General features: G+C 39.1%; 5 protein-coding genes across 12 annotated transcripts; 3 read left to right on the top strand and 2 right to left on the bottom strand.

Moving 5' to 3' along the window:
• The first annotated feature begins 13,256 nt into the window (after positions 1–13,256).
• On the top strand, positions 13,257–31,312 carry PLK4 (polo like kinase 4). Of its 2 annotated transcripts, none has more exons than XM_068403808.1 (16): positions 13,257–13,292; positions 14,220–14,315; positions 15,083–15,178; positions 15,272–15,386; positions 17,373–18,405; positions 20,434–20,534; positions 22,153–22,529; positions 23,426–23,530; positions 23,928–24,030; positions 24,850–24,999; positions 25,931–26,061; positions 26,862–26,953; positions 27,336–27,477; positions 29,203–29,340; positions 30,258–30,364; positions 31,114–31,312. In XM_068403808.1, exons 1-16 carry the CDS (start codon positions 13,263–13,265, stop codon positions 31,211–31,213), a joined length of 2,916 nt encoding a protein of 971 aa, XP_068259909.1. In that variant the 5' UTR covers positions 13,257–13,262; the 3' UTR covers positions 31,214–31,312. The 2 variants fall into 2 exon arrangements, with proteins under 2 accessions (XP_068259909.1, XP_068259908.1); XM_068403807.1 differs by lacking the exon at positions 13,257–13,292 and adding an exon at positions 13,999–14,064.
• A 2,105-nt stretch (positions 31,313–33,417) lies between these two features.
• MFSD8 (major facilitator superfamily domain containing 8) lies at positions 33,418–46,181 on the bottom strand. The gene is made up of 12 exons (XM_068403077.1): positions 46,034–46,181; positions 44,318–44,403; positions 43,308–43,351; positions 41,901–42,141; positions 41,478–41,591; positions 39,970–40,114; positions 39,271–39,329; positions 38,075–38,183; positions 36,829–36,963; positions 36,341–36,444; positions 35,984–36,243; positions 33,418–35,218 (listed from the first exon to the last, which is right to left on the bottom strand). Exons 1-12 carry the CDS (start codon positions 46,138–46,140, stop codon positions 35,003–35,005), a joined length of 1,620 nt encoding a protein of 539 aa, XP_068259178.1. The 5' UTR covers positions 46,141–46,181; the 3' UTR covers positions 33,418–35,002.
• Positions 46,182–46,526: 345 nt separating this feature from the next.
• ABHD18 (abhydrolase domain containing 18) lies at positions 46,527–71,878 on the top strand. 4 transcript variants are annotated; one of them, XM_068403745.1, is made up of 15 exons: positions 46,547–46,611; positions 48,826–49,033; positions 49,626–49,755; positions 50,588–50,696; positions 54,034–54,118; positions 55,232–55,332; positions 57,070–57,148; positions 57,238–57,324; positions 58,177–58,202; positions 60,504–60,642; positions 62,708–62,797; positions 63,515–63,616; positions 65,378–65,756; positions 67,890–68,052; positions 69,087–71,878. In XM_068403745.1, exons 4-15 carry the CDS (start codon positions 50,605–50,607, stop codon positions 69,136–69,138), a joined length of 1,395 nt encoding a protein of 464 aa, XP_068259846.1. In that variant the 5' UTR covers positions 46,547–46,611; positions 48,826–49,033; positions 49,626–49,755; positions 50,588–50,604; the 3' UTR covers positions 69,139–71,878. The 4 variants fall into 4 exon arrangements, with proteins under 4 accessions (XP_068259845.1, XP_068259846.1, XP_068259847.1 ...); XM_068403744.1 differs by lacking the exon at positions 48,826–49,033 and having other exon boundaries at positions 46,527–46,611; XM_068403746.1 differs by lacking the exons at positions 46,547–46,611; positions 48,826–49,033 and adding an exon at positions 49,066–49,087.
• Positions 71,879–76,335: 4,457 nt separating this feature from the next.
• LARP1B (La ribonucleoprotein 1B) lies at positions 76,336–109,085 on the top strand. Of its 4 annotated transcripts, none has more exons than XM_068402963.1 (19): positions 76,339–76,910; positions 84,718–84,779; positions 85,851–85,910; positions 89,612–89,780; positions 91,174–91,317; positions 93,749–93,892; positions 94,140–94,308; positions 98,141–98,285; positions 98,500–98,674; positions 99,486–99,658; positions 100,142–100,513; positions 102,221–102,335; positions 102,740–102,951; positions 103,348–103,454; positions 103,976–104,133; positions 104,443–104,587; positions 105,831–105,940; positions 106,157–106,284; positions 107,085–109,085. In XM_068402963.1, exons 1-19 carry the CDS (start codon positions 76,682–76,684, stop codon positions 107,316–107,318), a joined length of 3,051 nt encoding a protein of 1,016 aa, XP_068259064.1. In that variant the 5' UTR covers positions 76,339–76,681; the 3' UTR covers positions 107,319–109,085. The 4 variants fall into 4 exon arrangements, with proteins under 4 accessions (XP_068259066.1, XP_068259064.1, XP_068259063.1 ...); XM_068402962.1 differs by having other exon boundaries at positions 103,973–104,133; XM_068402964.1 differs by lacking the exons at positions 76,339–76,910; positions 84,718–84,779; positions 85,851–85,910; ... (2 more) ...; positions 93,749–93,892; positions 94,140–94,308 and adding an exon at positions 95,238–95,333 and having other exon boundaries at positions 103,973–104,133.
• Positions 109,086–114,085: 5,000 nt separating this feature from the next.
• PGRMC2 (progesterone receptor membrane component 2) lies at positions 114,086–126,762 on the bottom strand. The gene is made up of 3 exons (XM_068402920.1): positions 126,383–126,762; positions 116,042–116,197; positions 114,086–115,282 (listed from the first exon to the last, which is right to left on the bottom strand). Exons 1-3 carry the CDS (start codon positions 126,717–126,719, stop codon positions 115,185–115,187), a joined length of 591 nt encoding a protein of 196 aa, XP_068259021.1. The 5' UTR covers positions 126,720–126,762; the 3' UTR covers positions 114,086–115,184.
• Between the last annotated feature and the right edge of the window lie 7,915 nt (positions 126,763–134,677).

The following is a 134,677-nucleotide window of genomic DNA, read 5'->3' as shown; positions in this document are numbered from 1 at the left end:
AAGCAGGCACTTCAAATATATTATCATCAGTCAAGATGGTGGAAAATGAACACATTTATTTGATTAGTGATCAGTTCTATTGCTAAAACAGACAGAAGTCTTGCTCCCTTTTTTTGCTAAGCCCCTCTTATTTTAGAGGAAGCTGAGGATGTTATAGCCGGGCAAGCCTCTGCAGTTACAGGATTGTCACAGGTTGTTTCGGATCCCAGGAGTACAGCGATGGTCACTTCAGATCATTATTCACTCAGAGAACTTCTACGCTTCATGTGACAGAAGGTAACACTTGATGGCTCAGTGGGTGATCATAAACATTTATAGTACAAATAAATACACCTAATAATAATATGCTGCATATGACAGGCAGGCACATATGTTTCCTCCTACAATTTAGTTAGCTTTACTGCTAGCGTGAAGCATAAAGACAGGGGTAAATCCATTCATTCTCTTTTGAGAGAAGAGCAAAATAAACAGTATATTCTACAAAGGCAGATTAACTCTTTGTTACCTGTGATGTCTTAAAAGAATATCTGTACTCAATAAGATGTATGTTTTTAACTTTAAAAGACTGCTCAGATATGAATGCTCCATTTATTATCAAAAGCATTGCTCACTATGATCTTGCCTTCCTGCAAGGAGGCATTAAAGTGCAGTTCAAAATCCAGTTGGTTTTTATTCAATGGTCTTTTTGCATTCTGTGAAAAAGACACAAACTTCATCTGCTTACAGTAATCTCAGTGTACAGGTAAGTGCAAAGATCTGAGTTCTGAAAACATATATAAGGACAAATGCTAATTAGAAACAGGATTAAAATATGACATAAGACAGTAGTTACCCTCATGACTGTTGCATAATTCCGTATGGCTTGGAAACATCATTAACAAAGGAATTGTGCCTAAGGGAACAGTCTACGTTTGCAAATAAAACTAGCTGTCAACACTGGCAGTTACACCCACTGCTGGCAATTGAATATCCACCAAGGAAGATCAAAGAAACCTCTAGTGAACATTCAAATAAACTAATATGTTGGCAGTGTATCTGGAGGGGGGCGGGAAATGATGCTGGCATTGGGCGAGGATAAGAACAAGACTCGTGAGTCCTCAGATACCAAACCACACTGAGCAGATGCTCCAGCGAACGTGTGTATCTGTGGAGTTGCACCTCCAGTGAAGCAAGTCACTAAGCTGTCAAGAGAAAAGGTAAAGAAACACGAGATGAAAAGGTTTATAGAGCTGAAGACAAACAGCTAAAATTCCACCTGCATATGAACTGGAGGCTAGTGTCACCTTTGGATATTGGGATGCTCAAGATGGAAAGAGAAAGAAATTGTAGAGGGAAGCCTTTACATGAATAAAATGCGTTTGCAATAAATTGATGCTACAGTATTCCTCTCAAGGCATTTTGGCAGACTGAATTAAACATAGGTAAAGCCTGAGGTGGAATGTCCCTTGCATAAGCCAAAAATTAAGAGGTTTTTGTTTTGGTTTGTTCTTTTTTCCTAGATTATGTTCTGAATCATGGGAGAACACTAAATTTTTTGGACAGTTTATAACTTAGAAAAAAAAATTACAGACACTGAAGGCATGGATAATAACCATAAGGAATAGGTCACATGCTCCTAATTGAGCACAGTCAGAGCCAAATTAATGAGATTTGCTCCAAACTTTAGTATAATCAAGATACAGAAGTTTTGTTCTCACTAATTTTGGCATGGTGCCTTTTAAGATAAAGCATGTAAGTGGCAAGACCTTTTCATGCTCATCTGGAAGATGTACTTATTGCAATTATTCAATTACTATGTTTAACATAAGAAGCACGATGTGAAGACTGCAGAGCACTGTAAACAGCAAACATCCAGCAAGTACGTTCCAAAATTAACGATCAAACTGTTGAAATGCCAGACTGAAACAAGCGCTCAGTGATGAACTGTTACTGACAGAAACTTTGCTTTTCACCACTCAAGTTTTCATCAGACAGATGATTCTACATAACAACAGCAAGGTTTCTCATCTCTGAAAGCAAAGCTCAGTTCTCTTACTCAAAAGATTAACTCTGAAAGCATTTGTGTGGGTGGGCAGAAAAACAAAGAAAATTTTCATTTGATAAAAGTTGATATTCTTTGTAGAAACACTTTTAGTGAAATAGAGGCATTCAAGCCTCCATGATCACACACTTTCCCCTGAATAAAAAAAAAAATAATAAAAAATACATAACAAAAATCATTGCAAACATAAGCTGGGTTTGATTCAATTTAATGTTTTGAGTATATCAGTCAGTCCTTCCCTGCCCAATTTATCTAGCATTACCATTCAGAATGAAGAAGAATATGGGAGAAAACTATCTGTGTGGTGTCACTGAAACAGTAACTGGAAGGGGCTCTTCCTTCACAGGGCAGTCATGATAAATATGAAAAAAAAATTCATTTCAGTGGTATTAAACCAGGAAATACCCCACTGAAGTTCTGTGACTGTATAATTATAAACTTCAATTTTTAAAAATAAGTTGTTCTTCTTCTTGACAGTTGTTGGACTTGGTTTCCAGTGAAGAAGTCTTGCAGAATTGCATTTACTTTATCGTGTTGCTAACGCACACAGGCAGACTTGTGGGACAAGCCCTGGTGCTTGGGTTGCTTTGCTTGCCCTTCTTCGCTTCAACAGCTTGCAGCGCTGCTGAAACACACTCTCTGCACAAGCAAGCTGCCAATGAGCTCACGCCCTGGCAGGTCACAGCAATCTCTTGTGCATAGGCCTCTGAAGCCAAGGCATAATTTATTCTAATATTTAGAATATAAAGTTAACACATCAAAGCAGATCCCGACAGGGATCCTTTCAACACCTTCCTGTGCCACACCTTAATTGTCTTAAGAGAGTGAATGATGCATTATGTGGTTTATTTCTTTTCCTTCTTCCCTTCACTCGAGCTGAACATATTATTTCTAGCATATTAAAACAGTCGTGAGAGAAGTTATGCAAACTTAAAAAAAATTAAATGTGAAATAACGAAGAACTCATCAAACTTTGCCTTGTCATCTAAATGAGCCTTCTTCAAAAGCACAGCCATCTTTCCCAGTTCTTCAGGGGATGAGGGAGGATACCACTGAGCCATTCTCCAAAATATTTGTGCCTTCTTGAGCAAGAGAATAATACTTAGTAGAATACGGTGAATAGCCAGCAGTTCTCCACTAAATGCAAGGCATCAGCCTGACTATCTCTGTATTACACCAGAAAAAACTACAGACTTCTAAAGTAATCTTATACTATAACACTTGGCACTAAATAAATAAACACAGTAATAAGAACAATTTCAACAGAGTACCACTCACTATTGTAGAGTACAATGTTTCTATGAAAAAAAGCGATCTCGTACAGTTTCTAATTGTTCTTCTGATATGTAGTAAGATAGATATATAAGTAGATATATAAGTAAGACATCATAAACCAAAATCAACCTGTATATATTAATGCAAAACTGGACAGTTTTTAGGCTAACTCAAATCCCAATCCAGATTTAAAAAAAAAAATAGTGCTTATTACAAATTGCTAGCAGTGTATTCGTCTTGCTGGGAAATATCTGTCCAAAGGACTGTATGGTTTTCATTTATTATTAAAATGAAACTGAGCATCTGTTTTGGCTCTAGACTTGAAGTGGAGCAAAATAAAGAACAGAGATTGGCACTTTTCTGAAGCAATAAAATGGAGGAGGGAAAAAAATAATCAGAGGTTATTATCTAAATGACTCCACCTCTCCATTCTTTCAAATACAGAGATTATTGAAGGAGTTACCCAAGCTGCTGGAACTTGGGGAAGCCTCAGAGAACTACTAAAAAAATTAATATTGTAATAATATTTTTAAAGGGCTAATGGAATGACCTGAGATATGGATGGATTAATTTGACATTAGTGCAGACCCAAGTAGATGTGAAAGAGTTAAAGAGAATTAGCAGCACAAATACCAGTCTCACAGTGTCACAGAAACGGTGCCAAACACTGCAGGTGTAGTCCTTGATTCAGTCAGCAGATCTATTACAAACCAAATATAACATCATATCCTTAGACTTTTGAAAAGCACTGGATCTTGTACCACCTGATATTTTTGTTAAAACAGGATGACGGTCGTGATTTGTATTTTAGCAGAAAAGAAACACAAAGTTAAATGCCTTGAAGCTAAAGTTAGGTAAAGTCACTCTAGAATAAATGCATACATTTAAAGTGGGGGTAATTAGCCACTGAGCCAACCTAGCTGAAGGCAAGACAGTTATTGTCGCTTGACATGTTTAATATGGAAATGTGACCCCTGGAGATGGGATTGCAGAGCTGTGGGCCTCTCAGGCAAACACACTACCAGCACTCTTCTCTTCTGTGTGGAAAACAACATCCTTTGAGTATGTCTGCTCATGGCAGCTGCAGCAGAGTAACATGGAGAGATATCTTTCTTTCTCTCTTGGTTTGAGCAGTAACATATGTCTGGCAAAAGGCTGGTATAAACTTTGGATCCCAAAAGACATTTAATACTTAATGCAGAAATCCTAACCCAATTAATTTTGTTGTTGAGTCTGTACAGCATGTTGATGATGGAAGAACTCCTATAAATAAAATAGGGCCAGATAATTAGGAGATTCCAAACTGGGATTCAGATACTCCATTGGGGTAAAGAAGTTCACAAGAGAGAGAATCAGATTTAGATAAAGCTAATGTGTTCTTATATGATTAAAAGGAGAAATATTGCAAAGTATAGTGTCAGCATGAGAAAACGATTCAACAAATCAAAGGAAACAAGCTCAAAGTCCTCACCATATATATACACTGAGCCAGAGAGGGGTGATGCTGCTTGAAATTCGGACTGGCAACCAGCAAAACTGCCATAAAAATCCTGTTTATAGAAAATGATCACAGAACTATTGCTCATGTCTGAGTTCGGCAAAAATACAATTCTTTGATATGAAGATTTTGGAACTGAAGTATGGAGAAGGCTTAGAATTGTTTTTCATCAAAGGTGTAAAATATTGAAAATTGAAAAGACCATCAATGGCCCTGTTATGCTTATGCTGAGAAAAAGATTAATTCCCTATATAGGAAGTGCAGAGAAAAGGTACAGATTGACCCGGGAACACAGAACGTATCACGTGACAGGAGAGTAAAAAAGCTTGGCTTGATTATAGTGATAAAATAAAGACTTGAGGAGGCCATGAAAGTTGGTTATAAGCTATTAGAGAAATAGACACTAGCACCATGTACACTAGTAACCTAGACCGTTCCAGAGCATTGGCTTGACCATTGCCCTGCTGCTTAACTACCTGAGCAGTGTAAATGCAGCTAATAAAAATCAGCAACTGGGAAGCATCGCTCTCATTTAACAACTTTCATGCTGCTCAAATTACAAAGGCACATGTGAATTAGCCTTAATACTAGTTTGCTCAGCTAAAGAAATCAAGTCTTGGCAAAGTATTGCAAGGGTGGTGCCAGGAAGGGGCAGAGGGAAGGAATATATCCTTGAAGCTATTAGTTGCCTTATTCAAACTTTTCCTTCTCCTCCTAGAGCAAGAAAGAAACCTTTGAAATACCACAACTTAATTTTTTAGAAACTCTCCAACTACCCCTTTCTTTTCGTTTCTTTGACAAAAATGACCCATTGTGATTGAGGTTTAGTGGGACATGATTTGCTGAAGCAATTTTTCTGTACAAAACAATGGGCCAAATTCAACTGGGAAATAACACCAGGGACGAATGCCCATCATGAAAGAAAAAATGTCAGTACAAATTAATGTTTCATGACACTTGAGTGTCACTGAAGGAGAAAAGCATAAAACCAGGTGGGGTTTTTTATTTAGTCCTAATTGTCAAATAAAAGCCAGAGCTGATGGATCATTACATGCTCAGACCTCATCATTTACCCAGGATACACCAACAATGTTTTTGAAAAGACTCAACTTTTGTTGTCTAGACTGGCACTATGCTATCAGATACATCTGAGAATGCTTCCCTGCATCTGTCAAAAGTAGCAATAAGAAATAAATATATACAGGTGTTCAATGTGTGAAACTAGTAGTGTCATGAACCTTGCTGCCAAGATGCAAGCAAAGCTGTAGAACAACCAACAATGACAGATTATCATTTGTAAACTGTAACTTTATGCCCTGTGGTCAAGGACTGTCTGAGAATGTTCCCAGTGTTGGTGTGTAAACTTGTTTATCTTGCAAACACATATTCTTGCCTATATGAACCTCACAGGTGTATCCATATATTCTTTAATACAGCTTTACAAATGCACTGGCTGCTTCCAGGTTTTACAAGTAATTATTTCTTATTTAAATGGCTTGTTAAAATTAACAGTTACAACCAGAAATCCAAGAGGATTTGGGTTTTTTTCAATCAAGAAAATTAAAATGAAAAAGGCCTGCTAAAATAGAGTTTGTTCTTGGTCTGACCCAGCAAAACGTTTTATATTCTTAAGTCGGAAATGAAAATAAAAACAGGGTCAACTTGATCATCTTCACATTTTGACTATGAAATACTTCACCAGAAATTGTCTGATTACTGGCTGCTTACAATCTCAGCTAACACACAGAAAGACAACTGGATCACATACACACTGTTGGTTAACCAGTGGTCAGAACAACATAATTAGCCCAGAACAAAGCAACCTCGGATCATACTGTCTGCATGACATTAAGATATTTTTTGAATATACCTGATCACGTGTCAGTGTAAAGCAGATGAGGCCAAAGCCACAGGACCCTTAATCTTTTTTTTTCATGACCATGAGAGAGCACAAAATAAGACATTCAGCAACTGTGTGTACAGAACTTGTATCTGCAAGTTACGAGACCGTACGAAGAATAATACTCTGCCTGTCAGCCTATGGAACAACTGACACCAACCACAAGCAGCCCAAAGAGATTGCAGTCTCACCTAACGAAATACCCATGCAATTAATAAGCACTAGGCATGGCCAAGTGGCCTCTATCACCCAAGCTTTCTACCAGCTTTTCTGACTCAGTAAGAATGTAAATTGAGGTAAATTCTACGCTTTCTTTTAATGAGAACAAATCAGATATCAGGAGATGTTCTGAACAAGCAAGCTAATTAAAGACCTGAGCTCTACCTGCGTGGGCATTTCTGCATCCCACTGACACTGCGCCTCTGCCATTTTGTTAAAGGACAAAGTTCATTTGCATCATTTGTGATACAGATCAATGGATTTCAACAACAAAGACAATTATCCATGCTCATAAAATTAGCCAGTGCAGCCAAGAGAGATCAGATTTAAAATAACCACTTTCCCTGCCTAATACTGTGTTTGAGACACAATGCACCAACACATATGCTGTGCTCTGAACATGGACTGAAGCACCACCACTGCTGCAAGCTACAGCACTCTTGACAGTTCTTGTTCGCATTCCACTCAAGATCTGTTGTCGCTCCTTACTCTCCAGGGGAAGGCTAGGAGAGCTCTATCAGCTTTAGACCTGAATGAAGCGGAATGGCAGGAAGGGAGGATGCCTTGCCCTCTTTCTCCCAATTTCTGTGTTCTGAGCACTCTAGTTTTGCTTTTCATCATCCTTCTTGCTCAGTTCCTTTTTACTCTTGTTGCTAATCAGACTTCTCCACTCATGAAGGACCCTCTAAATCTTCACATTTTGTTCATGCAATAAAGTTGAAAGAAGGCTTGCAGACCCTTAAAGGGAATCCTATTACTGTCTTTAAGAAGACTTTAAGCTAGCATTTCTTTCAACACTTAAGCATGGAGAACAAGATTAGATATGTATTCGCTCTCTGATCAAAAGAGTTAGCAAGGGATTTATTACATCGCTAGTTTGTCTCACAAGCTCTGCTTACAGCAGATGCTGACCCCTGTAGTCATAAATTCAACCCAACAATAGAATAGGGATTCAACTTTCTTTTTAATCAGACAGAGGAAAGTATCATTTCACTGGCACTTTGCTGGCTTGACAATTACTGGAGGAGCAGTTACCCAGTTGCTGAAAGTCTAAAGACTTTCTGGCTCCCCTTTTAATGGGGACTATGCGACATGAAAGAAAAGGAAGCCAAACTAAAGAACAACATCTACCTCCCAATCTTATGCAAGAAACATGATCATCTTCAGGAGACTTCCTATTTATAACCTCCTAACTACCACACAATCCCAAATATGCTACAAACTATGCAACAGAACATCAGAGAAACCAGGGCCTGTGCCCTAAAGCACATACACTTTTCCAGCTGCAGTGGCTAATATAAAAAGCTATTACCTGTACCTACAAATTTTGTCCTCTGTATAGTCATGCAGCACATTTTGTATGCTGTTAGCTATTTAGTTTGCCCCCTTTATCAATATGTATCAGTCATACTTTTGGCACATGAATTCACTCACACAACTTTTCCCATTGCTGTTCAGGTTAAAAATCTAGCCTTGAAATCAAACTTAAAGTCTTATTTTTGCTAATCTTCCACCCTGATTACTCAAACCAGTGATGACTTAATGCTGCACAGCTCCACAACCCAGATCTATTTAATCAGTCACACAGCTTCCGTTTTGCTTTTAAGGTCTCTCAACAACTGACACATACACTTACCCACAACCCATTTTACATCCATTAAGGAGTGGATGACTGCATGTAACTTCCCCAGAGCCTCCTTCTCTGAAGGAGAAAGTGCAGCTTAATTACAAGCCACCTCCGTATTTTATTCCAACAATGAAAGCAGGCAGGCAGTGGGGGAACTGTTTAAGTTTATAGTCACAAGCTGGAAAACATTGGAGAAGGTGAAGTGCTAAATCAGTGCACCTCCTTGCATCCTGGATGGTAGCCTGCTCTAGCTAGAGTAACTCTTTGGGAGCACTCCCCTGGTACAGAAGTAGCCAGCAAGCTGTTTATGAGGTGAAGTGATTCAGAGGGCAGACTAATAAAAAAAACCCCAAAAAATCTTTTTCCCAGTCAAAACCAACTCCTTGATCTGGTTCACTGTGTAGCCACATGAACAGTCCTGCCACACAACAGAGGAAGAAACAGAGGGTGGAAACGAATAATCAGGTCTGCTCCAGCCAGCTTAAACAGTACTGCATCTCAATGTCAAGCAAGAAATAAACAAACAACTGAACGACTAGTTGAAAAATAAGAAATGGAAAAGCAAATATCTTCTCCAGAATTGGGGAAAATTTATTCTGTACAAGGGACCTGCACCAGTTCACTGTACTGGCTGAGTCTAAATATTGTTTGAGGGCATGCTTGCCCAAAGATTAATTTAATTTTTAATTGACAAGCTAGGAATAGAAAAGCACATGAAAATGTAAACAAACTGGTCAGGTAATGGAGCTTTAAGATGTTCCCTCACATTTTAAATTCACCTTAACTACAGAAACAAAATTAATCGATGATACCTGGCATCAGGTGAAGGCAGCTAGCCCATAGCAACAAATTTGGTACAACAATGTTGTGATGTTTTACACTAGACATGAAGCGCTGTTGACCAGGTCTAATTGCTACTTTGACATAATAAACAAAAGCTAAATGAAGGAGCCCAAGGACACAGACAGTGTGAGAAACTCTCTCTACATAGCTAGAGGATTTTATTTTATTGTATATTCTACATACAACACAAAAAGGTCACTCAACAGTTTTAAAGTCACATATGGAAACAGCAGACTTATCAGCCAACTCTACAGTGTAATGGAAGGGAAAGAATATCGGGTGCTCTTCCCCTCACTTAGCCTCATCTCACTGCTTTCCACCTCCAGGTGGAATTTCACAGCAACATCAGCCCATCCCAGAGAGAGCTGCTGCTGTCCCACCCTCTCGCTTGCTCCCATTTTGCAGTACTGTCCCTTCCCCTGCACCAGCACTACTGCTGGCACAATCACACACTGACCTAATTCAAGGCACGGAGCAAAACCTAACCCTCCTGAAAGAGAACCCATTTTTAGCTATTTCAGCTTCTTAAAACAACTTGCAACTCACATGAAAAAGCATCACAACCAGCACATGAGAGGAGATAGATGAGACAATAGCAGCCCTGAGTAAGCTCAATCCAAGCTAACAGGGACCAGCAGCATTAGAAAGGATGAATTTGTTATTAAGTTGTAGGTTTGGAGGTCTGCCAAGAGGCATAGCACTCAGGGCTCTGCCCAATAACGCATCAGTACCTCAGGTTAAAGAAAGATCTATGTCACGAAGAGCATGCTAGGCACAGGTGATGGAATGAAGTTCCCTCCTGAGCTTGTTCACTCCTGAGCTTCTTCACTCATGGTTTATTAAAACTCCAATCCAACTCACACTTCAGAAGTTATTTCAGCAGGAAAATAGTTGGAAATAGCGTTTTCAGAAAACAAAACAATGTAGCTAGGAATTAAACCCACAAATGAATTAAACCAGCTGCTCTGCCTTTGCCTCTCAGTTCTGCCTGTACTTAAAACTCATCTCACCTTTTTGGGGTAGAAGACAATTGAAAGAAAATCTGTGCTGTGTTCTAACAGTAATTACAACAATAGCCATCACTGTAAAATTGGTGTAATTCCTATCAGTGGAACAGACTAACAGAAGTGAGAGTTGCAATACATTTGAAGAAGGTTAAAGACCCAAGAGGAATTTGTTTGCAAAAGCATGGCTTGCAGCTGAAAGCAGCACTGAGAGATCAGAAACGCAGCAGAGAACAAGGGTGCTGGTAGAATAGCTGTGGAATGCCTGAACAGTCCCAGATCCACTTAAAGCATTTTACTCAAAGAAATCAAAACATGAGCAGAACCTCACAGCGAGGAAAACAAGCAAATTTAAATAATTAAATTATATACGACAGGTCTGCTCTCCCTTGTGTGCCATTCCCTTTCCAAACAAATGGTTCAAAAAAATTTGACTACTCTTCTATAGCTTAGATTCTACTCCATTAAAGGCAATGTAAAATCTTTCTGGCTCTACTTTCAAAACCACTTGACACTGATAATTTTCTAACTAAACTGTAACCCAGCAAGAATGTTAACTTTGTCTATGCAAATGGGATGTGTAATGAGCAGAGAGCATGATTGTATCACACTTCCAAGACACAAACATGTTGTTATTCAGTTATATATATCATAAAAGCAAAGGCCAGAAAAAAATAAAGTCTTCGGAGGGCTGATGCTACAGATAATTAAAGGAAAGGGATATGCCTCTTAAAGGACATCATAAAAAGCTGACAAAACCTTCTTCTTTAAGGGAAGCAGTCACTGATTAAAGACAAAGAATTAAGATCAATACAAGTAGGAGAATGCTGACCTGGTCCCTTAATAGAAAAGATTGTCTCAGAAAGAGTTCTTACTGCTAAATGTTTCACAGTGCAAAATCATTACAGTACCAAGTACCCTTTTTCCACTCCCAGATTGGAGAAAAGAACATTTCATTAACCCCTGTTAAGAGCAAAAAGAATTCTTTTGTGGTTGGAAAATTTATGCATCTGTACAGAGCCCCTTCTTCTTTGCCTGGTGTTCTGACAGCTCCCCCTTCTGTTCTAATCGACTTTAACCATCTTTCAGAGCATACACATACTTTCCATTAATACGAAACTGGTATATCTGCTAAGAAATGACAATTTAACCTCATGCCCCTTAATATACACAGGTCAAAATACCATGCCCACATTTTATAAGAGAAATATAACCTGATGGCAAACATCACAGACCACAGTCCATTCCCAGAAGCACTATTTCTTCTACTAAAAGCCCTTTCAATTACAGCACTTTAGTAGTTTCAATACAAAAAATACTTCCTCTTTGTCCTAATTAACGTTCATATTTAAGTCTGCATTCAAAAACTTCTATATTTCATATGAAACAGTATAGAAAGAATCCAAGAAGTAGGTATTAGACACAAGAATCACCACCCTCAGCTCAGTGCTCCATAGTGCACTTGTTGATAAAATTAGTTACCATCTTGCACTGTGTTTACGTTGAAGCTGTGCTACCATCCCAGTACGTTACTTAGTGTGGCACTACAGCCCCAAAATCAGAAGACCCTCCAAGGGGTTCCTCAAGAAGAAAAGGGAATTAAATCCAGGCCTTGCAGTTGCTCAGCATGCGCTCCAGTAGTCTACTATATACAATACCACCCTCAGCTGGCAAAACCTCGCTGGCCTAAGCTTTTTCACATATTTGGAGAAAAAATATAGCAATGTACCTTCAAGAAAAGATTGCGAACTGAGGATTTTAAGCTTCAGCTTGCACCTCTTCCTTCAGTGGATTGAAGACTGAACACATGGGAGACGGGGATTTGGGACAAACCCCAGCTGACAGCTCTTCCTCTCGGCTAGCTCTGGGCACGTTTCCTGTGTAGCTGCAGGTTCCTCAGGGTGCCAGGTGGCAGCAGCTGCTGCTCCCCATGGGTACGCTCTAGGAGAAGGCTGGGCACCCAGCCCAGGCCACACAGGCAGTCTCACACTTAAGCCCATTGCTGTTTCTAGCTTATACCTCTGAGACAAACACCTTGTGTCTCCATTACTAGACAACGTATCAGAGAAGGTAAGATGGAAGAAGAGCACTTTGTGCTTAATATGTAAGGCAGTAAGCCGAAGGGAAGCCCTTAAACTTTGTGAGAGTTCATGCGAGAATTTCGCCCAGCTATTTAAAAATAACAAAACCTCTCTACTGAGTGCGAGAGAGACACCCACATGAGGGTAGCACCGTTCCTTTTATGAGGAGAGTTCACGTTCACCCACGATCAACCAGGAGCTGGCCCTGCCAGCTCGGTTCGGCGGATCTTCCAGGCCTGAGGGCTGCCACCAAGACACGCGGGTGAGCGTGGCACGCCGGGGAAGCCGGCCTCCCTAGGCCACAGGCCGCGTGGAGGCTCTCCCTCCTCTGAGGGGAGATACCTGGAAGCACGCAGGGCTGTCAGGAGTGGATATCTTCCAGCCACCGAGCCGAGGTGACACACCGGGCTCACGACGCGCCTCAGCCCGCCACCGCCAGGCGCCCAACAGCGCATGCGCCGTAACGGCTGCAGGGGAGACGGGCACGCGCCGTCCTGCGCATGCGCGGCGTCTCCCATTCCCGACCGTGAGCGCCACGGGCGCCTCTGCGTGACGCGATTGCGTCAGACGCAGCCTCGACCTGGGGCGGGGCGGGGTGAGGGAGGTAACGGCGCGATTTTTCAAAATGGAGGCGCCGGGGGAGGGGAGCGGCCGCCGGGCCCGGGAGCGAGCGGGCCTGGGCCGGGGCGGGTGGCGGAGGGCGCCGTGATGGGAAGCCGCGGCCGAAGTCCTGAGGAGAATCCATAGCGGGACCCGGGGAGAGCGGTCGGCGCCATGGCGACCTGCATCGGCGAGAAAATAGAGGTGCGGAGCCCAGCCCCCTCCCGCTGGCCGGGACCTCCCCGCCATTTGCCGGGGGCGCGGAGCCGGTGGGGGGGAGAGGCCCGGCGGGGCCTCGTCTCTCTCCCGGCGGCTTGTTTGTGGGAGGCGGCCGGCGGGGCGCCGAGCGCGGCTCCTCCCAGGCCCGCCCGCACATTCGCCGTCTCCCCACAGCACGGCGGCCCGGCGGGCTGGGGCGGGGCGGGCCGGGCCCCCCGGGCGCCTCACGCCTGGGCCACTGGCGGAGCGGGGGCAGGGCCTCAGCCAACCGGGCTCGACGCCCTCCCCCGCCACCTGCTGCTGGGCCGAGCCGTATTACCCCACCCGCGGGGGTACCCGGCCCGGGCGGGGCGCCCCGGGCGGTGACACCCGGCGGCGGAGCCGCAGCTCCGCCGGTGCGCAGCGCCCCCGCCGCCATGGTCTGTGTTCCCTGGGCTCCTGTGCGAGCGGCAGGTGGCCCGTGCGGAGTCCCGGGGAGCTGCCACCGAGCTGGGCTGTGCAAAGCCCAAGGCGCTCTGTGTTTGCGCGGCGGTCCTTCCCCAGCCGCTGCCATAGCAGCGGGAACCGGGGGCGGGTGTTTCTTGTCCCCCGGGAGCGGCGGGAAAGACGGCGGGAAGGTGGCCGCGCCGCGCCGCCCCGGGCAGCGCCGGTGTCTGTGCCAGTGCAAACCGGCCGCCGTGCGAGGAGGACGATGCCGTGGGGCGTGCTGCGCGGCCCCGCCACCAACCGCCGCTGCGCCCCGGAGAGTTCCGTCCAGGTAGCTCCCGGGCACCCCGGGGGCACCCGAGGGTTAGTCCGGCATCGGGGGTGTGGGGGCCCCCATCTCTTGGGGGGGGGGGGGGGGCTCTGCATCGGGAGAGAGGCTTCCAAGCCTGGGCTGGGGCTGACGGTGATGATTTGTTTGTGTTGCAGGATTTCAAGGTGGGGAACCTCCTGGGGAAGGGCTCCTTCGCAGGGGTCTACAGAGCAGTATCCCTGAAAACCGGTCTGGAAGTGGCTATCAAAATGGTAAGGCAACCAGCCAAGGAAGTCCCAGACTTCCAAGAGACTGAACGAGGGCAGGTCGCAACAGGTTGGGGTTATGAGGTTGAACATTCATGCCTGGATTGCTTGTTTGTGTGTAACCGATATTTAAATTAGGATGCAATCCTGAAAGATGCAGTACAACCAAATAGACTGTATTAATAATTAATAGAAATGCTTACAGTGCTATTAAAAGAACTTAGGCTCAAATATTCAACGTTGGGTGGACAATCAGCCAAATAATTCTAATTCAGAACTTTGTGACCACAAAAATTTCATTTAGAATCCATATGGCTGGAGAGGTCCCGGCAAAAATGCCTTGAAAAATTTCCCTCACTGCCAGGACAAACTTTGTGAAGGAAACTCACACCTCACAGGTGTTTTGCCAGATTTACTTAAAATCTATAATACTTATATTTAGCCACCTTTTTAATGTTAACTATATTTAGCATATCTATCTGGCAAAATCAGAATTGGGTTTCTCTGCTTCAGTATTTCAGAAAATTTTTTACTTACTGTTAGTATTTTAAATGTTAACACTTGTCTATTTTCAGACAGGTGTATGTTCCTCCATTTCTCAATACTTGTTCATTAAAAGCATGTAGTAGGTTCAGCTATGTGAAAACTTGCTTATATTTAGAAGTTTTCAGGCAAACATGCATTGAACATCTAAAAGGTCGAGTTCACTTGAAACTAATGTGTACGTAATCAATGTTGCAGTGCTTGAAAAATATTCTGTGATCCATTTACAGATAGATAAAAAAGCCATGCACAAAGTTGGAATGGTACAGAGGGTTCAAAATGAGGTGAAAATACATTGTCAGCTTAAGCATCCATCCATACTTGAGGTAAGAATCATGTTTTTGTAGAGGGCTGTATATGTGACTTGCTGTACAGTCTACAAAATGTATTTTCATTTTTTTCATTGTTTTATGTTTTAGCTTTATAACTACTTTGAAGATAGCAACTATGTGTACTTGATACTTGAGATGTGTCACAATGGTGAAATGAGCAGATACATAAAGAACAGAAAGAAACCCTTTTCGGAAGAAGAAGGTGAGATATCTTTTTTTCTGTGTAGCTCTTTGCATTAACATTTTGGCTTACTCAATAAATATTTAATTCTAGTGAGAGAATATCTAAAACTGCTGTCACACTGAACCAATTTCTATAGCTTAAAAATCTTGTGATAAGTGATACTCTAGAGATTAATTACTATTACACATACATTCACTTGAATTTCTGTATACTTTTGTTCCTGTTTATGCCATTTTACAGTAGTTTGTGCTGTTTGGGGTTTAAAAAAATAGTGAACTTAGAAGGTAGAGGCATATAGAAGGTAGAGCTTACCTTTGTACATATAATTAGTTGAAGTATAGGTCAAGACTGGGAATTTCCACAGAGGAAAACTGGCAGCTTCACATCCACAGATGTGCTTTCTTTGTGTTGCACCTCTTCACCTCAGTATTACATGTCACCAGTTAGAAAGCCTTCCAGATTATAGTTTGCCTTATGTAGTATTGTTGGAAATCTTCACCGTGTTCCAAGGTGTGTGGAAATGAAGATAATGCAGGTAACTGTGTTGCTGAAGGGCTGAGTTAGCAAGGAAATACCCAATTTGACAATCCATCTAGAATTTTTGTGGGACTGGCAACTGAGGAGAAAATCTACTATGGTTTTACTTCTGTTTCTTATGGAAAACACTGAAAATCCTGTCATTCCTTGAGAGTTCATTGTCAGAGTAATTCTAAAACATTTTGAGTTGGCTATGTCACTCTTTTGAATAGTATTTTGAAGCAGAAGTCTTGCAAAAAAGATGAATTTTGCTTATGAATTTACTAATGTTTCATTTTCTTACAGTTGAGAGAAGATATCAGTTAGAACACAGACCACTGAAAGCCTAACCAGAACAGCACGATTCAACAAAAAAAAAAAAAAAAGACAGCAAAGCAAGCTGCTGTGTATAATGTTTGAGGGCACAGCCAAACAAGCTGTTCTGGTTTAGCTGATCTGGATTCAGTGGTTATTGCCTCTGCTGCTTCCAGACTTACCGTGCTGGTCATCTCTTGCACACTTCTTCCAGTTTACCTGCTTCTCTATCAGCTTCTAATCTAATTCTGTGAAGCTAGTATAGATATGGATTTTTTGGATGATCACTGGACTGGATTAAAGGGGTGCTGCTATAGAGGCATCATCTTTTTAACTCTTACCTGCTCCAGCAAAAAGAGTTCATCTGATGGTACCTGAGTTCTAAAAGCTGATAAACCACTGACCTGGATAAAGATGTCTCTTCCTTTTGAGTCGTGGTTTCTATTGATGTTTGTTACTCACCAGTCTTTGCCCTCTGCTAAGAGAAGGAGGAGGATTGTAAAATGTTTGCTCTAGAAAGAATGATTCTTAAAATTACTGTAATTGCAACATCATAATAAATGATGCTGGTTTGGCCTGGATGAGGTTTATTCCTGCTGTAAGCTAAAACTCTTGAATATTCCCCGTATTTCTAATGTAATAGAACAGAAAGACTATCCCAGTATCGTGAACTTAGAAGTTTTTGAGGAACTGAAATACTACTAGCCTTGCCAGTTTGCTAATGATAAAACAAATACAATCCAAATTGTCTCCTATATTCTATAATCTGCACATAGTAAAACTGCTTGATTTCTTGTATTTGCTGTTTCTGAAAGTGTGGAGCAACTTAACTTTTTAAATAATTAAAAATCTAATTTAAAAAAGTTTAGGCCAATTGAAAATACATCCAGTCCTGTTTACATTATTCTGTTAGCACAGGAACAAATCTGATTACTGTATTATAGAACATTTTTTATGAACTGTGTTAGAACATAGTGATGCCATATTGCTTAAAGGAAACAGCAGAAAAGTTAATTCCAATCTCATTAGCATGACACAAACATCCTTGTAACATCCTTGTTATTTAAAAAAAAAAAAAAAAAAAAGCAAGACCAATAGCAGACTTCAAAAAGTTATTTTCACAGCTATGATTGCAATTATATGACTAAAACATCTGGTTTTGTGTTTTGACAGCCCGACACTTCTTGCATCAAATCATCACGGGTATGCTGTATCTTCATTCTCATGGAATACTGCACCGGGACCTCACCCTTTCTAATATCTTACTCACCAATAATATGAATGTCAAGATTGCTGATTTTGGACTAGCAACTCAGCTGAAAATGCCGCATGAAAAGCATTACACCATGTGTGGAACTCCAAATTACATTTCTCCAGAGATAGCCACAAGGAGTCCACATGGACTTGAATCTGATGTGTGGTCTTTGGGCTGCATGTTTTACACTCTTCTTATTGGAAAGCCACCTTTTGACACTGACACAGTCAAGAACACACTGAATAAAGTAGTATTAGCAGATTATGAAATGCCAGCCTTTTTATCAAGAGAGGCACAAGACCTCATACATAGGTTACTTCGCAAAAATCCAGCAGATCGTTTGAGTCTTTCCTCGGTGTTGGATCATCCTTTTATGTCCAGGTGTAGCTCTGCACGGAGTAAAGATTCGGGAACTTCAGAAGATTCCATGGACAGTGGAAATGGTACCATCTCTACAACCTTCACAGGCTCTTCCAGTGTCAGTACCAGTGGTTGCTTGAAGGAAAAGAAGAAGCTGTTAGTTGGACAGCCACTTCCAAATAAAATTACTTTTTTTCCTAAAACCAAGAATTCCAGTAATACTTTATCAGTAGATGGAAGCGGTTCTTTTCATCAGTGGGGAATTCAGGGAAAAGAAATTGGCTTAATTGGCAGGGGAAGAACCACACAACTTGCTGAAGAGAGACCGCATTCGCGCTACCTCCGAAGAGCCCACTCTTCAGATAGGTCTGGCATGTCCCGTAGTCAGGCTCAAGGCATATCGAATATTGTTGAGAGATGTCACTCTATGGAACTGCTTTCTAAGCCTAAAGTAGGAACAAGGGAAAATACAGAATGCTTTTCACCTGCTAACAGCTATACTGATATAGGAGAAATATTTAAGGAGAAGACTTCTAGTAGTTCTGGTTCTTTTGAAGGGCAAGTATCTCCACCTGTAAAGGATCAACCACAGTAAGAATCAGTTTTTATTAAGATGAAATTTAGATCTGCCTTATATGTTAAATGCATGATTTTTCCTGTAACTAGGCTGTAGTAAGTGCCCAACGTCTCTATGCTTGTAGCTTGACTGTCAAATAGGAGAGGGTGATAGTTGATGCTGTTGCTATGTAGAGGTTTACCTCCTCACCTTCCCTAGCTTAAAGTTCATAGATGCAGCATATCAGCTAGCTAGATTGTAGCTTTTATTTATCCTGGTAATAATCGATTATTGACTTATTTCCATGTGCAGCAAGTTGAGCATTTCTTTCCCCACAGTAATTGTAGTAGAGAGCCTTGCTACTTCTTTGTAGAAGAGACACGGACTAGGGTAGAAGGCATTCAGAGTGTGACTACCAATGTCTTTGGTAAAGGAAAAGAACCAAATTAAGTACAAGATTAGGTGATGGATTATGAAACTGGTGTAACAGAAAGGAAAATAACACTCAAAGATAACTATCTGAAACTTAGTTCTGTCCTTAGGTGTAGTTTCTGGGTGAAAATCCTGGCTTCTTTCTGTACATTCATGGACTTTCTTTCTATACATTGATGAACTTCCTCAGCTGATACAAACCAGCTCTGGTGTCAAATCTACAAGTGATGCTAGGATGTTTTCTGTGTTGTTGGAGGCCTCATCTTTGCCTTCTGGGCACTGCTATGCAACAAGAGCCCTTCTTTGTGATAAACTTTGTCTATGCTCATATGTCGATGCTGTTTTTTCCATCAGCAGAATATCAGAGAACGCTTTCCTGTTTTAGTATAAGGACTACTGCCTATCTCGGTTCGTGCATTTGTCTCCATATTAAGAGCGGCAACTTTGTGTGATGGTTTCTTGTGTTTTTCTTTTTTGCAAATCAGTTCAGGGAAAATGCAAATGAGCACTTTGCCCCATAGAAAAAGTAAGAAGAGTAAGAGGTTTTTCTTGACTATGCAAAAGTGTTTGACATAAGCCTCTGTTCAGCAAATTCAATGGGCATGTGCATTCTTTCTAATTTGAGAAATGTTTGATGAATCAAAAAAGAAATTGTTTATGCAAATATTAACATAATGCTTACTTGTATTCCCCATGACTTCATAATGACATGCTGAATGTAAATGTGACAAAATATTAATATGAGTGTGGGCATTAAGTGAATGGCTACTACTTCTTTTACATGGTTGATTATAGGAGAGCCTCTTACATCTGTAGTTAGCCTGCACAGCAATCTTAAATGCAAAGTTCTAAGACCTAAATTAGATGCTTATATTCTGTGGTGTGGTTTTTTTTTTTTTGGTGATAACTGAGTCCTTCCCGATGCTAAAGTAGTGATCATTGCAAAAAGAAAGTACAGACAGGTACAGGCTATGGAGACAGAAAACCTCACAGGAGCTTAGTGTGAATTTACAACAGATCAGTGATTCTGCAGTAACTGGTTTTGTGTGTATTTTTTATTCTTCAATGTATGGATTGTAGATTGAGTTCACCTGTGACTACATATACGTCATTGTCTAAAAAGCTGGTAAAAATAATTATAATCTTTGGTATTTATTATTTTATATAAACTCAAATTATTTTAGGTGATTGCCTACATATTTCAGCTGCGTATTGAGATCCACTGGGGTCATGGGCATCATCCCTGAGTCTTCTCTGAGGTTGTTTTCTATACTGTGAGTTAAGAACTAGATGTAAGACCAGCCACTGCCTGCAGCATTATCAATGGCTCTTTTTTGTTCATATATGTCAGTTCCAAGAGTCTACTAGTGAGTGCTAACAGGCTTAAATTTCTGCTAAAAATTAGTAATAACTTTTCATTCCATTTGGAAACAGTATTTCATTTTTTATGCTTTACTCAATGAACATTCCCCATGAAAAAAAAAGCATGTTCTATGCTGTCTAGAGCTGCAAAATGCAGCTGTTAAATCTTCTGCAAGTGTTGTGGTTTCTGCAGCTGTAACATTATAAATTTGTTGTGCCAAGTGTCTTTGATGTAATCTTGATTACATGTGTAACTTTTTATTTTGCAGCTCAAATTATCTCTGCCCAATGAAGCCCCAGGTTGGTTTGTTAGAGCACAAGTCCCAGGCTGAAACAATGCAGCAGTGGCTTGGAAGCATGCAAACAAATGGTGTGTTACTAATCAGTTGTATAGTTTTGCACTCAAGTTGGAGTAGTGACTTGTAACAGTTACTGTGCATTTTCCTGTATTTTATTTCTTTAAACTTCTGACAGAAGGGACATCTGTATGGCCAAGTAACTGATATCAGAGTATAATGCTGGCATCCGAAATACCAGCGATTGGAAGTTAACAGAGACTTCTGCAGGCAGAGGTTTTTATTCTGAATGAAAAGCATGGGAAGACCCTAAACTGACTTGTCACTGCAAAAAATTGACACAGTTATTGAAATAGGCAAAATGATTTCCAGCATCACTAATCTGTAGAATCATTCTTAAGCATGAAATAGACCATTGAAAACATTGTTTTGTTTTCTCTTTTGGACTAAGCTGTAACATTTTAGTTTCTTGAAGGAGGAATTAATTTCAGAAGGTTTTGTAGTTAGTGTTCCTCTTAAGCTGTTGAGTTGGTATAATGAACTGTATGTAACTCTCTTCATAAGAGTGAAGAAATTGTACATTGAATTTGAATACTTAGCTTCCTAAAATGAGGCCATTCTCTTCTTTTAGTATTTAGCAAAAAAAAAAAAAAAAGAGGAAAACACAATTCTAGAACCTGCCATAATTATTCAGTTGTGACCTGAAATGTTTAAGCATAAATATGTGACAAAAGATTGGCAGGTGACTCAAAAGCCCTGTTAATTTAGTCATGCAAATGTGCCTTAAGAGAAAATGGGACCTCAGTGAATGAGAAAGATAATGAGGCTGCAGAAGGAGGGGAGGAGGAAAGGACAAAAGACACAGGAGGGAAGGAGGTGTTCTTTGTCATGCATCATGTTACATCATTTGCAAATAATGTAATTTAATCATAAAACTAAATCACAAATCCATTCTGGCCTGTTTTGTTTTGGTGTTACTGGACTCCTTCCCTTCCTGTCTACAGGGAATTGGAATCATATGACATATGGTCTGAATAATCCTATTTATTTTTTCATCCCTTCTCAACTGTTCTGCAGCATGGCAGGAGGAGTGCCATACTTGTGTGGGTGAGGTTGATCAAGGGCTTAAATATCAAAACTAGGGAAGCAGTTACAGGAAGTTTAAATACAAATGCAGGTTTTTGTCTTTTAACAAGTGACTGGAAATAAAACAAGGGGTTTGGAGTATGCATTTAACATCTTGAGTACTAAAACCTCTGGCTGATGCTAAAACACTAGTTAGATAAGCTGAAACTTAAATGAAACTTGATACTAATGGTTATCTGAATGGCAAGTAAACTGTGTTTCAACAGATTAATTCTTGTAAACAAATTCTTGTTTAAGTATCTATTTGAAATCTTAGTATTTTGTTTATAAATGGTTTTACAAAATGGTTTGATATCTTAAGACTGAAGGCCATCATAACTGAAATCTAGTAACAGTTTATTTTAAGTAGCACTGGACTTTTGTTAGCACTGGTATTCATTGGTATTAAAGTCATAGCCTAATGATTGGGACTGAGGATTAAAGAAATCCCATTGTCCACTTAAGCCTTCTAAGATGATATTTTGAAAAGCTTTTAAAACCATACTAGCATTTTTTTTTCTGACTGTGACTCCTTGAATCTACAATGTACCTTTATGATGCTTTCAGTTCCACTGAGACCACCTGCAGACCTAACTGGTGACAGTAATGCACATGGAGGTTTTCGGTATCATGTGGATGTGCAGCAAGATATATCAAGAAATGCATGGAACACCTTAAAAGATATAAGGGATCATGATGCATCCGTCGATTGTCTGCATTCTTTAAACCAGAGAAACCCAAAGCAATACATTCCTGGAGTTCTCTGCAAATCTGAGAAAATTCAACCATCACCTTCTACATGTGCCCTTTGGTCAACCTCAGAACAAAACCAGACATGGGGCAAAGAACCACCAGCACATCAGAAACCTACACTGCGAAGTATAATACCACCTCTCAACGCTCACAGGCTAAAACCGATCAGGCAAAAAACAAAAAATGCAGTGGTACGTATCCGCTCTTAAAAAGGAAACAACTTAAGTATTAAACATAGCATGACTGTCTCTTAAAAATCACTTGGTAAACTAAAAGCATTTTTTTTTTTTTTTTCCGAAAACTTAATCTATAATAATTTAAAGTTATATTAGTAACTTAGTTTCTAAAAATTCATTAAATTCATTAAGTGCATCTTAGTTTTTGTATATGGAATACTTGTGGTCACTTCCTGCAAATAGTGACATGGCATTGCCTTTAGCTTACAAGCAAAGAAACTGTAGGTAGATGTGACAACTATTAAGTGCATATATACTTCCTACAGTTCTAAAACTCTGTACTGCTTAGCTGTTTAAGATTTTAATGAAGTCAAACATATCAAGCACTTTTACAGATAAATAACTGCATTAGAAATTAAAACAGTCTTGCTCTCAAGTTAAAACTTGAACCTTTTTCCTATAGTGCTGCTTTTTGCCTGTCTTGTGGGTGGGAAAGCAAAACAAATTCCATTAATCCTTACTGATCACATAAATTTTCTGGTTGGTTTGTTCCTGGTATCACCCGTTTGCCTTTTGTTCCATTTCTTATAGTCTTGCTCATCCTGTAGTGTTTCTTCCCGCCCCCCAATTTATTTTTTAAAAAAGAACATAATAGAGCTGACCTGTCTTTGTTTGATTTGTCACTTAAGAAGCCACACCCTCACTGACCAGGCTTATAACCTTCAGTCATGTTGAAGTGTTCTGTTTTAATAGCACTAATAGTAAAAGTTACTCTAAGAAGCATTTATAAGTTTGCAGTGCATTTGAGGAAGAAAACCATTTTTTTAAAGCATTTGTGGAAAGAAATAATATATTATCTTTCCAGAAAGTAAAGATATTTTTGTTTAACTAGTATATTTAATATATTTTAGGTTAGCATTCTGGATACTGGGGAAGTGTGTATGGAGTTTCTAAAAGAACACCATTCACAAGAACTTGTGAAAGAAGTTCTCAGAATATCTTGTGATGGAAATATGGTGAGTATGTTTTCAATTTCTTCACTGCTGTATAAAGGGCTGAGAGTATTCTGTTCTTTCAGAGGTTTTTTTTCTTTTCATTTAAGTGATTATTTGTTTGGAGATACAATGTTTATGTATCACAGCTGTAAACTCCTTTTTTCCCCCCTCCATAGTACAGCCATAAAAATACTGGTAGCAAGCAATTATTTCAGAGCAAAATTGGACTTGACTTTTAGAATAGGTGAAGTATTGTTGAAAAACTTCTGCAGTTAAATAGTTACTTAGAGGAATAGAGCATTCATGGTAAATTATGATAATTAATTAAACTGTGACTTTTTTCCATACCTGGTAAAAGTAGGGAGTGCTGTAGTAAGTTGCAACTGTAAACACATTTTTTTTTTTCCCTTTTTTGCAGATTGCAGTTTATCATCCAAATGAAGGAAGAGGTTTCCTTCTTCATGACAGACCTCCTGCTCCTCCTGAAGGTGTCTGTGTGTATAATTTTGACAGCTTGCCAGGTAACCTGAAATTTATTTTAAAATTATGATGATTAATCTGATTTTTAAGGGAATCTTGTTTGAGACTTTTTAGCTTTTAGCTGCTACTTTTCAGATAATTGTGAAGATAAAACTCCTTTCAGAATATGATTCAAACTACAGTTTAACTGTAAACTATTTTGAAACTTCACAAGAATGTGTAAAGCCCCAGGTTTTAATTCATTTTGTATGGAATTTATAAGGAGTCACCCCATTACAATGTAGTGTGCTAAAATTAAAGCTTTCATAACCTTCTCACCATATTGGAAGCTGTTTAAATATGAGTGGAAGAAATATCCAGTCATTTTTAAAACAGCAACTTTACTTTGTGCTTCCTAATACTCATAACTTGGGGAGAAAGGGGAAAAATATATATTTGAAAGCATTGACAGAGTATTTAATGTAGACAGCTGAAGAACAAATATAAGGTAACTATAAGTTTTTAAGAGACAAGCAGACTTCTCTGCTAATTAGAGATCAAAGACAGGTTTTACCTCAAGCCCAGAAGCCGGCTGGACCATGATATCTAGTTCAATGGTATATGCAGCACTTAACTATGTTGTTAAGCTTCTGAACTATGTTAATTGAAGCTATTCAAGTGAACCTATTGAAGATGCACACTTCTCTAAAAGTTGGTGGAAATAGGTCAGTTTCTTTGAACATACTTCTGTAAAGTACTTAAATATTTCTCACAACCTTCAGCTATCAAATACATATTTTAGATTACTTCTCTCCAAGCTGGTGCACAGTCTTTAATCTGATGACTTTTTGATAAAAGTTTTTAAATTTTCTTTTTTTTAGAAAAGTACTGGAAAAAATACCAGTATGCAGCCAAGTTTGTGCAGTTGGTAAGAACAAAAACCCCCAAAGTTACGTTCTACACAAGATATGCCAAGTGCATGTTGATGGAAAACTCACCTACTGCAGATGTTGAAATTTGTTTTTATGATGGTATGTATTCATTTTTGCAATTATGCAAATAGTTATATCATGTTCTTAAAGCTGCACTAAAATATTGCCAAATGCTAAACAATGAACACTTCAGGTTGAAGAAAGTGCTGGAAACTTTTTTTTTTTGCCACTCTGACTTTATTCTAGCACTTGCAGATAAGTTTATTATTCATTAGTTCCTTACTGATATCTTCAGGGAGTACATGTTCCAAAAGTGTTGTTTAAATTACGCCTTGTTTTTATTCCTGAGTTCTTCTTCGCATCTACATTTGATAGTAAACTTGCTTAGTGAAAGGTGCGTCCCTACTCCACGCTTTCCATTGTTAACCCAGGTAATAGTATTACTGAGAACACTCACTGGGGAAAGCAACTGGCTGCCTTTTCCAACTCTACCCTTCACAAACTAGACTGCACCGACAGTTGGTTTCTTGCTGTGGTCTACTGTCAACTAGCTTGATTTGCCACATGCATAGATATACCCCAACAGAATTTATGACAAAAAAAGATGACTTAACAGCTCTGTGATTCAGTGTGGAATTGCTGTTGAAAGAATGGGTATCTTTTTTTAAAAACAGTATTCCAATACTAATAGAGCCTACTTAACCAATATTTGGCAATACTGTTAGAGATGTTAATTTTGTCTCGGATTGTTTAGAGAGATAGTTCTTCAAATATGTAATAAATGCATTATTCAGCCCATTTAAGTAGTGATCTTTGGCCATAGAGGTTATTCTGTTAACATCATGGTCTCCATTTAAGTAGCTTTTTATTTCTGCTAGACATAGAGTTCATGCAGGAGTGGTTTTATTCTTGCAGTAATTCAGTCGGTGAGATACACTTCAGTAGGGTAGAATGTAATGGCAGAAATCTGTATTTTATAGATACTACCATTTTATACAATTCACACGAGAAACTTTTACATTTTTTACAGGAGCAAAGATACACAAGACAGCTGGTATAACTCGTGTGATTGAAAAATCAGGGAAATCCTTCACTTTGAAAGGAGAAAACGAAGCAGGTTTGAAGAAGGAAATACAAGTTTATATGGATCATGCAAATGAGGTAAACTGTTTTATACAGACCTTTTCCAGTGCAAAGCAACCTTCTGAAAATTCAGTTTCTCTTTCACAAATGTGCTTCTAATGTTGTTTTAAATACTTTTCATTACACTAATAAGGAAGGATGATAAAGTGTTTTTTGCAAGAGCACATATCAGTGTAGAGGTAACAGTAACAATGCCTTAAAATGATGACTGTTAGAAGAAATTCTTACTAGTGTGTAAAGCAGGTTTGCCTGTCTAGTGAAAGGATTAAACAGAACAGATGAAGCTGCTTTATTCAAGTTTAAAAAACAAAACCAACCAAAACAAAACCAACAAAACAAACAAAAACCACAAAAAAAACAATCCCCAGAAAGAAACAAACAAAAACCTGCCAGATGTTTAACTGGCCTTTCCTGCTGTGCTTTCCATCTCTTGTTTCATGTCACCCAATTAGCAGTCACAACAGTAATTTTTTGTCTGTGAGCTTAGGAAATGGTAAAAATACAGTATGAATTTCCTATTTGGTCTTCCTTCTGTTGTGTTATTTTCTGGAATAGAATTCAGGGGTCATCTAGTCCTGCTAAAAGGGTAGGAGATGTGATGATTAAGAGCATAATTCTAGATGTGCTGAAGTTAGGAGGAAGTCTTGCTGTAGTATAGCTTTTTGAATCGCCTCCATGGTACATGACTGCAGGTATTATCGATACTTGGTACCACTGAAAAAAGCATTTCCTTGTGTAGGCTCACCTGCCACATTAAACATGTATGAAATAGTTATAAACTGTTCTCAAAAACTTAAACAAGCTCCTTTCAATTCCAGGGACATCGTATATGCCTTGCACTGGAATCTGCTATTTTGGAAGAAGAAAAAAGGAGTGAAAGTGTGCCGTTTTTTCCAATAATTGTTGGAAGGTAGTATCTTTCACTTGACAACACTTATGCATTTGAATATTTCCACTAAGCATCCTTAGGCACCTAATGTTTGCAGAAGTCAGTGTTGCTTAATAGAGGCTCATAATCATTAGCAAGATTAAATATTAACTTGATAGCATGTATGAACACCTTATTTTGGACCTGGAAAGCTTCCTTTGATACTAGGACAACATACACTTGTGGATTTAGACTAAACCAGGCTAACAATTAGCATGTGTAAAACCAGTTCTGCAGAAGACTAGTGCTATCAAGTGCTTTGTACAGTCCATGGTAAAGTGAAGGAAAAGCTAAGTCTCCTCACTTGTTTCTTTAGTCCTTTTTTGGACAGACCTTTTCCTACTTTGTCTCATTATTTTTCCAGAAAACCTGGCAATACTGAATCGCCACAGGCTGTAGCACCTCCATTGCTGGACAATACAAACTGTTCAAAAGAAGTTATGGTGCTGGATAGAAATATAGCTGCCAGTCCTACTCCAGTTCAAGCTCCAAACTGTACTCCTTCTGTAAGTACACAAGAACATACAGTGGTGACTGCTGTCCAGTAGGAATTCAAATATTGCTGTTTTAATTGAACTACTGGAATTAACATTTGTATGGACATAAGCTTTTATTAGCCATTTGTGAGCATATTGACCAGAAATGTTAACTTTGATTTCAAGTAACTTTTGATATCTGGATTTAAGACTATCTGAAAAGTCAAAATCCTCCAAAACTTTACCACAAATGCCTCCTGGGAACATAGTTTGAAAATTGCTTACTTACATTATATGGCACAGTCTTCAATTTGTTTTGGAGAGCTCTGATGTGCCCTCAGGCCTGTATATCAAATGGTAGTCACAAAGGATATTAGCACTTGAGGCTACTGTTCTGAAGTAATCAAGTGTTAGTGTGTGTAAAAAAAAAAAAAAAAAAAAAGTGTAAATGTAAATATATTTATATGTATAGCCACCAAGGCTTTGTGTGCAATTTCATTTAGTTTGTTTAAAAGACCCATCAAGCTTCAGTTGCTGTATCTTGGCCCTGATACAACTTCCCCAGCTGACTGAATTATACTGGGGTCTTGGCACACTGAGTTTGCATCATCTTAACTTTGTTGAATTTAAGTGGGTCTGCATCTCTGTTCTTTTGATTGTGTAGTGCATGTCCTTAGTGCAGCATCTGCCAGACTTTGCGTGACTGAAATGAACTTGACAACAAAAATCCCTTTGGGCTTCAGTACTAGTGTTGATTTTTACACTGACTTAAGGTTACCCATCACCAGAGTTCTAACTTGAGGGTTCAGCATTCAAACTCATTCTTTGTTTGCCATATAGCAAACACTTAGGTCTCTGTAACACTTGTATTGTTTGCTTTCTCTTCTGAAGTATGTATTGCTAAGCAGAATAACACAATAGCTGGTTGTTGCCTTTCCATGTTACTCTTGACCCTTTTTATAAGTATCTGTGTACTTGAACTAGATCTGTATATCCTGAGGTACAGCTTGTTGTTCCTTTCAGGTTCCTGTAATAATCTGGATCCTGATCTCTTTGCTCGCCAAGCTCTCCTATTTCAGAGACATCCCCTGACTTGCATCTTTTCACTGAACCCTGAATCTTAAATACTGCTAGGCACGCCACCTCATCTCTGTGACTATGGGAGGAGGTATCTGAGTAGTAGAACTTCTATAGAAGCAGATGTGTTCATCCTAGACAGTAGTTGTGGGTGTTGTCCTAAAGGCCTCCAGTGTTTGATCCTCTGTTATTCTTAATTCATCACTTTTGTCTCTCTAAACCTACAATGGACTCTGTATGTGCTGCAGAACTCTTCTATTAATGTTTAATATTCTCGTTTCCAACTAATGGTAATGTCCATTCTTTTGTAAAATATTGGCCAAGTGGTCATCCGAATAAGGGCTATTTTATAATCTCACACGTGCTGAACATTTTTCCTGAAGATGGACAGGGTTGTCTGACAGTCCAATAAGGAAAAATGGTGTTTAAGTAGAAAGTCTGCTTAGGGAAAGTGATTCCTTTGTGAGGGAAGTGGTAGAAAAACTGTCATAATGCTGAGAGTCTCTTAGGAAATCCTGTGGGGTTTTTATAATGTAATGCTGTCAAATGAAGCATGTAAGCTAAATCTATCTGTATATATGAAAAAATTAAAACAGGTGGTAATTGACCACTACAGTTGGTACCTAATCAGTTGGATTAATACTAAGGCTGCTAATACTCTGGATTTCTGGGTTTTAGGTGGTGTCGTGTGAAAAACCTACATTTATGACTAACACTGAAACTACGTGCTCCTCTGTTCATCAAACGGAATGCAGTCCAAATTCAGCCCAACTTTTAAAATCTGTCTTTGTGAAAAATGTTGGTTGGGCTTCTCAGGTGAGAAATGAATACTGATAAAGAAAGGAAGTCTGGTCTTTTTTCCTGTTAAACTTGAGATACCTATTTTTAAGTCATTAACTTTAAACTTGATTAGTGAGGAATACATTCAGTTGTGCTCTGCTACAGTTTAAATCTGAAAATTGGTATGTGGAAAGATCCTTCCAAGTAAGTACCACGGTGAACTACATACATAGAAGACGCCAAAATAACAGTTCAGTATTTCAGTTTCATTTATTACAATTTTCCTGTGGTGGTTATTGCCTATTGCAGTGTCTTCTGTCATTTTAATTTGACTCTAGTGAAAAACTGAAGCTGTTTAAACTTGTCTGTTCACTGATGTAGGTGTAAAGGTGTCATGACAAAGTGTTTTTAACAGATATGTACCAGATCTGTACAAGAAGAATGAATCTGCCTATACAACAGGAAACGCTGTTTCCTTATAGAGAAATTTTTCCTGCTTTTCTGTGGGACCAGCTTTAGATGTAAAAACTGGTTCTCTGCAATCCAGATGAAGTAAGCTTCTTGTTCTAACAGAAAATTTTTGCTTTATATATATAAAATTTAAAATGTATATAGCTGTAAACTCTCACAAATAGGCCTTCTATTTTATGTTTGGTCCTATTGAAAATTTCTTTAGGAGTGGTTAAGCTAAAGATACTTCTTTACTTAACTCCCACTGAAAAGGAGGACTAAAGCTGAGTAACTGAAACCTTAGCAAGTCTGATACTTGAAACTGCATGAGACTACTTATGCCAAAGTAGTATACATGCAATCTTTATCTTTAAAAGACTGACCAAGATACCTAAGTCACTTCAGCAATTCTGAAAAACTTTCAGCTTCAATTATGAGAAAAATTCTAGGTAGGTAATCTTGTATTTTATGTCTTCAAACCATAATGCAACTTCTCTTGTTAGCTGACCAGTGGAGCAGTATGGGTTCAGTTTAATGATGGATCCCAGCTGGTAGCCCAAGCAGGTGTTTCTTCTATCACTTACACATCTCCAGATGGCCAGACAACTAGGTGAGTCTATCACTGCTGTAAAAATAGTTCAATTTACTGTCACTGCAAGGCTGTTATACATAAGGTAAACTTCATAGCTGCTATTCATTTTGGTTGTAAATATTAAAACTTAGCTTTTCAGTCACTTTTCCATTGATTAATTTATATAAGCTTAATAAATAAAGAGAAACACCTATAGCTTTCACTGAACTCTGGATAACGAATAAAAAAAGCTGGGAATGCATCTACTTGGTCTCCACAATATAGCCACTATTCATGGATAGTATTTAAAAGAGGGAGGGGGAGAAAAAGTAAGGTTTTAATGTGTGTTGGGTTTTTTTTCCAAGTTACTGCTAGATTAGGGAGATAGCATGTCAACATTGATGCATAGACCTGAAATGCTCAGGTGAAGTTTTGCATATCTTTTAAGACACTGGGCACTTCCCATACAAATATAGCCACTCAGTAACATGCTTCCTCTGTGCAAAGTTGGAGACAGTAATATAGTCTGTTCAGATATTATTGCAGCTTTAAACATTCAGATTAAGAAAAGATCTAAACAAACACTTTTTTTTCAGTTAAATACACACAGGGAAGGGGGCCTAGATATAAGCCATCAAGCTCCAATTAATGTGTCTGGATAGACTCAAAATCTACGTGACTTAGTGGTTTGCCTATTTACAGGCAAGTTTTGAAATAATTATGCTGTCCTGAATTAAAACAAATTATTTCAATCATCTAAATTTTTCTGTGCTTACTTGCCTTTCTAGGTATGGTGAAAACGATAAGTTGCCAGAATACATCAAAGAGAAGCTGCACTGTCTGTCTTCTATTCTTGTGATGTTTACCAATCCAGCTGGTCCCCACTGATTAAAGCAAAAAGCAGGTGCCAGGACACAAGAGCTTCATAAACTCACTCACTGACTTTCAAGTGAAGTGACTGGTCTTACTCTGCTTATGCAGAAATTCTTCCAAAAGCTGGTAAAAAATTAGGAAGGGGAAGGGTTGCTCTGTGTAGCAAATTGCTTGTAAACTATCATACAAAACATGTTTTTCCTCAAAATGATGGATAAACTTGCTCAAGCAAACTTTGAGCAACTTTGTGCTAGATAGCATCAACTTTTGGGAAATAATCTGAATCTGTTGTGTGTTTTTTCTTCCCCCACTGCTTACTCAGTGCCAACAATCAAGGAAAATGCATCTGTGCTGTTGAAGTGTATTTGTAAATAACGTATATTTTTATGTCTTACAAGTAATATATGTAAATATGTATATGTTTTATAACTGTTTTTATTTTTTGTAGCAGCAGCTTTAACTTCCCTGCACAAGCATTTTATAAAAAAAAAAAAAATAAATGCAGTGGTAATGGTCCAGATCTATTTATTTGTTTCATGTTCAAGTGATGGTTTATTGAGAGCCCTTTCCTCTAAGTATTAAGCTCGATTTATAACAGGAGCTGATCTGATATGTTAAAGCATCATCTGTTGGTAGTTGAGGGCTGGGTGAAGCTTGGGGAGAAACAGCTAACTTGCTGAACTGAAAAATTGCACTGGGGTTTCTGTATTCAGTATTTTACCTCTGGCCTACTGCTGACCAAAACCAGGAGCACATTTATAGGAAAGTGAACTGTAGTAACAGACTCAGGTTCTTACTTTATAGGAATTTATTAACTTTAGATACTTTTACCTTGTCTGACACATTCTGCATCACGCTTAAAAAAAAGTTACTGTTAATGCTACTTCCATTTGTTATAAGCATTTTGCTTCTGATGGTGTTTATTTATATTCACACCTAAATAAATACTCACCCTTCTTCATAAAGCCTTTCTCTGACCTAAGTTGAGTGGCAGATAGAGATGCAAAAAGATATCAGTGGGGGGGAGGAGGGAGAGGTTCAGAGGAGCTGAAGGCAGCTTGCACATTTGGTCTAGGCACCATAAACTGAGCTCTAAGACCCTCAGGAAAGAGATTTTCCAACACAGCTCTTTTAAATTTGCAGGCTCAGCTTAGAGCTGAAACAGCCTTGTCTTCATGTCAGTTCTTCTTATTCATCTAGTCTTTAAGAGAGACAATTTTGTCCATGTCCAAATCAAGGAAATAGCTTGCAAATGAAGAATTTAGCACCATGAACATCAAGAAAGATATAAAAGTACCACTTAAAAAAAAAAAGCCTTAAATAATTCTCCAAAAGGAACTATTTTTTTAACTGCGCTTTCAGTTGAGAAGTGTACCTTCTCATGTTGGACCTTAATACTCAGATGGAATGACTGCATGGTAAAATAACTTAATTATTACAAGTCTTTGATAAACCAAGTAGTATGCATACCTCTTATCCAGACTTTAAGGTTTTTTGAATATACCTGTAGATACAAACGTGCACATAAATCCAGCTTTCTTAGGAGAAACATTTTGGTTTAGTACTTAAATCAACTGACTTTAAGTAGCCAGTCAACCTTAATAAGATGTGAGTCAGCACTGCATCTTAAAAACTTGCATTATCAGCCACCCTGAGTATCTTTAGTTCAGACATAATATAATCTAGTTTGATGTGCAAGGTCAACAGACAAACAGTTGAAGAAAGCCGAAGAGGTACATGCCAGAGGGCAGAAAGGCAGAAACGCTTAGAAAGAACTAAGCTTGTAAGCCTTACAAGCTAGCTTGTAAGGAACAGTGTGACTTAAGTGCAGTTACATTACAGTGCTAACCAGAATAAACAAAAAATAAGAAGCCCTACCTGTGACTACAAGAACATGTTTTATAAGAATGAGAGGATGATAATCCATAACAATCAAGCCCTAGCTTAAAATACAACCAACCTAGGAAAATAAAAACAGGTGTCATGGCCAAACAATTTCAAACCTTGCTTTCTTATTTTAATCATTATGTAAACATATTAATGTGCATGGGCTACCCCTTCTTAGGGGTATTCTGTATTCTACAGGTATTCACTGCAGGAGAAAGAGACTTGAATCTAGTTTTATCCTTAACCCTTTAAATAAGTTACAGCTAACATCTCTTCAAGTACCCAAACATTTTCTCACTCTTTAAGTTGGAAGTTAGCTAGCCTGAAGAACAGAAGTAATAAAAACCCTACAATGTATATACTTTCAGCACAAAGTGAGTTGTAGAACACGAAATCCTAACCATGTCAGCCATTTTGAAAACTCTTGCATTTCTCATGTCTAAAGTAACACCAGTTTCTCACGACTGAAGTAACTTTTGGTTGCTGTAACTCTAAGCTCTTCATTTTGCATTCTCTTTTCACCACCAAAACACAGTACTTCTGGTACTATTTATTATGAATTAGCATATACAAGAGATGCTTATAAAAGCGTTGTAATTCTGCAGCAGGAGAGCCTGAGAGAGAATAAAACTTCTGTATTCCCTTCAGTCAGTATTGAAAAAATAAATCTTTTAATTCAGTAGTCTTTTAGTGTTTGAACAATTGATTACATAGGAATACTTAATAACATTTAATAAATTCAGTAAGCATCAAATACTAGACACATTATGCAGCAGCTACAACTCTCATACTGGAGTTATTCCAGATTTTTTTTTCCTCAGTAGTATTGAAACAGATAAACCCATACAGATAGTTTTCCTTCATAATGGGGCCTAAGCTTATTATTTCACTTTTAAAAATAAACAGAGTGATTCAAACATTGTAAATTCCTGTTTCTTGTACCATATTATCACAAAAAATAAGTCTACAAATAATAATCAACACCTGAGGAGCCAGTTTTGTCCTTTTACTTAACTAACATTAACACTGGTTGCTCAGCACAGTGCATTCATTCTCACGAATGAAAGTGTAAACTATAATGCTTAGTATTACCTTCCTGTAGTACAGTTAAGAAGAGCTGTGCATAGTTCAACTCTGTGCAGGTTATCTTTCTTGCTACAAAAAGGCATTCAACAAAACAGTAGAAGAAAAATTGCACATATGGTTCGCTGTAGTTCAAGTAACAGCCACTGAGGCTGTGATTTTCAACGGCTCTTAACCAACTTAAATACCCAAATGCCACATAAACTGCTTGTCAAGCAGTCACCTACCCTCCTCTACAATTCTGTCACATTTCAGTTGAAATCCTGGAGAAGATGTACCGACACGTAATGGTTTCCAAAGTGAGACATTTTGTATTAACCAGTGCTTACAAGCTAGCAAACTGAACGTGAGAAGGTTCACTTAAGTAGTGATGGTTCCACACAAAGTGCATGCAGCTCAACTAATCTTGTAGTTACAAAAGAGTTACTAATCCTGATTCACAGAATCAAGATAAATACTTCTTTTACTTCTTTCTGGAAAGGATGCACATAACCTGTGACCTTCACAGCTGCATTCAGTACACAGGTACATCATTTAAACTGTACACATTTCAAATGTGCCGTTATATTGACCTAACTTTAAACCGTGACACTTGTTCACATCCCTTCCCCTGCTGCTAGGAAAGCAGCATACAACAGCTCTGTTGCAGCAGGTGTAACCATATATCAGGATACGACCAAGTTAGGTGTTCTGTCAATGTGTAAGTACAGGTCTACAGCTCTTAGCATACAGCCAACAAGGTCAGCAGTTAGGTACTCCTCATTAAAAAGTCATACTAAACTAAAGTATTATTTCTAGGGTTTTTGTTTGGTTTTTTTTATTTTTAATATGTATTTAACAATTCTCTTCTTGCATCCTTCCATATCTGACAGAAAATGCTATTAGTCTCTTGTATACTATCTCCAAGAGTAAGAGAGAGACAACAACTACTCCACAGATTAAGCTAAATGCCCAACGTGGTCCCAGGTGAGTGTATATTTGGCTCACAAAAACAGGCCCAAGTATTCGTGCTCCACTTCCAGAGGCAGTTAACCATCCCATGTAGACACCCTACAGAAAACCAAAAGCTTATGTTAGTGATACAGGAATTATTTGGCTAGCCAATAATTCCCACCAATTACCCTAATTAGAAAATTTAGAAGTGTTTAAGCAATTGCTTATCTTTCATAACTTATTAACATACTGAGTACTTTGTTTCCAAGAGTACTGCTCAGCTTCTCTAAGCATTAATTCAAAGGCTCCACTGAGCTACATACTCTATAGTTTTCTAATAAAAAGGCATTCTGGCTCAAAGCATTTAGTCTCTTACAGCAAAATATCACATGGAAAAAATGAGACGATAAGTGGTGAAAAATGAAGAATTTTTTGTTAAGCAGTAATATCAGCTTGCTATGTGTTTCACCACTGTAAAAAGTCAATAACTGGAGATATCATAGCATTTGTAGTCTTTATATAGTACACTTAGCAAGAGGAACATTATTCTGTACTGATATTCCAAATATATAAATGGTTGTTACAAAAATGACTCCTCCAGAACAGTCACGAAAGTCACAAGCTTTGGGCTTAGTTGTTCTGAAATTTTTGCACTGTAAGATTTGCCATAGATTGCAGTACCAGCCTTGCTTTCTAATTCCTCCAGGGACTTGCCTTGGGTTTTACAAAAGATTATAGAGTTCATGGAAACTACTGCCCCAGTTGAAATGTACTATTATTTGGCTAAAGACGAAAGGAATTTTAGCTAGATCCCTCATTCTAATAAAGAGAGTGCAAGTCCTGGAGAGCAAATGAAATAAACTGTTTAGGCATCATGCTTACCTGAGGCTTTGGTCCTAGAATTTTTGAGTATAAAGTGTAAGACATGACATTACAAACGGGATAGCCCAATCCTATGAGTATGTCAGAGCTGATGTACTGGGCCAGATAGATCATAGGAGTATTCAGGCACCAGGACTGTGTGACAGGGCAGCCTACGGGTTCCACTGTGTGGTTGGATGGAAGCTGCATTGCTTGCAAACTCCAGAAAGGCATTAACATTTCAATGGAAGTTGTTCTGGGAATGGAATTATTCTTTACTTCTGTAAAAATAAGTTATGCATGCCATTAAGAAAAAAATACAATAAAAAGCTTTCCAAAAAACATTATGATGATAGTGTAGTATGACTTGAATTATACCTTGCCACTGGATGTTTGGTAGTTTTTTCCCCCATGGCAGTAAGATAAAGAATCCAACCAAGACAATCAGTAAGCCTCCATGGAGTATGGCACGCTCACCAGTCCTATCAAACAATGACATTACAATTAAATATACCATTTAATTAAAGTAAAATTTATGAAGATGTTAATGACATAGCCCATTAGTTCGTGGAAAAGATGCCTGACCAAAACACCTGCGAGAAAAACGGCAAAATAACAGTAACTTAAAACCTGTTTTTCTTGTGATTCAAGGGTAAAAGACAGACAAGGAAGCGCATTATGTTAACATAATGAAGAACGACCACAGCATCGTGGCTGTGTCAAAACTGGAAGTACTTCATTGTCACAGTAACCCCAAATTCGTTAACAAGTAGAAGATTTAAGTAATGCAGATTTGGCTTTGCCATAAAGCTTTTCACACTTAGGTAACTTAAGTAACAAAATCCTGATAAACTCCAAAAACTTACCTTTTAGATAGTGTTTTAACCACCATGAAAACAATAACCGATTCAATGCCAACCACACTAAGGATTATTCCGTTATAAAAAACAGCTTCTTTCCTGGTCCAGGAATACATATCCATCGTCAATGGAGTCGCTATACTAAATTGACAGAACAAAAATTACATTAATTAAAAAAAAGCTTCTTCTATACAGTCATTTCCACACATATATTGTCCCAAACATCAAACACAGTGGTACAGAAGCCTTTCCTCCTGACAGGCCTATCAGAAAACACAGGCTAGTTATCAACTAATTGTCGTGCATCATTTATTAAAAACAGTCCACTAGACAAAATTTACAACTGCATTACACCAGCCATACTCTGAAGCATCATTAATTATTTCCGATAGTTCATGAAAAGATGATGCAAATAAACCAAAGCAAGAGTAATAGAGAGAAAAAAAATCAGGCCCTGTGAGTATAAAAATAATAAACATTTAATACTGTTCCAGTTTTAGCAACCAACCAGTCTTTAGGAACTCAATTTTCTAAAAATAACGCAATTAAGACAGAGACATATTGATAAATAATAGCTACGTTAGAGCTCAAAAAAATTACAAAATAAATCTTATACCCTCTAAGTATTTTATAAATTAAAAAAATGAAGTAGACTTAAGTCTGAGGTAATGCCGTTATGTTTTACTTGTTTTCTTACACACAGAAGATTTGGGAGTGAATAACATACGTCTTTAGGTAAAAAAAACCGTCACGTAAAACAGTGTATTTAAGATTACAATTCCATTAACCGTACCAAACAATTGTTTTACTCACTACTGAAATAAGAACTTCGCTGGAGCTTTTGGAGCTAATCAGAATCATACTAAGAAATTCCAAAATATTAAAATGAAAAGTATAGAACAAGATACTCAACTGAAAACACAGTTTTCTCGGAAGATTTTCAGTAGCCCAAATTAAGTGACTTTTTTTTTTAACACTTAAAAAGTCGAGGATATAGGTTTGCATCCATTCAGAAGCTTTTACATTAATGTTTCACATACCACAAACTGTATGCTACTTATTTTTAGTTATTACTGACCTTTAATTAATCACTCTATTTCAGTACACATCAATTTGATTGCATATAGTTTTGGACTTCTATTTATGAAGAGTACAGTTAAGAAAATGAGTGCAACAGAAAAGCCTTTACATGCACACCCAGTCTAACTACATTACATGTCTAAGTATTTTGAGAGAAAACAGACAAACTTACGTTTCAAAGACAGCAAACACAAACAAGATGACAAAGAAAAGCAAATTGATTGCTACCACAGCAACGTGGTCAACGTTTCCTTCTGCATCTTGATCCAGAACACCACTTTCTGCAACAAAACAGAAGAATAATCTAAACTGCAAACTGAGCTTTTTTTACACCACCATAAGTTACAAACAGTAATGATTTCCTTATTCTATTAAGTATTTAACGTGCAGATTGGTGGGCAGCTAGGCAATTATATTTTGACAATCTAAGTATAATGTTTTTAAATCAAAATGGAATTGCTGAAACTTCAAGTGCTCAGACAGCGAGGGAAAATTATTTCCAAATTGGTTATACCATCTGTTTTCCCACTGTAACACTGGGACTGACAAGTCCTGAGGGACAGCAAAATAAGCAAACTTGGTTAAATATCTTAACAATGGAAACCAAAACACTTTCTGTTCCTCTTGCGAGGTCAAAAATACACAGTAGAATACTCCTCACTATCACTGAGCCTTTGTTCCTCTAACCTGGGCATAGTGTTTTCATACACAACACACCTATGAGTGATGTGTGCATACAGCTCCCTTTTTAAACAGAAAACTAATACAATACTGAAACTGGTGACTTCCATAGATTTGAAAAGAGGTTTAAGATGATCCTTCATATACTTTTTATTCTTCAAGTGAAAGGGATACTCACGTCTTAAAAAATCTGAACTGCATACAAAAAGGGTATATATTGACCACAAGCTGTTGCACTGTATGTGGCAATTACTGTACTTCAGTCTCACCAACCAAATTTACTTACACAACATACACCTTTTCATAAGATGCCGTATGGGAAAGCTGATACGCAATAACAATATTACTCAGCAAGACACAGAACAGAAGTATGAGTGCAGAGTAGAAGTAAGGGAGATTTTTTTAATGTCCACATTCACTTAATCTTGTCTCTTGGAAGAGTCAGTTCTAGGGTGAAAATCTGGAAGGATCCATACAAGTGTTTTCCCCCCTTCTTTGCTACCAGACAGCACTATGGACACAACATGGACCTGAACCAATTTCTGCACCAGTTAGAAAGAGATGTAGCCTATTTTCCACTTTGAGTTCCCAATGCATCAGACTTTATAATAATTCTAAATGCTTGTATGTAATAAGTGTACTTCAAAAGTATAATCACAGAATAAGTTTTCAGGAAAACATAGGTACCTTCTCCTTCAGAATTGATACTTTTGCATTGCCGTCCCATGTCATCCACTCGATGCTCTCTAGAAATTTAGAACTGTCTTCATTAATACACATATTTATTTGATCTACTACTGAGTCAAGTTTCTATTAAAATAATTCTAAATGGCATAATCTTATATTCTAATTATTTCCAGCTCCTTTAAACATCATCTGTGTAGTCTATGTTTGACTGCAGTGAACACCACCAAATAAAGAAAGAAAATATTTTAGGGGGAGAATATCACATGTCTGTGTGCATCTCTCCCCTCCCCTCACTGCCACCAATGGGATAATGCATAAAAATCCCTCCTCAAGATTCTTAAAGGAAAGACACAGACAGTGAGAACCCTACAGACAAGCTAACCTTATTTCTCTTTAGAGAAAAAACATGGGCAGAAACCATCAACTTTAAAAATATATCAAAGGCTAAGCTAATAATCTAACAGCTCTAACATTTTCTTCAGTTTACATTCGAGCCGTAACACCACTATGATTAATTTATGAACATAATGAAACAGGTCTGTATTAAAGCAGGTAGACACCCTGAAAAATAAACAACAGCTTATAGTTTTAGCGCTCCAGATTTCAGGCTTACTACTCCTCCTTATGAGCAGCATATTATTTGTTACAAGCCACCCACTAGAACAAGGTAGAATATTTCTCTTTTTTTGACTTGATTACCTAAATATGGCAAAGATGAGAATAATATTAATAACTCCTAGGAGAGCTCCAAATAAAACTGGTGCCGTGTACATGTTCAGCTGAAGATTAACTAATTTCCATGTTACTCCTTCTTCTCCAATAAGTGTAAAACATGTCTGAAAAACTTAAAAACATAAATGTATTAAGAAAATATTAAAACACATATAGAATAAACATATAAAATTGGATAAGCAAAGTTGTTCTAATTGCTAAGTAAAATTTAAATAATATAGCTGTCAAACATTTTACATTTTGAGAATCATACTCTAAATAAACTGATGGATACCAGTGGGATCTCAACTAGCCAGAAAACTACTCGGTGACATACAAATACACTGTATAAATAACAGCTTGACACTTAAAGAACTAGAACTGCATTCTGAGTGTACCAATGGTTAATTTCCTTGGCCGTGTGCAGACAGCTGATTTACTCTTTTTCCTCTTCCTCCTACATGGAAAACCTTGGTCCTGGGACTTGGCTATCCCTCCTGCTAAGCACAAGTTATAGAGAAAAGAAGTTGTGGGGGGGTTTTTTTAATTAAAATTTAAATTGGTGGAGAGCAAAGATTGTTAGGGACAGGTCATTTGCTTATTACTGTTAGGAAACAGACTGAAAGTCCCTATAAAATTAGGAAAGGGAATTACCTAAATTTATACTCTATGCAAATCACACAAAGAATGCAGATTGTTTGTTGCTGTAGACCCTTTAATGCTCTATCAACAGCACTAGTAATAATCAAATGGAGAAAAAAACTTTCAACCCTAAACGTTCACTTCATTGTATTACCACACACAGAACACCTCAGCTCTACTAATCTGATAATCTTAATCTCCAGCTATAGAAGACAAGTAATCAGTAGAGGCTGTTTAGGATAAAACCACAAGGCACGTCTAATGCATTTGTCCCATGAAGCAGACAGAGTATCAGAAGCCACAGTTACGCCTAATCTAACAAACACCCCTTGAGCTCTTTGTTGCCTTAGCTCTCTGTAATACCTGTGCTATGTCTTGAAAATTTTGCCAATGTGAACATTTTGTGATTACCACTACAAGATCAGAAATTTCTGTTGGTTGTTATTTGCTACAACATGTGAGGCAAGGTGAAAATTTCAAGCATTTCAGAAAGGCGGAAATGTTTGCCCGAGTACAGTACTGTTAAACTCCTTTCTCCATAAATAAAGTGCAATTAGTCGTAGACTATTTAGTGGGTACTGGTACAAGAGAGTATCTTGGAACTTGTTTTTCCTGCAGCCAGCAATCCAAACCAGCTAGTTTTTAACCACAAACAATTAGAATGTCTTTGGACATATTTCATTTATATTGGCATACACAAGTATATATAAGTGGATCCTTTTTATTCGATTTTGATACTGCTGACAAACTATGCCTTAAAATCCCCAACATACAGCTCCTGAGGATTCCTACTTCCAATGCCCAATTTCATCCTAAAAAGTACTAGAGAAGTGAGGAAAGAAGATATGCTTTACCTGGTCCTAATATGAAGCCAACTGCTTGGCAGGCACTGGTATTGGCCATGGCACTCGTTCTTTCTGTAAGAGAAGTGGCACCCGCAATATACGATCGAACTACAGCCACGTTTCCTTAAAAAAACAAAATCAAGAAAGTGTTCATGGAAATACTAAGTTATATTCTTAAATCATCCAGTTACATTTATTTTATTATTTTTTTCTTATTTTGCAAGAAAATTAAACCCAGCACTCCCTCCAGTGTTTATACACAACTGTACAACTACACAATTTTATTATAAACTTGTATTGGCTGACTGCCTTGTTAAGTAATAAGTTCTCATTCACGTAATGGTAAATCTGGTACTAAAATATCATGTTAACTATCTTACACAAGACACAGAATTTAATAATTTTCAGAAATGTAAATTCTTTTGTGGTTACCTGCTCCAAATCCCACAAGAGCACGTGCAGTCAGCATGTAGTATTTGTTGTGTGAATGAGGTACATGGACGTAGGCATAAAGACAATTAGCAGCTACTGAAATAGCAGTTGAAACAACGAGAGGTTCTCTCCTTGGCCTGTAATTGGACCACACGCCGAACAGGGGAGAGGCAACCATTTGGCCAATGCTATACGAAGCTATAATCCAGCCCAAGAAACTCGCATCTGCTGTCGGATCAACCTGCAGAAACAAATTAATCAATTCTATGGGTAAAGTATTATAGTATTTTATAATATGAACAAAACCACTTTAGAATCGGTACCTGAGATACCTAAGACCCTGCACAGTAATTCTGAGGGTATAAGGCACTATGCAATGCAGTGTCAAACCTAAGCTATTGCTAAACGAGTCAGTGTGTCTGCACGGCATTGTGCTGTGTTTCATCTAAATACCCCACTCTGGGTCTCAGAAGCAGTTGTTTTCACATAGTCCTTTGTCTGGGGCAACAAACCTTGGCTAACTGTCTCCAGAAATGCACCAAACAATAAAAAGTGCTTTGCTTCTGAGACTGGAAAAGGCTCACTTGCAGCAAACTCAAATAGTTTTCATACAGAAGTGCTGATGTTATAGGCTATAGACATAACTGAAGCAGTAGGGTAGACAGTTTGCATGCCAGGAGCAAGGAATCACTTAAGTCACCTCTGCACATGCCTCAATCTGTCCTGAGTTACAAGGTTTATGACGCATTTTCTTTTCTTCTCCAAGAATTCAGCACCAGCCTCAATTTTAACGATACCTCTAGAACCCTGCCCAGGATACGTTCTTCCAAATTTCAATTTGAAACCATTGTCTACAATTCCAGGAGCAGTAAAATTCTAGCACAAATTAAAGTTTTAGAGACCTTTTATGCCACTTATAACAAGAACGCAACAAAGAGGGGAAAAAAACCCAAACAAACTAAAAACACTATCCAGGAACACAGGCAATTCCCTGTTAAGAATATCAAGAAGGTCTACGTGCAACAATCTGACATTTACAGAGCTACTTCTACCTCCAGCTTCCTTTTTTTTTCCAAAATGCAGACAAGCCTTGTATATTATGTTTTAACACTACTAATGCATTCAGATAAAGAGTTTTCTGTTGATTCTCTGTCCAAGAAAACAGTGAAATTATATTGAAAAACCAAACATTTCTGGATTATGTTGTACCTTTATCAATTCAGTAAATCAACTGACAGATTTTACATGAAATAATGAAAGCTAAGTGGATGGCAAAACAAAAGTTTCTTATAGCCACACACTTCCCTTTACTATTTCTTTTCCTAAATAGAACGCCAAGTTTTGTAATACATACTTTCTGAGCAGGAGTTTTCTGTTCTCACTAATTAAAAAAACATATTTACAAACCTTTTGGAGATACGGCCACACAGACATAATTACAATTGAGAAACCTGCAATGCAATAAAAACATAACTGAAGTTACTTTATTTGCCATGTTTATCAGTAATTCAAGTTACTGAAACAGTTATTACAGGTTCATTCTTCTGCTCCTAAGTGTATTATAGTCTAAAACTGTGCATCAGTCTGTCACCTGAAAAAACTATGTATTATGTGCTTTTTTTAAGGAGTGATAATTCTTCCTAACAGGAGAAACTATTTTTAAAGGGACATTTTATAGGTGCATACACACTAAACAAAAAAAACTCCTATGAAAAGAATACTGATGCACCAAGCAAACTGAAAATAATTTCTTGACATACTGACATATTTGTATTCATTTATCAAAGACATTTTAATTCATCAAATTTAAAAAACCCACTGAAGTATCCTATGATTTTCCTGATTATTTCTAGGCCCACAGAAAATCACCGGAAGTCTTGTCAAAAATTAGCAGAAGTCTTGTTCCCAGGGGCAGGTATTTAGTAATGAAACAGTAATTTTTTCTGCAGTGAAGACACAAAACCCCATAGGAGAAAACAAGCTCTCATACAGATGACACACATTCCCACAAAGATCTTGCCTCTTAAGAACTCAGCATTATTCCTATTTTCTTTCCCTAGATGTTTCACTTTGGATGATAAAAGTGTGACCTTTGTTTTGTTTGTTTCTGAGCAATAACCTTACTCTGCCACTACCTTCCCCCGAAATATTACAAAGCCATAAAACAAAGATTTAAATAATATGTCATTTAGTCTCAAAACAGAGTATTATTTAACTTATCCTATTAAATGTAACTTTGTTTGATTTGCTAGTCATATCTTCTCTTTCGAAGAATCAGAAAATGCACCTTTTTAAGGTTATAAAAGAACATTAGCATTAAAGGAGCTATGTAGTTGAAATCTAGAAAACCCTGTGATTTTCAAACCAAAATACATTCATTAAGCAAATAACATTGAAATCCACCTGTGTTTACTCACCTACACTACTGAGGAACATAGTAAGATACATAATCCAGATGGATCGCCACCTGCTCTTGTAATGCTCTTGTGTTTCCACAACATCCCTGTTTTTGAACCATAAGTCAAGAGAGAAAGAAATCATTATCAGATTCTCTTCTAGCTGTTCCCACAGGACATTGAAAACATTTTTGACAAACCTCAATACGATTGTGTGAATTGTTATGCAGGAACGGACTTCCATACAGCAAAGAATACAAAGAATTTATTATAGAAGCAAGCTAATTTTTCACTGAAAAATACTAGATTGACAAATCAAAAAACGAATACAAATGCTATCACGTACCATTGCACTCAAATGTTACTCAAAGAGATCTTTATCTAGAGAGATCTTCAATTCTGCAGTCACTTTGTATACACACTTTGGAGCACCACAGATAATCACGTAAAGGCTTTAAGTAGTGCATATTAAACCATAAAACCCTAGACATCTTCTCAGAACTGTGACTTTAAAGCAAAAAAACCCACACACCTGAACAACTATTAATTAAACTAAAAGGCATGGCCAGCCTATTCTTACCATGAGAAAATAACTATACAATGTAAACGATGTGTGTAAAAGATATTGCTGAAGATTGTAAGGGCTGAAAAAAAATTTAAAATAGAAGTTACAAACTTTGTGAGCAATAAGTTATTTTTCTAAAACTCATAAGCACCTTCAAAGACCCAGGTACTTTTTTAGAAGCAAGAACATTTCAGGGTTCATCACTTCTTTTCGTTTTGAAGTATTCTAAACAAAATAATCTCTGTCCAGAAGATGCAGACCCAGGTTATATATGCATGAACATAGTTTATAAACATTGTTTATATAAGTCGTGCATAGGCTTTGGCGTACGCACAATTTTAAAGCTAATAGAGCTATTCCACAGCATGATTTGTACATTTATTCCTTCAGAAATGTTTACACCACTGAAGCGCCTCGGTTCAATGAAAGTTTTACCACATAAACGATGTTTTTAAGTGTGCTTTGTAACGTTACTGCCCATCACGCATAGGAAAAAGTCGTCAAACTCTGGTATGTGCTATGCATGTGCTATGTTTGGTTCCTTTCAGGGGTTTAGTTAAATCAAGCGGTACGCTTCAGGTACGAGAACACCTCAGCACACGCGGCAGCAGCCGCCCCTACCCGTTCCGGACGCTGTCGTTTTCCTGACCGAAGGAGAAAACCAAGCGATCAACAGCTGCCCGCACAAGAGAGCTATTGAACACCGAGAGCTCAGCACCACAACAATCGGATTTTATGCTTTTCAGAAACTTCCCAAGCGAGCGCGCTGGGTTTCTTTACAGACAGAACCAGCCCCCGCCCCGCTCCCGAGCCCGGCGCAGGCTGAGGAGCCGCCGCCGGTCCGAGATCCCGGGAGGGCGCAGGGGGAGGGAGGCGGCGCCGCCAGCCCGGGCCACCACAGCGCCCGAGAAAGGCGGCTCGGTCCGTGTCCCCTCCGCCGGCCGCTTCCCTCAAGCCGCGGCTTTCCTTGCGGGGTGAAGCACCCACGCAGGGGGGGAAAGGGACTCGCCACCCACGGGCGGTTCCCCCAGTGACTCGTGGGGGCGCCGCCTCAACCCCCCGGAGCAGGGAGGGGCGGGAGGCGCCTGTCGGCGCAGCTCCCCTCCCGCCCGCGGCACGAGTCGCCTCACCGCCTCAGAAAGGAGGGGGCACGGGAAGGAACGAGCCCCTACCTGCTCTCCTCCTCCTCCTCCTCCTCCTCCGCCGCCGCCTCTCCGGGACTCAGCAAAGGCTCCTGCCCGTCAGCAGTCACCTCCGCACTGGACGCGGCGGCCGCCATACCCAGCCGCGGCCGCTTCCGAGCCCCGTAGTGCCGGGATCCGCCCCCCGGCCCCGGTCCCTCCCGGCCGTCCTTCGCGTCCGCCGCTGGTGGGCGCTGCCGGGCCGGGCGCGAGGCCGCGAGGCCCCGGGGCCGCCGTCAAGCGCCGCGGAAGCGGCCGAGCGCGAGACGCAGCGGGCGGGGCGGGGCAGGGGGCGGTGAGCGCTGGTCACGTGCACGGGGCGGGGCCAGCGGCCTCCCCCGCGTCTCTGCGGAGCGCCCGCGTACATGCGCGCGACCGCCCGCGCGGGCGGCCGGCCCCGCCCTCCTCCGTTCTCCCTCCCCCTCCTCCCCCTCCCCCTCCCCCTCCTCCTCCTCCTCCTCCTCCTCCTCCTCCTCCTCCTCCTCCTCCTCCTCCTCCTCCTCCTCCTCCTCCTCGCCGTTCCCGCCCGCCCATGTGGTACCTCAGCACCGGCAGCGCCGGGCCGTCGGGTGAGTGACCTTCGCGGGGCGGACGGGAGGGGACGGGAAGGGGGGCCGCCTGCCCGGGGAGGGGCGGTTGGACTCCGTGCGGCCCTCGGGTGAGGAGGAGCTGTGCCCCGCTGGGGCTCTTGCCTCACGGCTGTGACCGGCCCCGGCGGGCGCTACGGGCACGTCCCCGCCGCTGGCTGAGGTGGCTTCGCCCCTCGGCGGGCTACCGACCCCTGTCCTGGCGCGGGGGGGGACAGACTGGATGTCCGGTGGGCCCCCGGGGCTGAGGGGGAGCGGGCGTCCGTGTCCCCGCCGCGCCTCGGGGCGTTAACGGGCCCTTGGGCGCCTCCCACCTCCCCCCGCCCCTTCCCGCGGCCGCTGAGGGGAGCGCCGGGGTCCCGCTGGGGGCGGGCCGCGGGCTCGGCGGCCTGAGGGGGTTTCCGCAAGCCGGGGGCCACCTGCAGCCTCGGGTCGGCGGGACGCCGTCTGCTGAGCCCTGCACTTTGGACCAGTTAACGCTGGGGTTGGGCTCCCCATCCGCTGATAACCGGGTACAGAGAGGGAGGCGGCGGCACGGCGCTGCGCGGCGGTCGGTGTCACGCTGCTGGCTTAGGCCCCTTTGTTTATCCGCAGGCTCCTCTGTGTGTGAAGTCGTTGTGGGGCTTGTTTCTGACTTGTCGCCGTGGCTTCTTCCTGATTTTTTTGTTTAAGCCGCGTGTCTTCTGTTGGAGGGGAAAGAGAAAAAAAAAGCATGACCTGACATTATTTGGAAGAGAGATTTTTTAAAAAAGTAATAGGGCAGGGAAGTTAAGAACTCGGTCTTCTAAAATAAATGTACCTTCTTGGCTTTATCGGGTTGACTTCTTGATGGGAGCTGTTTCGTATTCATGTATAGAAGCAGTAGTCTGGGCCCTTAATAAAGTCTTTATGTACTTTCTAGTGGTGTTTTTTCTTGTAACTGCAGCTGCATGCACTGGATAAAAAGGAATAGCTGACCTTTGCTGTGTTGGATTTTGGATGAATTTTTGTGTCTGCTTCTATGGAATAAGTATACACACCAAAAACTTATAGTTAGTATGCAATATGAGGGTTCTGGAAGCAAAGAAAAACACTCTTCTAGAGCAAGAGCCTAGTTATAATTTATCTCTAGGTTTCCTTGTCTTCTTCTCTGGAAAATACTGTTTTGAAATGTAGGGTTTTTTAGTGGATCACTTCTTAATGTGCCTTTGTGTCTGTTACAATTTCTATTCAGAACTTTAAATTGTGTAAAGCTTACAGTGTTAGCAATATACTCACTGAAGACTGTTTCTTGGCCTACACAACTATGGAGCATCTTTATCAGGTCACTGTCTTACAAAGGGATTGTGATGTGACGTGTGTGGTATCAAGTGGTGGAAATCTAGTCGCATTCCAAAACAAGCTCTGCTGATTCTTTTTGCAAGTTCAAACTCTCACTGCTAAAATACACTCTTTGCTTTTACTGGGAAGTTGTAAAACTTCAGCCTCCAACAGTTGGATTTGGCTTTTCTGACAGTAAAAGTGTTTGTAATTGTCTTGCCCTGTAGACATTGATAGGCAGTGACTGAAGCACATCCTGCCCTTTTGTTACTAAGATAAACAAAATGGGAGGATGACCCCTATTTTATCGTGGTAATATTTCTGAGAAGTTCTATATGACATACTTCACATACTTGGAACATTTTTTTTGTTTAGTGTTTTTTGTACTCTTTCCAGTAGTGGTTTAATCTTGAACCTGATTAATTGAAATATCCTGAATCACTTCAGAGCCTTTATTCAATCAATGAAATAGAATACAGGATGAGACAACCCTTTCACCTCAATCAATGTTGTATTTAAATATAATGTACTTGTCTAGAAACTTGTTTTGGCCTTCCTTTGGTGCAACAGAGAGAGCTCATCATGCCAGCCTTTGAACTCTCAGCAAAATCAACATCTTCATGTTTTCTGTCTTATTTGGCTTTTATATTGGCGAGAATTAAAAAAAAAAAAAACCCAACAAAAAAACACCACAAAAAAAACCCCAAAAAAACCCACCCAAGAAACAACCAAACAAAACATGCAAGACTGCTTTGTTAGGCATCAAAACATTCATTAAAATTTCTTTTCACAGTTACGGGTAAGCAGTTTACCAGTAGAACTGCAAATCTAGTTTTAGTGTATTTTTGACAGCATAGATTTACTCTTGTGTGTACTCACTCTCAACTGTCTTCCCAGCCCCACAGAGGGTCCGCTCGGTATTGCTGTCCCTGTCTCCACCACCCAGTTCTCATCTAGCACCAGGGAAATACCAAGCTGTCCCCCTGCTCCAAAAAGCAGAGGAGGGACCTTGCAGAAGCTGGCGAACATTTCCTGTCTGACACCCCAACAGCACGTGAGGTTGATGGATATCTCCAGAGTGGGCAAGGAAAAAGATTGTATTGAGGTTGTGATTCTATTAGACGAAGCAGATATGGATCAGAAAAATAAGATTACAGAGGTAGCTGTTTGGGACTGGTGGAGTAGGAACTATAGTTTCTACAGTGTTAAAGTAGAAAGTCCCTACTTTGACTTTCTGGTGATTTCCAATATTTATTTCTGCCCTGTAATGACTGAACGTAGAACTGTTGTGGCTTTCTAGGATGCCTGTTATAGTATTCAAGTACCTTAAGCTGTCTATAATTTCTGTTCTGATAGTAACTTACTCTAGGTGTTAAAGTGTTTTTCTTTTTTATGTATATTGATTCTTAAGTATTGGCTTTTTAGAAGTACAAAGGAATGTGTTATTAATCTGACCACAATTTTAACTTGTTACATTCAGACAAGTTTATTTTAAGAATGATCATATTAAAATGTGGCAGAATAAATGAACTTTGGATTAAAATGAAAAAAAACCCCACATTAATTAAATTACACTATTTTGGAGTGTGATGAAGTTATTTAGACCATTTAGTATGGAGGGATCCAGAAATACTAGAAAATAGTTGAAGGTAACATACTAACCAAGTCTTTGATTATTAAATCTGTTGTTTTCTTAGGTGTACACAGATCCTGGACTTTTTTTTTTTTTAATTGAATAACCTGTGTCCTGCTGACCCAGAAACCAGATTTGAGGGTTTTTTTTCTTCCTTATTGGAAGAGCACAGTAGTGGCTCTCTGTTCACTTCAGTAAGTATTGCTTTGAATAATACTCAGCTTGCCTAAGATCTTGTTGGCTTTAGCTATGTTTGAGCTGGTGTATTTGCTGAAAGAGAAATGATACTGGTAAGGAATTTGACGGTGTGACTTCTTCCCTGAAGGGAGTGGGAGCATCGTTTTCAAAACTGTAAGAAATGAGTTGGCGAAAATTGGGAAGGAATGGATAAAATAAGGGTTAGGATATATGTTTAAGACACTAATGAAGACAAGTTTACAAAAATAAGCTTTCTCTGCATCAGAGACTGGGGCTACTTTTTTTTCTTTCTCTTTTTATAAACAAATAATTACGTAGCTAGAAATCTAGTCTTCTAGTTATTTGAATCCAAATATTGTTTCCAGCTTCCATTCTGAGATGTGTTTATGAAAGCCCATGTTGACTGAAAAGTTTTTGTCATCGTAGCTATATTGACAGGACAGAGATCAATGCCACTCTTTGTTTTATCAGTTCAAGTAAAATACAGTTACGACTGGTTGAAGGTGTAGTTCTGCGACCTTATGTGCCTCTTTAGTTGGCTTGTCATCAATTATGTAATAAATTTCTGGTTATATTAGGCAAGTTAAATTCCTACTCTTAAATTCCATTTTCCTAAAAAAGCTGGAGTTTGTATTAACTGCCTTTGTATTTTGTTTAAAATGAAAAGAATTGACCCGAATGTCAAGGTTAACTTCCTTGGAATAAAATGGTACAACTTTTCATTAATACAGATACCAGAATATGAACCTACTTTGTGTTACAAGCAGTGAACCTGACACTCAAGTTAACCCCTTTAACTGCCTTGTTTTTACCTGTTCTTTTTTCTAGATGTCAGTTTGCTGCTAATGGGTGTAAGTAAATTAGATGTCCTGTACAGAAAGCTTCTCCTCACTAAACTTTTCATCAGAGGATGGGGAAAGCCAGAGGATCTGAAAAGGTGACTTGTTAAAAACTAACAGCATTAACAGTACTTTATATTAAAAGAAAAAAACAACCCTTGAAGTACCAGCAGTTGTTACTATCCTGTATTTAAAAAAAAAAGTGTTAAAGTTTATTTTGTTTAGGAAGTCATGTGTTTCCATACCAAGGGAGGATCTGGGTTTAAAAAATCTTAAAGGAATTTCCTAAATCTTTGTGTTTAAAGAGGTTCTTCTTGAGATAATATATATGTATCCAATTACATTTTTCACTTATGCATATATGATAACATACTTAACTTACATACATAAGCAGCATCTCTGAGAAGTGTTTTCTAAAAACAAAACTAGCTGAATTTTTGCAGGGGAGTTGTTCTGTTTAACATTAAAGAGGATCTTCCTAGCTTTCTATAACTTCTTGATAATAATGAGCTTTAAATGTATAAGATGTATTCAGAAGTTTCTCTCATAGCCTGAAGTAGTAAACTCATTATTTTTAGATGTCTTGAAAGTAAGAAAAAAATTGAAGTACCTCTTAATTTTTTAAATATTTGCTGATTTTTATTAGTTATTATTAGGAGTAACACCTGAAAGTTGAGCACTTACATTTCTTAAGTTTAAAAATTGTGGCTGAATATATATATTCTGCATCATGTAGTATTTAAATAGGAAATGATAAATCTGCATTTAATAAGCTAGTTCTTCTGTATTTGAAAACCAATAAAGAAAATTAAAAGAAAAACCTGAAATAAAACTTTGTTCACAGTGGATAGCAGTGGAGTTATGTGGGGTGTGGTGGTTTTTCTAGTTTCTAACTCCAAGTGAAACATCTCATCTTGAAATGGCACTTGGATTGCTTTGTATGTCTGTCTTCAGTTGATTTTTCATTTTCCTGCAAAATGAGAATGTTAGATTTTTAAAATGTTTGGTTTACTTTTATTGGAATAAGCAAAAAATGTGTTTTTTGTTTTGATTACAGCATTTCTGTATTGTTACGTGTGTGTGTATCTGAAATGGGACATTTTAATATTATCAAATCCCTCTCTTAAAAACTTTTAGCTTCTCGATGAGACATGATGAAGTTTCACTCCTCCATCCCCATCTCCCCGCAACACAATTGCTATCTATATAGGGCAACTTCTGTCTAATTCTACTATTAGCTATTGCAGTACTTGGCGAGGCCTTTCTCTTGCATGGGGCCTATAAGGGTAATCCCACTAATATCAAACAGCAATAAAGAAGCATTGTTGGTAGTAATAATGGTATCAGCTATGGCTCTTCCTTTTTCATAGAGGGCAAAAAACCTCTTGCATGAGATCAAAAGCTGTGGGGGAAACATGAGGCAGGCTTGCTGGCCTGAAAAGTGGAAGAAGAATTTGTTCTCTGTATTGCCCCTGAATGGGAAGAAGATGAGCTGTTCCCCAGCAGCCTGGCTTCACCTGAATGAAGAAAGGGTACCACCTCCTTCTGACTCCTCACACTGGCTAGTGGGAGGAGAGAGTAGCACTCCTTCCTGTGCATGCCCTATTGTGCTGGAAATGGTATCAGCATCCCCCTCTTTTTTTTTTTTTTTTGTTAAACTGATCACTGTGGAGATCCATTATAAGAAATTATTAAATTTCTTCAAGCATGAAGTGAGATTGAGTGATAGTACAGACTACCCTGCCTAGATGTAATCTAAAGTTTTACGTGTACACCCTTGATGTGGTGACTGTTAATATCCTAATGCTTTATCCTCAACTCATTAGCAAGAGTTGAAATTCCTCAACACGTGCAAGATTTAACCTTCAGTATCCACCTAACTACAGAGCAAATACATAAATGCAGTATTTTTAGAAGATTTAGTGACAAGCAAAACATCTCTTCATTTAGCTTACCCTCCACACTCCTGTCTCATACCTTTACCCTTATTTTCTCAGAAATACTTAATGCATTTGCTGTTCTGTATAAGAAGAGCAAAGGCAATATAGTAGAGCTATTTTTGATATAGTGGTAAACAAGATTTTCTTTCTGTTCTTTTGGTTTGGTTTTCTTTGGTGTTGGGAAGGAGAACAGATCATTCCTGTTATACTATTGTTCTTTACTTTCCACCCAAATCTGCTGGTTTAGTTGGTCAGGTGACATCATTGTGTGTATTTACAACCATAACAACAAGCAAGTTATTCTTAGCATAAGGTATTTAAGGTTTAGAGGACCATCTCGAGGGCATCTAGCCCAAATCCCTTTTTGAAACAAAGCTAACTTCTTAGTTGATTCAAGTCACTTGGCACCTCCTCCATTTGAGGTTTTGAAAGTCTCTTGCGGATGGAGATGATTCATAGTTTCCCTGGGCAATCTTTCCCAGTGCTTAACCACTATCACTGGGAAAAAAATCTTGGCTGTGTTCTGGTAGGAATTACTGTTGCAGTACACAGCCATTGCCTCTTGTGCTCTTGCCACATACCTCTGAGAAGAGCTGTGTTTCATTTTCTCTGTAAGACTCTGCAGCCCATTTAAATAGCAGAAGAAAGCAACTAGATTTGCCCCTTAGCTTTCTGTTCCCCAGGCAATGCAAACCATGTTCCCTGACCTGCTGGCTGTCGTCTTGCTAAATGCAGAGGTTATGCCATTGGTCTTCCTACCTGCAAGGATCTGCTGCTAGCCTGTGTTCAGTTTGCTGTCCACCAGAAACCCTGTGCCTTTTCCTGCAGAGCTGCTACCTCGCTGGGAAGTTCCCAGGCTGTATTGTTGCATGGGGCCGTTCTGTCCTAGGTGCAAGATTTTGCAGTTTTATTGTTGAGCTTTAGGATGTTTGTTGGCCTGTTCCTCCAGCTTATCCAGTTGCTCTGAATGGCAGCCCTCCCTTCCAGCTATCAACCTCACCCTCCACTTTGTGTCATTCATGAACTTCCCTAAGTGCTGCTAGTAACTTGTTTCCAGCTAGACTTCAGATCATTGGCAACTACGTTTGCTGTTGGCAGTCTGGCCTGGTTTTCACCCATTCAGTCTGTATTGCCTTAATGTGGCTACAAGGATGTGTAAGTGTAGGAGGTTGCTCTGTCTTAATTTGGCCCTGACAAATGACATATGTTTTCAACATACCAGGTGTAAAATACTATTTAAGAGCTGTGCAACTGCAACCAATGTACCTGAGCCTTTTTTTTTTTTAAAAAACTTAAGAACATTCTTATATACGTACCCTATGGTAGCCTGATTAATCTGTAAACGCAAAGCTGGCTTCATAACTTTTATTTTCTTTGTGGCTTACGTTAGCTCCTGAAATTTTATATATATATATATATGTGTGTGTGTGTGTGTATCTTCTCTTTTTTTTTTAGATTAAAAGTTGAATCTTCTCTACTTGTTTCCTTTCAACAGAATATTTGAATTCAGAAAGATTATTGGAAACAGGGAAAAATGCCAGACGTTGGTTTCGAAAGATTACCCAGTGTTCATTGACAAGGTACTTAAAAGCAAGGCATGATGGAGTTTAACTAAATTTATTTTCCTGACAGTATATAAAGGTGAAATCAACTTAGTACTTAGCAGGCTGCTTTTATAGAATGGAAGAGTTGAATCTTGGGTCATGTGAATCTACATTTTCCTGACTTTGATGTTATCACAGCATGACTTGCTGCTGGGATTGGCAACTGGGGGCTTGAGTTAGGGAGTACATAGAGATACGGTGGTGAATATACCTCTGACAATACTCAGTTACCTTTGCTGATCAGCACTTTTCTAAGAGGTGGCATTAACTGACTTCACAGGTGTTCCCAGTTGCTCTGTATCAAGAAAAGCACATTAAAATTTATCTGTGAGGGAAGAGGAAGTGAGTCTGTAGAGGCAAAAGAAATCAATGTAGTGTGAATTCTCAAATGCTCTTTATTGGAAAAAGGAGGCCCTGTGCTTCGGAGTGAGGTGTGCAGATAGATGTAATCATTGCCCTGAAGGCTTTTCAATACAGAAAGTATAAACAGAGGGTCAGAAATGAGGAGTGGTTCTGAAGTCAAATAAATGCATTGGTGGTCAGTGCTGTGGCAAGCTAAATACTTTAACAGTTTGCTGTTTTGATTTTTTTTTTTCAATTGAGCTGCTGTGGATAGAATTAGGAGGCAATGGCAAAAATGTGAAATGGGGCTGGAAGGGATGGGAAAATGAGAAGTCACATTGGTTATTAGCAGAGAATGGAAGGAAGCAGAGAATAAAGCAGTGGCTGTAAAGATACTGGTTTACTTGTTCCTCAGTAATAAAATAGTTGGAGGGATGGGATGTCAGATCTTAAAGCTCAAAAAGTGTTTGAAACTCAGTATATGTTATGGAAGTTAATTAAAATGGGACAGCATTACACTTTATTCCTTGATTCCTTTAATAGGTCATTTAATAAAAGCAAAGTTTGAAACAAATGTTTTGACTGTGTTGATAACGTGTATCCCTATATTTGAAATAGACCTCAGTTTTGTTTTTGTTTTAAGTATATTTTTATCCTATAACAAATTCTTCTACTTTAAGAGATTGACTTTCAGGGTAAGTTAACACTGATATGAAATATACTGTTATCATTGCATTCTCTCTGTAGGTTGAGGAGCAATCCGACTGTAAAATCCTCGAGGGGCACTTCATTTCCCCATTGGCCCATTATGTCCCAGGTATCCTGCCCGTGGAATCTCTTGTAGCAAGGTAAGAGAAACCGAGGGGTATTTCCTTTCTGAAACTAGTACTGAAGAGAAATAAGAATGATCTGTAAGTAGTTTTATTGTGAAGCTAGTTTATTGTAAAACGAATTATCTGTAAAATAGTTCAAACTGGTTTTTGTACTAATGTGTTGAAACAGATTTTGATCTCAAAAGTGAAAATAAGTCTTATTCATGTGATAGTCTAATCTGTGTGTAAATAATAAAAACAAAATAGCAAAGTATGCCCTTGGCTAGGGGACTTTTTTTGTTTATTTGTTTGAGTTTAGAAATCATATTGCACAAAGCTATGGAATACTCTAGTTTTTAAAAAACTGTTTTTTTCCAAATGAGCAGGATGCTGGAAATGAAAGATGCTATAGCCAGAACAGTAGTTGTTTGTTTTATACAAAGCAGGAGGAGCTGTTTATATGAAAGCATCATGTTATATTTGGAGGAACCATTCCAGCCTTCCATTTACATTGAATACAAAAATATTGTATGTGTACTGAAGTAGTAACTTCATTTAATTGTAGTGAGAGAATCTGGTGCCTTTCTTGCTTGGCAAGCCAAAAAAAAAGCATCCTCACAGAAAGCTGGATGATCCCTATTAGTCAGTAGATACCTAATGGCATTTTTGCTTGTTTCACACTAAAACTGCTTTGCAGTTGAGGAGTGGGTTTGGAAAGGGAACATAATTTCTGTTTACTTTTAGTTTTGAGCTAAACTTTCATGATGGATTTTTTTTTCCAAGCTTTGTTTAATAACTTAAAAATTAAACATAAAATTTGTCAGCTCCAGTTGATACTGGCATTGTCGATTTTATCAATATTACTGGTTGGTCTTTTTATGTGTAGTTAAACATGTAACAGTAAGGAATGTCAGGAAAAGTTTGATAGTCAAAATATCAGTTCTTTTCTACCTCTTTGTTGAGGAAGAAACTGTCTCTTAACATTATTGGACTAATTAGTACCATACTGGAAAATTTAGTAGTTGTTTCCGTATCTATATTCTCTAACATTTTGTAGTCAATTGTAGCTAATAGTTACATTGGACAGTATAGTTACAGTTTTAAAATGCTCTGCAAATTTCCCTTAAGAGCGTTGTGCATTGCATTAATACTTTTTTCTGAGGTGTAACACTGTTGTAGCTAACAGTGCTCCATCTTGTGGGGAAAATACTAGTGGCTCAGAAGTGATTTTTTTTTTTTCCCCTAGTAGTTAGACTGTAAATAACTTGAGTAGCAGCAAAAGACATTAAGTGATTGATATCAAGTGTATAGACTAGTTTCATGGTTTGTGTGCTGGGTTTTTTTTTTTTTGTGGGTTTTGTTTTTTTTTTAGTTTAAGTATATTGCTCATCTTGATCTTCCGTTTCAGCTGTTGTGCCCCAATGCTGCCTAGGGGAGCTAGTCGTACTTGTTCAGGCTACTCTTCATCTGAAGTTCCATTTCTCCACTCTGCAAACTTTAAATTGTGATGATGAGGTAGCGGTCTTTTTTAGGAACATGATCTTTCAGCTTGGCTCCTTTTCTTGTTTGGCATTTATTCTGTCTTGCTTTCAGATTCCTTTCTTTGTTGGATGTGTTTATGAAAAATGATATAGCCGAATCACTGGCAGTTTGCCTGCGTGGCTTACGAAAATACTTTATTGTGTCCTTTTTTTTTTTTTAAGATTAATTTATTTGGTGCAGCTTGTAAATGAATATACTTACTTTGCTAAAATAGGTGTTTGTTTCTCATAGATTTCAATTCATCATACCCAGAAGATGGAATAGCAAGCACAGACCTGTGTGTATTCATTTAGCAGGCACTGGAGATCATGTGAGTATGTAAAATGTAAAATCGATTGTTATCGAGAAATTAAATAATCAGATTTTATCTTAATATATGTTTGTACATCTTATCTTTAGCACTTCTGGAGGAGACGCACATTAATGGCACGCCCAATGATTAAAGAAGCCTGTATGGCTTCCCTATTGCTAGAAAATCCTTATTATATCCTTTTGTGGAAAGCAAGGTACTTATTCTCAAGGTTCTCTCCAGAAGGTGGAAGACTTATCACACTGGTATAATATCTACTTGGTGGATCGATTTCCAGTGGACTTGTCAGTGAATAGAAGCAAAGAGCAAAGTATGACCATTGCATGAAACACAATGTGGAACACAGTTAATATAATATGCTACTTTTACACCAAGTATTTTTTTTTTTAAATATCTTCTACAGCTTCTTACTGTAGTCATTAGACTAAAAGTTCTGATATGAATCTGTGTACTGATCAAAGTACTGTTACGATTCCTTTAACCATGACAGAGTGAAAACTATGCATTCATTCTACATCATACTGTGTGACTTCTGAATGTATTAATGACAGGAAAGAAAGTTGCCTCTCCTGCCTTCCCTTCTCAAATACAACCCTTTGCTACCTCGGGTACTTTTGAGAAACTTACTGCTACCTTTTCAGATTTGTTGTTGGGTTTTTTTGTGGTTTTTTTGTTTGTTTGTTTTTTTGTTTGTTTGTTTGTTTTAAAAAAAAGTTAAGTTCTGTCCTGTCATCAACTCATCAGTAACTTCTGTAACACAGTTACCCTGTTTTATTAAGTAAGATCTCTGGTTACACTTTTTTCTTGCCCATATACCTGACAAAAGTGAAATCTTATGTTGCAAACTACATCATCAAACTACATTTAAGGTGATTTAGTTCCAGTTAAACATTTGAAATTTAAGTTCCAAATTTTAATCAGTGTGCTATTTATGTATATGATTTATTTTATTCCACTTTATTTTTTATTTTAAATACCAGTTTTTATATAAAAATTTTTTTACTTTCCTTAACTTGACTCTTCTACATGGCTGTAGAAAACCTAAGGATCAATTGTAAGTATTACCGTTACATTCATGGATACTGTCTTTTCGAAATACCACTTCTTTTTTTTCTCAAGAAGATCAAAGTAGTATAAACTTTGATAGCTTAAGAAAAAAAAGTCTCGAGCATGGACTGCTTGTAACCTGCTAAATGTGAAATTGTCTACCCTTTGCTAGGCTACTTTGTTGTTTTCTGTGTTAAGAGATCACAGTGATCAGGAAAGTTTGCACAAGACGAATTTGCAGTATAGAGTGAGATGAGAGTGAATGCAAACAAGTATCAGTTTATTTTCCTGATTCACAACTGTGCGTGTACAAACGCTGCAACTGTATTTCAGTCAACTGTGAATAATCTTTGTTCGGATAGTGTACTTTCCTGTTATAATTGCTAAGATTTTGTTTTTCCAAGATATTTTAAGGGGACCACAGTCAGGCATGTAAATACATTTGGTGTTGCTTGTTTGTTAGTCAGTGGAAACTATGCAATATTCAGTATTTTACAGGGCTTGGCTCCCTCAGTCAGTTTCTTAAATGTGAATTTAGAAGCCTAATTAGGCAGCCCTGGTTTTTTGCTTTTCACATTTTTCAAACCGCTGAAGTATAAACAGCATTCAACAGGACATGTGTCTGAGGCAAAGCTGTGGTTTTAGTCTACCAATGTTTCCTAAAGTCCAAATATGAGTTGGAGTTTTAATCCTTTTTAATCCTAACTTGGACATTTAACATGAGTAGAAGGTGATTTATTTTTAAAGCTGAAATTCTTAAACCTGTCCATTCTGTTAGGACTTCTGTCTCACAGGAGCACTGTCTCACACTACAGCATTTTAGATTTTCTAGATTTTATTTAGATTTCAGCGTTTGGATTTCCTAAATCCAAAAGCTTAAAAAAAATGCTTTTAAGGAGAAAACTTTAATTCAAAAAATAGTTTCTAGGTTTTTTCCAAAGCAGATGCTGAATTTTATTTATTTTGACATAAGAACCACATTTTAAAAAAAAAGTTAATTACATTTATCAACTAAGATGATTGTTGTAGAATTGCTTTTTTGATAGGAAAACTGCTTAAACATATATATATTTATTATTGCATTTAGACGTGTAAGATTATAGGAAAGTGACAGGAGAGAGTGTGTGCTGGAATACATCCATTGGTGGGTTGTTTTTCCAGTTTCTGAAGATCTGAAGCAGAAGAATATATTAAATGTTTTGGTGAGGATGTTTCTAACTCCGTTCTCGGTTATCTGGCTTGACAGCTTAGTATGTGCAGGATGTAGAGAAGGATTCTTGAAAAGGGGAGTGCTCAGTCTAACACCCCAACCAGTAACTGTCACTCTTCGATACTAAGTTACAAAGCAGCAGCAGTGGTTTTAGTTAATATTCTAGTAACAGTGTTTAATAAATATAGCAGCTGGAGAGGGCTGAGGAATCTCATAACAAAGCTGTAGGAAAGAATTACATTAGCCTATAAATACTGGTCTGCAGCAGCTATGTTCATTTCTGCTGTGAGTTGCACAGTGAGCTTTGTCCTTGTGCTTCGGAGTGTCTCAAATGTGATTGTATGCTGGCAGAAGAGGCCAGCAGCCTTTTGTAACCTGACTGTGGGATACTGAAAATACACAGTCCCCCTCCCCAAATTAGAGGTGTATTAGTTGCTCTGTAAAATACATTTTTATTTTCACTTTTTAGAGTCCCTCTGATGGTTCAGCTGAATAGCTTTCTATTTTTTTTTTTTCTTCAGTGTTTTAATGCTTTGCAGTACACTACATGAATTTCTCGGTACGGTGACAAACTTCCCACTTTACGATTTCAGTCTTACAGTGACACTGATGAGTGCTTCTAAAGCTGACATACTGATTGCTCTTCATATGTTGTGTGCAATTTTTCAATGATGTAAAACAGGTAAATAAGAAAAAAAAAAGAAAAAAGGATTGTTTCTGCAAATGAGATAGTGTATGTCTAGGACTTTATCACTTTGATTCTATTTCTAAAAGATATGTTATAACTTTACAGGACAGGAGGTTACTACTAATGAGATTCTAATGTTGGTAATACCTGTTTCTAGAAGACCAGGCTGTCAATGATATTACATTAGAAGCTTAGCAGGTGTCTATTCCTAGTCCTCATTTAGATGAAAAAGTACAAGCGCCAGAGAATCTGGACTTGTTTTTTTTCCTGTTGAGTCAACAGGAGTTCAGCTCCAAAATTCTCTGGGATTGTGATCAGGCTTTGTATAAAAGTGTGTATAGAATCGTAAGAACTGTCAAAATCTAATCTTAGAAAATAAATCCTATATTTTCCTTTTCTGGCGAGAAAAGACGGTCATGTTTAAAAAATGTCTCGGACCTGTTTGTGATGGGAGGAGCTCTTGTTCTAGAATCGGCAGCTCTTTTGCACTGGCTAGAGAGAGAAGGCTATGGACCTCTAGGGATGACTGGAATATCCATGGGAGGACATGTAAGCTTTTATATTTCCTGTTCAGTAATTTTTGTTTTAACTTCTCATTTGATCATTTAGCATACAGAAATAATTTGTTTTATACTGTTCTTCTCAGAAGGACTTTAAAATAAACATTTAGAGTCATGAGAAACAAATTGTTGGCAATTCTCATGTTCTGTGGTGCTGAATTAGTATAATCCTCAATAAGTACTGACAAATCATAGAGACAGACTTAATATGAATATAAGCTTCTCCTGACAGACTTAATATGAATATAAGCTTCTCACATAATTATGGGTTTTTTCCATGAGGGGGAGGGAGGGGTAAATGTTTTCTGAAAGAAAGTCTGTAGTGATCAGTTGCTAGTTCTCCCTCTTTTCCTTCATTCTTCTTGCTTAAACTTTTGTGTTTGAATGCATTGTGTGAAATGCCTCCTCTTTGTATGCACGTTGTAATTGACTTTTGGTGTCGGTTCTGTTCTCAACTCATCTTTTTTCTCCCCATCATGGGTATTGATTAGAGAAGATTTCTGCGGTGAGGTGGATAAGATTTTGTGTATGACACTGTCCATATTTAAACTAAAATATCAGTATATTAGTAAGATGTTTGACAGTCTAATACAAAGTTAAAATATTACTGCTTGTGTCTCTACAGATAAGTGTTGGTCTGTGAGACATAGGTACAAAGCTTATTAAAACAACATACCTCTGTTTTGCTGATCCTTGTTTGTTTGTTGTCAGGGGCTAAGTAAATAATGTTGGTAATGGTAGTGTCTACTGAAAGGAAAATAATTTTCTGCCAAAGCACAATTTTATAACTCTATATGTCATAAATGTACAAAGCACCTTTAATTTACGTAAACGTCACCCTGCTGAAACAACAGCTTCTGTGTTAAACATGTCTTCCCTGTCTTGTTTGTAAGTTGGATTGGAATTCTCAAGCTGGTATATGCTCTGCTAACCATGCAGGACACTTCAAATGCTGGGCAAATGCTATGGGAATAACTGAATACTGTATCCTATACCAATGGTCATATACAGCATGGGTGTGGAAGGAGGCAAGATCTGAGAGAGTGAGTTTGGAAATGCCTTTGAAATTTTTTTTCTTAGTCTAGGAATATAGATTTTTGGCTAGTTGTGACTTATAGGACTTCTGGTACAATTTAAGACCAGGGAAATAAATCATATTTTATGTTGATCATCTTTATAATGTGTTTTAGAACAGAAGGTACGTAGCATTAATTCAGTTCTACTGATGAGGAGAGCTGGAACTAAAAAGAAAGAAGTCAGGCTTTCTGGCTATCAGAGTGTAGATATGTGGTGGTCTTGTAACTTTTTATTAATAAAAAATAATTAGAATAGGATTGTAGTTCAGTTGTATAAATCAATTCATTAGAACATCTGGCACAGACATTGGGGTATTTTGTATTAGGGGGTTTACGCTGTTGTTCAGTTTAGAGCAATAAAATAAAACATGGCAAGAACATACCATGTAGGGAACTTCTGTATGTTGAACTGCTTTGCTCTGTTTTTTTCTGGGATAAACAGAATATTCACAAAAATGTGTTCTGAGAACTGATGTAAAAGTAATGATTTAAACTTTAAAGGACGGAAAAAGAGTCCACTTAACATGCTGAATTTCTTCTCCTCCACATTTTGATTCCAGTATGCAAATTTTAAAAGTACAGAATTTTAAATAGTCCTTCCATAGATTGCCCTCATTTTGCCTTGAAATAAGCTTGCAAGAGCTTGATGAAAAGGCTTTATAGATGTTTTTCATGGTTTTAAACAACTAAAAGGTCAGAATAAATATTCCATTGGGAATTCTTATAGTTATAACAAAAACCCATTCAGCCTTGAAATTAGTCCTATTTGGGGCAGTGTTTATTGTTACAGAAATCACTGAAGAATAGCGTGTATCTCTGAAATAGGTGAAAATATATCCAGCTGACACAGTCCTTAACGGCTTTGGCACTGCGTATTTGTTTGATACTGTAAAAACAAATAAATTGAAGGTGAGAGAGATCTTTATCCCATATTGTGAATTCAATATTAAAATATGTAATAAGTGCCTTTGATTCTAGATGGCTTCACTGGCAGTGACAAACTGGCCTAAACCATTGCCATTGGTTCCATGTCTTTCCTGGTCAACAGCTTCTGCGGTCTTTACTACGGTAATTAACACATATTTTTGTTAACATATTAGAATGTAATCAGATATGTAAGTTAAAAGGTTTGGGTTGGCCACGTTCACCTTTTCAGTTAGAGCATTTCATCACCTTCGGCCTCTATTAGTGACTACTGGCAAAACGCACCCTTCCTGCTTAGGAGATACAACACATGATATAGAGGGTAGCTTTGAGCTACGTCAGTGGGTCATGTACCAGATTAGGGGCTGGGGTTGGTTTGTGGGACAGTGATTAGAGTCCTGGTCTGAATGTGGGAAGGTGAAGAAGCAAGCTGTGAAAACATGTCTTCTGCTCACAGCCTGGCTTAAATGGTTAGGTGATAATGCTGCTACTACCATGAGAGGTACCAGTTTTCACTACTCCTGCCAGGGTAGGTGAATGAATAGGCTGGCTTTGATGCCCATCATTGGTTTAGCCCAGTCTAGATATGTGTAAACCCTAAGTGGACTGTTTTCTGACTTTTTTTTTTCCTTTTTTTTTTGTTTTTGTTTTTTAAAGGAGGTGGGTTTCCATGTCCTATGTTATGATATGTGCTTATGTTTTGATTACAATAATTCTTAGGGTTATCTGGAAACTTGGGCAGAATTCCACTGGAAAAGTCAAGTCACAGAGAGGAACAGATCGATTTTTTCTGTACATCATTATTTTAGAATGATCTTTGGTTTTTACTTGTGTACTGGATGCTTGTGTTTATAATCTCAGGGTGTGTTGAGCAAGGCAGTGAACTGGAGAGAGCTAGAGAAACAGTATTTTACACAAACTGTTTATGAAGAAGAAATCATTCAAATGCTTGAATACTGTGGAGTAAGTACAGTTTATTTTCCCTATTTGCTAATATTTACACGTGCAAATCTAACAAATAATGTAACTTCTTTTTACATACAGTAAAAGTAGCCAATTGTTAGCTAAAACATGTTTGCCTGTTGTTTCCTTATGCTTTTGATAAATTTAATCTTTGAAGGAAAACCTGAAAAATAGAAGCTAATATTTTGGTTGTATAATATGTGTTAAGTGTAACCCTTGCTACAAGTTTTTTCTGCGACCACACTTAGCGTAATCTGCAACATAAAATGAATTCAATCAAAACATTGAAACTGTAGATAATATTTCCCAGTAACTGGCTTTATAGTCTGGAAAGCCAATAGTCAATATTGTAAATATAAAACCACGATTTATTGTCCTTTGAAGCAGTTGCTTCCAAATATTCAATGCTGTATAATATTTTTAATATGTAGCAACATTAAGTTACTTTTCTAGTTTGTGCTAGGTCTCTCTCTGTGTGTGATGCTAGCCCTCTCAGCTTTAGGCATTGCACAGGCAGTTGGGATAAACATGAGTTAGAGCTTATGTAATTAGCTTCTTGCTCCTTACGAAATATAATTTATTGTCTGCATATCTTTTTGCTGCTTTTTTGACTCTTTTTGACTAGGGTTGAAACACTCTTCCCAAGGGGAATTCCATTACCTAAGCTCTCTTCTAGATTGGAGGGCGACCAAGCTGGTGAAGGGTCTGGAGGGTATGACCTATGAGGAACAGCTGAGGGAGCTGGGGTTGTTTAGCCTGGAGAAGAGGAGGCTCAGAGGTGACCTTATTGCAGTCTACAACTACCTGAAGGGAGGTTGTAGTGAAGTGGGAGTCAGCCTCTTCTCCCGGGCAACTAGCAATAGGACAAGAGGACATAGCCTCAAGCTTTGCCAGGGGAGGTTCAGGTTGGACATCAGGAAGAATTTCTTTTCAGAAAGGGTCATTAGCCATTGGAACAGGCTGCTCAGGGAGGTGGTGGAGTCACCATCTCTGGATGTGTTTAAGAAAAGACTGGACATGGCACTTAGTGCCATGGTCTAGTTGCCATGGTGGTGTCAGGGCAACGGTTGGCCTCGATGATCCCAGAGGTCTCTTCCAACCTGATTGATTCTGTGATTCTGTGAGAATTGCTTATATGTTGCAGCACTGTCTTCTAGCCAATTCTGATAAATACCTTTTTTCCTAAGATTCTTTGCTTTGTGATAGTTCTTTTTCAAATATCTTATGACAGGAGAAGAGGGACTGGAGTAGAGATAGTTAACTTAGGCACTTGCTATTTTTAAGTAAAATACACTCCAGGGAACACTGATGGAGCAGACAAAATGAAAAGAAGAAACATTTCAAGATATTTAGCTTGTGTCTTCCTGGTATTTAGAGACAGTAGAATTTTCAGTCCTAAATCTAACATTAGACTTGGTCGCATATGTTTATTGCTCAGAAATTTAAGCTTAAATGACTTCAATTATAAATTCAGAGTTTACTATAGTATTAAAACCAAACATTTGTATCATAAGCTACCATTTATAAGTACTTCCTGCATTTTTTAAGCTGACAGAAATGTAGAATGAAATTATCAAGAGGTTGTGATGATCAGGATTTAATTGAGTCACGTGCAGGGTGAAAATAAGTACTGTGAGCAGTACTGTTTGTATCTTACTTTTTCTTTTTTTTTTTTTTAATATTGAGTTGATCTTAAAAATAAGATTAACCAACTGGTTTAAAGGAGAAACCCTTAAAAAATGACCTGTTGTCTTTGTTTAGACTGATTCTTTCAAGATGGGACAAGACTTTGTTAAAAACTTCCCTGACAGCGTGGACAGTCTGGAGGATGTGGATGTGACTTCCAGAATGTTTGACCTTGGTTCCTCAAACAGGACTATATCTAAAGAAGCTGTTCACAGCTTTACCACAAATAAAAGTACTCTAAGTGCCTCATCAGAAAGACTCTTAATACAAGATGCTCCTAAAATGCAGTGCATAAATCAAACATTTTCAACCAGTAGCAATAGCAATCAAAACTTAACCAGCCCACAAGGTCACAGGATAAATAAAAGAAGAAAGAGTGACACTTTACAGAGAGAATCCTTAAGGTTCATGAAAGGAGTAATGGATGAATGTACCCATGTAGCTAACTTCTCAGGTAGGTATTTATTTGTTTTAATGTGCTGTTTGGAAAACTGAATGAAATACAGTGGAAGAAAAGGTACTTTCTTCATTCTCCATTGTGTAAACCTGCTGGCACCTTACCTGAAATATGAAAATATCTTGAGTGTTATTCAGTAGCCTCTATTTACCATTCAATTTCCTAATTGTTTTTCTGTTTCTTCTTAATGGCCAACTAGTGATAAAGTGGTTTAAAAATGTGCCTTTCAGTATCTTTGCTCATTTTTTCTCTTCCTTGCTGTGGCTATTTTCAGATATGATTTAGTGCAAACTTGTATTATTTAAAAGAACAAAACGTGTGTGATGTGAGTAATATCTGGATCTAATTAATCTGCTAATAAGGTTTTTCAAACAGATTCAAGTAAAACTCATAAAGCAGAAATCTGGTATTGACTTCAGGTAGAAAGTAGCTCACATAGCTGAGAACCAAGCTTGAATGATACTTTTAGACAAGTGTGACCAGTAAAAATGCACAGAGGTCCTTCGGGGATGACGCAGTCTGGTGAATATAGTGTTTCCCAAGATTGGCATAGCATATAGAGGGAGCTATAGCCCAGCAAGCCTTACATCTGATGAACCTGGGTTTCTTGGCATCTAGGACAAATCCCTTTCAACAGCCCACTTGCAGGCAATGCAAACAAGTGATTTCTTCTTAGAGCTGGTTGGAAGGGTTTTGCCAGAGTAGGGGCTTGGAACTGCTTTTGTGACAGTCCATTCAGTGAAAATGGTTCAGCTATGCACATACCCACTGAGGAATCTCAACATGTCCTAGAACATACTTTGACTTCAGACAGGTTTCTGGCAGAGTTGTCTTTGAATGTCAACGTTCTTGATACTGAGACCCAGCGCCACCTTGTTTTTTAGTTCTGGCATTCAGTACTCCACTGGTAAATGTTTAAAAAAAAAATCCAAATATTTCTACACTAGCATAGATTTCTTGACTTACATGTCGCAAATCACTGCTAGCCAGGGATGTTTTGTGACAAATACTGGTGAAGTGCTTTCCTTAAAGCTTTAAAAGTTACTTCAGTAGACAGAAAAAACCCTGTAAACTTTATTCCAAGTACAGACATTCTTGTTTATCTAGACACTTACCCAGGTATCACTTAGCTAAAGCATTGACCTTTCTTGAAACTTGAGAAGATCTGTGATCCTAATGCGCTTGTCAAAGTGATGTTAGTCCTTCATGTCAATTGTCTCCCTGGTCTCTTCATGCTCTGGGAGACTGCATCCCCTGCCAGGGTATCCTTGGAGCGTGTCTAGAAAGGAGCTTCAGAAAATCCACCTAACATTCAGATTTCATGGAAAGTTGAATGGAAGACTAGAATCTCTCTTAGCATTACATGTCCTCTGTACATGATCTAGTATATATGAAAGGAGAGGGTCTAAATTATTTGTGACACCCCATTGTCAAACATCTTGGCTGGTCACTCTTTACCATACCACATATGTTCTTTGTGAAGAGAGAAATGTTCTGCGTTCAACATCATTTTGGGGTTGCTTTTCTCACATCATTTTGGTGTTACTCCTGTTAGTCAGTAATCTGATTGGTGTAATTCTGATGATGAGTAATAAATATACAAAACAATATGTTGGATTTTTATGTTGTAACTAAAACATGTAGGAAACAGAAAAGAAAGTGAACATATACTGCACTTTGTCTGACCTCTCATATGAGAAGTTGTGTTTTTTCCTCTCCTTAAGGAAAAAAAATTAGACGAGGCTTCTACTCTATCAGATATCAGATGTCTCCTAGTTCTTTTTGCTGGAAAAAAGAGATCTCTGAGAACTGACCTGAATGCTCTACAGTTTTGTTGATAAGAGGAAAGACAATTCTCCTATCATTCCTCAAAGTCTTGTGAAGTTTTCTGCTTTAAGGGAGGGAAGGGGATTGATTAATTTGTTTTTCTACTGATGGCCTCACTACTTAATGTCAAAAACTAGATGAATTCTGCTGGAGACTTTGGAAAATATAATTTTATTAAAGCTTAGAATAATTTTTTTTTTTTTTTTTTTAGAAATAGAGACTTTTTACAACAGAAATCTCAGCTGATGTGTTTCTATTATTTCTTACATTAGATGAATTCCATTTTGATTTGTTTTTCTTTAGTTCCAGTTGACCCAAGTTTAATCATAGTTGTACAAGCTAAGGAGGATGCCTATATTCCTCGAACTGGGGTGCGCAGTCTTCAAGAGATCTGGCCCGGATGTGAAATTAGGTATCTGGATGGAGGTCATGTCAGTGCCTACCTCTTCAAACAAGGACTCTTTAGGTAAGGTAAATAGGAAAGCTTAAAAATAGTTGAGAGCTTAAAACCATCATTTTGAGACATAATTTTTCTGCTAAAAGCAAGTCTCTAATTACGCTAAAGCAACAAAGACCAAATACTGCTTTGAAGAACAAGTTATCAGATCTGACAATTTAAAGAGAATGTCAGCATTTCCATTTTATGAGCAAAGATGAGGTGCAGTATAGCTCGGATTGTTCAGTAAGCTAATGGCGAGACAATGATCCTTCTCACTCTTGTTTTCCTATAAAAGCAGTATAATAATTTCCTATAAGTAAAAACTTAGTTTGTTCACTGGACACTAGAAAATATTTTGAAAGCAGTAAGTTGTATTGCACAGCAGTTGTCTTTTTGCAAATGTTGTCTTCTGAGAATTAAAAGAACACACATTTGAAGACGAGAATTAAAATACAAGCTTGACTGCAAATGAGTAGTACTTGCATGACTTCTTGCCTTTAAAATAATATTAGGTGTTGACTTTTTGAAGACAGTTATATAAATCAGTTATATAAATGCAGTTGCTTAGTTTTAAAAAGTTAAATACTTGTGCTGTTAATTTTAAAATACAAGGAATTAGTGTAAGACCGTACATCCCATTTAGGAAGTCTAAGCAACAACAAAAAGGAATAGCAAGATCCCAGGTCAAGATATGCTAACCACTAGCTTATTGCCATTTAAAACTTCAACCTTATTTTATGACAGTTGCTCAAAAATTATAAATTATGCATGTGTGTCTGACGCATTTCCTGACGTTTGAGTAGAAAACTCCTAATCAATTAACATTTGCACTCATATTAAAGTTGGTAAACAGTCCCAGTCATTCCTGAAACATAAATATATTACTGGATTGAAATGAGAGATCCCAGAAATAAGTGAAGGAGAAAAGACTGCCACGTATCACACTTTTATTGAATGCTGTTTTGAAATTGTGATTATAGCTTTGTAAATATATGGACATATGCCACTTATATCTGCCCTTTCCCAAGTTGTACAAATTATCTTTTTTTTCCTTGTTTTAGACAAGCAATTTATGATGCATTTGACCGCTTTCTTCAGAAATACGCAGTTTAAAAATCTTCATGATGGATTCAAACTGATCTCATTTCTACTTCTGCTCACTGGAACTCATATTTGGAAAACAAGCCTCTTGCAACGTTGAGTAGATGGTCACTGACTTTGACTGTCGTACTTAACAAGTAGTAAAATTGGTAAAGTACCAGCATTACTTTCATTTCAACCAAATGCCATTCTGACACACTTGCTCTAGCTTTACCTGTGAAAAAAAAATAGCAGCATTTGTTAGTGCATGAATGGTCCATGTACTTCATGTTTAATTGCATTGTGTATTCCTTTAATTCTGAGTAAGTTCTGAATTGTGTATCAGTTGAAAACAGACCAATCTAAGTATTGAAAGAATGTAAAATTTGCAGTAGGGCTAAGATGTTTTCTTGTGTTTAGTGTGTTTCTAGTTTGTTCCAGGTACCTTGGTTTCCTCTTGCTTCCTCGTCCCCTTGCTGTATTCCTACTGTGTTGTACTATGGCTTTGCCAGCACTCGGCCTCTTGTGTTTGTCACTGATTCCCTCTACTATGAATTGAAAATGAGCTATAATAGAAGGGGCAGCATCAAATCTTGCAAAAAGAGACTTGCAAAATTCAATGAAGAGACATTTTCATTCAGTGCGTCCATGAGATTTTTCTGCCGCTGAGTTAAACTGTGCCATTCCAGAAGAATCACGTAGCAATTCATTGATGAGTTTCACAAAACTGGAATAAGGGAAAATGGAGTGTCTAGTAATTAATTGTTTACATGCATTCAGTTGGATAATGTAAACTTTTACTTCTAGATTTTTTTTTTTTTTAGAATGCTAGAGGAAATAAAAATGTAATCATTTTTCTTTACAAGCAGTGGCACGAAGAGTCTGATTCTAAGCAGATAAATCAACAGCAGATTATATGGTGCTATAAAGACCTGTTGGAAATACTTCAACAGAGGTCCTTTTTAAAGTGCACTCAGTGCTGATTGATAGGCAAAATACAGTTTCACTGTATAATATTAAAAATGTATGTGAGACTAAGGGTTACCAAAACAGTTAGCTCCTTATTTTTCAACACAGTTTTTTTAATTGAGTGGAAAATAAAAAAGTTAGGATTATGAACGCATTTATGAAAATCCAAAGTCTGTTGTTTCCTCCTTTGGGATCAAAAATGCCAACAAATTACAGTAGAATAAAAGATTGTCATGCATCAGCTGTGTATGGTATCTGTCCACATCTTATTTTGTGGTAATCTCCTGTAACATTCTTTTAAAGCTAGTATGCAGAGAAGTTGAAAACTTGAAACACTTCAGTATTAATTTTAGTGCAGTAATGACCAGAGTTACACAGAAACAAACAGAAAAATCTGGCCATTTCTTGGTATATGTGACTTCTCCACCTTTCAAATCAAGAACTTCATTGATATCTGTGGTTAGCTTAATGGTTTTTAATAGGCAGAGTATGAAGCAAACAAAGCTCAGTTTATATAAATATATTCTCTTGAATTTTAGTCTGGCAGACAGGACTAGTAACTGGGAAGAAATCATGGTTCACTTGAAAGTCAGGTAAGTTCAGGTAAAACTGAATTGCAACAATTTATAGTAACCCAAATTATTTAACATACAAATTTACTGAAAATGCAAAAGAAGTTATATTCTGTTGGAAGTTGAATTGCTTGTTTCAAGTGGTTTTTATAATTTCTTTAGATAGTGTTGGTTTTATATATATATCGGGAGCAAGTGTGAAGTGATTAGCACATTTACATATAGTAAAACACTGAATGTTGGAAGGTTTGAAATGAAATATAAGTAAGCTTACAATTTTAAAAATGAAGGCTTGAATACTAAAAGATTTGTGGGGGGTTTACGTTTTACAAGCTTGTTCGTCAACTAAGTGTTTTACAAGACCATTGTCTGCTGTTCCCCAGGGTTGTTAGATATCACATTTTAAACGTATTTGTGTGCTTTATGTCTTGTTTCTGTTGCAGCTATGAGAAAGGGAGATAACTGGTGGCAAGGGAAAGGGCTTGAATAAATGGAAGAGAGAAAAGACGGATTTTGTAAGGCAGGGAAAAAGCATTAAAAAAATCAACTTCTCTATGCTACAAAGTATAACATGCCAAAGTAAATATTTTCAAAGCGCACAATACTAGGAATTACACAACTGATGGGAACTTGACATCCTGAGGTTAGTGCTCTGATGATATTACTAACAGGGTTTAACTTGCCAAAAGGGCATACTGTTCACAGAAGCAGATTTATGCTAATGTAACTCCTGTTTGTAAGAGTGTCTTTTGGGATAAGTAGTGAAAGACTGGTCTCTGACAAGAATGAGAAATCATGCTTTGCTATGTAACTAATGTTGCCAAATATGAAAGCCCAGTAAGAAGCATTTAAGAAATTTTTCAGGTTAGAATAACAAAAAAGGAAAAATGAGCTCTGTGGTCTGTTCCTGCCAGTTATCAGACACAGGAAGCAATTAGCTGGTCTGTGAAGGGGAGAATCTTGCTGTGTAAATGTTTTTAACCTTTGGAAAATTGACTTTTTAAAGCAGATTTTAAGGTTAAATCCTAAGCAAGCATTATTAATAATCCATTTTGATATTAAATGAGAATGTGATTTTAGTCCAGCAATTGCATGAGAAAAATATCGGAATAAGGTTCCTGCACTAAAGCCAAATAGCAGGTAAGCCATTCTGTATGTCTTAAATTTATTGTAAAACTGACCTTGATAATTTTTTTGTTTTAATGTTTTTCAATAAATATCCTAAAAAAACAGTTAGGTGTGAGTTTTTTTCTTTCCTGTTAACGGGAATTCAAAATGCATCTCACTGTCATCCTATAATCCTTTTTATTCCTACTAGTACGGTAGCACAAGAGGAGTAGTTAATCTACAGTGCAAGATAAAAGCTTCACATAACAAACAGTGATACTGCTTTCATGTTTTTCTACATGCGGTACCTAGTAAAGAAAACAAGCTTGTATCATCTAATTAAGATACCGTCGTGATTCCTATTTTAAACTTTTCTTTTCAGTGGCTTCATTGTGCTAGAATTTCCCAGACTTATTTAAAATCCCTTCCACCTTTAAAAGGGTCCAAAATCTGTGCAACTCCTTCCTGCTTGCAATTGTGTTCCAAGCAAGGGTGTGTTGTACCATAACAAACTCAGAGCATATTGTAGGACTGTAATTGAAAAAATCACCCTTGCTCTCGATGGTTGCTCTTGCAAGGTGGGAAGGTGGTGGCGGGGTTTTGGAATGCTGCTGCCCGGAGAAGAGGGGACTATTTCATCGTCTGCAACAGTCTCATATGAATGGTCTGTCACACGCTAGCCGAAAGGCTGCTTTGAACAGACAGCTGTAAACGTTACTGGCAGTTGCATCTTTGAGTCTTAATGGTGTTTATATGCAAAACAAAAAAGTCTTGGAAAATTGTTGTGGCTTACTCTGTGGAACTGGAGCAGTCATTCTGACTGAAGCTTGCCAGGTGTACCCAGCAACCAAGATGCAGTCAATTTTATTTTGGTGCTCAGTTATGCTGGCTGAAAAGTGAAGGCTGTGGTAACACTTCTGCATACTAATACTAAGACTGACAAAACATGAGGAGGATGAACGAAGCAGGTGGTGTGTTTTGTCTACATTTGAAGGGAAAGGCTCAGGACAGAGTGAGAGGTTAGGTGTGGTGTGTTATCTGTGAGTAACCCAGGTAATTTTGTTTTGTGTTTTGTTTACACATTTCTCTCCTGGCACCTAAGTGCTGGTCACCACCTAGAACAGAACGCATCTAATCACTGTTGTATGGAGCTTTTTGTAATTTTTTTTTTTTTTCCCCGAGTCTGAAAAACACCCCCAGTCAAAAATGACTGCTCAGCAATTATTTTTTAGCAAGGATAGATCACTTGTGTTGTATTACTCTAGAAATTCTGCAAAAAGGTACCATTATATGAAGGAATGGAGTCATGTTGCTTTTTCTTACTGGAATGTCATATACATGTATATAGATACGCTTCAAATAGTAGATTAGAAAGTGAAGATCCTTGGATCTTCAGAATACTGTTTTTGCTTGGTAGCTGCTAACATTTTGAGGTAGTTAGTATTTTTTTTTAATTTATCTTAATTGCTTCTGTCTTGTGTAGCTTTTTTTAAAATGTTGATCTTAATTACGGTTTGTTGGGCAGGGAAGTTTCTTTATCTTAAACTGTCAGGTTCTCTGTCAGCTTGGCTGTAATGATAAGTTATACAGTATTGAAAGGAGGTTTGTATAGTCTGTAGGCGTGTAATTCCTCATGAAAAACTTACATGAGTAAAATGCTACTATATTATGCAATTTGCAGTGTTCCCTGGTAGGCTGGGATGCTTCTACACAAGATAAAACATAAGCTTTAAAATGTAAAGTAGCTCGTAACGATTGTTATTCTCTTGGTTTCATGTAATGTAAATCAGCCTCTTTGTCAAACAGGAGTATTTTAAATACTGTGCTCTTAAAGGAAGAAGTACTGTGAATTGTGCCAAGGAAGCCTGACTTGCCCTGCTAGAAAGTAACAAGAGGGATGATACAAAGTGGACAAAGAGTTAAGGATGAGTTTTCTGCAACTTTTTATATACTCTTCAGGCCCAGTCACTGCAATAAAGTATACAGTAAGCCTTCTACTACCACAGAGTTAGCAAAACCAAGTACGTACAAAAACTTGTCAAGCTGCCACATTACTGGTCGCCTTTACTGTTTTTTTGCCCCCATGTAATTAACTCTTAATGAGTTTCCTGCTTTTTTCCTGCTCTGTTCAGGTTCCTGCACTGCAGCATTGCAGTGTTCCTGAAGTCCCCGCTGGCCTGTGCATCTGCTTCCTTATCTTCTGACACTTGTAGGAGAAAAAGAGGAAACAGGAGGTTAATCCCCTTCTTACCCGTGGCTTAGGTAGGGCCTCTCTACTTTCATATCGCTCTAGCCTCTGCTTCACTTCTGAGTTTGGGAAACCAAATAAAAGATGTGAAAATTGTTTTGAACAGGTAATGTGACTGATAACTCCCATTTTCAGGAACGTAGATGTAAATGTATACGGATATTGGCTTTTTTCCCTGTCAAAATTATTCACTAGGAATGCTTTCCTCCATTTCAAATAAATTTGTCACTGCAATGTGCAATTGGCACATCCAAATTTATTGGATCTGGGAAAATCAAGTTCTTAGTTGCAAAGAAAAATGCTTCTAAGAGTTTGAAGATTTGCTTTAATTTTAATCATTCTACCTTTTTTTTCTCTTTCTGAGTATAAATTTAAAATGAAGAAAGAATACATGTGTCGCTCTTTGTACAAAAAGTGCTTGGAAGCAATAGTATTTTTTTCTCTTTATGAAAAGAGAAATTCCTCACTTATTACCAATGTTTGGAGTTTAAATGTGCAGTTAAGAAAGACGTGCATGAAGGTACCTATGTGGTGTGCTTATAGTTGCATAACAATTGTGGTGGATGTTTTAATTTCAAGCCTTCACCACAAAAGGTCATTAATTTCTAAATATCTTGAAGAAATCAGCAAGCACCTGGGGAATTCCTTCTTTGAGGTAGACCTGGGCCTCCCACCAGGTGATGTGATCTCATCACCTGACTAAATGGCACTCTGCTTGGGAGGGAGGTGTCCACAAGCCACCTATTTGGTTGGGACAGCTGTGAAGTGCTTGGTGTTGGTAGGAGATGGCCTCTGTTCTGAGCTGCTACTGTACCCACAGTTCCAGAACAATCCTAGAAATGCCTCAGTGCCTGAAGAAGTGTGAGCTAGGGTGAGGGTTTGTTGGATTTTTTTAGGGTTTGGTGTTTTTTTTCTGACGAAGGAGTAAAACTGCATACAATCTCAGTAAAGCAGAGAATAATGTTACCCAAACAGAACGTATTTTGCTGCTGCAAACACTGAGAATTTGGTTACTTGTGACACTATGTTAAAAAATATTTTACTGGCTTTCTAAAAGCCTGTTTAAGAATTTGCTTAGTTCATTAAAGAGATGTTGGCTATTTTTTGGAAGACATTTTATAAGGGAGTAAAACAGGGCCAAGCCCTAAATCTGTTGCTTGAGAGGCTGAACTCAAGAAATTCGAAAGCGTGTCTTAAGGTGTAACGAAGAGTTATTACAGGAGTGCTAGGAGGCTGCAAAGAGGGAAAGGGGTGATTAATTTCATGCTGCAGTGGCTTTCCTCATTCTGTGACCGTAGAGCTGCTGGGATGAGGCAGTGGCAGAAGTGCACGAACCCAGCAAGCGTGGTACGAGTGCACGTGGGCTGTTGCAGCATGATTTCTGGGAGGTCTTTGGCAGAAAGTAGAAGGGTAGAGGTGGTGTGATAGCGGAGGTACCCATCTCTTACAATGCTTAAACGATGCATGATTCCCTCAGTATTGGACCCACGTATGTTCTCACGTGCCCCTTGAACACGTTCTCTGGGCTGTGCTACCGGAAGCGCTGGACCAGAGAAGTCCACTTTGCTTCAACGAAACGTGTTCATCCTCCCACTGTATTGGGAGGCTCTCGTTGTATTGTACAAGCTTGGCAAAGACCTATAAAAACGGAACATCCAGTATTGAGAGTTTAAACCATCTTTAATGGGGTGTGTCTGTAATGGAGAGCAGGGACACAGCAGCTGCTGTGGTGTTGTGCGTTGCCTGCCCTCTCCACCTGTGTTTCATTTCAGCCTTCCACTCGAGCAGCCAGTTTCAAAGCAGACTTGATTTTTTTTCTTAAAAAAGTCACTGATTCTAATTAAGTTTTCAAAACTGAGCTATGCCCTCGCTTTAAAGCAGCTTTTGGGTGATTTACTGCTTTTTTAGCAGCAGTGAAGGGTGCTGCGTTGCTCGGTTTGTGTGCTTGTGGTGCTGGGGTGCGCGGGTGCGCTGGCTTCGGGGCGCCTCGCGGTGACTGCGCGCTGGGCATCGCACCCGCTGAGGCGCCCGAGTGGCCTTCCTTCTCTTTAATTAACGCGAGCTCATTAACGCAAGGTCAGAACGCGGCGCGTTGCTAACAAAGGTGCTCAAACCGCTGGAATTAAGTGTTTCCACAGGGCGCGCCCGCACGCCGCTGGAGCAGGTGCTCGTGGCTGGGGGGGGGGAGCGGCGCCGCCTCCGTCCCGCCGCTTCCGCGAGGCGGGGGGAGGCCCGCGCCGCCGTGCTCGAGCGCGGCCACTCTGAGGTCATGACGCACGGGAGTGTGTGTAGGCCCCGCCCCGCCGCCTCGCTGCTACGGCGGCCGCCGCCCGCCCCCCCTTCTCCACGCGGGCAGGGCCGGGCCGGGCCGGGGCGGCCGAGGCGCAGCGGGGCCGGCAGCGCCTCCCTTCCCTTTACGCGGCGGCGGGTCGCTCCCCCCGGCCTCTTCCCTCACCCCTCGCGGCAGCTTGGGGAAGGGGTCGCGCTGCGGGAAGCGCTCGCTGAATGACCGGCTGAGGGGAAGGAAGGAGCGAGCGGCGTTCCGGCCCGGCCGGGGGAGCTGACAGGCGATCCCGGCGGGGCGGGGCGGCGGCGAGGGGAGGAGGAGGTGGCGGCCGCCCCCGCCTTGGCTTTCCCCCGGTCGCCCCGGCTGGCGGCCCCTCGCGGCGGGCTGCAGGGCATGTCCGCGGCGCAGGTGTCGGCGGTCAACCGGCCGCAGGAGTCGGAGGAGCCCCGGCAGCCGGAGCCCGGCTCGCCGCACGGGGAGGAGGCCGCGGAGGAGGGTGGCCGGCGGCGGCCGGCGGTGGAGGCTCCGCCGCCCAAGGAGAACCCCTGGACGAGGCGCAGAGCCGCGCCGGACAGCCCCTCCCCGCCCGCGGCGGACGGGCCGCTTGACCCGCAGGACCCAGGTGCGGCGGCCGGGCCGGGGGGCGGCGGGCCGGGTGCTGGCTGGCGTGTGGTGGCTTTCTGGTTGGGGTTTGTTTGGGTTCGTTTTTTTATTTGTTTTTAGAAACGAAGCACGAGTGTTTGTCCCCGGGCGGGCAGCGCGGTGCCGGAGCCGGGGCCGGGTGCGGGTCGGCCGGCGGTGCAGCTCCGCGGGAGCGGAGCCGGGCGCTCTGGCTTTTGACATACATGGGCAGAGGAGGGAAGCGAGCGAGGGGAGGTGGGTCCGGCCGCCGCCTTCGCCCGGCTCGGGGCGGGGGGGGACACGACACACGATTAGGGTGAGGGAGCCGCAGTGCCGGCTGCAGGCTCCCGGGGGCTGCAAGTGGTCACCCCCGGTCTGGGGGAAGGGGGGGGCTGACCTCCGGCGAGCCCCGCATGGCGCTGGGCTCTGGGACTGGCAAATAGGGCTAGTAAGCTACATGTGTCGGTTTGCTTTTCTTTAGAAATATTGCTAAATCCCGTTTGCTTTGCCTAATTATATAGTAAGGCCCTCTGTACGATCCGTTACTTGCTCTTGCTTTGCAGAGGATTTGGATTGTGGAGGCTTTAGATCTTAACAAAAGTAGTCAGTTTGCTTGCTGTCAGGATTCAAACTGTTTATGTGGAAAGAGACGGAGGGAGAGTAGCCGTGGTGTAATTTTCTGGCCTTTAATCACTATATGTAAGATAAAGCTACTTTATAGTCTCCATACCGACTGAACAGGCAGATGGCTTTACAAAGTTGGTTGTTGAAGACCTGACTTGAAATTGCTAGGCTTTATGCTTAGGCTAGCAAAGCGTTCCTCGAAGTTAGCAGCTTCTTGAAGTATTGTTCTTGGCTGGAGGTAAACCGCTGACCTCAAAATACGTATTTCAACCTGTGTTTCCTGAGAACTTCAATCTCAGCACTTGTTCCTGAAGGCACCTGACAAACCTTTTTGTGATCTCACAGTCACTTTTATCCTTGAAATAAATACGTACTTCCTTCACAAGGAGAAAGGTGTAATTTATAGTTTCAAGCGTACAGGTCATGAAAGCAGATGAGTTCTCCAGACCACAAAATCTCTACTTAGCTGAAGATCAAACCTTTTGGCAACACATATAGTCATCTTTATCATCTCGACTGTTTTGTTTGTGTGTACTGACGCACTCATAAATACCTATTTAAGTGTAGCTTCTACAATCCAGCTTGCTGGGCAGCAGTTTGTGGTCTTGTCCATGCATGAAAGAGAACTTGTCACTCATTTGCCTTGCTGTGGCAGTAATAATAATGGTACATCAGAAGCATTGGGAAAGCCTCTTTTGTTGCATTAGCACCTCGTGCTTTACCTTCTGTAAAGTTTACTTTTCCACTTAAGATAAAACACACAAATAGTTGTTGAAGGAAGGAGGAGAAAAGGAGCCAGTGAGTTCATACACTGTGCAAGTTATATGCTTAATTTGATGATTTCAGAGAACTTTAAATTATTTTTCTCTTGTATAAAAGTTGTACTTACCCTTTTAAAATTAATCAAATTAATATTAAACTGAGTAGTTGCACTGGAACATCTTTTTCAGTGTCAAGTGTATAATTGAGCAAATATGGGAGTCACTGTTGCTGGTAATGGCATCGGTGAAGAACACATACCAGGGTGCGTGCTTTGGTCTGGCCACCACCGAAAGCACTGTGAAGGAGCCACTGCTCTTTCCTTTGTAAAAGACAAAGCAGCTGGTCTTTCCTGGCTGTTTGAAGGGAGGAATTGCCATGTGCCTCCATCTGCAATGAGGGATGTATTTTGAAGTAACTTAATTGCATGCTGGCAAAGCAAAATCAGTCACACTAGGCCCTTATGAATGAAGTAGTATGGAAATTAGTCATGTAAAATAATAAGTAGATGAGCAGAAGTACGACTGGGATGGAATGTAAAGCTATCTGTAAAGAGGATAATAAAACGTAGAAGAATCTCACATCAAAGTAGTGACTGGATCCTGTTTGACTTGTTGATCCTGGCTTAATTTGTTGAAAGTTTCCAGAGACGTGTATGTATGGTATGTTCAGTGATAGTCACACACTTGAGAAAATTGACCCTGGTCTGTCATCAATTTTGACTTTCAATTTAGCGTGGTATTAGTTTGTAATAGAGGCAAGCCTGACTCTGGTTACTGAAACAAACTGTTAACATCACCCGACACTAGAAGGAAAAAAGCAATGTAAAAGGCTTAAAATTCTTGGTGCAAGAACTCGGTCAAAGCGTTGTTACTGTGACCTATTATTTTTTTGTCTTGGATATGTTAGTAGGTTTTAATCACGTTATAGAAAACCAAACACCTAATGTAAACATATTTGAATTTTTCATGGTATGTTTTGTACCACAGTTCATTGTTTCTGACTAAGCCTTTTATTAAACTTCTCTCTTAAACAGAGTAATTTCAGAATTATACAGCTACTTTTACATCCTAATCTGCATTTAACTCATGGAGAAAGACTTGTGGCAGTATGAAATTGCTAGTGAAATTACAGGTTTATGTCTAATCCTGGTGATCATGAACACAGGGAGTCAGCTTCAGCATAGGCTGTCAAATGATGAAAGGTACTTCTGCGGTGTGTCTTCCTCCCCACGTAGTGCCCAGACAATATATTGCAGTATGTCTTCAGTTCTTCAAGTTGGAGCTCTGTGAGTAAGAGGAGAGGAACGGTTGCAAGGAAGAAGTCCTATATAATGTGGTAGATAATTCTTTACAAGGTAACAAGATAAGCTTTTTTTCAAATTGAGCCAACAAGATGCATCCATACGGAAGCTGCAGAACAACCCAGCGTTAGTCCTGTATTCCTTGTCTTTCCTCTGAGTCTTGTTTTTCCTCAGCTGCCTCTCAGAGCTGGGCTCTCACAGAAGAGGATAGTTATTCTTCCTCCTCCACATAAATAATTTGCCCAGGATGGAGTTGTTGAAATAATTTTATTATGAAAAATCTCCCACCTCTTCGTTTGACGGAGCCTAAAGTGCTGCCTTTTTTATAAGCTTGCAAAAGGGAATCTGAATGACAAGTTCTCTAGACTTCATGTGATTTGTGTAGCTGATGTGGGTCTCTAATGATTCATTAGATAATTATTCAAAAATTGTTCGTGAAATTTGTGAAAGTATTCAATGAAGCAAAAACACTTGTGCTGCTTAAGTGGTTGAAGTGGGTTTGCTTCCTAGCATGCTTGAACGATGTAGTTAATTAAAATAACTGCACACTTCAGTCTTTTATGTTGTGCTCAGTTTGACTTTCTTCATTGCGTTTATTTCTGGGCATCAAAAGCCACCTTTTATCTGATTGATACTTTGGTAGCAGAACCAGTTCACTCTAGTGCTATTATATAAATTAATTTGCTTTAGTCTGCTAGCAAAACAGGTTGTAAAAGTAGTTTAGTAAAGATACACTGTGTTACTAGGCATAGCAAGCTTTTGATTAGTAAATGGGTAAATGATCTGATTATCAATTTTTTTTTGTGTATCTAAGGCAGGTATTATTGTTAGTTCTTATGAATTCACCGAGTGTTTGAATAGCAGCTCTTTAAAATTATTTTAAGAATTATCAGAAGGTACAATATTGGCAATTACCCCAACCCTGAAGGGATTAAAAACATTATCTTTACAAACCTACTGCCTGTATTTTAGTTGTATATTACAGCATATGTAATTTTGACGACAGGGGTGTGGTTTCTTTCTTGTTTATAAACTGGAGACCTGTTATGAGAGAGAAATCTATCCTGCTGCCTAGAGTGTAAGGCACCGTACTGGCTTGCTGTGCTCTAGCACATGTTACCTTTAGACCGTGAAAGCTTGTGTAGAAATTGAGTCACAGGTTGCAGCTTTCTGTGAAGGAGCTAAGAAAAAAATGAGATGAGAAATGAAATGCAAGGAAAATAAATAGTATAATGATTAATCAATCATGTATTGGGGATTTTTTTCCCTGTTGCTGGTTGTATGGAAAAACTGACTGGTTTTCAATGTCAGTAGGTGGAAGGATGCGGGTGTCGTAACTCACTGCCTTGGTTAGTTGTTCGAATAGTGTGAAGAAGATCAATCTCATGTAGTTTTGCTATAAAATGCTAGAACTATTGTAGGAGAGGATGTTAGCATAATTACTGTTTATTTCACAGAATCTTGGATCTAAATCCATGCTCTAGATTTAAATTATGATACTCTCCAAGGGATTGTTTTGTCACATTTGCGAGACTTTCACATTCATCTGTTAAAACAATAGATTTAAGTATAGCTTACCTTGTTTAAAAATGGATTATGCTGTGAAGTTTCAAACTGAGCACTCAAAGGAAAATGTTGTACAAGTTCAACAAACATGTTATGCTGAAGTTTTGAAGAGCTGTTCTGCTGGGTGATTTCAGCTGCCTCATGAAGTGCTTCTGGTATTTCTGTGATGTAGTTCCTTCACTGACAGAAATACACATGCAGTCCAAGTAAAAATAAAACTTGAATATTGTCTCAATCCTCACAGCATAAACTCTGTTTGTATCAAAATTAGAATATGTTCCACCTTTTATGAATAGACTTTGCTTTCAGAAGAAATTGGCAATATCATCCCTCCCCTTCTATCAGAAAAAATTACTTGCTGGCTAGTTATTTGCAGAACTTCAAACCATCCATTCTGAAGTACTACTACTGAAAACATTATTTTCCTTGTAACCGGTGGTACTTTGGTGATACATCTTTACGTACAAACTTTGCTTCTCTTAATCTCTGCTCAGCATCCAGTCTTCTTTTGCTTTTCTGTTGCCTTTGTCCCAGAGTATTACTGCTGCTTTAGTGGTTCCAAAATTCATCTTTCATTTTTCAGAACTGTCGTCGCACCTATCTTGACGTACCGCACTTGACATGTTTGCACATCCATGTCTTTCTGCAGAAAATCTCTCGTGTTAGGATGTGGTGTATTAAGAGACTTGGAAGAACCATAATGAAAATGGCTTTGAAGGCTGATTTCTGTTTTCATGTGGACGGCATCTTTACTGGATGGAGTTCAGTGATTGAAAGATGATCATTGGCAATTAAACTTTCTCATCCTTGATTTTATTTTTTTCCCGACTCCCTCAAAACTCAGCTGAAACCCAGCAAGTAAAGAAATTCAAGATAACTGAACTCTTTGGTCAACACAGCATGCTGTTACTAAACAGGCTACCTTGTAGCATATGACTGAATAAACCATTTTAACACAGTTAGGTTGGAACTAACAGTAAGCGGAGTAGTTTATTTGTAAGGGCTTGTTGGGTTCTGCTGGAGCAATGTACTAAAGATGCCATTTCTGGGTATTCAGCGCTGTTATGTGATGTTGAAACCAAACACTGGAGTAATGTTAAGCATAAAGCTTTTATCTAAACGCACTCTAGAGTAAGTTTTGCCTGAACGGTGGCTCTAGGCCTGTTCATAACAACATAACAGATGTGACCTGGGTAGAACTTTTAAGTGATCTGATGTTTTCTCCTTTTACTCTTTCACCCTCTTTTTTTTTTGTCCTTCCCCTTTATCTTCCCTTTCATGCTTCACACTAAAATCCAACTCCCACACGATAAGCCCCAGAAAGCCAGTCAGGACAGATCAGTTAAATTTGGTTTTGAGCATGGCTTTTTTCAGAGGACGAGAAACTCTGTGGAGTTGTTTTTGGGTAGAGAAGTATGGAGTGTGGTGGGATCTTGGGCCTTTGAGTTCAGAAAGGGCATCATCGACTAGGCAGTGTGTTGCCTAATGTTTTCTTTTCACTTAGTGTGCAAATGCATCATCCAAGTCTTGGATTACTACATACGGATAAGAGAGATTCCTTGAAACGAGTTAGGTCACGTTCTACTCGATTCAGATAGCCTCTGCTGCCGCCTGGAATAATATGCCATGACTAAGATAGTGCAGCGACATTGAGTCTTTTATTTTTGAATCCCTTGCTACGCCCTGGTGACACACAGAGTAGAAGTTCTGGCAGAACGGTCCTTAGGCAGCAATTTAAGTAAAAGTGCTGTGAGATGGAAAAAGGGCTTCAGTAAGGTAATTGAACAGCTAAAGAGAAATGTGTGTTTACAGACTACTGGAGGACAAATGCTATGGCCAGTCAGTTTACCTTTACAGATAATTGGCAGTTTTGTTAGAGAAAATTACAAATTTGTTTGTGACTCCACCTCTACAGCTGTTTGTCTTGTTTTGTAATGGGCAATTAGTTTACTATTGAATGACAAGGAAAAATTAGGATTACATGGTCACTGTCTGCTTCTGAAAGGGCTCAGTCTAAAGTTAATTGAGGCTGAATAACAAGAAAGAGGCAGTTTGGAGGTGTTTGCTTTGTCTTTGTTTTAAATAGCAGATCTGTAGGAGAGGAAAAAAACCTGCTGGTAAATGGTGTGGCAAAGGTCCCAGGCCGATCACGATTCACTGGATTCATGTCTTGTATGATGTGCAAATTGTATATAGCAGTATTAATATAATTTACAGTGGAATGTGGAGTATACATTAGTTCATGCTTCTAACGTTCACAGTATATTCCAGGAAGCAGACAGAGAGGGTTTTCATAGTCACTGGGGCACGAGGGTGGGGTTCCCAGTGTGAAGCTGCGATAAGGAGGATTAGTCACTGGATGTGAAAGTGATAAGGGTTGAGGAGGTGATGTTATCCCTGTATGAAATAATAATCCACTAGTGATTTCAGTCACATTCAGTGTTTTAAGCTTGTCTTGCAATAAAATAGTGAATAAGAAGTTTCAAGGAAAGGTGGTGACCACTTCTCTATGGGAAAATACGCATTGGGAGAACCAAACCAGGGTTTAACAGAAGTCAAGAGGTAGTTTCCTCTGTCCCAATTCTAATCTCCAAGAAAAATTACCTGATACTAGTGGGTTTTTTTTCCCCAAATTCACACTCAAAAAGTACACAATTGAGATGTGTTGGGAAAAATGGCACAGTATGAGAAAATCAGATTCATATACAGAAGGGTAATTGCACATGTACTAAAAGACATAGTAAGTTTAGACTTTTTTTTTTTTCAATGTAAGTTATTGATCCTAGATTGTTAGGCCCAATAATGTTGCCATATATGAGAGAGAGTAATTTCCAAGCATTATATGAATTCCTGGCAGATATTATAATTATTATAAAGTTTAGGTCTTGACTGAGAATGGTTCTGAAAATGTGTGAGTGTCAGCTTCATTGCAAATGCTCATATTTATCATAAAAATATCCATTGTGGAATTCAGGCATTAAAATTTATTAGTCTTAATGTAGTTTTTGTAGCCATTTTCTCTTTTCACCTTTACTTATATTTTTTTTTCATTGCTTTGGCTTGATTATGAGCAATATGGCTAAATTTTATTTGGCATCTGAGTAATTGCTTATCAAAGGAAATCACTAGGAATTTGTGAATATGTAATTGCTTCAGTGTTTTTCTTCATGCTTGCATAATGATAGATTTTGTAAATTAATTCTGTCTTATAAATATAGCTTCTAATAGGATAATTTTTTAAATGTGTTTCATGGGCTCATTTTCTTTGCTACTTCTTAGGTTAAAATACCAATGTTTTGAGATAGTCAACCTTATAGCTGAGCATATGCCTAAATACTGTGTTTTACAGTATTCGGTACACCTGGTTTTCAGCATTATTTACACTCAATGTCATATACTATTAGTTACCTTGTGGACATGTTCATTGACTTTGAACCAAGGCCTCAAAAAAACTTTGGTGTAGTATGATAGCTAGTTAAACAGAGTTGTTAAAGTGTACCTTCCTTACTAAGTGCAGTCTAATTCTTCACCTGAAAATATTTTTCTTCCTTTCCAGAACTACAAAATTCCACTGAAGTTGTAAAAGCAGCGAAACCCAGGACAAGGAAATGCAGCAAGGTTTGTATTTGCCAGAAGGACATTTAGCTGTGAGTTACTGGACTGATTGTGTTAGAAGCCTCAGTTAATCTGATGTGTTAATCTAACACATTTAGCTCAGCTGATAATATGGTAGGAAAATGAAATAATTGCAAAGGAGTATTTCTGGCTGTAAATATTCAATGTAGTAAATAGCTGATATTACTAAAATAAAAAGATAGCAAGGTGTTTTGAAGTTACAACCAGAAGTGTTATGTTCTGCCTTGGTAATGGTTAATTTTGAAGACAGAGAAAAGTAAAAAAGGAAGGGAAATTTAAAATTAGAAGGGATGCTAAAGTGGTGAATGTATGAGGGATAAGGAGAGGCATTTTTCTTCAAAAAAACCAATGGGCTTATATAAAAATGTGAAGGGGCTGCAAAGAAACATCACTTGAGCACAAGTGATGCTAGATTGGTTTGGGAAATCCTTTTTGCATATTATGTAATGTGCGTGCTTTATGTGCAGTTATAAAATTATCATTAAGACAACAGGAGACACTGAATCCTTTTACTGAAAAATTAAGTTTCTAAAATTTTGTACAGCCACCCCTTTTTAGGTTGAATAACACCTGTGCTCAAAGGTCTTCCAAAAGCTAAAGACTTTTCAGCAGTAGATACCTTTAAATCACATAGGAAACTATGTGTAAGACAACATTTAATCTGACAACTGTGTGCTCGAAAGTCATAAACCCTCTTAGTTTATAATAGAATGTAGAAAATTTTGCTTGCTTGCTATCTTTTTCTGGCCGTGCCCACTTAAAGTATTCTTCATGAAGGCATTCTTTAGACAGTTACACTAATTACAAGCTAAGATGTATTGAACCTTGATTTGGATGTAATTGCAATGAATAGTTGTTTCTACAATTGATTGTATTCTGTTTTAAAAAGTTGCGTGTTTGTTTTCTGTCGTGTTTCTCAGTTTTCAAAAATTGCTACTTCTAACAACTCTGCTTAAAGGGGTAGTCTGGCCATCTGAGTCATGACTGACAACTACTGTGTATTAAAAAGGACTGCATCTGGGAAGCAGTATAAACTGTTTGTCATCTTTGCAGGCTGGTGATTTTGGTGATATCACAAACTGGCCAACACCCAGCGAAATAGCAAACAATGAAGTAAGTATCCTTTGTTATCTTCGTTATTATTTTTTTAAAAAACCTTGTTGACTTCTCTGATTAATACCATTCCCCCCAGAATGCGTTTTGGGTATTGTAGGGTTTCAGCAGAAATTTTGTCAGTAATTCAGGATACTGGTCTGTGCTTAACTGTCTGCACCGGTACTGGAATTTCTGAACTCTTCACAAGCCCACACACGGACACTCCGTTGATCGTTAGTGGTGTGCTGTGAACTCGTAGGTAAAAAATGTGTCATATTCACTCCATCATTTTAAAACTTGTATTTCCCTTTTCCACTCATTGGGAAGTTTATGCACAGATGAGAAGGCCTTTGGGGTTGTGAACACGCTGCCCTCCCTTGTGGCTCAGAACGCTTTGGGCAGATTGTCTTAGGACAACTTAGTTATCCATGCTCTCTTCCTCTGATATGTTTTCCCCTTGCTGGATCTTTAGTTAACGTCTATTCCATCAAATTATCTTCCTTTCACTTTATCTCAAGTGTTAAGTGCATAATATATCTTACACATCTTTTATGCTATTTAAAACAAGGACAGAGCACAGATTATTGCAAGCTATGAGGTGCCATTTCACTTTTGCTTTAGTTCTGCAGCACCCCCATGATACCTTTACTGTTTTGTTGGTGAGGGAAACCAGAAGATTTGGGTTCAACCACGTGCATTGTATAACTGAAAGTGTCCAAATGAAAACTGAGTGTATTAAGGTAGTTTGGCTTTAATCATTTGTCCTGAGGGCACAGTTTCTAACACCCTCCCTTCTCCCTCAACTGATTGTCATAACTGTTGTTTATGTCACCAACAAAACATTTTCAGGTGTCTAACCAGGCTTTTAGCATTTCAGATCAAAATCATATGTGGCTGTAGATTTGACACATTATATTTACTGCTAGGTAGAATTTGCCTTCTCTAGTAGCTTGTTCTACAGGATCTCAAAGAAAATCTTTGAGATTGCTAGAAGAATCTTTGAAACCTGTATAGATGATATGCCAATAAATTAATACTTGTTCAGTTGCTCACATACCAGTTAAAATATTTCAGTGTGTGCGTACATCCCATCATGGTTTAGGATTTATACAAGATCCTTGATTTGACTTTATTTTTTTAAAGTATTTATAAGCTTCTCCATCATCAATATTCCTGTCAGTTGCTGAGATGATGCGAACAGAAGAGACTGCCACTTCAGAAGGAGACAGGGTGTTACATTTAACAATATCATGAAGGATGCATGACTTGTATCCTAAAGCTGCTGATTTATCTGGTGGCATTAGAGGTGTATAGCTTTCAGCTGTGCATCAAACTCTGTAGTTACTCATAAGATTAGAAATAATTTTATCTGTGCTTTTTATACCTCAGATGCACAGCCTCTTCATTTGCTACAGTCTAGTAACTCAAAAAATGCTGTTCTTGAAGACTGTGTGGTCAGTTCCACTGAGTGATACTTTGTCGCTTTCCAGAGACTACTGTTGTAACACATGAGATACAGCGCAGAGAAACTCTGTAACTGTGTCCAAAAAATAATGGTATTTTCTATCATGTTCTGATGCTCAGAAGAGGAGAGGGTCTGCTGAGCTTAGATCTGAGACACTGAATAGCATTGAAAGGATTAAATTTTATATACTTTAATAATACTTGTAAATGCTAATATTGATTTGTGACTAAGTCTAGAATATGCTTATTTGAGCATCTTTTTTTTTTTTTTGAAATACTGATTTTAGTGTCTCAAGAAAACATGCACCTGTATCTTTTGCATTCTCTTTAGTGCTGCAGATCTTTAGCATTTACTTTGTTATTATGTCAAATTTTGATATGATTAATGATGTCTGTACATTACCAGTCAGAGTGGCTCAGACATACATATGTAGGGTTTCATAAGAATATACACATTTGATGTTTTCTCTTTGAAATAGTCTGCTTTAAGAGTATTTTTTAAAAGATTTTTTATTTTACCAGATGGTCTAGATTGTACTGCATACATGTTGATTAACCTTTTGCTGACTTAAGTATGTGACAATTTTAGTACACAAATTCATGCAGTGTCTGTTAAACCAAATAACATTCAGTTTGCATTCAGTCTCAATTAATTTGTCTAGGGAAAGGCTTTGTGTTCAAATTAATTACAGCATAGTCCTGCAGTATCTGCTGCATGTACTCCAGCAGTTTAAAGCTATCTCTACGACATAAGATTATTCTTTCTGTTTGGCAGAAATGTCTGTGAAGCTTAATTTTACGTGTGGATATGATATCTGATCATAGAACAGTTTGGGTTGGAAGGGACCTTTAAAGCTCGTCTAGTCCAACCCCCCTGCAGTGAGCAGGGACATCTTCAACCAGGCCAGGTTGCTCAGAGCCCCGTCCAACCTGACCTTGAATGTTTCCAGGGACTGGGCGTCTGCCACCTCTCTGGGCAACCTGTTCCAGTGTCTCACCACCCTCATCGTAAAAAAATTCTTCTATATCTAGTCTGAATCTACCCTCTTTTAGTTTAAAACCATCACCCCTTGTCCTATCGCAACAGGCCCTGCTAGAAACGTTTGTCCCCATCTTTCTTATAAGCCCCCTTTAAGTATTGAAAGGCTGCAATAAGGTCTCCCCGGAGCCTTCTCTTCTCCAGGCTGAACAATCCCAACTCTCAGCCTTTCCTCATAGCAGAGGTGTTCCAGCCCTCTGATCATTTTTGCAGCCCTCCTCTGGACCCGCTCCAACAGGTCCGTGTCTTTCCTGCGCCAAGGGCTCCAGAGCTGGACGCAGCACTGCAGGTGGGGTCTCACGAGAGCAGAGTAAAGGGGCAGAATCACCTCCCTCAGCCTGCTGGCCACACTGCTTTTGATGCAGCCCAGGATACGGTTGGCCACCTGGGCTGCAAGCACACATTGCTGGCTAATGTCCAGCTTTTTATCCACAAGTACCCCCAAGTCCTTCTTCACAGGGCTGCTCTCAATCCCTTCATCCCCCAGCCTGTATTGATACCAGGGAAAAATGAAACTTTCCACTATTAGCTAAAATGGTGTTCATTTTGCCTGCTTTGAACCTGTTATTCTCTGGGATTTCCAAGAAGTGATGATCTGCAAGATGCTGGCACTACTGAAAGGCACACACTTCCCAGGAAATGCCATATTCTAATGTGGGGAAAAAAATAAATCTGTAATCACACACCTCCACATCCTCTGATCTTTGGTTCATGTTCTGATTTAGTGAAACAGAATTGTCAGAGTTAAGACCTATGGCTCCTTATAGTTTACGCAACCATTTGTCATGCTGTTGAGATTGTACAGCATTGTGGGAATTTCTGACTTACCATTCAGAATTTTGTTAGCACAGCTTTTTAAAGATAACCAGTCTGAACAGTAGGTACTGATGAGTAATATTTCTTCCTTTCCTATAAAATAAATTTAAATTCTGAGGTATTGAAACATGATTGTTGTACGCTCTGCAATTGTACAACTTCAGTTAAAAAAACAAACCAACAAAAACTTAGTCTAAAAATTATTTTATAATCTTGCCAAGTTAGCAGAAAATAGAACTATTTAAAATAAGACTTTACAAAACAACACAGTTCTTAAAACTCACCCTACTGAGAGGCTGAGAACAGGTAATAATAAAGGAATTTTAACAGGTAAAGGAAATTTATACCTTTTGCTATCAGCAGTTGTACTGTCAGAAATAATTACCAGTATCTCTTGCAGTGTAAGACTGTAAGTCACAGTAAGAAGCCAACAAATAAAAGAGAAAAGGAGGAGAAATCTGATCAAAAAAGCAATAATGGAATCAAGGACAACCCAGAGGCAAAGCCCGATGGTCCAGGAGATAATATTAGCGAAGATGAAGCTCAAACTAATAATCAAAGGAAAAAAGGTCAGTCCCCAGACTCTAACAATTGATAGAGTTACATTAATTGCAGTTGAACTTGATGAGACTTTTTGGTTTGCATTTTCTAGGTGATGACAGGATATATTGCTTTCTGCTAGAAAGCTTAAAACAGGCTTCCTTTCTCAGATTTTGGAGTGTTCTGTTCACTCAAATAGGAATTCTGGGGAAAAAGCAGCTCCTGTCCTACGGGTGGTCCGTGGAGCTCTGATAATTTCTGGAAAATTTTAGCACGGCTGTACAAACCATCACTGTCTCTCATATCTTTATCTCCATAAATAGATAGCACTATGTTAATTTAACTTCATATATATGTGTGTTACTATATATACTAACACTGTAATTTTCATGTTTTACTACTAGCGTACACCTTGAAGTGATCACTTGAAAACTAAACCAGGTTATTAATTTCCTTTTGATCTAATCTGTTACCTTAAGAATAAGAAACAAACCTATATCTCATTTGATCATTAGACTGGAGTAGGCTGGAGAAACAGCTGAGAGAGTTTTAAGATACTGCTGCCATCAGCTGGAATTTTTTTCTTGCTTCCCTGCTGATATTTCTTCAGATCCTGAAGACCTTTGTTGTTTAGATTTGTTAATCTTCCTATGTATATATTTTAAACCAAATCCTTTATTGCTTTTAATTTTTCCAGTCTAAGTAAATATCTAAAGCAAAGCATTCCACAGGTACAACCTATTTTTTTTCCCCCCAGTGTGGATAACGCATCTTATGTATTTCCTGATATTTCTTGGCTATAAAGGTATGAAGCCCGCAATACCAATCAAGTATAGAACAGCAAATATTATCATTAAATAAATGGTTAGTGGATATTTTAGGCCAGCCTACAACAAAATACAGCTTTGCTAATAATTTTTGACGCACATGAATGAACTTAATCTGGATATCTTCAGGTAAAAATACAGTACCACAGCTAAATTCTCAGGAAAATTTTTATGGTTTGTGATTGAAATCTCTATTTTAGTGGTTAACTTGATACATTATTTTTTACCTTTAAGTTTCATATGCAGGTTGTGAAATTATATAGTAATGATTTTACTGTATATATTTAACATGCAGCTATAAATTCTTGGTAATGGAGCTTATATCTAAAAATTGATTAAGTAATAAAGCTCACCTTCATTTCATATATTTAAAGCTTAGGTAAGGTTACCTTTCAGTTTAAGAAATTCCTGTTCACTGCATTTATTATTGTTTAGTCATTCATCATATCTTAAAATTCCAATGTTAAGCTTCTCCCAGTTTTTAAACTTTGAAATTAACTGTTACCAGTTCTACAAGAACAATTCTATAGAATCTTTTCAGGAGCTGAAACCTCGAGTAGCACTGTAATTAAGAGTAATGTATTAACTTTTCAAGGTAACAAGCAGAAATGGGTGCCACTTCACTTGGATGATGTAAGGTCAGACAGTCAAGAAAGACCAGGCTCTCGAACTAGCTCAAGATTTCTGCTGGAAACAAACAAGTTAATACCTCATAACAACAGACGGAATGAGACAAGAAGTAAGTAGTTTTCGATTTCTGGGTCTTTCTATTTGTGGCAAATAAAGTATAATACCACGTGAGCAGGCATTAGCTTGGCAGTTTGTGTTGAAACTTGACTTCGCCTATACTAAGTAAAACCTAGTATTAATATTTGCTAATAACCAGCAAAAAATAAATGAATTGTACTGTAGTTTAACAAATTTTAAATTGGAAAGTTTTGTTTAAAAGCTTACTGTTAGATTATTTTTTTGAACCTCTTCACAAATTGATTGGAGTTGTAATGTCTCAATCACTGACTCTTCTGAGTAACTGAGTTTGGAAGCAGTCTGTCTTTACAGTGTGTACCCGTGCTCTGAATCAGAGCAGCGTATATTTTTATGGCTCCCTACAAAGTCTTGGGCCACAGCTTTATGGTGGTCCATAAAGTTTGGAAAAAGCAGAAAGTCTGGAAATTGTCTCATAGGGTGTCTGCTTTGTCCTGCTTTACTGCTATTCCCGCAGCTTCTTGCTACCAGAGCAATTGCTTGTGGACCTACACTTTGAACTCTGCTTTGGCAATTCTACTGATGTTGTTTTGTTCATTTAAGTTGGACCAGGTTTCTCAGTTCCCTGACCTATTTCTCACTATGGCCATGCAAAAAGTTGTACTAGCACAATGGGTGAAGAAATGCATCACAGCTGGTGCTGCCTCAGATCCTTAGGTGTTCTGAACACAGCTTGTCAGATGGCAGATATCTTAGGCTGAGTGTAACTCTGGTTTATGTATTTGCGTTTAAGTTTTAAAATCACAATATCTATTAACAGTTTAAATGTTTGCTCGTTATAGGAAGTGCTGGATGCTACTGAGATGGGATTTGATGAAGTCATTTTAGGAACATGGATCTAAGGGTTTAGTCTGGATGTCTGAGGAATGGACAGAAGCAGGGGGAGGATTTTTACTAGTGTATCGCTTTCTTCAGCAGTTATTCCTCAAGATGGTCAAAAGACCAGAAACTTGTAGCATGAACTCTACCTCAAGGCTCTAGAGATTCAAGATCAGTTTCAGTGTGAGAGAAAGTAAAACATCTCTTGCTCTTCAGGAACTTTATTTAAATAAAAAACTTGTTTCAGGCTTAAATACAACACTAGCTCATGAAGGTGTTATATGTAGGACTTTGGCATGTGTCTGAGCCATGAGTACTCTGAGTGCAAAAATGAAACTGATTTGGCGAAGTAGTTCAAATAATGCCTATGCATTTGGGATCTGTAAGGTTGAGGGTAGCAAGTGTGAACGCTAAGGTCCAAATTCCCAGCGAGACACACACATAGAGATTATGATATTCATAAATACAGAGTCTTATTTGACAGAAAATAAAGTACAGGAACTTGAATGTATGAGCATACATATTTTGTTGTAGGGTTCATTAAAAATAGTTGCTAGTAAAACAAGATTTCTAATACGAACAAAGAATCATATCTTTAGTCAGTCCTTCATTAAATTTAGCAACTCTCAATTTGATCAAGTAGGGGCTGTATCCCCAGGCGTTCCTCTGACAAAGAGGTCCACCGGCATCTAGAAGACTATCCAATTACAACTTAAAGAAACTTTAAACAAGGGTGACTGACTGAAGATGAAAGTCTCTGAGTGTTAGGAAAAGAGAAAGAAATGGTGTGAGAGAGGGCTTCATTTTCTCTTGTGAGTAAAGTGAGAATTACACCTGTCCTTGAGTTTTGTGGTGAGTGGAGCCAAGGTCCCTGGGGTCTGGTTTGGAGCTACTTGCTTTCCTTTCTTCTTCTGCTTCTCTCTTGCTCTCTTTTGCTATGTGCCAACCACATATTTATATGAAAACTTTGCATAGATTCTTACAGAGTTGTCTTAGGTTTGCATATGTTATCAAAAAGTGGTCCTTAACTTAAAAGCTCAGTTTGGAGCACGACAGCAGATAATAAATTGTTGCTGCTAAATGAGCAGAGTCAGGGGAGCGGTAGATGGCTGCTTTTGGGAAAAAAAGGGAGCCTCCAGAGAGCCATTGCTGTGGAAATCCCACCCTGAGCAGGATCATCAAGAGCTAGCAGCTCTTCCTAGCTCTCTCTAGGTACTGGGAGTTGTCCACAGAAGGAGATTGTATTATCATACCTGGAAGGAGAATTGTATGATCATTCCTTCCCATCCCAAGCCGATCATAGGTATTGTGATCCCAGTTGCTTCAGAAGCATTTGAGACTGACTGCTAGTCAAGCCCATTTACTACTCTTTATTGCTAACAGCTTCTCCCCGTCTCGCCCTCGGGCGTGGCTGGGCAAGCCTTACCATTTCACCTTGCAGCTTCAGATCTGACCTTCTGCTTCAGCCAGCATGACTCAGTCAGTGGATTGCCTGGGCGCAAACTGAGAACTCTGTGTTACAAGGGTCTTTTTGGCATGGTGATATTTAATTATGATTGCAAATATTATGCTTTTTTCTCTTAAAGATTGGCGTCGTGATAGAGAAAAGAGAGATGATCCTGATGAAGTGTGCAGCGTGGGAAGTGAGGGTGGCAGCGTTCGAGGATTCTCCAGAGGCAGAGGAAGAGGTAGAGGCAGAGGAAGAGGACGAGGCAGAGGAAACCCTAGAAGTATGCAAAGTAGTAAATGCTTAGCAAAAATTTTAAAACCGTGTTTATAGTGTAATTGTTTGCACATAAAGAGTTGTCTCAAAAAATGTATCCTGTAACTTAATGTAATTAAGTAGCTCGAGTCTTTTTAAAATCAGATGCTGAAAACCAACAGTAAAATAGCGGTGTGTATCGTGCCTTAAAATATTTGTGTGCTAGACTTCATATTTTTCATCATCTTTCTTTTATGTTATTCTTTATTTTGAAGTGAACTTTGAATATTCAGTTGGTTATCAAGAACTGTATGGTGAAGGAACTGACCAAGTATTTCAACCTGAGCTTAATGCTAGTGTGATGTATTACTATGGTGATGGAACAGGAGTGCAGATGTATTCTGTGGATGAAGCACTTCTCAAAGAATATATAAAACATCAAATGTAAGTAGATTGTTTAATGTAGAAATATTTTTAGAGATCTAGTTAAGATAAAATAACTCATTTCAAACAGTGTTTAATCCTTATTACCCATATAAAGATGGAGACTAAGGCATTTCAATTTAACTTTTTGATTTGACCATTACCAGTGTCAGTTTGAATTTATTCATTAGTAGGATGGAAAAACTTGAGTGATGGGGAGGAATTTTAAGGAAGCTGTTCTGCATCTTGTGCTGTAGTCTGGCTCTAACTCGTATACCTGCTTTATTTATGGTACATAGCCCTCTTTTTATGTTGTCATGTAATTCAGATATGGATGTCTCTGAGCTTGTGCTTTTGAGTACTGTTGGTCTGTTTGCCTACAAAGCTCTTCTTGGGTGATGTAGCTAGACGTTTCCCTTATTTGCTCTCAATTTCACTTTGAGAAGTCTTGTTAGTTTTATGTTTTCAGAGTGTTTCACCTGAAGCATTTAACTGAAAGAGAGTAGTTTTGCAATGATACTTGATTTTTCAATAATCTGAAATGTTTACTTTCTCGTGTACACCATTAGGCAATGAGAAACCATCTGGAAGACTGATTATCACCAGGAGACAAGTCAAAAAGGGCCTGGAAACCACTAGTTCATTTTAAAGAGACAGTTTCCACCACTGGCAGATATTTCATCTTCTGTACTTGCAACGGCATTTCTCTGCGATGCCTTTGTGGTGGTTTTTGATTGCCCTTGTATTCCATAAAGCAACTTGCTTATTTTATTCTTGCTTCTTCTGTTACAGTTGACGCAAAAAGGAAGAAAAAAGCCTCTTTAAGGGCAGAAAGTATCTGACATGTGGCTATCAACTTCAAAACTTCTATTGCAGTCTTTTTTGTTACTCTTGCTGCCAGGCCCCTATGAGACCTGACAGTGGACATGTACCCCCATGTCAGGATAATCGGCCTGCACTGTCCTCAGTCAAGTGAGGGAGGAGCACAGACACTCCACTGTTGGCCAGATTTCTGGGCATGCAGTGTAGAATCCAGACCTTCTAAGGTAGGACATGGTGATGTCCCCCTCTGCTGAGAAAAATGTCAGTTACAGCATTGGTCACATCTGACTTCTGGTTATATTTGTATTTTATTTTAGCAACAAGAGGTTGGCAGGTGTCAATAGAAGATGTGGCATGGCTGGCTAACCAGAGCCATTGGTTGCTTGTCTGATATGAACTCCTAAGGCAGTTTGATTATGGAGTTTGCTTTCCACGAGAGAGAGGGAGATTCTTGAGCAGGTTTAGAACATAACTTCACTATTTTTATGCTCCTTAAAAAAAAAAAAAAAAAAAAGATGTTATTGTTATCTATTCACTTCTTTTATCACATTAAAAACGATGGGAAACAGACTTTATTCATCAATTACCTATTATTAGCTTCTAAATGGGGATGGTTTTATCTGCCTTTCATAATTTAGTTATAAAATAAAAAGTTACTATGCCAAAGAAGGAAGTATATACAGAATATATCCACACAGAACTGTTAGGTCTCAGAGTTCCTTATGGAGTCCAAGACAAATCAAGTTATATTAGAGAAGTGAGATTGATTTGAATCCTAGTGAACTGATGAATTTTAAAACAGTTTACCTGCTTAATAGGGAAAAATCTTGGAGACTGTTTCCAACTGAATTGATGTGTAATTACAGTAAGAAGTACACTACTATCAAGCAGTTTATGCTCGTCCCAAGAACCAGCTTGATGTACAAGAGAGAGTGGTATTTGTATTACATACAAAAATATCTTTAATGTTTTTATTTACAGGCTGAAGTTGTCAGCCTGAAAAGTTTCAGTGCTTAGCAACTCCTCAGTCTGCAACATGCAGCAGAACTCTATCTAAAGTCCTCTTTCTTTAAAAAAAAGAAATAAATAAAAGTTCAGACATTTCTTTAAAAAAATAAATAAATAAAAGTTCAGACATGCATCCAAGTCAGCATTGATTCCAGAGTAAGCAAAGGGACTCTGAGGAAAATGAAAAAGAAAAGATGGAGGAGGTGTGTGGGTTTAGGTTTGTCCCTCTACTTGGAGCAAACTTGTGCATTGTCTTCATTTTTCATTAATGGTCTTTCACATTCCTTTTTCTAGAGTGATGGACATCAAGTGAGGCAGTTTGAGTCAAGTTCAGTCATTGTCCATTTCTGCTTGTGGAATTTTTAACTAGGTGAATCGTTACAAGATTTTACCTTTACTGTATGACTGTAAAGGTAACATTAGTAAAATGTTGGTATATGGCTTTTGTGCTTGCTTATCTTCTAGATTGGGAGGGGGAAAATATAGCAGGTCAGAACAGTAAATAGGATATTCTTGAAAGAAACCTTCTCTTTGTGCACAGTTGCTTCACTGAGCTTACTTAGCTCTGAGTAAGAGCTTGATTCTCCAAAAGCCTTATTCTCTTCTCCGTTTGCTCTGATTTAATGGCAATGTTTTCATTTGTCGTATGTCTTATTGTCTAACTTTGAGACTTTATATTCATTCTGTTTTGGAGCTGAGTGTTTCATATAGAGAGCTTTTGCTTCAAATTTCTGTAGCTATGAAAAATTAGAGAAAGAAATGGTATCAGGCTTCTCCTTGGGTCAATGATGGCATCAGAGTTCTCTCCTCTTGGTAACTTTGGCCTTGATCCCAACTTCAGTGGAGACACTTAGCATTTTATTCTTTGTTGAAATTAGAATTAACTTTATTTACATTTGCATGTGGTTGGTTTTTTCCCCTCAGCATTTTAACGCTCTCTTGTTTTATTTTTGTGCTACCTCTGTTTTTGTGTCATAGAATTTTAATCGCTCTCCATTAAATATTTCACTACCTACATTTTCCTGAACCTGATGAGGGGTAGTATTCCTTGGATGTAATATGCAAAATCATGGTATGATGTGTAAACTCTGTGAAAGGCTTAGATTTTAGTCATCACAATTAAATTGGGTTTTTTCCATTCTTTTTCATAGGGTGTTTTCTCATTCCCTTGCTTTGTGTGACAGATCATGATATGAATTCCTTACTTTTTCTCTTCACTAAGTATAAAACATCCTGGCACCCTGATCATTTCATAGAGCGGCTTCATTGTTTAAGAAGATTGGTCTTTCTGCTATTTTTTTGTCCCCCGTCTCTCTTGTTCTGTGGTATTGTCAGATTCCTGAAATGGTCCTTGTCCCTCTTTATCCACTAAACATCATCTCTTCTTTTAGACTTTACCTTTCTTCACGAGCTTTTGTGCCTTTTGGTACAGTTTCATGACAAAGACAACATTACTATTTTTGTTTTCTCGTCTTCCCACAAGCATGCTTGAAGTAATGATTCAGAGTACATATATGTGCCTCAACACTCAGATAGGATACTTAAACCTTCTAATGTACTGGAAACTGGGAAAAGAAAATATACAGTTCAGGATGAAGGTGCACTGATACTGCTGTGTGGGAAATAACTTATGCCCTGACTGTAAGCAGTAGTTGTCCTTCATCTATATGGAGGCTAAAAGAATGTTGCTTCCTTCTGTTCATGTAAGTAATAAGGGAGGGGATGGGTGAAAAAAAAATTGAGTCTAGTTTTTCCTTATGCAGTTTGTGTATGCAAATATAACAAGGCTTTGATTTATACCCCTATGTACTGTACTGGATCGTAAGTCTTTCTTAACATGTCGAGCATGCGTGCTGTTCTGTGAGTCTTGCTTGTAATGATACACCTGTTGAAAGAATGATTTTGTTGATGACAAAGTATGCTCTGTTTTTAATGGAAGACTTTAACAAGGAATCTCTAAGTTGCTATTTTAGGGTTTTCTTTAACCTATAACAGGCTCATATTTGTATGTTTCTTTCTGCAGTGAGTATTATTTCAGCACAGAAAATTTGGAAAGAGACTTCTTTCTGAGGAGAAAGATGGACCAACAAGGATTTCTGCCTGTTTCATTGATTGCTAGCTTCCGTCGGATGCAAGCTCTGACTACAAATGCTGCACTCATTTTGGAGGTAAAATAATTCAGAAGTACGTGTGCAGAAAGTAGCTTGGTTAATTTTGTACCACCATTTAAAGGCAGTGCTATGAAGTTAAGAAAAATTTCTGTTTGCGATGACAAGGATTTTATAAAGAGGCTATAAATGGCAAAGCTTCTGGGTTTTTTTCCTTTTTTGGATGGTGCTGGATACGTAAAGTTTTTAAAGTTATAATATGCTTGTCATACAGGCCCTAAAGGACAGTACAGAAGTTGAAACTGTGGATCAGAGGATAAGAAAAAGGGTTGATCCAGAAAAGTGGCCGATTCCAGGTCCTCCTCCATGCTCTCTGCCACCGACTGACTTTTCTCAGCTCATTAATTGTCCAGAATTCATACCAGGCCAAATTTTTGGCTCACATACTGGTAAAGGATTTATTTTATAGAAACATAACTTTGGGACTGTCTAACTAGCTTAAGAAGTTTGCCTCTTGATACTGATTTCATAATAGAAGTTGTACATTTGGTAACTGTTCAGTCAGCTGATATGCCTGTCAGCCTTGCAGTTGCCAAGTCTCATGGCTGATGTGAAGTAGATAAAAATGTCTCTTATGTGTAACGGCTGTGACCATTCTCCAGAATATAGTACGATGGACTACAGTCCTTTAGTAGTAGAAGTAATAACAGTAATCTTAAGTTAGTAATAAAATCTGCTTCATTGTGGTAGCAGCTGAAAGTTAACTCCTTATTTGGTGCATCCAGGTTTTGGATGGGGATCTCATTCACATTATTAATGGGGCGATGGCTTTGTTTGCTGACAGCACTTGTCAAGGAAATCTTTTACTAAGATGTTTGCTGGAAGTAAATGGGAAGAATGAAGACTGAGTTAGGCACCCGGCCATAGAGCTAGAGGATGGTCGGGAGAGAACATGTCCCTAATGATGCTGCTCTTGTTTTCTGAATAACACATGATTTCTCTCAGACTGTTAGGTACTTTCCACGTAAATAAGCTGCTAAAATGGATCTTTTCCTAAAACGTTGACTGAACTGTGAAAAGCAGTCTCCTAGAAATGAAAAGAAATTCTGCTGATCAGTGTTATATTTAGTCTATAGAGGCAGAAAAATGGTAGCTGCAGTTAAAAAAAAAAAAGACTAGTGAAACAATTGAAAAAAAGAAAATCGCAACCCAAACCAAAACAACCCCAACAGGAACTGAACTACTGTTTTACAATGCTAGAGTCTGCACCCAGTTCTCCAAGAATGGGAAGCCTACTCAGTCCACAGAAAAACACTGAAACGAGCAATTTTCAGACGATGTCTAAAGGATTGTCTACAAGTTTGCCTGATTTGGACTCTGAACCTTGGATAGAAGTGAAGAAGAGGCATCGTGCATCCGCTGTCAAACTGAAGGTAAAATCAAAAGCTTTTAAGTTATATTTAAACAAACAAATGCAAAACCCGCCAACTTTCAGATTATACCGTAAAATGAGATTTTTTGCATCTTAATGTATGTGATGCTTGATAATGCAATACAGTTAGCGTGTGTGCTTCTCACTCTTCCAGACCTAGAATAACTAAGAGCATTTAAAATCCTGATCCGAAGCTTACTAAAATGAAAAGGAAATACTGTTGTTTTTTTTTTCCTGCTGAGGGACAGTTGTACCTGTTGATTATTCAAAAATGTGTTGTAATGTGCGTTGAGAATTGTTCTAAAAGCCTATGGCAGAATTATTTAGAACAGTAGTTTACTTAATAAACATCTGAAAGTGGCTGTATTGTTTCTAATTCCTGTACATTTGTTTATTGAAAATGTTCTGTTATGTTCTATTTGTCTCCCATTTGGATAAACGCTATCCAATTCAAATATAAAATGCATCACCTTTTCCAACTTAGGAAAGTGTTCCTATACCTGATCAAATATCAGATCAACAACAGCCACCCCCACCTCCAGAGGAAGAAGAACAAGAAGAACTTGAGTTTTTGTTTGATGAAGAGATGGAACAAATTCAAGGTCGGAAGAATAAATTTACTGATTGGTCAGACAGCGATTCCGATTATGAAATTGATGATCAGGACATAAACAAGATTTTGATCGTAACACAGACACCACCATATATGAGAAAACATCTTGGTGGAGATCGTACTGGCAACCATGTATGCCGTGCAAAAATTACATCAGAACTTGCTAAAGTTATTAATGATGGCTTATACTATTATGAGCAGGATTTGTGGATGGAGCAGAGTGAAAATGACACCATGATGAAGGTAACTTTCTTCATTTTTGACCTGAAAACCATGCCTGTCCAAACAGTTCCAAAATTAATTTCAGCCGTCTGCTACGTCATTGTAAAATGCTGCATTTTTGGAAAGAAAAGTGACAGTAGTTAAATTTACAGGTCTGTTGAATTCTCTTTATTTTGATAATATTGGAAACAGCTGAAAGCAAAACCAGCAAGTTGTTCTTGTCACAGATTTGACCAAAAACATTCAATGAATATTCTTTAGAGCTATTTTTAACATTTTGGAGATGGTTCAACTTTTCCAGTGTTTTCTTGTTCTATGAATAGCTTGTTCCATAACATTTGCAAACCCCTACCAGAGGGGAAGGGGACACGTTTCTGAGGTGAGATAATAAGAGAGGAAGGTAATACAGTCATTTTCAAGTAGTTTGCCTTGTAGCTTGTTAGAATGATAGCTCTGCGAGCAAATGAAACTTTGGATTGCACACCTTATTTTATTATAGGAAACCCTTTTATTTCCTGGTCTGTATAAGGGCCTCTGTCTGAGGCTTTCAAAACTTTGCAAGGAGACTGTCAACTTTGTGATTTTTTTTTTTTTTTAATTATTATTTTTTAAAATATACTAAACAGCTGTAAAATTATAGATGAGTTGACCTCCAGGACTGCTTAATAAACTCTTGGTTTATTAAGAAACCCCTTCTTTTGTGTGAGTGAGCCCAGTGAGCGGCACGTCTGTAGGCAATTCTACTGCACCACTAGCAGATATTACGTGTACAGAAGTACAAAAGTTACCTACACACTAAGTGGAGAGGGGCACTTATCTGTGCATAAGGACAAAGGTGGGTTGTGGGGCAGGGGGGAAGGGGGAAAGTAGCTGAAAGGACAAATGGAGCATGTGGGTACAAAAAAGAGCTGACAAAGATAGAAATTAATGTTGAGAATAAGAGCAAGAAATAAAGGTAGAATTCAGAATATGGAGTTTTTATTACAAAGCAAATGGACCAAGAAAACCAGCAAACTGGAAAAGGACAGTGAGAAATAGCAAAAAGCAAGAGAAAATATTTTCTTTTTTGTTGTTACGTTCTTGACGATGATTTAAACAAGATTTTTCACACACAGCATGCACACACACACATGTCCCAACTCACCTTTGGCTGAGTAGAGGCATGAGTGATTTGAGATTCTGCCACACACCTTGGAAAATCCCATCCTTTCAGTTTAAGCTACCAATCAAAAAAAAAAAAAAAAAAGCCAAACACTTTATTTATGAATACTGGCTTTTAGATGCAGCCCAAGGAAGGGAGCAGGGCCTCTTCTGCTCCCCTGAATTGCTGGGACCTTCCTTGGCATGCTTACTGCAGAAGGAGGATGGTTGTGGTTTAGGGCTTGGCAAGGGGAAGAATCTCAGTAATTTCTATTTATTATTTGTCTTTGAAAATTCAGATGTAGGTGGCCTTACCTGCCTCCATTTGCCCATTTGTTGGCGTAACTATTTCTTTTAGCTAGTGCAGCGTGAGCTGCGTTAGGTTATATACAGTGTTCATGGCAACTTTTGTATAATGTGTGCTAGGGACTCCTTCCATCTTTGTTAAAAGAAATCTGTACTGGCTGTGTGTGCGTAGTTGTGTGTCAATTCTGGCTTGCTGCTTTTCTCTTTTATGAAATTCACCTGTTTCTCAGGATGATATCTGTTATTGTGCTTTGCGTTTACAATTTCCTTTCTCTAATTCAGCAAGAGATTGAGAACTTTAAGAAGCTACATCTCATTAGTAAGGAAGAATTTGATAATCTTGCACCAGAACCAATTGCTGATCCAACCCAAGAAGTTCCTCCAGGGTTACAGACAGGTAAGTAATACGTATTTGTTTTTAGAATCTCTGTAATAAAGAACAAGTCTGTAGGTGTTGTAACTCTTTCTGCCTGTGTAATATTTTAATTTTGGTTCAGTCAGCAGTCTGATGCGCTTTTTCTTTGCTAATTTTTCAAATTGTCAATTGTTCATCAGTAGTGTGGTTTCCATTGAATTAGGGGAAGCTGGTACTAGTACTTTCCAGGATATATATGAGCACCAAAAGGCCGTGTTCTGTTTTGTTGTCACCATATACCAACACCTGTGCTCTTTGTGTAACTTGGCATTTTCAGTGTGTAAAGTAACAGCTAGTGATGTTGTGAAACATTTTCTAGATGGAGCTTAGGGTTTGAAATCCTGAGATTCTTTTGAAAATGAATGTTTTCTCCTTCCTGCCTACAGATTTAGCAGAGGAGCTGGCTTGTAATTTGTTAAGTATTGAAGTACCTCCAACAGCAGCAACAGCTCGATCACTGCCAACAGCAGTTCCAGATTCCCCCTGTGTTCACCCTGGCTTCACCCCGCGAACACCTCGCACCCCGAGGCTACAGGATCCCAACAAAACACCCAGGTTCTACCCTGTTGTTAAAGAAGCACGATCCATTGATGTAAAGGTAAATGGAAAGACGTCGTATTTCTTTTAAAACCAGAAAAAGCCTATAAAACGCGTGTCTGTGCATATGACTTAACAAGAATGAAAAGGCAAAAATGAAAGACTGGTACTTTTTTATTGTTTTTCTTGAAAATATTTACCATATTTATTCTTTTTCATCTCAACAAAATGGTTTCTGAGTTTTCTCTGTAACATTTCTTAAAAGTCCTTACTGAAAAAGTGTAACGTCCAAAGATTTTTAATTTGTTACATGAGACTAATCTTTAGCTTATGAAACTGGAGTGTTGTGACTTTATAATGTGTTAGATAGAATATAACATTTTTCAGACTTTGTTTTAAGAGGAGGAGAATGAGTGAAATCAAATTAGGGAAATAAATACTTCATTTACTTTCTTAGACTCGAAGAAAAAGAAAAACAGGACACAGTACAAATCCTCCCTTAGAATGCCACGTTGGTTGGGTGATGGATTCCAGAGACCACAGGCCAAGAACTTCCTCTGTGAGGTAATTTTTTTATTTCATAGAAAATTTGTTTGCAATGTCATTAGTTTTCACTGCTAATGGAGAAGTAGGCTGTGCTAAAAGACTATTTATAAATACAGTGGAAGCAAGAAAAGAGTGATCAAGACAGACAAAAACACAGAATACAAGGCTATCTGGAAGTAAGCTATCTAGACTATGTTCACAGTGTTGTTTGTTGATCCATGATATAGTAGCAGTAATATTACTTGAAGTACTGATGTTCACTTCAGTGATTTTTGCCTTTAAGTGGCCACTTAAAATTGGTCGTTAATGTTTAATTATCATCATCCAAAACTGCCTGGTTTTTGACGTATTAGCACAGAATCTGATTTTCTTGAGGTGCACCCGCAAACAGATGTCTGGGACCCCAGGCATGTGTTGTAGTGGTCGTCAGGTGACTGTACTATTCTGACAGCTCTTGTGTCGATCAGAATGGTTGAAAACTGATTCTGTAGAAAAGCACTGTTTATACATCAGAAATACACTTTTTTTTTCTTTAGCAGTTCCAGTGCTTCACCTTCAGAAGGAGCTCCACTAGCAGGAAATTATGGGTGTACCCCAAATTCTCTTCCAAAATTTCAGCATCCTTCTCATGAACTGTTAAAGGAAAATGGCTTTACTCAACAGGTGTACCACAAATATCGTCGAAGGTGTCTAATGGGTAAGTCGCTAAATGCGCTTCCTAAACTTTTAGGTAGAAGCTACCAGGTGTCATCTGATACCAGTTTTCTCCACAGTGTTCCTTATCCTGATTTTTTGGGGGGAAAGTAAGGCAAAATTTACTTGATGCTTCAATTTTATGAACTCTGCTTTCCATTTAACTTTACATTCCCTGACAAAAAAATTACCTCAAATTTAAACGCAAGTTACTAGAAGATCTTGTGTGTGTATTACTAATGGAAAAGCACTTGAAAATATTCTGCTGAAAAATTAAAAATAGCTTTTTTTCCCCCCCCGCTTTTTTTTCCAGAGAGGAAACGGTTGGGAATTGGCCAGTCCCAAGAAATGAACACACTTTTTCGTTTCTGGTCCTTTTTTCTGAGAGATCACTTTAACAAGAAAATGTATGAAGAATTCAAACAACTTGCTCTAGATGATGCAAGAGAACACTACAGGTATTTGCTTTTTCCTGGAAGTTAAAAACTGTTGAGGTCTTAGCGTTCGTTTTAATGACTGTGAAGTTTATGTATATCCGAAGTGAACATTTTTAATATTGACTTTGACTCTTTGTAGGTCTTTAAAAGAGCAGTCTGTACAAGTTATTTTAATACCAAGAATCTGTTTGTGTATATTTGTGCTTTGCTGATACGTAGCTAAACGTGCAGCATTTCCGGACTTGTAATCGGTCCTGAATTCTACAAAATCCTGTGACTTGTTGACCGTGACAAGTCAGCTCTATACTTACTCACACTCACAAGATTCTTCCTCATGTGAAGACATTCTTAACATCATTCAACTTGTTCATACTGCTTTTTGCCTTCCAAAAATACCAGAAGAATGAGCAGGAAGGAAATGACCACTGCCCCTTTAGCTCTTTGATATTATTCCCTTCCTTTCACTCAGTTCACCTGCCTCTATTTCTCTTAGCCAAAGAGCCAAGGTAGCCGAACATTTTGAATGCCAAGTGAGGAAGTACTGGCTATGAAAATCCTGAAATCGGGATATGTTGTCCGAGACTGCAGAATGATAGTCCCTAGGGTGCAAAGGCAGCTTTAATAATAGCTTGTGTCTCTGCTCTGAGCTTTCTTGGTGCTCCAAGGATACGTTTACCAGGAGGAACTTCAGAAGGCTCTTAAGTACCTAAGGTGGCAGCAGATGAATGCAGAATAGAAGGAGGTTCCAGCTACCTGGAGGCCCAAGGCAGCTCTGGTGACTGTGTGGCAGCCCAAGCCAGAGCGTTACTAAATACTGAGCCAGCAACCCTGACGCTGGGGTGTGTGGGAGCTGAGAGAACCCCGGGTCCTGCCCCTACACATCGGGTTTGGCACCGATGGTGGGTTAGGCTGAGTTTTGGTCTGACGCACTGTGGCTGGTTTGACATTGAAACTGTTTGTGTGTACAAACATACTGAAAATGTGGAAGTGTTTATCTTCATTTTGTATGTGTGTATTGTGTCTGTAGCTTGTACATTGAAACTGTGGGACAAACCTGGTTCTCCCAAGTCAGTTTTGGTTATTTGTGAAGATGTTTCAGAACAATAGGTCGGTAAAATTGATGTGAAGAGGAGTGGTTTTTATGAGGAGGGTAAAATGAAACTCTGCCATTTACCTAAATGCAAGGAGAGACTGAGAATTTGTATCCTTCTGAGGAATGAGGAGTGTATGTATAAGATTTTCATACCTCTTTGTTCTGTTACAGGTACGGATTGGAATGCTTGTTTAGATTTTACAGCTATGGCCTAGAAAAGAAATTCAGGCAAGAAATATTCAAGGATTTCCAAGAAGAAACGAAGAGAGACTATGAAGCTGGTAATTATCACAGGCCAGTCACTGCTCACACCAGTGAGCAGTTGGGAGATAATCCCAATTCCTTGGCACTGACTTCTTAACTAACCCAAGAACAGCTTTTGTTCACGGTCCTTTTATCTTACAGTTCTCTTAAACATGTAGTTACTAGGGAATAATTAAGTTTTTAATTAAATGTGACCTTTGTAAATTGGTAAAATTATCTTTTTCCATTATTAGGTCAGCTGTATGGACTAGAAAAATTTTGGGCTTATCTAAAATACTCTCAGCACAAGACTCCAGCCATTGACCCCAAACTGCAAGAATACCTTAGTAAATTTAAGAGACTGGAGGACTTCAGAGTGGATGTAAGTTTCAGTGCCTGTTTTACATAAATATTCGGTGTATGAATATTTTTACTGCACGGTAAACTGAGAACAGTACTTCATTTCACAAAAAGGCAGCTTTCCAAATCCTGTCAATGACTAGAAAAAGCATGATTAAAAAAATGAAATTCGAATGAAAAATGCAGTTTTATTCTAGATGTTCTTTTTTGAACCAAAGTATGGTGCTGAGATGTGGTGGCTAAAATGTAAAAAGTGTTGATCTATCTTCATTGTGTAATGAAATAAATAGCAAAAAGTAGTTTATTTGCCATCTGGTAAGGCTGATGACTTCTACACCTTTTGAAAATTTGGCAAATGAATTAATGCCCAGCTGGCATTTCTTAATGAGCTGTGACAGGCATTGTCCTTGCTGAGACTTTATATGCCCAACTCAATGTATCCTTCCTGTAGAATGCTGGGTTCTTAAACTGTGGGATTCCTGACTATAGTGCTGCCGTGCTTTTCATAACTGGGTTATGGTGCACTACATTGCCACCATCCTCTAGAATCCTCTGTTTTCTAGGAGTTGTGGCAAACGTTTGGGCAGTGACAAATAATGCTGTAAGACTGCTAAGGGCTGTAAGTCCTTAAATACGTCATGCACTTGCACTTCTAGCTAAATGGCCAGGGAAGCTTTAGAGTACCATCAGAGAGCTGTGAATAACTAAGATTACTAAGGGCCTAATTAGGGAATGCTCTCTCTTGATCCTTTAAGTATATGAAAAGCCAAATACCTGGCCTTACAGAAACACACGTAACAGGTTGCCAATGTTTATTTGCAGCCTCCTATTAGTGAAGAATCTGGCAGGAAGAGACCGGTTGCTGCCACAGGTGAGGATTCAGATCATCGCAGACATCAGTCCAATTCTTCTAAAACACTTCTTGCCACTAAACCCACAGCTGCCCGTCAGTCCCAGGCACTGGGAAACGTTACCGGTGGGAATACTGTGCAAGCGTCCGTAGGCCATAACAACGCTGCCACAAAGTCTACAGAAAGTGATGTACCAGAAAAATAGACTTTAAGATGAGCTTGCACCCTTGTGAATCAACTTTTATATCACTTCCTTAATTTGGAGATCTTCAAGGTGAGCCAATCTAATACATGATTAGAAACGTATGGGAAGACAAAGGATTGGATTATCTTCTTTCACAGGATTTAGTTCCAAAACACTTACCCTAGGAGAGTGCTCTTCGTTTTGGGATCATCGGAAGGATCCTAGGGAAGATTCTTTGGCTTCAGTATTGCTTTCCTCAAGCTTTTGTTTACAAAGAACTGCATTCCTTGCATATGCAAAAAATACTTTGGGGGGATGCCTTACATTTCAGCTCGTATTTCTTAGAAAAAGGTATGATACACCCATGTTATTTACTGTGCTTTCTTTACTCAGATTTTCCCATTATTTGTATTTTACCAAAGCAAAAAAGATTATGATCTATGTAGAATTTTAAATGTAAAGGAAGGATCTATACGATTGGTTTGCTCTTGAATCTAACTATTAAAAAGTATGGATTTGTGCAAAAGCACACTTGAGAATGTGCAGCTATATATGAAAATGCATTTGTGGATTCTATTTAAAGACATAGTTTCTATTTTTTTTTCAGGGTCTCCATAGTTAGTATTTTATTGAGTATGGAGTGGACGTAACTAGGATAGTTTTGCAGGTATTTCCTTCAGTACTGGTTTGTAATAACTCAAGCAACAGAAAAAGACAGTGGAAAATGCATCTGTTGATAGTGTCTTAAATTAACGGACAGTATCTAGTCTGTTCAGGTTATTAAAATAGCAAACTATTCAAATTATTCTTGGCTTGAGAGATGTCTTCATTTGAATTCTCTTATGATGAAGTACTCTAACAGGAGAGGCATAACTTTCTAATATTTTTTCTCCATATTTCAAGTAATAAAAATTAGTTTGGAGGGAAACAAAGTATTCCTTGTAAATTTTTTTTTTTTGCTTTGTTTTGCAAGATTTGAATGAAGTTCTGCTTAAATAGTGCTAGCTAAGCCTAAATAATTTCAAACAGGTCTAAATACAATTTCACTGGATGTAAGTTATTCAAATACAAATCCATTTCTGTAGCTGAAAGATGGAGATGTTTATATCCTGTAATTTCTTATTAACATCATTACTTTGTTTTTAAAGACTCAACAAGACCTGAGTGGGTAACTTACCTCTTCCAAGGGTAGGTGAGAAGAATTTCAGCTTTTTGTTGGTTAACTGCAGAAAATATTTCAGTGAACTTTTAAAGTTAAAAAGTTCTGTCTAGCACAAATGCCTTAATCCATGCAGGTGTCCTCACTGACTGCACAGCCACGTACGGGGTTTTAAATTTGTATCGGATCTCAGAGGTTATAACAAGTCCATTAATTTTTCAGTCATTGTCTGGTGAATCTCAATGAAACGATTTCTGAATGTTTGCATTGTAAATGAGGGGATGTTAGCAGTGGCCTGCCCAACAGTTAATGCAATTTCAATACAAAATTGAGCCTTTTGTAAGTGGCCTGTTCTAAATGAATTTAAATGAACACATACCAATATTTTAAGTAGCATCCTATAAATATGCTGAAGTGACACATCTCAATCCTGTATTTGATCCATGCCTTTTGCTGTCCAAGAAAATGATACGAATGTAAATTTGGATTGAAATTGTATATACAAGTAATAGATTTAAGATATTTCCTTTCACTTTCTCATTGGAAAATGTGCAGATTAAGCTTTTAGTGTGTGTAATTTTGTGATATCTTGACAAATTTTATAAAAACAACAACAAAAAAACCCATAAGCGTTGTATATCAACTTTTTTTTTCCCCTTTTTTCCCCTTTCTGGCCCCTTTCACTTCCCACGGGCTTGAATCTGCCCTCTCTCCCCTTGCACAGATAGGTGGTAAACCCGATACTTAACACCTACTGCTCTTTGCACACTGAGATGAGATCAAAACCACTGAATTTTAGAAAAAAAACCAAAGACTTTGCTGGCTAAGCAGCTTGTTTCTCTATATGGCTTAAAGTGGTTAATCACCTTGCAATAACTGGCATACCTGTTGCAGAGCCATAAATTTGTCTTTGACCATTCACATACGTGTCCAGCATCTTTTCTGATGCCTTTTAGGTCCATTTAAGCCAACCTTCAGTTTGTCTTTCTTAAGACTGGTTGTATTCTAACAGTAGTCTATTACTAAACACTTAGCAGGTCATAGACTTTTCCTTGTCTAAAAATTCTCCCATGTGCTTATTGAAGAATTTTGTTTAGGTTTGTCTTAATTTCTTCTGTTGAGAAATGACTGTACAAATATTTCAAAACGCTGCCCTGCCTAAACTCAGTAAGATTTTTCTTTTGCTGTGCTCAGGACATGGGATTCTAAAGGCTTTTTGAAAGGGAAGGAAAGGGAGACTCCAGATGGCTCTTGCTCCTGATGGAGAACAGATCATGTTTTCCTGTAAGGAGCAGCAGTAGCCCGTCTGTGTGATGTTGCTCCTGGAGTTTTACAGGGGTGTGGGGTTTCCGTGGGAGATAAAGCATTAAATGAACAGAAACCAGTTTGTATTCCTAGCAGCCTCTACCCTGCAGACCTTGCTTCAGGCAGCACTGCGGTACTGAGGTGACAAACTACACCCCCTCGGTTCCAGACGGAGGAAGAGATGAAGCATCAGCCGATGTTCTTTTACTGACAAATCCCACAGGTACGCTAGGCTTTACCAGTCACCTTAAAAGCTTTCTTCTCTGCTGGCTTCAGCCTAGAGTTTGGGGTTTGTTTGGGGAGGAACGCAGCTCCCTTTGCAACTTACACTTCCACAGACTCCACTATGAGAATGCCGCAAACAGCCCAACCCCAAAACCTAACCCCGTAATGGATTTAGAGCTGTTAACTTGCCTAAGGTGCGATTATTGTATGACCTAAGGAACAAGAAACTTCAGAGTACAAGTTAAATGGCAACCTTATAACATTTTAAAGACATTTAATCATCTCTGTTACCAGTTCTAAGGTAGTGCCTTGGTTAGTACCTTTAGAGCTGCTTAGTTGAGGTTTCTTTCTAGTAAAAAAAAAAAATACATAAAAGTAAAGGACAGTGATTTCACTCCTGTGAATGGAGGCTGGAGTCAGTCAAGAGAAAGGGAGGTTTTATACAAACAGTAATTGAATGCTTGTGGTCAAGTGACAAATCCAGACTTGCCACCAGCACTTCACACCTCCAAAAGGCTTTATTTTCCGATGCTTACAGAGTGTACATGTGTAGGCTTTGCCCAGTTACCTAGAAAACGTGACAGGTGGGTAAAATACAATCTTCACCAAAAAAAAAAATTTACCCAAGTAAACTTTGTATCCAGAACGGGGACAATTCGATTTGTTCGTGAATTTTGCAGGAAGGCTGCAGTGCCAGACTAGACTTCTATGAAACACATTAAAGTTGCTGTGTTCTGGTACAAGAAAAAATACACAAAACCACAAGAATCCCCAAAGAGAAAGGGCAAGGAACACTGGGTTTGTTTGTTGGGGCTTTTTGGTTTTTTTTTTTAAGTTTTCAGGTAAACAACCCTTCACCTGCATTTGAACCAACCTTGGCATGCATATTCTATCAAAAGCAAGCTTAAAATCCAACCTGTAAGCACCCCTTAGTAAATATTCAGCTTTAACCATAAATTAGAAGCCAGTGGAAGGTTTTGTCAGTAACATTCATAATTATTTATTTGGTTTCCATATTTAAGGAAGCCTTCAAGGCCAGAGGTACATTATTACTAGCATTAAGTAGGAAAATGAGTAAATAGCCAAATCCACAGCTGCAATTGCATCATTCCTTGCATGCCTGAAAGAGCAGTCAGACAACAGTGATGGCAGGGCTCTTCCCCACAGCCTACACATTAAAATGGGAGAGAACCAAGGCTGCAAGAAGGACTCTAAGGCCACAGGACACCATCACAAACCCACTCCAAGCTCAATAAATGAACTTCAGCAACACTTGAGTACTGAGTTGCTGAATTAGTGAGTTACACTTCATGAAAAACTACACAGCTTTATCCTAAAAAAAAAAATAAAACCAACCCCAAATCAGAGCCAGGAAGGCCATTATATTCTAAGTGCTAGGTCTTGATCAATATTTTGTACTAGCCTGCACAACAATGCATGTATTTCCTGGAGGAAATAAAACCCCACAACCTTATTGTAGAGAAAATTATCAAAGGGACTCAAACAAAGCATAAGGAAGGTTTAACTATTCCTTGACCTTTACAATGAAGATAGTAAAATCAAACTGCTTTTGCAGGAAGAAAAAAATTCACTAGAAAATAGCTTAGTTCTAAGATATTTGAAGTGAAACAAGATCAGAAGCAGAGCGCAAACTGCTTTTACATGCTGTGTCTGACTCTAAAGGATAGAAAATTTAACTCTTAGCCAAGGAAAAGTAGATCTAGCTCAATAAAAAGATACAAACAAGTACAAGCACATGAAAGGATAATTCTGGAGTCCTCAGTGGAAATTCACAATGTTCAGATCAAGTAACAACATGGTGCCTTTTTTTTTTTTACTCAAGAAGGTTTAAAAATAGATTTCCTGCCATAATAAAGCATTTTTGGGAAGCAGTGTACAAATGAGGCAGAAGTGCCAAAACAAATGGCTACTCAAACTAGTTTAAGTTTAGCCTAGGAAAACAAGTCATATATTAAACTGGAAATGTGTTTGGTTTCTAACGATGATGAGAAATATTCCCTTCAAGTCCCTTATGTTGCTTAAACAAAATTTAACACATTGTCAGTATCAACCTGCCTGTCATTTTAGTTAATAGTGCATTTTGACCAAGTGATTGACACAAACGTTACAAGGATGAATGCCTCCATAAAATTGTTATATTAATTGCACTGAAGTTTTCATGGATCTGATGTTACTCTAAATCATTCTTTGTATATGTCAACTTTTTATAAAAATGCAAGCTACAGTGTGCTTTAAAGCACTTTTTTTTTTTTAGGTTGTCAGCTTTAAATCACTAGTGATGTTGTATGTAGGATGAATGAGGTTAATTTAGATCCACTAGACATCAAAATACAGGAGTAAGTCTATACAACAGGCTGCTGCCATAGGATGACAGTTTTGTATTCCTCATGGTCACCATTAAGTTGCTTCAAAGCAAAACTCATCCTTCACCCATCTTGCTGTTCAACCAATCCTTAATCATAAAGTAAAAATTTAGTGTTGTTCTTTTAAAACAATTAAAAAAAAAAAAACCCCAAACAAAACTTCATGTAACTTCACTGTGATTAAGCTTCACGGCATTTCTTACAGCAAGGGAAAGTTTAGCAAGTCACAGCATACGGAAAATTACCCTTCTTTCTCCAGTAGGAAGTTTCTACCTAACACAGATAGAAGCATGATAAACAGCTACCGCTACAGCTGTGCCAGATGTAGCCATACTCATAGCTGTCATGAGCAAAGAGCAGAGCAACTCACAGGAAGTGTTAAGAACCTCCAGCCTTGACTTTGTACAGTAGAAGCTATAACACATCGTATGTGTGTTTTTATGTGGAAGCCTGAGAAAAAAAAATAACCTATCTGGTTGTCCTGACAGCGGGGTAAGCTGCCTCTTCCTGCTCCACAGCTACACACATCTTGGTGCCACAATGAGGTGTGACAGCTTGCGCAAAAGCTAAAAGTGAAAGGCATGCTGTCAGTGACGTGCAGTGTAAAACCTTTTATAAAGAGATTTAGTTAAAAAAAAAAATCCCTAGTGAAGCACCTAGATAAAGAACTGGTGCGTAAGTACTCCTAGCTCCTGTCCTCTGCAAGAAAGCTCTTCATCCCTTGGCAGCTCCCATTGTTCCATGTAAAACATGTATTTCTGGGGCGAGTTACACTAGCATGCCCAGCGTTTCAGCAGCATTAGAGGATTAGCGGACACTTACTGTAGTACTAACATGCAAACCGAAGTCTGGACACTGCACCACTGCTCAGTTTATAAGGATGAGACCTAAGCAGGAACCAGCGCTTCACTGAACTACAGCCAGCAGCTGAACAGCCACACACAGAACTGGATTGTTCAGCCTGTACCAGAACCTGCCCGTGTAACCCAACTGCTACAGAGAAATGGGCTCCAGTTCCATTACGTCTGCTGGGGTAAAACTACGCCATTGCAAGCTTGGACATGCAAGGAAGAGAATTTAACCTGCCTTCTAGGACACGTGAGTTACACATGATTCAACAGAGGATTTTTGTTTATTTGTTTCATTTACATCAATATAAATCTCTTTCAGTCAAATAGTAATAAAAAGGAAGTTGTTCCTGGAATTTCACAGTTTACAGTTCAACAGAATGTATATATAGAAACGTGTTACTGTAGACTTATCACAGGTGCAATCTGCAAACAGAGGTACAGATGTAAGCCACAAAGCTGCAAGTCACTTAACGGTGTCGCAGTTATGACTTTAGGTGAAATTTCTACAATATGTTGAGTGATACCCACATATAGATCTCCAGCATTCTTGTCCTATTAGTGCCACGAGACATACTCCTTTTACTGTACATTACACAAGTTCCTAAAACGCTTCTTTATTTACATCATTTTTTTTTCCCCACCATAAATACACTGGCATAGGCTTGTTCTCATAAGTACAGCTTACCTGAGTAAGTCTTTAAGATTCTTCAAAAGTTGGGACTTGAAAGGAAAAATAACACCACAAGGACAAGGAAGAGCATTAATAGCGGTGGATGTTTCAGGTCCAGGACTTCTTCCCCTTACTTTGCATTCCATCATATTCCAGCTCTGCTCAACAGCTTCTACATACAGTCTGACAGCACATTTGGTATTGTACATGCTTTATTAAAATGGTACTCATATTTACAATATCTGCAGAAACAATCCCTTCCCAGTCGTGCATTCAGACAGACACGCACACATACACACGCGCGCAGGCCCCTTCGCTCTACAGGGGTGTGAAGGCTATGCTCCCAAAAGTTAGGCAGCTTCTGGAAGAGGAGGAAGGGTGACTTGTGTGTGTGTTTGTAATTACTTAAAAAGAAGCACAGGAGTATGCATTTGGCCATCACAATGCTAATTTAAGTATATGTAGTATTAACATATGGCAGTAACACTGAGTATTCCTCTTTTACATTCTATACACAGAATGACATCAACGTTTTCCAGTCAACAGAACATTCTAACTTCAGTCTCAATGCTGCTTGTAGTGACTATGAAACCACAATTTTGGGGCTGTCCCTTAAAACAATTCAAGTCTATGTAAGCGAAATAAGGCACAATTAATATTTGATTTGATTTAGAGGATGGGAAAAGGGGGGAGAGGCAGGCTTCAGATAATAGTTGTTGCAGAGGAAACAGTTTTACCCAATCCTTTTAAGAAAAGGATGAATTTTACCCCCATCCTAATCTACATGGACTTCTCTTAGAGAACTGAAGTATTCTGCCAGGGCTACTCACACCCATGTACAAAACAAAATTGGAAATTCACATTTTAACACCAGTTTCAGTAGTCTAACCTACTGATACTGATGTACATGAGTATGTCTTTCTTTAATGCTGAAGGAGAAGACACACATGAAACAAGATTCAAACCTTCCACTGAGCTCGAAGACTCATGTCTTTTAGAGACCTTGTAATATATACTTTTTGAAGGCTTCAGCTTACTGATAAAAAGGAATAGCGTTTTTGCCTTTAAATCCCTGGCCCCTCTTCACTAACCAAGCCTAACCAGACATTACAAATAAACTGCAACAAAACGTTTGGCAGCACAAATAATGTCTAGCATTCAAATCATCAGTTGTGAGTTTATTATTTTCTGTTTTCGCAGCAGATGAACGGTACCCAAAGATGCAGGACATTCTGTGATGGGGAATAAGAGGTTGCAGTTCCGAAGGCCCCTGACTTTGGTTGTTTACAAAGTTCATTCCTGTTTAGTGTGATCCTTGGTATCTTCCTCATCTGTGTATTCTGATGGTTCTTCCCCTGGTTTTAGGAGTCTACCTACGTAGTCGTATTTTTCTGAAAAAGATTTATGATTCCGTTACAATCAAATATAGCTGCATTTGCTACTTAGCCTGCACTGCAGCAAAGGCACTTTTTCTGCTACACACTAAGGTTCTGAACCTGAATCACTGAAATTGATGGCAATTTCTCAGCAAGCTCAGCCTCCCAAAACAATCTTGCCACCATTGCTGCTCACTACTTTCTCTACTCCGAGTACTTTGTTTCAATTCTCCCGCAGCTAATCAGGCAAGCTTTACCACACAGTGGCTGAAAACACCGCTATTAAAATCAGCACAAATTCCCTCAGCCTGTTCTGATTTCAATTATTGTGAAAGATGACTCCCCCTCCCTCCAGAGGCATACTTCCCTGCTTTTGAGGAAATTATTTCAAGGCAAACTTGTTCAACCCTTCATGCCAAACCAACTCTTAGTCCTAATTATAATTCCATGGCATCTGAAGCCAACAACCTGCAAGGAGGAATTCCACCAGCTAAGCTGCTCTGAGATTAGAGAGTGAAATGCTGCGCTGAAGAGCTGAGAAGAGAACAGGTCTCTTGTATAAAACTGAAAGGTTGAAGAAGCCATAGTGGGATATGGTGGAATCCTCTCTGTGGAAGAAAGGCCTGAAATCCCTGGTCTTTTCCCTAAAAAGTTACATTGCATTATTAATATTACTGTCAACATCTCTTTAAAAGGTGCCCCAAGCCCAAATCAGTCATTGTTATTAAAAGCATTTCCTTAAGCTAAAGATGTGCTGCTAATTTGAGAATTTACCTTTAAATTGCATTTCCCACTCTCTTACACTTTCCATCTGTACAGCATTTAAGTCCGATAGGTCATCATATTCATCTCTGAGTGCATCTTTATCTAGACAGAAAGTTGCTAGTCCCCTGGAGGCATCTCTGCCAGCAAATATTCCATATGGGCCCTCTGAAAACAAAAAGACAAAATCGATACCTTCAGGTCTTTGTTTATAGCGAGCAATCTCAGTTGTTTGTATAGTCTGCCAAAGCCATACGTTAAAATTCTGCACTGATGGGAACAGCAGTACTTTACTTTCAATGCCATGGCTGTTCGACATGCAACGGCACTGCAATTCCATCTTAAGTATCACTGGGAGATAAAGTCCTTCTCTCTGCTGAGAGGAGCAGAACCAGGAAAACAGCTTTGAAGGGATAGCTGAAAAAATCCCTGTCACTTGATGCAAGTCAGTTGATGTAAACTCCAAAGGGACTGGAGGCTGGAATTCAAGAGAAAGGCACTTCTATTAAGCAAAACAGAATATTTACAAGTCAGGCATGAATAGAAGCAAATTGTATAGACATCTTAATTAGAAATCCATTGAATTTTATCAATAAATGGAACTTGAGTGCTAATGAATAATTTCGCTTCATTTACAGAACCAGCACAACTTTCCACATACTTGACAGTGTGTCTTTTGACACATTTCTTACTTCTGTGGAAATAACCTCATTTATTGTGGGCAGCAGATCACCCATACACCTATCCGGTATTGTTCTTGAAAACTGCACAAGGCTTCATGTTAAGAACGTAAAGCAACTACTTCCTTTGTGCTTTCTGACTGATGCAAAGCAGCACAAATATGCTAATAAAATTTTGAGCAATGACTGTCAAATAAATATTATTACAAAGAGACCTGGATGATTTGCAAACCAACAACTTTGAGGATGAGGTGGGTAACTGGCTTTCCCAAATTTTAATTAAAGAACTTCAAGCATATTGTTATCTTAGATTTTCTTGACCTAAAACCAAATACCTTAATGCAGCTCACTTAAAAAAACCAAAACAACACAACACTTTAAAATGTTCTGCACCAACTGCAGGAGCTAAACAACAGGGAAGTGCCCAAGGCATTCTAAAGAGTGGTCACTACTGGAAGATAAAGAGGCCAGAACCCTTCTCTGGCTTACCCAGAAGACGACAGTGGCCATCAGCCTGGAGAAAAGGCAGCACCCGTGGGCAAGAATGAACACAAGCAAGTGGCAACACATTCTCCTTCACCCCCTCTATTGCCTGCTGGAGCACCACAGACCTCTTCTGCACCAGGACGAGCCACGGGAAATCATTCCGAGAGGCTGCTTTCCCCCTAGGCCACTCGCTCCAGCCACCTCACCTATCTGCTCTTGCTGGGCATTGACTTCAGGGTTGAGACAGAGGCTGAATGCAGCAGGATGATCTCCTGAGGCAGGGAACCTGAGTACCATATGGATTAGACGAAGCTACGTCCTCACCAGAACTGATGTCATCTCTCCACTCCAGAGTGCTTGGCATCGCAGTTGCTTACAGTCAAACCTGAGAACAGAAGGGTGTCTGTGTGCCAAAGACAACTCCCCTGTCTCTCTGGAAATAAACCAACTGATGTAAAAGCAAAACTTCACAAGAAGTACACGTCAGAGAAAGAGCTATCAGCTGGAAGCTTGCACCATACAAATCTGGCTGTAAGAGACAACCACAATCATTAACAGCATCTCTAGGCTCGTCCTTTCAGATATTTAGCTCCAGGAATGGCATTCACAATAACTGCCTCTGGGATCAGGGACTACATTTATGCTACTTAAGAGAAACAAAATCAAGAGGGCTTGTGAACTCTATTTTTCCTATTTGTATGCTGAATTAAGATGTTTATTTGAAAAACAGGATTCAGAGACTGAAGTCAATCCTATACAAAGATATTTAATTGACACATTTTGCATGCTCAGTCACTTCCCATGAAACAGAGTAAGAGGTAGTGAAGGCAAAACATCATAACAATAGAGCTTCTTCAAACAAAAAGCCTTGCTTCACTCCAAAATGGCTATCATTCAAGGGATCTGGTTTTTGATGTTCTGAATGAGGAACACAGGAGCTATAAACAGCTCTTATAAAGACCACACACAAGCAGTAAATCCTTAAGGGCAATTATAAATTACTACTTAACCTCCTCACCAGCAGTATTTTGTCCCCAGTTTTTCCTTTCTCTGAAGTGTTTGAAACAAATGTTTCCATAAACCCTACTAGCTATTTGCATAATGCCTTTTCAAAATGCTAACCAGAGTTAGAGAAGCACACCGTTCCCCTGCCCTGCTACCCTGCATTTAGTGTTTTATGGAGTTTTACAGCACCCGCTGAGATGCCACCTCTTGGTCCATCAGCTTGATTCCAATTATTTCTATTAAAAAGAAAATTACATTATATTTACCAGTATCAACCCCTGAACACCCTTACATCTCAATTATACATCTAGATGAAAGCATGAATGCTTTTAGAATTTATCAGTTTGCATTAGGATTAATGGATGCAAAATTTCTGCAAAGATATTGTAATGTCAGATGCTATTATACCAATTTTTTTTTTCTTTTTAAAATTGAATTTAAATGTTAAGATTCCAGCATGTTTACTACAGAAGCATTCAGGAGTCACAGAGCAACCATCAAGCCAGGTCCAAGCACTCAACAGAATGCTAACTAGTAAAAACCAGCCTTTGGACATGGTAGACAGCATCTCAAATTCCAGCTCTGCAAATTTAACTTAGAAATGTGTCCCATTCTTTAATCCTTTACTAAAAGGCAAATACTGAATTACGATTATTTAACAAAAAGTGCAAGCCTGGCTTCACCTTAGGTGCAGGGTTGCTAAAGCAGAAGTTGAGAGATCTCAGTATGAGCAATCTACTTCAAGATTTAAAGCTTCCATTCAGATACTTTTACACAGAGATTAAGTACGTTATTTTACATTAATATGGAATATACAGGTCTGGGGTTTTGCTATAAGCCCTAGGCTGTTATTCACTTTTATATAACTACTGGTGCAACAGTCTTTAAAAGGTATTTTGCATATCAGATTTTGTTGCGCTTGGAGAAGCATCCAGGAAGGTGCCAGCATAGAGAACCCTGGGGAGAAAATACGCTTCAAGAACATGATTCTGCGATAGAGACATTGGTGCAATTCTAGACATACTCCCACAGAGTTCCTTCATGATCAGATGCAATTTACTCTGCACACCCTACCTATAGTCCTTCTTTTCTTTCCTTTTGTCTGCCTAGCTATTTAGTCTGGCTCCTGTTCTAAATAATTGATTGCACCACAACATGATAGACATACTGAAGAGACTGCAAAAAGAGACGCTAGTAGCAGAGGTATATATACCAAACTGATTTTTCAAGACCCTATCACAAAATTTGAGTGGTTTTCTTTTGCTGTACCCCCAAACGAGCTATTTCATCATCAAATATTTCCTTAAAAAATTCTCCTCTCACTGCCATTTGGCATCTCGCAACAACAAAAGGAAAGTCGGGGAAGTGTCAAAACCCATTAAAACACGTCTGCTACATGTTACTTGGCTCCACGTAGCTACAAGCTTAACATGACGGAAAACTTCGTTCCTTGCAGAATGCTTTTCTTCCCATCATTATTTTCACAAATTAAAACCCTTTGCTTCAGAGCCTTTGTTTATTTTAGCACTGAGACCAAACAGTTATCATGACTACATATTTGCCTAGGTATCTCCACATCTATACTACACATTTATACACTGCCTTTTTCCGCCTGTATAAAGTCCTCATCTACCTGACAACCCTACCTTGTATACAGTATGCCCTTCTCTAAGCTACAACGCACGCAAAATGTTGCTACCCACCACCCGCAGATCCTCACTTTCTTTCAGAATCCCGTTAAAAATCTGGCCGCCTTGAGGAATTTGACATCTTGTTCCAGCCTGACATTCATCTTTATTCACAAATGAACTGGGTTGCTTGAGAATTGGCAAATCAAAGTCTCTTCAGCCAGTGACAATACTTTCCAATTCCTGTACTCAGGATTTCTGCATCTCCTAGCTCTGTTTTGGTTCTCAAATGAAGATTTCTCTTTGCAAACACCCTAAACCAGCAGGTAAGGAAAAATAAATTTAATATTAAAGCACTGTATTCAAAAATTTGAGATATGAAGCTGTCCAAGCTGAAGTTTTTATTTGGAAGCACCGCTTCTAGTCACTTGCTCCAAAACAGGCTGAACTGGATCTTGGAACAACATGTGTTTCAATTTTCAACCAGTTTGGCCAATAGTTCCCCCAGCAAAACCTATGCTGGTGTTCAACTTGAGCCAAGAGTCTATGTGACCATTTCAGTCCTATACTAGCTTTGCTCCAAGGCTAGTAACGAAGGTGAGCACTGTACACTGAACTTTGGATAGCTCCAGCCGTCAGCAGGCAGACTGCACCACAGATGGCCACATGTGGACTTTATATCTAACGAAGTGATTTGTTATCAGAGAATTGCATTCATTCTCACAAGGCCCACACAAGTTCCCTGAAGAAGCCACACAGGTTAACAAGGTTCAGTTTTAAACCAGCTTTGGTTTCTCTGAGTAGTCAAAAAACACTTCCAAGTAATCACCAAAGAATATGCAAAGCATACCAGATGTTCTTGGCATCTGTGGGCTCCATGAAGCCACTGGAAATAAATCCCAGTTTTGTCTGAAGCTTAGAAATTCATGGACAACATTTCTTCAACTGCAGACAAGAATAAAGACTAATCTCTCCTTTAATGTAAGCCAAAGGAACAAAGGGAGACAGACCACAAAATTATCGACAGCTGCACTATTCTACCACTTTGTCTACCTCTTCCACTCCAAATCAAAGTGAAATCTCCACTGGCTGTCTGAAATTTTCCATCTGAATCCTGACATGTGTTTGTTCAGTGTTGCATCTTTTATGAGGGAATGAAAAAGCTACAAATTAGACAAAGCCATTTTGAGATGCAGCTTGAAAGCAGAAGCTTTCTAATAACATTTATCACTGGGAATTCAAGGTGACATCATTTTAACTTTACTGCTCCAGATTTACATAAAAGGAAAGATGTGGGTCAATTCTAAGTTACAACTTGCATGGAAAGTAAGTGTTGTATGGAGAGCGATCCACAAAGTTTACACGCTAAGATGGGAACTGCTCAGACAGAGGGGTCTAAACCTGACTTCTTAGGCACAAGACCAGAGGGCCTTACTCTCTCTTTTGCTTTCTTCCTTTTTAATTCTGAAAAAACCTGCAAGAATCAATGATCCGATTTCCACTAAAGGGGCAGACAACGAGCACTGCTAGGAGAGCCTGTAGTTCAGTAGTCAGGAGATTCCTGGAAGGCAACTCCATATTTTTTGAGGACCTGCATCCCACATCTTGCTTTCGTGAGAAACGCTCTGGCCACTAGTTTATTTGATAACAAGGCAAGCAATGCTGGCCAGGTTATTTGATTAAATGAGAGAAAGCTACACCACTATGTACTGGATTTAACATCTGTTTGTCGTTAACAATGATGCCACTATCACATCCTGATATATCTCACTTTGAGCATACCTGCTTGATCAGGCTCCTCAAACGTCAGGTGACTGGAACCTGAATGGTTTAAGTAGAAACTAGGGATTTATGCAGACCTTTTATCAAACACAGTTGTTCAAGTTTTAAGGAATATATTCAGATAAAAAAGGAAAAAGAAAAAAAAAAGAGAGCTGACAGACACACAAAGCACAAGCAGAAGAGGAGAGAGAGTGATGCATCTTCCTGCACAAAATCACTTTACTGGCCCCTGCTCTCCGTGAACATGGCCTGAGGGCTTTGAACAACCCCTTCACCCTGGTGGCAAGGGCACTACTCTCGCCAATATGCACGTATACACCTTTTTAGTTTTACTACTTCTGGTAGGAACTTAGCTTCTTTATCCAGAAACACCATTTCTCTGAAAAGCTGAGTCCCGGGGCGGGAGACACCTCCACTACACAGACACCAAAGAGCTGACAAACATCAAAAACACAAAGAAGATACACCCCATACAGGAAGCACTTCTCTCCCCCCAGTCTTATCCTCTGTACTTATCTGTAAACCCTCAGCCTGTTGTATTCTTCAGATAAGGCCACCCTTAACAGAATTCTCCAGACACAACATATATGATGTCCCTCCTGCAACGTTTCACTCTAACCATACCTTTGTAAAGGATGTATTGAAAAGCATCAGTGCCATCTTTTAAATACCGACACAATGAAGTTTTCGGCACTCGATTCCACAGGAAGTCTAACAGCATCAGATTATTTTTATACAAATGATGGGAAAAAAATGACAGGTGTCTGCTACAGAATTTTTCAAAGTATTTAACATCAGAAATCACAATTCTTAACTGGATTTGCAACAGGAAATAAAGGTAATTTTCCCCTCATGAAAAATGAACTATGATGGAAATTTCTGTGGAAGGAACTACTACTGCCTAATGTATTCCTCTTGGCAAACTGGAAAGCAGAAGTCTTCATGACACTTTGAAAGACAAGAGTGGGATGAGAAATGAGTTGACAGTGACAATGTACTGCAGCAAAGGAAAGTCAGGCAATTGATTTTTTTTAAATCATGAAACATTAAGAACCAAGAAGTGACGTGGAACAGTTGTATGCACTGGATTGCATATAATCTTGCTTTGTCATGCTCAAAGCTGTGTATTTTTCATACCTGCACAAAGTATTTGGTAAGTTAATCAAAACCTGTTTACAGCACGATCTGGGCATGCCAATTTAAATTGTAAATATTAAGATTTGCTAACATTACTTTAACTCTTACTATGTCCTTCTATGACCAAGATACTACCAGGAATCTTGATACAAACAAACATGAAATTAAATCTTGTGACAAATGAAACAGTAAAAACTGTCTCTCATTATAAGGATATAAAACCAACGCAGCACACACGAAAGGTATTAATTATTAGACTCTAAGTCATAAGATGTGATTACAGATGGGGAAATCACCCCATAACAGCTTCTTTGAAATTCTGGTTACATGATATTTTTAATAGTGAGCCACTAATTGTTTACTTTATTTCTTTTAGAGTTTGCGGCTGATAAAGGAAAAGGTAATTAATTAAAATGAATGACCAAGCAAAGCATTCTAGGACACTTACTCATTTGGGCACAAACAGACGTGGTACTAAAATACAACTAAAAGTGAAGTGTTGAAACAGAGGGTACACTTGCAGGACAGAGGACTATCCCAGGAAGCAGATTTTGAAAAAGAACTTGGCAAGTAAAGTTTTAAATTGAGAGTTCAATGCAAGCAAAGTGATTTTTGACAGTTAAATGTGTGATATAACCTTTTCTTGCTCTTAGTTAAAATGCATTAGACATACCAAAGACTAATAAGATACCAATGAGAGAAAATGTGGAGGGCTTAAAGAAGACAACATGAGAAAACACAAAAAATTTGGAAAACATTTTGATTAAACTTTCAGGAAACTGAAGTTTTCAAAAGGATGACTTCAAAAGTCTATCAATTTTTTAAAATATCTTAACTGTATGTATGTAAAGGGCTCTTCAATCAAACAGACCAAGGTATAACAGGATTCAGTGGATGGAAACATAAAAACATGAGAGCTTCTAATAAAATCAGAACCTTGGTGGGAATTTTAATGGAATTTCAACTGCTGGACAAAAATCTGGACTAGATGACAATTCTGTGCATTTTGAACCTTCTTCTCCAAGTAGAAAACTAAGGAGCATCCAAACTACACTGAAGGGGAAAAAAAAAAACCAGACCTTAATTTCAAGGCATCAGAAGCCTTCCGAGACAGCCATGTTATTCAACGTACACCCAGCAGTCCAGACATACATAAGATTTGATAGTGAGCCCTCAGCCAATGCTTTTCGCTGCCTTCAAAGCTGAAGCACTATTTCACATCAGTACCTCATCAAAGTACAAAAGGCTCCCAGGCCGAGCCTGCAACCTCAGGGAAGCCGCTGCCCTCAACTGTTTCTTCTCTTGAACAAAATCTGGCCATGGCTTTGTTGGTATGCTTTGCACTTCTCTTGCTATACTCCAGCTAGAGGCATAAAATTACCACGAGAACTGCTGTGGACATCTGTCTCCTCTGACTGAAATCTTTCTGAAAAGGTCTCAACCAGCTGTAGAAGACTTTTCCACCTAACTCTTCTCAGATCTTTTAAGGCCTGCAAACCACCTACTAGTTTTTCTTCTTTTCAGCCACAGAACAATTGCAAGAAAATATTCCCTGGCATGCATCTGTACAGGGAAACCATGTCAGCACGATTCAAAAATCAACACGTTTGGCAGAAAACACACAGCTGATGATGCACAGGTTGAGCACCACTATCCTAATGTGCGTGGTCCCAAGTAACAGAGATCTGATAGACAAAGATGATGTCAGTTCTGTTATAAAATGCAATCTTTCACTACAGGGGGGAAAAAAACCCAACAACAAACCTTTGTCCCTCCCCACGAAAAGCTGGAAACACTACTTTAGGGAAACCAGCTGCTGCCAGTTATCAAAAAAGCAGAGTGATGTCCTAGAACATAAAGCTTTAGCTTCCTCACAATAACAGACCTCCAGAGGCTGAGGATGTGAACCAGTGATGATATCTACAGTGGAGAGTCTAAAATTTAATTTAGGTTTGCTACACAAAAGAGTTAAAGTGAATGTTTAGATTATGGTTCTGTATTATTTCATGGAGTAATTTATGAAGCAATCTGTCAACCTACTGGTGTTTTAAGTTTCACATAGCATAGGTATTACCTGCATTTTGTATCAGCACATAGGTCTCAGCCTAAGAACCCCTGAAGTGAGAGAGACAAAAGAACTAGCTTAAGTGTCATGAAAACTGCAGCACACCAGACTGCATTTTATCAGCGTTACTGGTCAATAAACAAAATAAGGCACAGCAAGGTAGTTTAGATTCCATTATTAACTAACCCAGTCAGAAAAGCATTTTGATTCAATTATGGCAGTCTCAATTTCTGCAACTGGTAGCAGAGCTGGTATCACAAACTTTGAGGGTAACAAGAGTTACAAAATACTACTCAGTTCAACTGTAGAACTGCTTGTCACTTCCCTGGTAAGAACCAAAGACTTGTAATGTGCCAGTTCTGTGTTTCTGTAACCTAAGATTATTAAAATTAATAATTATTTAATTTGTAACTATTTCCTGGGGGTGGGGGGAAGTATCCTCTCTCTCCTCCACCCTTCACACAAGGACACCTGCAATACCGACTATGAAAACTCCTGCATAATTTGATTAGATCAAGTTTTCCAAACCACCATTGTTTAAAGAAGAAAATTATCAGCAGTCATAACCCTTACTTCCTTTGGCATCAGATGTGAACACAGTGCTCACTATTAAGTTTATCCACCTCATTATTAAGAACGCTATTTATTATTAGAAAAGATGCTGCAGTTTCACAATCTACAATGTGAGTACAGAGACATAACATTGCCTTTGAAGCATACTTTTCTGAACCTTTGCAGTATACATTTTCGCTCCAAAGAATTATACTGTCTGTCTTTCTGTTTAAGAGATTGGGTTGATTCCTGTACTCTTCTCAATGGTAGCAACACGTCAGTCCCCGAGCTCTCCCTGCTTGCCTCTATCCTGATTAAAATTCATACTCAATATGGCATTTGCACCTAAATAAGTAACCAGCTGTTTTTTTTTTTTTCTTTCCTGAACCGTAAGAGCAAGAACGAAGGAAGCATTGCTCAGCTGCACTTGGGAAACCTACTAGAAAAGACAGAAGAAAAACAACAAGAAAAAAAAAATTAAACATCGCACATTCAAATCTAGGCAGCTGGAAAACTGGATGCATGACGGATGCCTCAAGAGAACCCAGACCCGTTCTGCACCACCTATGTAAAACCGCCGCAGGCCCCAGGCAGGCCGGCCGGCCTAGAAGGGGGCTGCGGAGCGCAGCGACCGGGGCCAGGTCGGGGTTCGCACGGCTGTTTCCCACCTGACACCAGCACGGGCAGCCGGCGGCCCTGTCACGCCTGCGGACAGTGAGTCCGGGGCTGGCCGGCCCAGACAAACGCCGGGGCCCGAGTGCGGCCACCAGCGCTGCCACGCAGCGAGGCCTCCCCGAAACCCACCGCCCCCCGGGGGAGGGGTGTGAGGCCCGGGCACCGTCAGCGCGGAGCCCCCAGCGGCAGGGCGGGCCCGCCCGCCGCGCCACAGCCCCGCCGGCCTCCCCAGCACCGCCCCCGCCTGCCGCCAGCGCCACCCGAAACGCGGCGGGCAGCCGAGGGGCGGCACGGCGGGAGGGCGGCTTCCCCCGAGGGACCCCCGCCGGCCCCGGCGTCTCACCGGGCCCGTAGAACTTGCTGCCTTTGGTGACGTCGAAGACCTTGCCGTTGACAGCCAGGAGGATGCGGGGGTTGCGGGCCCCGTCGAACTCGCGCAGCTGCTCCAGAAAGAAATCCCGCCGCTTCATCCGCGGCAGAACGGCGGCCTGGCTCTTCCGCGCCGCGCCCCCCGGCCCGCTCCGCGTCCCCCAACGCAGGTACAGCCGGTAGGCCGCCAGCAGCGCCAGCACCAGCAGCCCCACGTTCAGCAGCATCTCGCCAACCGGCAGCTCCCCCCCGCCCCCGAGGCCGCCGCCGCTCCCCTCAGTCCTTAGCCTCCCGTCCCCATCGTCCGCCATCACTGCCAGGCCAGCGCCTGCCCGCCCGCCGGCTCCGCCCCGCGCGCGCCCAGGGCAGGCGCGAGGCGGCCCCCGCGCGCGCCCAGGGCAGACGCGAGGCGGCCGCCGCGCCGCGCCCCGCCCCCCCCCGCCGTTAGTCGCTTTCCATTGGTGGCCGGGCGGGGAGCGTCACCGCCCCCTGCGGGCTCGCGCCCCGCGGGCGAATTGGGTGCGGACACGCCCCGCCAGCCCAACGGCCCCTCCGCTCGCGAGAGGTGCCGCCGTCGCCGCTAGCGCGCATGCGCGGCTCCGCGCGCGGGCGGGTTGTGTTGGCGGGAGCGTGAGAGGGCGTCTCGCGCGGCGGTAGCTCCGCGCTGGCCCGCTCGTGACTCGCCTCAGCCGCCGCCGCCGCCCCGCGTCCCCTCACGGGGGTGCGTGGGCACCGCTCACTAGCGCGGGAAGGAGGCGATGCGGCGTGAGGGGGCTGCGGGCTGGCAGCCTCTGAGGGCGGCGGGGCAGCGCGTTAGATCCGCGGCGTGGGTTGCATGCTCCGCCGCCGGGGAAAGGGGTCGAAGGCGGGCGGTGTTGGCCACCGTGGTGCAGCCACGTTGTGCGGCGGCCTTTCGGCGCTTGTTGAGTAAGCGACACGTCTGCCCAGAGCCGTGGTGCTGAGGTGGTTTTGCTGCCCGCTTGAGTGAAGGCAGGCGTGTCCCTGAGGTGACACAGCTGCCAGCCTTGGAGGGAAACCTGTGGAGGTAGCTCAAGGGACTGCTTGGTGCGCTTCACTGCTTGGGGTAAACACACCCTTCCATTTTTTGCTGTTAGAAAATGGCCGGATTATTAACAGTAGGCAAATCCACTAGAATTACTCTTTGCGCTGTGAAATGTGGCAGTGGCAGCGCATGGATGGCTTTAGTATATCTTGTTAAGTACAACCTATTCCCAGGAGTGAGTTTGCTCGGTTATATGAGGAGAAAAACTTAAAGCTTTTATTATTTTCAAAGAGAGAGTGGGTGCAGGTAGATCATCTCAGTAGGATGACACTTATCTGCAGAAAAGACAAAGATCTGGGCAGAATTCAGCCCTCCTGTTCCTCTCCTCTTGTGAATGTGTTTGCAAGCAAAACTGTCTCATCAGGTGATACTGAAAAGCCACTCTACAAGTGTGTAACTGGGCCCAGGGAATGTAAGCCGGGCTCAGCCACTCTCCCTGCGGTTGGAATGTGATAGGAGGAGTACTTTGGACTTGAGAAACTTTGTTATTCCACGTAACTGTGTGGTGCTGAAGCATCCCTGCCTACTAACATGAGCCTTAAGAATTATTCACAATTGCATAACTCAGTCACGAAAGCTGGAAGACTCAAATGTTTTTCACAAAGGCAGGTAGACAGTGCAAGAGACTCAACCCAGTGGGAAATAACATTAATGACACTTAGCATTTACATGAAGCTCTGCATTTTCAACACCCTGTGTAATGATTAGGTGTTTAATATTCTGCCCTCTGAGCCAGTTCTGTAATGACTACCTCTGTGAGGAAACACGATTAAATTCTTGGCAGTTAAAGATCTGCAATTAAAATACTGCTACTATTCCTCTTAACCAAGCAGGCTCTATTTAATGTATGTATAAGTAAACTCTCTTAAGATAAAAGTCCTTTTATCTCAGCAAGTCACAGCTTGATTGTGGTTAACAACAGCTTTTATCACAGAATCATATGTTTGGATTGTCTGGGCACGGCTATGATGCAGGTCAGAAAAAGACAAGTTGTACCTCTGGATTTCCTTCCCTCATGAGCTTAATTTAGATTTTCCACATCATCTTACTATGTTCTCTTAACTTCCTTTGTATTTTAAAGATGGGTTCAGAAAACAAAAACAAGTAGTAAGGGATATGAAGTACTTTTACCCATCTGCCTACCATGATCTTATCTCTAAATTCATACAGACTGGCTAGTTTATTCTAGACGTTTCTTTGAAAGCACATGGTTTCCCACTGCATGAATGTGGTATTCTGCTATATTCTGGAAGGAATTCTTCCAGACATCAGCGTGGCTACTGTAAGTGTTCTAGCCTTCATTTGTCTATTCTGGCTGCCCTCTGAAGAGATTATATTGCTACCTGGGCTTGGCTAGAATACCTCCATTTATTTCTGTGAGCCTTGGATCTAGCACAGTAAAATGGTGGCTATTTTTGATCCTCAGATAAGAGCTGGAAACCAAGAGGAGTTCCAGGAACCTGCCCTAGGGAAATTAAATTGTTTGAAAGACCAAGTTGAGAAGAATTTTACTTGGAAGAATTTAAACACTAGAAAATAGGCAAATACATTAGTAGCAATATAATGCAAATACTAAATATACTAATTATACTTGGATTAGAACATTTCCAAACCTAGCAGACAGAAACTACTGAAAACGCGTAGGTTCTGAACTGGAGAAACACTGGCTGGTTGCCCCCTTGTTAGTGGTACACCTCAGACAAGTCCAGATACAAAGTGCCAGGGAAGTTAAGATCCCAGTCCACCTTCAGTACCAGAACACCATTATTAGAAGACAGGCACTCATGATCTACTAACTCAAATATGACAAGCAAATGTCTTCCTGTCTTGGGACAGACTAGTTTCAACTTCAGTCAAATTTGTTACTTTGCTGTTAGCTTTACCTGCCAGAGAAATGCCAGAAAAAAACAGTTTCTCCACTATGACTGCTTCCAGTGTTTCTTCCTCGTCTCTCTTTGGTTTGCCAAGACAAAAAGTCTGTCCCTGTAAAGTACAAAAGTTATATCCTATAAACCTACGACTGGCAAAGGGTCCCCAAAGTCTTGTAGCACTACTGTGTTGCTTCCACTGTTTTTCTGTGCACTTCTTGATGGTTCTTTTGATGTGAACAAATCTTATTTTGATCTAATGGACAGCCAGCTATCATAGATCCTGATGCATGATTGGGAAGTGCAGGTATTGCTAATGCATATAATTGTGAGTGTCAGTGGAGCAATTACAACAATGTGATCAGAGGAGTGAAATGAAAATTGGGCATTCTAGGTTACCTGTGAAAAAAAACCTCACAATTTTCCAAGTGCTGAAATTAATGCACAGCTAATTCATTCATATGGATTTGATCTGAAGAGCAAACATAGTAATCCTTGCATATCACAGTTTCCCCTAAAGAGCTTAGTGTGCCCTGAAAAAACATATATTACCAAGTTCCTAATTACATGTGTGATAGCTTTTGTTGTTCTTCAGTAATTATTTAATTTTATAGTTTTTTTTATCCTAACAAAATTTAAAGAATACCTAGAAAATGAATAATTTATCGCTATATTCATATGCAATCTCATCTGTTGTTACTTGTTTACCTGCTAGTTCTTGGAGGTTAATAGCCATTAACTTTCATAGCAGTCTCTCTGCCGTATCCAACATGATTTGTTCTAGCAACAAGGAAAAAACAGGAGTATCTTTTAAAGTTATTTGCTCACTGGTGATAGATGTTCGATACTCTTCTACATAAGTATACATTTTCTTCTTCAGAGTAGAGCCTTCTGTGTTATAATGTGTCAGATATACTTTGACTGACTATTGCACCTTTGTCCTAAGAATTTCACAACTATATTTGTTGCCACCTGCTTTGCTCCACATATGAAATAATTCTCTAACATTTTTTTTTTTAGAGAGAAGCAGGTAGGATGATTCGGGATGACTTTTCCATTAGGAGGTGAATGCCTCAACTCAGAGTTCACTTTTTCTTCACTTTTTCTTATTCTTCACTTTTTCTTTTCAAACACTGCTTATTACAGTCTGGAAAGAAGACTGAACTCAGTGAAAAGCACAATGAGAGCACAATTTTTCAAACAGAAACTGAACTCTGATACAAGCCACTGTCATGGCTGAAGTTTTATTTTCCATTGATTTTGAAGCAAAAGAAACATCTCTTATCACGCAAAGGCAGGCTGTGTTCAGGACAGATTAGGAGGTGAACTGTGTGTGAGGGAACGTAGGCATGCCTCAGTGAATTTGGAACAGTAGAACAATCAATCAGCTCCATTGATTTTGGATATTTTTAAACCCAGTTTAATGTATGTGATGCACTGGTGATTTTGTTTTAAGCTGATACAGCTTGGAAATGCTTATTGTTGAGGTTAATGCAGTGGTTGATGTCTTATTTCAAAATAGTATCTGCTTACATTCCTTAGCACATCTTTATTTCATATTCATTTTAAGTGCTACATGTAGACCTATCTAAAAGTTTTTAATACCATGTCACAGGGTCTTTTAATGGAGGGATGCTGACAGCATACAAGTTATTCAGGAATTTCTTTCCAAAATCTGAAAATATAGTATGAATAGCCATATAGCGAAATTTACATCAACCCATTGTGGTGGTTTTGGCTAGGACAGAGTTAGTGTTCTTCATAGTTGCTGGTATGGGGCTCAGTTTTTCAGTGGTAAAAAGTCTACTGTTATTTCTTAGTCTTTGTAAATGGTGTGATATCTGAAGTGCCTGGTGATAGTATCACAGAAATAGATGAAGTTAATCTCTAACAAAACAGTTTAATTTTGTTCATCCATTATAAAATTACTCTGTCTTATGGTGTGCTTCACAGAAAACCCTCTATAGTCCAGATTGGGACCAGCAGAAACCTGTGAGCACCAGTCAAGCGCTGAGCAGATGAGTAACTGGTGGTGCCTTGCTACAGAGCCAGAGGTGGGTTTGCTGCAACTGGAGCTCAGCTTGGTGTAGGAGCTGAGAGCAGCTTTCCTTCAAAGATGGAAGGAAGAAACTTAGCTGAAAGTAAAAATCACTGAAAGGAGAATTGTTTCTGTTTTAGGCCAAATCAGGACAGATGGAAAGCTCAGGTTACTCTGGGTCTCAGCTCTTGGTCTCACAGTGGCTCTGGCATATATGATTCCAAATCTGATCAAGTCAGTTACTGAATTGTGTACTAGAGATACATTTTCAAAAAACATATGCCAATCCATTTGCCGAGGCAGGTTTGTAACAAAACAACTTATTTGGGATATTTGCAGCTGTATGTATGTGGCTGTGTTTTCAAATAGTAACTTCAGAACTGCAATAATTAGGCTGTAGTGAAACAGCAGAGAAAGTACCTGGGCAGGCCTTTGGGCACAGCCATCTGTCAGAAAATAATCTGAACACCTTAATGCAGCTGCAAATAATTTCAGTATTTCCATTCTTCCAACTCAGCTCTCGACGGTACAGGTATGACCTTTTGCATACTGGGCAGAATCATGCCGTGTGTATTTTACTACAACACTGGCAAACCAAGCGCTTAAGTAACCAGATTATGTTTATCTGTGCAGTGATATAGTTAAATCCCTTGAAGTCAATGAGAGCTTTTCCAGTGGCTTTCATTTCACAAAGTTAATAATACTAGTAACCTTGTCTTGGTTTTATATAGAGCTGGGTTGGTTGGTTTGTTTCCCCCATAGGAAACACCACTAACATAGACAGTTTTCATTTAGTTTTAAAACTAATACTGATTTAGCCCAATTTCAGTTGATGCTTTTTTTTGCATTTTAACTCTGTCTTGGGTTTATCTTTATAAGATACTGCTGTGTTTACATGTACGTTTTGTTCTGTAGCATGATATCACTTACGTTAAAAATTCCTATGGTAATTTCCTTGGTTCCCCACAGTCATCATCTGCTAGGTTGTCATTTTATATTCTATTCAGTCTTAAATCACATTTTTTTTTAAGGACTATTCCAGGCTATTGTTCAAAGAGACAGCTAATGAACCCCTGTTTTGACAAGCCAATGTTTCATAGTAGCTGATCATAGAAGCAAACCTGTGTTTGATAAGTAGTGGTGGGAAATAGACTGCACACCCCAGTTTTGGGTTCATTTCAGAAATGGTCGCTAGCTATCCTAGGAGATCTCAGCAATGAATTCATAGGTGTCCCTGCAGGATCAAAGTGAAGGAACCAATGTTTCACGCTAATATAAATTTTTTAGCCATATCTTTTACAGTGTTGGTTTTCCTAGTGAGATTGCCTTCTGTTAAGGGTAAAAGCCATTTAAGCAGCTTATGCAGGAGTTTATTGCCTCTCTTCCATCCCAAAGTCCACATCATTATTGAGAGGGGAAAATGGTAAATACACATCCAAGTGTAAATGTGTCATAGTAGTGAGTTAATGATTTTAAATAGGCATACATGACCATTCGTACGATTAGATGGCTTTTCTTTAGTGTATTGTCATAATCTGTAGAATTACATCGTTCACAGATAATGGGAAGCTGAGATAAAGCATAACTTAGGCTACTGATAATAGACCGTTGGACAAAATATGTCAGGGTTCAAAGTCACCAACAGTCTGTCCTTGTAAGTCTTTTTGGAGGGGGGTGTGTGAAAACTGTGCACACATGCAGCTCCTGTTCTTTGACAAGCATTCACAGTGAGGAGTAAATTGCTGAAGTCCTCTGTGGCAAAGTCCATGTTTTTCAGTTTTGGCCTTTCTTTTCCTATTTTTCTATTTTTGATGAGGAAAGGGGAGGAAGTTGCAGAATGCAGCCAGATTATACTTACCAGGTAGTAGCAATTGCATCAGCAATTCATCAGTAGCCTTTGCCACTTTCTAATAAGTAATACTTACAAACTTATTATGCAGCCAGAATTTTGGTTGATTTGTTTAGTTAATAAGGTGAATTTTGCTGGGTCACTTCTGTTATTAACATTCACATTCACTAATATCTGGTATTGTCACCAGGGTCTACAAAGTCTTCTTTTCATTGGCTGAAGAAATTTCTCTACTGGAACAGAATACCTTCTCCTTGCTGAGAAAGACGGCATAGCCATTGTGTTAAAATTTGTAAACTGGGGCCTTTGTCACAGAGAAGCTAGGCAACATTTTTCTTTTGAATTTCTGATTTGTGAATTCTCTTTCTCTAATTTTGCAGGTACTCTGACTATGGATGGGCCCATTAGAAGACCGAGCAAAGCCATTGCTACAGATAGCAGACAAGTGCATCTCATTCCTGATGACATCACTGTGGACATGCAAAAGAGGAACACCAAATTCTAAGACTTGCTGCAGGTACAACAGGAACAAGGGATAAGAAACTCTGATAACTTGATGGCATGAGAAAAAATGAGAAAGAAGACTCTTGCTAGAAGGGTAATTAATAGTTTCCAGCATCTAAAGTTTATGTGCAGATACAGATTCTATAAAGACTAATGACGAGGTCCCTGAGGTATAATATAGCACATAAAAATTATGGCAGTGCATTTATAGACTTTATTTTCCCAGATTTCGCTTTAGCTTTAGTTCGCACTTGGCATGCCAAAGTGTACTAGGTAGTTAAAAAAGATTTTTTTGTTAGCTGACAGAAGGTTTGATAGCATTGTGCTTAAACATTTCCTTTTATATGTTTCTAATATTAATAAAGTTGTTTGTTTATTTGGGCACTGGTTATCCACTTAGTCATAAAGAAATGGCCATTATGCCAGAATGTTTTAAAGAAGAGTAAAGCGATCAACCCCTAAGATCAGATACAACACTATCCCACGCTCACAGAAAGGTACACACCAAGATTTATGTTTAATTTGACATGTAATTAAAAATAGGCAATCAACCCTTATCCCATGCAATCCATACAATTAATCTGGCACTATACAACTGTACAAATTTATAGTCACCTAACCTAAAGCTTGTTAAAGAACAAGCACCACAGACATCTATAAAGCCTCACAAGATATGTGCATCGCATGTTCCAGAGCATTTTTCTAGCCAAAAAAACACCCTATATATTAGCAATAAATTGCTCCCTAAAATGGCCTCATCTGGATACGTATAGTCTTTCAAATTTTAGTCTTCCTTGTGAAAGGTGTGGATGCTTCCCACAGGTGCGAGTCAGCTCAAAACAACTTGTAGTAAAAGTTTACAGGATCCAAACCTTGTAAAAATCCTCACTTTCAGTTTCTCAAGTAAAGGTGCAAAATGAGGCATGCTACAGACTTGCTTAAACTGT

Source organism: Nyctibius grandis, chromosome 6 (assembly GCF_013368605.1).
Source record: "Nyctibius grandis isolate bNycGra1 chromosome 6, bNycGra1.pri, whole genome shotgun sequence".
In the NCBI taxonomy this organism is placed as follows: domain Eukaryota; kingdom Metazoa; phylum Chordata; class Aves; order Nyctibiiformes; family Nyctibiidae; genus Nyctibius; species Nyctibius grandis.
The sequence above is the reverse complement of the archived record's forward strand: the minus strand, read 5'-3'. Positions and strand labels throughout refer to the sequence as shown.

Excerpts from the sequence above, each read along its gene's own strand:
- PLK4 (XM_068403807.1), top strand. The coding sequence starts at position 13,999 with ATGCCGTGGGGCGTGCTGCGCGGCCCCGCCACCAACCGCCGCTGCGCC. Across the intron at positions 15,179-15,271 it reads AGCATCCATCCATACTTGAG|CTTTATAACTACTTTGAAGA; the intron begins GTAAGAATCATG and ends TTTATGTTTTAG. Across the intron at positions 15,387-17,372 it reads ACCCTTTTCGGAAGAAGAAG|CCCGACACTTCTTGCATCAA; the intron begins GTGAGATATCTT and ends GTGTTTTGACAG.
- MFSD8 (XM_068403077.1), bottom strand. The coding sequence starts at position 46,140 with ATGGCGGCCGCCGCGTCCAGTGCGGAGGTGACTGCTGACGGGCAGGAG. Across the intron at positions 44,404-46,033 it reads GAGGAGGAGGAGGAGAGCAG|GGATGTTGTGGAAACACAAG; the intron begins GTAGGGGCTCGT and ends GTTCAAAAACAG. Across the intron at positions 43,352-44,317 it reads TATGTTCCTCAGTAGTGTAG|GTTTCTCAATTGTAATTATG; the intron begins GTGAGTAAACAC and ends ATTGCATTGCAG.
- ABHD18 (XM_068403744.1), top strand. The coding sequence starts at position 50,605 with ATGGGTGTAAGTAAATTAGATGTCCTGTACAGAAAGCTTCTCCTCACT. Across the intron at positions 63,617-65,377 it reads AAATGCTTGAATACTGTGGA|ACTGATTCTTTCAAGATGGG; the intron begins GTAAGTACAGTT and ends GTCTTTGTTTAG. Across the intron at positions 68,053-69,086 it reads TTCAAACAAGGACTCTTTAG|ACAAGCAATTTATGATGCAT; the intron begins GTAAGGTAAATA and ends TCCTTGTTTTAG.
- LARP1B (XM_068402962.1), top strand. The coding sequence starts at position 76,682 with ATGTCCGCGGCGCAGGTGTCGGCGGTCAACCGGCCGCAGGAGTCGGAG. Across the intron at positions 76,911-84,717 it reads GCTTGACCCGCAGGACCCAG|AACTACAAAATTCCACTGAA; the intron begins GTGCGGCGGCCG and ends CTTCCTTTCCAG. Across the intron at positions 99,659-100,141 it reads CATCCGCTGTCAAACTGAAG|GAAAGTGTTCCTATACCTGA; the intron begins GTAAAATCAAAA and ends TTTCCAACTTAG.
- PGRMC2 (XM_068402920.1), bottom strand. The coding sequence starts at position 126,719 with ATGGCGGACGATGGGGACGGGAGGCTAAGGACTGAGGGGAGCGGCGGC. Across the intron at positions 116,198-126,382 it reads CAGCAAGTTCTACGGGCCCG|AGGGCCCATATGGAATATTT; the intron begins GTGAGACGCCGG and ends TTTTGTTTTCAG. Across the intron at positions 115,283-116,041 it reads GTGGGAAATGCAATTTAAAG|AAAAATACGACTACGTAGGT; the intron begins GTAAATTCTCAA and ends AATCTTTTTCAG.